This window comes from Martes martes, assembly GCF_963455335.1.
Source record: "Martes martes genome assembly, chromosome: 12".
Taxonomy (NCBI): Eukaryota; Metazoa; Chordata; class Mammalia; order Carnivora; family Mustelidae; genus Martes; species Martes martes.
The window spans coordinates 49,297,901-49,441,928 of NC_137900.1; the positions used below are offsets into that span (position 1 = coordinate 49,297,901).

The 144,028-nt window shown below is 42.3% G+C and overlaps 3 protein-coding genes and 1 long non-coding RNA gene across 4 annotated transcripts; 1 reads left to right on the forward strand and 3 right to left on the reverse strand.

Moving 5' to 3' along the window:
* Positions 1–7,611: 7,611 nt before the first annotated feature.
* Positions 7,612–53,448, forward strand: MTAP (methylthioadenosine phosphorylase). The gene is made up of 8 exons (XM_080819998.1): positions 7,612–8,074; positions 19,715–19,801; positions 21,186–21,244; positions 24,455–24,622; positions 40,172–40,274; positions 44,502–44,741; positions 49,047–49,169; positions 51,958–53,448. The coding sequence occupies exons 1-8, from the start codon at positions 8,042–8,044 to the stop codon at positions 51,994–51,996; spliced, it is 852 nt and encodes a 283-aa protein (XP_080676124.1). The 5' UTR covers positions 7,612–8,041; the 3' UTR covers positions 51,997–53,448.
* Positions 53,449–55,702: 2,254 nt separating this feature from the next.
* Positions 55,703–72,262, reverse strand: LOC308353197. The gene is made up of 3 exons (XR_013967759.1): positions 71,992–72,262; positions 71,048–71,148; positions 55,703–55,927 (listed from the first exon to the last, which is right to left on the reverse strand). It is a non-coding gene; the product is annotated as an uncharacterized lncRNA (long non-coding RNA).
* Positions 72,263–76,434: 4,172 nt separating this feature from the next.
* On the reverse strand, positions 76,435–82,683 carry LOC308352794 (cyclin-dependent kinase inhibitor 2A-like). Its single transcript, XM_080819173.1, has 3 exons — positions 82,540–82,683; positions 78,751–79,057; positions 76,435–76,572 (listed from the first exon to the last, which is right to left on the reverse strand). The coding sequence occupies exons 1-3, from the start codon at positions 82,663–82,665 to the stop codon at positions 76,547–76,549; spliced, it is 459 nt and encodes a 152-aa protein (XP_080675299.1). The 5' UTR covers positions 82,666–82,683; the 3' UTR covers positions 76,435–76,546.
* Positions 82,684–111,391: 28,708 nt separating this feature from the next.
* On the reverse strand, positions 111,392–117,712 carry LOC308352793 (cyclin-dependent kinase 4 inhibitor B-like). Its single transcript, XM_080819172.1, has 2 exons — positions 117,215–117,712; positions 111,392–114,703 (listed from the first exon to the last, which is right to left on the reverse strand). The coding sequence occupies exons 1-2, from the start codon at positions 117,368–117,370 to the stop codon at positions 114,443–114,445; spliced, it is 417 nt and encodes a 138-aa protein (XP_080675298.1). The 5' UTR covers positions 117,371–117,712; the 3' UTR covers positions 111,392–114,442.
* Between the last annotated feature and the right edge of the window lie 26,316 nt (positions 117,713–144,028).

Genomic DNA, 144,028 nt, shown 5'->3' on the forward strand with positions numbered 1-144,028 from the left:
TGGGACACTTCGGTGAGGGAAAGTGGTAATAATAACAAGAACTAAAATGCGTTAATTGGTTTATATCAGAGATAAACTACAATTGTCCCAAACAAACCAGGTCATCCCATATTTACCCAAGTATAGGGAATAGTTCACTATTTGGGTGAGCAGACCTTCCTGGATCATGTGTTCATGACCACATATAGTTAGAGAGGTCAGAGTTCAGACCAGGTCCCAGGACCTGAGTTTTACCTGCTCTCTAAATGGTTCTATCAGTGCTACAGGTAGACCCCCCCAAGTCTTTTCACAATGGCTGCATCAGTCAGGGCCTTCAAGTTGATATGCTTTGTAATGATTTTGCAATTTATACCTCTCAGGTTCTTATTTAATTCTTTCTTACTCCCTTTTATTTCCTGGTTTGAGTAGGCCGAGTTTCCTACCACCACCAGCATAGATTGCTTTTAATGTTTCCAACCAGCCACAACTCTGTAAAGTTATTTTCATCTCATCTCATTGGCTTTGGCTTTTCCTTCCTTTTTTTTTTTTTTTCTTTTGGCTTTGATCTGAAACCACAAATTTTTGTTCATGCTAAGGATAAAGGTCACCAACAACTTCCTAATAATCAAACTATTAAATCAATCATTTTCGTTCCAGATCTTAATGGACCACATGGTAGTTAATCACCTGAATCACTCTCTCTAGCAACTTCCGTTCCTTTCATACCCACCCTCACACACACACACACACACACACACCCATCACTTCCATAATTTCTTGGCTCATCCCTTAAGACCGAGCTCGAATATCACTTTCTCCAGGAAGAGGAGGTAATGAGCCCTGCTCTGTACTTTCAAAGGACGGAGTAGGAAGTCTCAAACCTCACTGTACCACACCGCCTCATAATCTCTGGTGCCTGCAGCCAGACCGGAGTTTCTTATGGGCTGAGAGTGTAGAAGTCACGCATCTTTCTATCTTCAGAACTTAGCTAAAAACCAGTGCACGGTGGGAAGCATAATGTAGGAATCAAGAGTTCAGACTTTGCTGTTACGACAGATTTAGGACTGAATCCCAGTTACCCCAGTTATAAAAATTTGAGAAGACTTCACGTGACAATAGTGATACTAACTCCCATCCTTGCGTTTTCTCCAACTTCACATCCCATCCAGAGTTTTATTATCCTAGTTTGCTTTAATCTTGTATGATCTGCAGGCCCCGGGAGAGGTAACATGTTATTTATTTATTTTTAAAGATTTTATTTATTTATTTGACAGACAGAGATCACAAGCAGGCAGAGAGGCAGGCAGAGACAGGGGGAAGCAGGCTCCCTGCTGAGCAGAGAGCCCGATGCAGGGCTCAATCCCAGGACCCTGGGATCATGACCCAAGCCAAAGGCAGAGGTTTTAACCCACTGAACCACCCAGCTGCCCGAGAGGTACATTTTAAACTGCTATTGGACGTTTACAATTTAACAGGAATAATAGATTTGATTGACTTCTCGATGGGGCAGGGAAGACCTGAAGGCCCCAAACAATCAAGGAAGCTTTTCCCAGAGACAGATCAGCCAAAAAAAAAAAAAAAAAAGGAGGGATCAGGGTAAACCAATGTCTCTTAATCTCATCTGTGGAATGGAGGTTAGAACAGCATGTGAGGATTAAATGAAGAACAGATTGTTTTCAATAAAGACTAACTATTTTATTGCTGCTTTTGAAGATACTCAGAAGACAAAAATGACCCCACTCCCAGTTTTTTAAGACTTTATTTTTTTGAAAAAAGACTCTTATTTCCAGAAAATACATGGATTTCGCAGTGAAAATAAGAAATGCTATTAATTTCCTACAATTTGATTTTTCTCGGCTGCCCCTAGGCATGCTTCAAGTTCTAAAAGCAGAACGAAGAGCAGAAACCACTCAAGGACCGAATCTCTGAGTCTCTCCTTGCCTTGGTTTGGGCCACTGGAACAAAAACACCACGGACTGGGTGGCTTAAGCAAACGTTCCTTGCAGTTACGGAGGCTGGGAAATTTAAGACCAAGGTGCTGACGAATTCAGTTCCTGTTGAGGGCTTGCTTCCTGGTTTACAGATGGCCGTCTTCTCATTGTGTCCTCATATGGCAGAAGGGGCTGGGGAGCTCTCTTGGGTCTCTTCTACAAAAGCACTGATCCCCTGGGGAGCCTGGGTGGCTCAGTCCGTTAAGCTTCCAACTCAGGTCATGGATCTCCTGGGTCCTAAGATGGAGCCCCAAGTCCTCAGTCTCTGTGCTCAGCAGGGAGTCTGCTCGAAGATTCTCTCCCTCTGACCCTACCCCGACTTGCACACTCTCTCTCTAAAATAAGTAAATAAATAAATAAATCTTTTTAGAATTTTTAAAAATTAAAAAAAAATAAAAGCACTAATCTCATTCATGAGGGCTCCACCCTTATGACCTAATCACCTCCCAAGGATCTCACCTCCTAATACCCTCAGCACCAGGGTGGGGCGGTCACGATAGCAACACACAAATTTTGAAAGGATGCAAAGATTCCCTGCATAATACTTGTCATAGTTCTGACTGTGATACACTGAACAGAACAGATTACGTTGCAACTGCAGTATTAAAATACATCCGAACATTACAACTTCCTGCTCCTTTCCTAGACGGAACACAGGAAGGTTCTCACCTCCTTAGAACAAGGTCAAACATCCTCTCCCTCACCAAGGGAGGTGTGTCAGGTTGTAGCCTGCTTATCCTATTACAGAAATAATAATATCTGCCTCACAGGATGTGAGGTTCCTGGGATTCCAAGATAGAGGATCATTCCGTTAATCAGAATATGTTCTTGATGAGCATTATTCTAGGGACAGTGGAAAACCAGACACGATTTTTCTTCCATAAATCCAAATTATATGCAGCTTGAGTCATCTTCTGTAGGGTCTCCAGAAATGAAAGGATAGATCCAATTTGAAGTGAACACTGAAGAGATAAGATGAGTTAGAATGAAAGCTATTTCTAGCCATTTCTGGGGTCAAATGGACTTGGAACAGAAGGAAGAGTTGGAGAAAACTGGGTGAGTAGTACTTGACTGGGTTGCAGCAAGACAGTTCAATAGTGGGGCAGCGCCAGCTGTCTCAAGCACACCGAGTTAAATATAGACCGTTGGAATTGACTTGCTTGTCTCATTTCAAAGCATGTGGTTCTTCCTTCAACCAGAAATACAGATGCCCAGTTATATTTATTGTTGGACACTCTACTTTCTTTAAAGGTCATTCTTAGGGATTGCTACCTAAAATGTGTTACAGATATTTTTTAAGGAAGTTAATTTCTAATTCCTTCTACAAAGTGTCCTGCAATAAATGCATTATAAATATTAGATTTAAGTACTCTTTTCTTCTCTTGTGACATAAACCTATGCTTCTTTACTCTGACAACAGGAGCATGAAGCATTTTTCTTTATTTTTTTCTTAAAATTTTAGTCTAAGTAATAATTACTGACCTATAAGAGAAGTATAAGCAATTTAGAAAGGTCAAATTAATTAAGCCTTCTGTGACAAAATAAACCCCAGTCTCTAGTACTAAAATGTTATGTTAAATGGTATTATGGCCTACACTATATGGTGTCAGAGAGAAGATACATAACTGTATTTTTAAGAAACTAATAAAATAGTTTAATTCACTCAGTTATTTCCCACAATCAGGAGTGTTAAAGAACTTGAATTATAGATAAATATTTTATTTACATGCCGAATATTTATATTTATTTATATATATATATATATATATATATATATATATATATATATATATTTTTTTTTTACAAAACATTACCTGAAGGCTGGTTTGGTACATATTTACATACCTTTTACTTTTTATCCTACTAAACACCAACCACTACTCCCCCATGGCAGGGGAAAGAAAAGTTAATTATTTTGAACACTTCCTATGGAAAAATTTCTCCGAACACAATTTTGTTAAGGTTTGTCATGTCTATTTGGGATTAATTTTTTTTTAGTGGCCACACTGTATACAATGATGACATTAAGGTTTCTGAACCTGAATCTCTACCAATTCAGACATCTCTGGGAGTCTTTGTGCCTTCATCAAGGGCTTGCCTAGCTGGAAATCTGAAGGGGCAACAATTATTAAAATGTATTATTATTACTATTAATTTTCTTGTTGTCTTCTGAAGATACTTAGTTGACAATGTTCTGCTACATCCAGAGTAGCTTTCCCTAGCTTCCAATGCCAGCCTGGAATGGCCGAAACATCCCTACCCATAGTACCTGTGATACAGGAATACTGTAAAAAAGATTGAACCCACGAGAAATTGGGGCTCTGCAGGGACACTCTCAGGTTATTTAGAATTGTTATTTTGTGAGTTGCTTCAGCCATCACAATTCAACAGCTTTAACATGCCCACTTGAGGAGTCCCCATCCAGCACTGACACGCTGGGCAGGAGTAAGAGATGTGACCATTCACTGGAAGCTGATATGGTTGACTGAGATGATACACTTCACGAATTTGTGTGAAATTTCCTCTTGGATATTTGGTGATCTTGGGATGCTTAAAATCTTTAAAAAGTCTTTAAAAAATAGCATGTCGTATAGTCATATTTTAAGACACAAATTAGTGGAGGTTCTCCCCCTACAAAGTGACCGCGGGACAGTGAAGAACCATTGCTCAAGACGTGGTATGGACATCTATGGGCAACACCGTCTCAGTATGTTGCTGGCTCGGAGCTAGAAGCTGGGGAGGTGTGCATGAGGGACTACCCAGAAAGGAAGAAGCTATTGAAATATCTGTCCAGTGTCATAATCAGAATTGTTGTAAGGTGGTCTGGGTATTCCTTTAGGATTATCTTAGAAAAACAAGGGCACGGGTGAACAGAGGGAATTTATGGGGCAAGAACATTAGGGCAGAGCAAGATGTTACTTTCATAGACAGACTCTTGAGATACCTGTTGTCCTGTTGAGAATTCCCCACACTGATCAAAAAGAGACCACAAACAATTACAAATTTTGTCTTCCATTGATTCTAGGGCCTGTTAAGGAGAAATGATCTAAAATGGGGAAATAAGCCAAAAAAAATTACTGTCTATCTTTTCAAAGACACATTAAGGCCTATCCAACAAATCTGCCCAAGGGTCATCTGCTTCCAGGGTGGTTGGCAAACAATGGCCCTCACCCTTAGCCAAACCAGCTCTCTGTTTCTGCATAGATTCAAACTAAGAATGATTTTTACAATCATAAGTAGTTGGGGGGAAAATCTAAAGAAGAATAATATTTTGTAATATGTAAACAATATATAAAATTCAAATTTTAGTTTCCATAAAGCTGTATTAGAATATAGCTACGTTCATTTGATTAGACCTTGTCTACGTTTTCAAGCCTCACACACTCCTTGATTTTTGCCTCTTAATGGACAAGGTTTGCAGACCCCTAACTTAAGGGCTATAACTTTGTTTTATTTTTCTTTTTGAATAGTGTTCAGATTCTGAACAAATTACTATTTGTTATGATTGATTACTTTTTTTTTTTTTGCAAAGCTGAAAATGGTATCTGTTGGTAGACAAGGCAACCCAAAAGGCTGCAGTTTTATTTTTTTGTAAAACATAAATCAGTTTTGTATCTAATTTTTCCATCTTATTCTAACATTCTCTCTTCTGTTGTTTCAGCTTCTTACATCCTCCTTTGAATTAGCTTTGCCACCCCGCTAAGTACATCTTCTGACACAGGCTGACTCTTTATTTATTTACTATGTTTTTAACTTTCTGACAACTTATTCTGACACATTCTTCTAAAATGAATTTTTATGAAAAGAACCCTGTGGGGGCGCATGTGTGGCTCAGTTGGTTAAGCATCTGTCTTCAGCTCAGGTCATGATCCTAGAGTCATGATCCTGGGATTCAGCCCTATGTTGGTCTCCCTGCTCAGCGGGGAGTCTGCTGCTCCATCTGCCCCTCACCCCACTTTCATGCTTTCTCTCACTTTCACTCTCAAATAAATAAATAAATAAAATCTTTAAAAAAAAAATGTAATGGCTGTCGTGAGTTCAAGTCACCTGTAGTTTGCCAGTCCTGTGCTCCTAAGTATTTGTATGCTTTTTTTCTCATGATGCATAATGATGAAAAGTGCAGGAGTCCCCTTGGGAGGTGGGTGAATTTGTCTTGAACTACCTGTCACACACACACACACACAAACACACAAATAGTGCCTGACAACCAGCAGGTGGTTGGGTGCCTGTTTTCTTTCAAGAGATTAGAAAATTGCTTAAATTTTGTCTAGAATTGCTAATTTCCCCCTATTAATGGCTTGTGAATTACATCCCTCAAAAAAAAAAAAAAAAAAACCAGATTTGGGACAATTTTCCCTTCACAGACATCACATGTTCAAGAGCAAATGATTAAGCACAGACCTGCAAGTTACAGTAGAAAAGTCTAGAAGTCCAGTTTACCCCCTTCCAAGTTTCCACCTCCTTCTCCGAGGGTCTTTTAATGCTTCCAGGATCTAACCTGTTTACAGGGTCAAACTTTTGGCAGAGACACAATACTGAGTAGAAACTGGACTTGCTGGTCACATCAAAGCACAGAAACTGATCAAGGACTCCTAATTACCAAGCCCCCGTAAGCCCAAGGGTATCAGGTCCCCCCAATAGTTACCTGCTGATCAGTGGGCTTCCTGCTCCCCAGTAGAGCAATCAGCAGAAAGGCTCCTAAAAAAACACATTTGAGGGACTTCCAGCCTTCTGCCCTTTCAAGAGAACACCCCAATCTTCTACTTTCTATTCCTTAGCCATTTCATTTTATAACTTAAGAGAAATTAAAAAAACAAAACAAAACAAAACAAAAAACTTTACACTGTAAGAAAAGTTAGACCTAGAGCAAAATATAACAAGGGAGTGAAAGTCTTTAGTATTTCGGTAAACAGGTTGTATGGGCGCCCCCCGCCCCCAGTGATATTTTAAATGAAATTGTGCTTGTGTCTTGTGTCCGTGTTTCGCTGCTGGAGGGAAAGAGGGCAGTATATTCTCCCACAGCCATCCTCCCACCCCCGGGTAATGTGCAGTATTTTTGTGTCTCAGAACACGACCGCCACCCAGCATTTCGTTTTGGAGAGTTTAATTCATCAAGGGAGGATGAACTGGATTATCCCAGCAGGGAAGGGGTGGGGACTTTGAGAAGGGATTATCGAAGCGGAGAGCAGGTGCGGTGCGCTCGGGGGCGCGGGAATGACGAGTGTTGAACGATGAACCCACGCGTCTGGGTTTTGAATCTAGGTGTACCGGACATCCGCCGGGGTGGGGGAGGTTAAAGATGGCCTTGGCCGCCTCAAGCCAAACTGGGGGTTGGCAGTGTCTCACCCTCTTAAAAGCCTCCTCCTCACAAATTTAAGATGAATAAGCACATCAGAAAGGTTATCCGGTAGCAGGTTACTCTGTTTCTTTCCGTTTTGTCATTCCCGAGTCTGGGGTACCCCAATCTCTGCTCCGTCCCCCAAGCATTAGGGACAGCAGCAAACCCCTGGTGGCGGTGGCGGGAAGAGCAAGGCGCGGCCGCCGGGTGTCAGCAGCTGGAAGGAAGGTCGGCGCACAGCCAGTTCCCTCCGGAGGAGTCTCCCTCCCGCGAGAACTTCTGGAACGCGGACGGGCCTGATTTCCCCCGGGAGGCCGAGAACGCAGCTACCGGTGTGCAAAGTGCAGGGTGGCGCTCTTCCTCGCAGGGATCTCGCAAAAGTTAACGGATCTGGCTCAAGTACAGGCACAGAGTGTGGGCCAACACCAAGGCTAACCAACGGTCTCCCTTATTATCCTAGTCGTGAACCCGTTACTTAGAACCGAGGTGGAGAAAGAAACCACGGAGAACCGGAAAGGTCTGCAAAAGGGGCGGGACGCGGGAACCTCGAATTGAGGAAGGGGGTGGCGGGGGCGATCCCACGCTAGCAGCCAATCCAGCTGTCCCGGGGAGGAAGAGGAGGAGCCAGGGCCATCCGCGGGACTCCGCACTGCTTAGTCCCGCGCTGCCGCTCCAATCTCCTCCGCTGCTGGGCCGCGCGAATCCGCCACCGCCGCAGCCACCCCACGCAGACATGGCCTCGGGTGCCACCCCCACGGCAGTGAAGGTGAGAGGAGCCGTCCCGGCGGCTGCGGCCCGCCTTGCTCTCTGTGCGCTCGCTCCCGCCCCGGGGTACCGCGCCCCAGGGCCACGCGCCTGGCCTGTGCGCCCCCACCACCGAGGCCAGGGTCTGGGGTCCGGCCCCGGGGTCGCTTGCCCGGGGGCGGGGTTTGGGGGAGAGGGAACGCTTGCAGTCTCCCCCCACCGCCCACCATCACCCCCACCTTGGGCTCAGCGAACCCGCGCCGCGCGGAGAATGGGCAAGCCCCTTTGGAGAAGAGCAATGGGCGGAGGCTGCGCCCGCCCCCCAGCCTTCCCCTGCACCACTCCTTCACCCGGCCTGCGCGGGGTGGTCGCCTGCAGCTGCTGAGACCAACTCCTCGTGCCTGCGGGACTCAGTCTTCCGCTCCGACTCGGCTCGCTGAGCCCACGTGAACTGGGTGCTTGCTTTTTTGCAAGCTTCCGGCTTTTTTCTTATTCTTCCAAACGTAGGGCTTTTCTGGCCTGAAGTTTTCCCTGCAGCGCAACGCTTGGGGAATTCTGAGACTTTGGGACCTCACCGAAATGGAGCACAGGGCCGCTCCCTGATTGGAGGCCTCTGGGTTTAAACTGCATTGTTTGCAACCTTCAAAGTTAGAGATCAGTTTCCTTGTGCCCTCAGATCGCACAGGTCTCTGTACAAGGCATCATTGTTCGGTGGGAGCTTTGGCCAGAGGAGTGCACGAGTTCTGAAGGGTGCAGCGAGCTTCCCTGAGGCTTTTAAACACTTACATCCTGGTTGGTGTCTTGGGAGAGAGTATGTAGTATTACAGTGCAATGGAAAAATTGAGGCTAAAACTCAAGATCTCTTGCAGGTTGTTCATTGGCCAAGAACTCAGTTAATTTGTTTGACTTTCGAAATTCTTGGTGGGTGGGATAGAAATGTCTGGATAGATCCTTCTTCATTCTTCCTGATGAATCAGCTCCTGATTCCCGCCTTTGTGTTCGTCTCTTCGGGGAGAAGGCAGATCGCTGCCCTGTGTATTCAGCCAGAATGATGAGTTTATCAGGCTCTTGTGGCTCTCAGTGAGACACTTACAAGGAGTAGGGGTAGGGTGGAGAGTGTTGCTTTCTTACTCAGAGACATGAAATTCGTTTTTCCATTTTGAAAAGAATCTTGGATTTAACAAATACTGGCAGAACGCCTCTCCCTTATCAGTAACAGAACAAGGCAGACCGCTGTTATGATGCTTATGTGCAGCTTAGGGGTCCTTCTCTAAGTGGGGATGGTTACAATGATCTGTCTGTTACATGACTGAAACTTACTAAATGGCAGTGCTTATAAGGGGGAGGGGAAGCAGAAATTAATTTTCCATCTTTTCTCCAGCTGTTATTGTCATAGGTCTTATTAGGCCACCCCTTCCAATGGGTAAGCAGGAGGTGATCACCTTTTCCTTGCAGGAATATGCTTAAAGTGACATTAAAAGCAGAGAGGGATGATTTTTCAAAAATTTTTAATTTAAATTGAATTTAATGAACATATACTGTATTAATTTCAGAGGGAGGATTCAGCAATTTATCATTTGCATGTAATACCCAGTGCTCATTGCATCCAGCGCCCTCCTTAGTGCCCATCACCCAGTTACCCCATCCCCCACCCTCCTCCCCTCCAGCGACCCTCTGTTTGTTCCCTAGAGTTAGGGGTCTTTTATGGTTTGCCTGGCTCACAGAAGGATGATGTTGAACATGGTCTCACTTCAATCTAGTTTGGCATTCTTCAGCCGTGTAGCTTCCAGGGCAAATTAGCGCGGTGCATTTAACTGCAGAATGGGCGCTGATTAGGGCCCTGCTGTAAATATTGAATGACGTATATTTTTGGTCTTGGCGAGCTGCTGAATGTAAAATTAAGAGGGACAAACAGTGCTAGGCCTGCCTGCTGATTGCTCTTTTTTTTTTTCTTTAAGATTTTCTTTATTTATTTGACAGAGATCACAAGTAGGCAGAGAGAGAGGGGGAAGCAGGCTCCCCACTGAGCAGAGCCCAACGTGGGGCTCAGTCCCAGGACCCTGAGATCATGACGTAGGCTGAAGGCAGAGGCTTAACCCACTGAGCCACCCAGGCACCCCTGCTGATTGCTCTTTGAGCTTAGAAAGTTGACGGCTCCTGACGGCAACACCGAATGCCCCAGACTGCTGAGGGGACATCCAATACAGGGGACAGCAGGTGCTAGTGCATAGAGCAAACCAGGGTCATAAAAACCATACTCTGTCCCCAGATCATAGACTGGAGAGCTGGAACATTCTGAAGACCACATAGCTGCACAAACCACTTTTCGTAGACATCAAGCTGAGGCCCGGAGAGGTTGACGGAGGTGTCCAGAATAACACAGTTGGACCTGGATAGTGACAGAATTGGGCCTAGAGCCTGGCCTTCCACCAACCAGATGCTATGAGGCGGTTCTGAAATTGGACATATGGTCTCTGGGCCCTGTTTTATTGTGTGAATAGGGAGATCATGCAGCCTCCCCTCCCCACACCTCCCCCCCGACCCCATGCCCCCTGGATGCTCTCCCATGGTGTTAATGACAGCTATTGTCTGGGAGGACCTCGGGGAGACAGTGTCCCCCAGCATCAGCCATGGGCAGGTGGTCTGCATGACCATGCAGAGGGCCGAACAGGTCTTTGGCACCCTGACAGAACATTCTGAAGGGCTCTTTCAGTGGCCTATGGCTCCCCCAGGCAGCTGCCCAGCCTTTGCTCTGGGGGATTAAACATAAGCCTTATTAATCATGGTTGTTACAACAAGGAGGACATATGGTCCCATCAGAAGTGGGTAGTGGGCTATTAACAGAATGGTGTTAAGAGAGACAGATAAGTCATGGCATCTAAACTGGGATGAATGGGCCTTTTAAGCTCTCCTTTTGATGACTGAGAGTGGCTGGCAAAGGCCTTCATGTTGGAAGTCCTTGAGTGACCCTCAGAAACCAGGGGACAACCGACCCACTGGTCCCAGCTGGAAGCCAGAGGACCAACGAGCCTTAATTTTTATGCTTAGGGCCACGGTGGTGTTTTGGGCTGGACCTATGGTGCATCCTGCCCCCCTCCCCACAAGGTGCCAGTAGCCCTCCCCCCAGTCCTCATGGCAGCCAGAAATGTCCCCATGGGTTCCCAGACACTCCCAGGAGAGCCGGTACACGCCCCGGTGAGGGACCTGGGCCAGATCCCTGAGACAGTGACTGCCTGGTGAGGAGATGTGAGAGCAGCCTGGTATGTGTCCTGAGCAGCAGAGAAAGAGCAGGAGACAAGGGGCCTTCTCTTGTTGCCTGGAGGGATCTTTATTTTTATTTTGTTTATGCTGGAGGTAGGAGGATAGATGGAAACAGTGACAGATACTAATGTGTTATTTCACTTGATTCTCACCATTCCACGGAGTAAGGAAAAATCCTAACCTTTTCAGTACAGATGAGCAAACAGGAGATAGAAATTTTTTTGTGCAGTGGACCCTTGGCCTTCACTGGGATTGTGATGGCGGTATTCTAGTCTGTGTCTCAGAAGCATCTAAGGCAGTATTTGTCAAAGTGTGTGATGCATCTGCACCCACCTGGGGATGTGTTAGAAATGCACATTCTCAGGCTCCATCCCAGTCCTGCCGAATCGGGGGACCAGGGGGGAAGCCCTGAAGGCTGGGTTTTAAGAGCCTCAGTGTATTCAGATGTCCGAGAAAGTGTGACAGCTGCCGACCTAGAGAGCTTTGAAGGGGCAAGGCATCTGCATTTTTATTTTTTTAATTTTTTTAAAGATTATTTATTTATATACCAGAGAGAGAGAGAATATAAGCAGGGGGAGCTGCAGAGGCAGAGGGAGAAGCAGGCTCCCCGCTGAGCAAGGAGCCCGATGAGCAGGACTCCATCCCAGGACCTCGGGATCCTGACCTGAGCCCAAGGCAGATGCTTAACTGACTGAACCACCCAGGCACCCCAGGCATCTGCATTTTTAGCAACCTTGTCAGGTGATTCTTGGTGTATGAATTTCTGTGGCTGCTGTAACAGTCACCACAGACTAGGTGGCTTAAAAGTGTGCCCAGGTATTCTGTCACAGTTCCAGAAGTTAGAAGTACAGGATGAGCCCTGCCGGACTCAAGCCTGGGTGTTAGGGCACCTTGTCTTGGAGGATCCAAGGGAGAGTCTGTTTTCTTGCTTTTCCAGCTTCTAGAAATCACATTGCCTTCTTCCTTACGTGACTGTCTTATAAGGACACTTATGGTTACATTTAGGGCTGACCTGGATAATCCAGGGTTATCTCCCTCTCTCCAGACCTTTGACTTACTCAGGTAAGGTAACACGTGCAAGTTCTGGGAATTAGGACGCAGACAGGACCTCTTCCCGGAGCATTCTTTAGCCTGTGACACTTAGCTAGCCCAGACAATGGAAGTTCATGGTCTAGGCCCTGGGGTGAGGGTACTCAGTGCCAGTGACATGTTTGAACTACCTGAGGAGCTTTAAGAAAACAAACCTTGCCTTGCCCAATTTATGGAGTCTCTAGAATCTGGGACCTGAACTTTGGTATGGAAAGCTCCCCGAGGGACTCTCAGATCCAGGAGCTGCCCTAGGGGGGAGCCCTGGGAAAATTCCTGCTGCCCGACAAGTGGAGAGCTCTACAGAATACAGGAAGTGTTGAGGAAAAGCCTTCTCCAAAACTGGCCATTTCAGGAGGCGAACTATGTCTTCAAGAGGGTGTCTGCCCATTAGAGTAACATCCTGACTTTGCGAGGGGAGGTCTGTTAAGTAAAAGCAATGGATGTTCTGAGCCCTAAGGTTTTCTCTGACCAGAATATCATATTCCTGTGTTAGTGTGCTAGAGCCGCGCTAACAAAGTACCACCTCTACGTGGCTTAACCAACAGAAATGTCTTTCTCTGGAGCCTGGAAGTGGTGGGAGGGCCAAGATCAGGATAGGGCCGCCATTCAGAGTGGATTAGGGCTCTCCCTTGGGAGTTCATTTAACCTTAATTATCAAAGATCCTCTTTCTAAAAATCTTTGCATTCTGAGGTATTGGGTGTTGGGGCTTCAGTGTAGGATTTGGGGTGGGGACGGTGCAACCCGTAAGTGGCACCTACAGGGGCGGCTCACAGAGAGGCACATCTTGTCAGAGATTGAGCCACCAGCAATCTCTGTGGACCGTATTGCAGGTTTGGAACAGGCCACCCAGACTGAGACATTTGGCCAGTCTCTCCCCACACAGCTGGGCTTCCGGGATTTTACAAGGCCTCCTGGGAGGCTTTGAAGCCAGGTTGGCTCAGTAAAGGAAGAACTTTTGTGTGTTGGCTTGCCAGTTATGTCCGTGGCACCAGAGCTGAAGGCCTGAAGTGCTCAGGGATCGTCACCAGCTCGAACTCTGGTCCTCGCGCCTCATTGTGAGTGAAGCCCTCAGAGGCAGCCCACCTCCCTGGCATGAGGTAGCCTCAACTGCTTGGGCTTCTGTGTTTTGAGAATGCCATCATGGAGTGCTAGATTCTTTAAGATAGTGTATCTGGGCCTCGAGGTGATGGTGAGGGGTTATTGAAACAAATTGGGATATGTGAGGTCTTCTGGGTCCAGGTACTAGGGGAAATAGACACAGGGTAGGGGTTCATAGGAGCCCTTTCAGCCTTGCTGGACATAACCATTCCGGCCAGGTTAAGCCAACATTTAGATAAAGTGCTTTTGCACTCTTAGGGAGTAAGTCAAACCCTCTTCTCTTTTAAAGGAAATTGACTCGGGGCACCTGGGTGGCTCAGTGGGTTAAAGCCTCTGCCTTCGGCTCAGGTCATGATCCCAGGGTCCTGGGATCGAGCCCCACATTGGGCTCTCTGCTAGGCAGGGAGCCTGCTTCCCTTCCTCTCTCTCTGCCTCTGCCTACTTGTGATCTCTCTCTGTCAAATAAATAAAACAAAATCTTTAAAGGAAATTGACTCAGTGGTCTGTCAGGGAGAAAGTGTGGGATGAACCAGTAGCTGTTAGAAGTTGGCAGTGACCGTGACTGACCAGGGGTTCTCTGTTTCAGAACTTTATCTCATGTAAGGAAGTCCTGGCTGGGCAGGATTGGACCAGAAATTCCATCCCAGTCCTCAAATATATTTCTAGGCAGTCTAGGACAACCTGGACTAAAGGGCTGAAACTTCTGGCCCAGGAGGCCTGTTAAGGTCATGTCGTTGCTTCCCGAGTGTGTATGAGGTCACTGATGGAGAGGCCCCTCTCTTTTGAGGTGTTTGCTTAGATCCCTCGCTCTGTGACCTTGGCCCAGAACTTGACTTCTCTGAGCATGTTTCCTCAGTACATGGAGAGAGTAAAACTTCCTGATGGGGTGTGATGTAATAAAGGACTCCTTTATTATTTATTACAAATTATTTATTTGTAATAAAGGGGATATTGGGAGACAGTTCATCATAGCAGTTGAGTGTGACATGGGTTCCTATTCCAGCTTCCCTTCTTATGATTTGTTCAAGTTTCTTCCTTTCTTCCTTTGTCTTTGGGAAAATGGGTATAATACTGGAGGGCGTATCTTACGGGGTGGTTGTGAAGATCAAATGAGGTAAAGTGGCTGGAGCACTTAGCACAGTGCCTCTAAGTACTCAGACACAGTGACTTTATTACCTAGGCAGGTACTGATCAGCTATGGCATTTAGAGGCTGCAAGGTGACACGTAATTAGGCCAGGGTACTTGGGAGTTCCATCCTAGTTGTACTTTGCTGTGGAGCCAGCAGGTGGCGACATTGCCCCATCCTAACACGGATGGCCTCCCTCTGCTGCAGGAAAATGGTTATAGAGGTCGGTTTCCCGGTGTGGCAGTACGCAGTTGCTACACTTGTCCTGTGTACCTTGCAAGATACGATTTTCTGGAGCCATTTGGGTGACTGGACATGCTCGCCTACAGATAATTCCAGTGCCAGAGACTCCATCCCAGCCCCTGGGGGGGCTCAGCAGCAGCTCTTGCTTTCATGCCCAATACATGTTCCTCTCCAGGGCTGAGTTACCAGCTGCCTAATGCAGTCATGCAGCTGAGGTGCTGTGACTGAAGCTTGTGGCTGCTGACCGTGGGCTCAAGGGCACTGAACTTGGGCAGGACCCCTGGTTGGCATTTCTTAATACACTACTACAGTGCTGGGCTAGCTTGCCCCAAACTGAGAGGTGGCTCAACAGAGTCAGTTTTGTTGTGTATGTACAGGTCTGAGAGTCCAGTGTTGAATCCAGAGTGTGAGATGCCATGGCCCAGGGCACATCCAGCAACAGCCAAGTCCAATTGGTAATAAAGCCTCGGGGGGGGGGGGGCAGAGGTTTTCAAGAGCAACAGAATCCCCCAAGATTAGGCTGAGAATAATTTCAGAGTCAGCAGTTTGGTTTTGTGACCTGCAGTGATGGTGCAGAGATGTATGAGATGAACGATAAACTGGAGAAGGCAGCTGGAAGAAGGGATAGGATTGTATAAAACCAGTTTACAATTTTTTTCTAGTGGATGGGCATGATTTAAGTGTACTGACTTAAACGAACACTTCTGTCAGCTTAAAAGCCGTCATATTGGCTGGTCTTAGGATGATCTGTGGTGGCAAAGTAGGAGAAGGTAGGTGGGGTTGGCCGGGTGTAACCTGCTGTGGTTTCAACAACATGCCACAAGGTGGCACCAACTTCAAAAACTGGTTTAGTCACTTTAGGAAGTGGTGGGGATGCTTTTAAGGTTCTGAATCCTGTCACTAGCAGTTTTTCAGTGAGATCTCAATAAATTGTCCCTTCTGTTTATTGTTTGTTTGTTTGTTTCCAGAAAATGGGGGGGGGCAGAGAGGTAGCCATTCATAATACTATAAAATCAACTTGTGTAACCTGATCTAAAAATTATTCAGGTGTTAGTGACTTCTTAACCTGGAATTTTTTCTCAAGGAGCTGCTGTCTTTCATGAATAGAAATTTTGCTCAAGTGGTAATAGATTTAAAGCTTTGCATTGAAAAAAAAAAAATGCTCAGGTCCCTTTCCATTTGGTTTCTAGGAAAGTGACCTCTCTCTAACCTGTCACTGATAGTTTAAATACTAATTTTCCTTTAGGAAGTATCAGCTCAAAGAAGCCTTAATGATTTCCATCATTTAATTTTTTAGTTAACATTCAGTTAACATTTAGCTGTCTTTGTAATTGTTCTTGTTTGTGTTTCTTAGTCACCAAATCAGATTAACTCTGAAGTTGCAGAGCCAGGTTCCTGTAACTCGGATTAGCCCCCGGAAGACAAGGGCTGATGAGTTCATCTCTGGAAAATACAACACAACTCTTGAACTTAAAAAAAAAAAAAATTCAGAACTGCCTCTGCATTACTTATTTATATTTACATAGATAGGAAGGATAGTGTGATTTTATAAATACACACGAGACTAACTTTCCATGCTCTTCTAGACTCTTCTATCCATGAACTCTTAAAACAGCTCTGATTTTAGTGGCATAGGAAAGAAAATCTTTCTCCTTTCTTTATCATATGGTATAATGAGGAAGAAACATGACCAGCTGGGTATACAGAATATTTTCTGTCCTGGAGGTCTTTTGAACATTCCTTGTTCCATTTAGTAGAGAAAATAAAATTGGTTAGAAAGTACTATCTGCAACCTCATGCCTGTATTTTAGGTTTGGTTTTGTAACTTAAGCTAGCTAAAGTATCTTTCTGTGCTAAGTTGTAATTTGTATAGTAAGCAAAACATGACCCCTGCTTTGGTTAATTCTGCAGTATGGAGGGCCCTCAAATGTTTATTGAATGGGTGATTGTTTTTCAGTAATGTGCAGTTTTTTAAAAATGCCTGGGGCTTGGAGGAGTTAAGATGGTGGAGGAGTGGGGGATCCCAAGTTCATGTGGCCCCAAGAGTTCAGGTAGACTGCTTTCACATCATTCTGAACACGTGCTAACTCAACTGGAGATCTAAGAAAAGAGTAGCTGCAACTCTGCAAATGAAAAGCAACCACTTTCTGCAAGACAGGAGGTGCAGAGATAGGAATCTGAGCATTATAAGGGAAGATAAATGACGGGGGCGGGGCGCGGAGGGAGCCTCTGTCAGCCAACTACCAGCAGGTGATAGAGCAGCAGAGCACAAAATCAGAACTTTCGTAAGTCCCTTCTGGTGAGGGACTTCCTGCCTGAAAGGTGCTTAGGTGGCAAAGCAGGGAGGAATTCTAGGTGGTGACAGTGTGGTCCCAGGCTCTCCGGGGTCACAGGAAGACCAGGGGTGCCTGAGGGCAGCAGAGCTCCCAGGCATCAGAGTGGGGAAGCCGGCTGTGATCAGAGCCCAGGAGTGGCTCTCAGCTTGGGATTGCAATAAACAGAACCACGGCAGGATCAGGCCACCGCTCTGTGAGCAGCCACCCAACGAGCAGCACAACCGGCAGGAACCCCCTCTCCCTGCAGTGTAGGGATAGAGGGAACATACCTCAGTATCACAGAAGCCATCTACAAAAACTCCACAGCTAATATCATCCTCAATTGGGAATAACTGAGAGCTTTTCCTAAGGTCAGGAACACCGACAGGGATGTCCACTATCACCACTGCTGTTCAACATAGCACTGTAAGTCCTAGCCTCAGCAGTCCAACAACAGAATAAAAATAAGGGCATCCAAATTGGCAAAGAAGCCGTATTCATTCTTCACAGACGACAGGATACTCTATATAGAAAGCCCAAAAGACTCCACCGCAAAACTGCTAGAACTCAAACAGGAATTCAGTGAAGTGTCAGGATATAAAATCAATGCACAGAAGTCAGTTGCATTTCTATACACTAACAATGAGGCAGAAGAAAGAGAAATCAAGGAATCAGTCCCATTTACAATTGCACCCAAAACCATAAGATACCTGGGAATAAACCTAACCAAAGAGGTAAAGGATGTGACTCCTGAAAGAAATTGAGGATGGAAACACATTCCATGCTCATGGAAGAACAAATACTGTTAAAATGTCTACTCTACCCAAAGCAATCTACATATTCAGTGCAATCCCTATTAGAATACCATCAGCATGTTTCATAGAGTTGGAACAAACAATCCTAAAATGTGTATGGAACCAGAAAAGACCCTGAATAGCCAAAGGAATGTTGAAAAAGAAAACCTAAGTGGGCAGTATGACCATTCCAGACTTCAAGCTCTATTACAAAGCTGTCATCATCAAGACAGTGTGGTACTGGCACAAAAACAGACACATTGATCAAGAGAACAGAATAGAGACCCCAGAAATGGATCCCCAACTCTATGGTCAACTAATCTTTGACAAAGCAGGAAAGACTATCCAATGGAAAAAAGACAGTCTCTTCAACAAATGGTGTTGAGAAAATTGGACAGCCACATGCAGAAAAATGAAACTGGACCATTTCTTTACACCACACACAAAAATAGACTCAAAATGGATGAAAGACCTCAACGTGAGAAAGGAATCCATCAGCATCCTTGAGGAGAACACAGGCAGCAACCTCTTCGACCTCAGCTGTAGCAACTTCTTCCTAGAAACATCGCCAAAGGCAATGGAAACAAGGGCAAAAATGAACTCTTGGGACTTCATCAAGATCAAAAGCTTTTACACAGCAAAGGAAACAGTCAACAAAACTAAAAGGCAACCTACAGAATGGGAAAAGATATTTGCAAATGTCTTATCAGACAAAGGACTATTTTCCAAATCTATAAAGAACTTATCAAACTCAACACGCAAAAAAGCAAAAATAATCAGTAAGAAATGGACAGAAGAAGACATGAACAGACATTTCTGCAAAGAAGACACCCCCAAATGGCCAAGAGACACATGAAAAAGTGTTCAACATCACTTGGCTTTAGGGAAATATAAATCAAAACCACAGTGAGATACCACCTCACACCAGTCAGAATGGCTAGAATTAGCCAGTCAGGAAAGGACAGATGTTGGTGAGGATGCTGAGAAAGGGGAAGCCTCCTACACTGTTGGTGGGAATGCAAGCTGGTGCAGCCACTCTGGAAAACAGTTGAGAATAGAGCTACCCTACGACCCAGCAATCGCACTACTGGGTATTTACCCTAAAGATACAAATGTAGTGATCTGAAGGGCCACGTGCACCCAAATGGTTATAGCAGCAATGTCCTATAGCCAAAGTATGAAAAGAGCCCAGATGTCCACTGACAGATGAATGGATAAGGAATATTACTCAGCCATCAAAAAACCCCAGGAAATCTTGCCATTTGCAATGATGTGGATGGACCTAAAGGGTATTACATTAAATGAGATAAGTCAGTCAGAGAAAGACAAATACCATATGATTTCACTCATATGTGGAATTTAAGAAACAAAAGAGATGAACATAGGGGAAGGGAAGGAAAAATAAAATAAGATGAAAATAGAGAGGGAGGCAAACCATGAGAGACTCTGAACTCTAGGAAACTGAGTGTTGCGGAAGAGGGGTAGGGGGCTGGGGTAACTGGGTGAGGGTTATTAAGGAGGGCAGGTTGATGAAATGACCACTGGGTGTTATATGCAACTGATGAATCACTAAATTCTACCCTGAAACTAATTAAAAAAAAAAAAAAAAGCAACTGGGGCTTAGCAGGAATGGAGACGAGTGTATATATGTGAATAAATGAATTTGCTTGAATTAATGATTTTGTTTCTACTGAAAAATGACCAAATATGTTGTCTTTTTATTTTCTCCTTCAGATTGGAATAATTGGTGGGACAGGCCTGGACGATCCAGAAATCTTAGAAGGAAGAACTGAAAAATACGTGGATACTCCCTTTGGCAAGGTTAGTACCCATCCATTTAGTGGAGATGTGCCAGCTTTTCCCTTTCTTCTTGCTGGTTTGGTTCAGTCGGTTGAACGTCGGCCTTTGGCTCAGGTCATGATCCCAGAGTCCTGGGATCAAGTCCCACATGAGGCTTCTTGCTCATCGGGGAGCCTGCTTCTCCCTCAGCCTGCCACTCTCCCTACTAGTGCCCTCTCTCTTTCTCTTACACATAAATAAAATCTTTAAATATAAGTATATATATTTATATTTACTGTTTTTGTCTTGGCAGTGCAGGGCTGTCTGCCCCAGGGAGAGAGGGCCCAGCAGTCCCGTCATTGGTTCTGAGACAGAGTCCCTAAGAACGCCTGGGAACTCACAGAATTGAGAACATGCACACATAACTTCTCAGTTTTTATCTCTAGAAGCCAGAGACTCCTTTCTGAGATAGCAACTGTGCGTCTTCAGATCACTGGCATTCAAATTAGCTTCTAATTCGGGGCCTATAGGTCTTCCACATTAATTATGCAGACATACAGCAGGCAGGAACAGATAATGCAAAGTGGCCTTTTCTTAGTAAGTCCTGGCCCAAGGGGTGGCTGAGTGGGGGTCGGGGGGATTTCCTGAGAATCCAGAAAGCAATAGCATGACCGAACTGGAAATAAGACACTTTTCCTTTTCTACTAAAAGGGGGCTGCTGCTTCTCCCAGCTCCTGTGTCATCAGCTAGGATGAGATGTCTGCCTTCTCCTAATTCCATAGTGCTGCTTCCAGACACAGCGGTTCTGGTCCTCCTCCAAGGATCCCTGTGTCTGGCAGTTGCCACCCAGCCCTCCTTTCCAGCCAGGTCTTCGACTGACCTCATGTTCTCTACGTCCTGCTTTCAGCTTAGCTCATCTCATGGCCTAGTGTTTTCTGACCCCTCTCCAGTTCTCGGAACCTCTCCCTCCGTTACCTCAGGTCATCCCATGGCCACCTTAGACTTGGTGAACATAGCAAGCAGTTCTGCGGCTGAGTTCTTAAATTCTGTGACAGTTCCCTCCTTAGTGCATTGCACTCTCACACCCGTTCTTGGACCTGCCAGATACCCTCGACACATCTGTATTTGACCAGCGTGACACCAGAGTCCCCCGGGGTGCTTACTACAAATAGATCTTACTAAGTGGTACCTGCCCACACACCTGAGGCCCCCTCCTGCTCCCGTAAACCCCATGCCTGCAGAGGGCTCGGTGTTTGTGGGGGGATTACATTGGTCAAATCTGGACTCCCTTACTTCTTTCAAGTGTATCTTTCAGGTTTCTATGGATCTTGTTATGGCCAAACGATTGAAATGGCAGTTTTTTTAATTGTTTATATTGTGAATGTTTTCAAGTCATTGGGTTGTAACCATTCTTCGTTACGTTCAGCCTTCTGATGCCTTAATTTTGGGGAAGATCAAGAATGTTGATTGCGTCCTCCTTGCAAGGTAAGATATTTTAAGCTTTTTGAATGTTGCTACTAACAGAGGGCTTAAATTTAACTCAGATCCTGGAGAGAGTGACGGCGTGGTCTTGAGTTTTTAGGGTTGGTAGACTTAGAGCATCTTGTCACCTTTATTTACTGCTTACAGTTTTGGGGTAAATTATAGCGACTTTGGAGGTCAGAGAGCTCACCCCACTCCCTTTAGCCTGGGAAAGCGGTTGGACTAATCAGGAGGCAATAGAAAGGGTCTGACCAAAATTGAAGCTTCTGGTTTCAGTTCTAACTGTGAGAAGAGAGGTGCTTTCCCTTGTTTATTATTTTTCTTCTAATTAACAAGATAAACTGCTTCATTCACGACCCCTTGTGTGGTAATAGTTACAGGTTTGCAGGGAGCAGGTTCCCGGTGGTATCCACACTCTGTGTCCTTGACAAGACCAGTGCCATTCCACTATGACGGGGGGGTGGGGGGGTGGTGCAAATCATGTTTATCACACAGTTGGCAATCAGACCACATGTATTCGTTTTCTCATGCTGTGCACAAATTACCACAGGTTGAGCCGCTTTGAACACGGTGTCCCACGTTTTCTCAGCACCAAGAGTGTGGGCTAGGACCTTAGCTAGGTCCCCTGCTCAGGGTTACACAAGGTCACACAAGGTTTCCTCAGGGACTTGTTCTCTTCTGGAGCCCCAGGTTCTCAGTCAGGCTTACCCGCTTGTGGGCAGAATTCAGTTCCTCACAGTTGTAGGCCTGAGGCCTTCAGCTCCTGTAGGCTCGTCCACGGTCCCTGTCATGTGGTGCCTTCCCGTAACAGTGGCTTGTTTCCCAGAGGCCAGCAGGAGGGGCTTTCTGGGGCCGGCTGGCAAGGTGGCCCCTGATCGTGGGAGTGACCCCCGGCACTTTTGGTGGAGCCCATTGGCGGAAAGCAAATCACAGGTGCACCTGCAGTGAGGGGAGGAGGGAACTACAACACTGAGCATGAAAATGGGAATCAGCCTAGAGTCTGTCTGCCACACTACATTTTTGAAACAAAAGTGATTTGCTGAATCCGGTGAAACTAAGTTTTAGTTTCAGGTGGTCACATGGGGTCAATGTCAGGCAGCCTTCTTTGTTGGTCCGAGGTCATTGCTGGAGGATTGATTCATTTTCTTTCCAGGCTCCCAACAGAAAGCACCTGGTGGTGTGGCCCGCCAGTGAGGGTTTTGTCACATTCCTGCTCATTGAACTGAACTGTGTTGGACTGTGAACTCTTTGTCCCTCGAATGCAAGTGTTTCTTAATGACTTTGGGTTTTTTAATTTCTTTTGAAAATTCTTATTAGTGTTTTGGAGACCAGCCTTAGGAAAATGCAGACACTGTGTGTGCATTCATGGACCTCCGCCTTCTGAGAGGTCATCTGTGCACTCGGGGTAAGAACCCTGACAGGCTGTGCCTGTCTGAAATTATGGTCAAAGCGTTTTGATGTTTTTCCCAATTCTGTTGGGGAACAGAAAAGACTGATAAAGTTTTCCTTCTACTGTTAACGTGGGATGATGCAAGAGATATTTAATAACAACCCTATGGTGTAGGTAATATGATTAACCATTTTCTAGGTGGAAAAAATTGGATGGAGAGCGTGGAGTGGCTATGAGGAGGTCACATCACTAGTAAATGGCAAAACTAGGATTGAACCCAGGTGCTTTTACTGCAAAGCCCAAACTTAATTGTCATTGTTGAAAGTGAGATTTTTGTGTATTCACCTACTTCCTTGAAAGCCTGTTTCTGCATTATCACACATGAAGGACACTGGACTTGACAGTTGGCCTTTCCGTGGCGGACCGTTACACCATTATATTGATAGTTTTTCAAGCAGGCCAGAATGATTTTAACTCGATGAAATACTGCTTATATAAGTCTGTCACCTAACATGTGAATTTTTAAAAATAATTTTAGAAATTGGGTTCCCTTGACTGACCGCTTACTGACGCTCCCAGTCGTGTTCTGTGTCCCAGCGAGGAGCACAGACGAGGGCCTCAACCTCTCGGGCTGATTCTAGCAGGAAAGGTAGACATGGAAAAGGAGCTGTAGTTTGAGTTACCATCAGAGGCTAGAAAGTAAAGGGGATAGTGGTGTGACTTTGACTTAATGGTTGTGGAAAGCACTTCTCTGTGTGGAGGTGACATTGGAGTGGAGACCTTGGTGGGCTCGAGACCTGAGCAGGAATGAGCAAGAAGGCCAGTGAGGCTGACATGGGATAAGAGCTGAGGCTGTGTTAGGACACTGGTGCCCGAGTGACATGAGAGCTGTGGTTAGGTGTTTGGATTGTATTTGAAGTGTGGTAGGAAAGCGTTGGTGGTTGTGTTAGTGTGCTCAAGCCGACACAGACTGGGTGGACACACAGATTTGCTCACAGTTCTGGAGGCTAGAATTCCAAGATCAAGGTGTCAGCAGGATTGGTTTCTTCTGAGGGCTTGGGGGCTGGGAGTAGGGAAGGAACTATTCCAGGCCTCTCTTGTTTTGGCTCATGGATGACCATCTTCTTCCTGTGTCATCACACCTTCTCCCCAGTGTGCAAGTCTGTGTCCAGATTTCCTCCTTTTATAAGGACGCTGGATTGGGGTCTACCCTAAGGACCTCGTTTTAACCTCATTACCATATTAAAGACCCTCTCTGCAAGTACAGTTGCATTCTGGGGATTAGGACCTTAACATATGAACTCTGGCAGGGGGAGGGGGCCCCATTCAGCCACTAACAGTGGTCATGCGTGAGGTGACTAGTTCTTGGACGAAACCTGCTAGTGTCCTAACAGCTGGGAGCTCTTAATTTTGAGTTTATTTACTAACTATTTGGGTGGTCAGACAAAGAAATGAAGAGAGCCAACTGGAGGCTTGAGTTTCTCCTTCGATTTTGTGTCTTTCTTCACTGGTGCCTCTTGTTTTCCGTGTTGTGGCTGGTGTGAAACCATCTGCCTCAGATTCTGGGGTGTTGGGGTGCCAGAGGACAGACACAGTACATTTTCTATACCGGCTCTTGATAGGAAAATAAACACATACCACATAAAGGTGGCCTGCATTTGAAGACCAAGTGGTTTGTATTTACAGTAGGCTAGTTATGCCCTGGCCTCGGCCCACAAAAGTGCTTTGATGGAAAGGACTGGAAGGCGCTGCCGTAAACTGAGTTTTCTAACAGCATCCGAGTGCCCCGCTCGCTCACCGGCTGCATTTGCTCCTTCCCACAGGCATGGGAGACAGCATACCATTATGCCTTCAAAAGTCAACTACCAGGCAAACATCTGGGCTCTGAAGGAGGAGGGCTGTACACACATCATAGTGACCACGGCCTGTGGCTCCTTGAGGGAAGAGATTCAGCCCGGTGATATCGTCATTATTGATCAGTTCATCGACAGGTGAGCAGGTCCTCTAAGGTGCTTAAGGCATGGGGGAGGTCATTCCCAGTTCAAATGGAGGCTGTATGGGGGCCTGGGAAGGAGTGGAGGGCAGGCGCACAGATGTGCTTGAAGCTTTGCATTGTGGGAAGTTGTTAAACAGCTGCAGACCAGAGTAAGAATCCGCGGTCCGGTGACCAGTTCCCCACTCTGCCGTTCCTCAGTTCGCTATGGTCTGTAATGTGAATAGATAAGAACGCTCGTAGACACAAGCAAATGGCTTCATGTTTCCTTAGTATTCGCTGTCTAGACTCCGCTCCCCTTCTCCCTGTTGTCCCAGGGACTTTTTTTAAGTTGTTTTTTTCAAGTAAGATTCCAGAGGGGGTCCACTCATGACATGTGTGAGCTAATAATGTTTCAGCCACCACCTTTTCATCTTTCTCTTGTTGTCCTGTAGCGTCCCTATAGCAGATTTTACAGATTGCCTCCTTAAGTGTCAGTGTCTTCTCCTGTCCCCTGTGTTTGCTGTAAACCAGCCGGTAAATCTGGACCTGAGGAGAGCCAGGTCCACATTCTTGGCAAGAACCCTCCCTTCTGCATCATATGGACAGGCTCGTCATGTCTGGTTGTCTTTACATGGTGTTACGATCGACCAGTTGGTTCAAGAGCTAGGGGCTTTTTTATTATTTAATTGTATAAGTAATATATAACGTTCCTTTACCCCTCCCCCCCAAAAAAATTCAGCAGTAATAAACTGCCACGATCCTAGACTTTTTCTGAATTTAGAAATTGTTGAAGAGTGGGTCCCATTGGTTAAGTATCCCGACTCTTGATACGAGCTCAGGTCGTGATCTCAGGGTCGTGAGATCAAGCCCCGCATCGGTCTCCACCCTCAGCATGGGGTCTGTTTGAGATTCTGTCTTTCTCTCTCCCCTTTCCCCTGCTCCCTCTTTCTAAAAGAAACAAATAAAATCTTAAAAAAAAATAATAAAGTAGTTGAAGAAATCACAAGTGAAGCGAGTGGTCTCCAAGGGGTCCCTTTCCATTGCCCCCAAACCCCCCACAATTCCTGGTGAAAGGAACCACCTCCCAGAGTGGTATTCCAGATGGAGACAGGTGGCTACACTCTGCGCCTTGAATCAGTGGTGGGGAGAAGTAGCGCAGAGTTTAAGCCATCCGGTGGCTCCTGCTGAAGTCCCCAGACGATCACCTCTGTCCATCCCACCCTCCCCATCTGCTGTCGCTGAGTTTTTTCCACCCAAGCACTGCTCTCACCTCTTCCACAGGAGGAAAGTTTATTCAGTCCAGTTCTCTGTGTTTTCTGTCCGTCAGGGAACTGTTCTAATTTAGAGTCCATCAGAAGCGTTCCTGATAGTTTCTGGTGGAGTGAAACTATTAGGTGGAAGTGTATGAAACTGACCATTCTCTAGGTTAGAAATGGTTGAATATCAGCAGTTTCTTGTGGTTCACCTTATAAATAATGGGGGTAGACTGAAATTCATACATGCCCTTCACCTATCATTTTTCCTGTTACTATTTCAGCACCTGACACCATGTATGTATTGTTCATCTTTCCCTCTGGAACATAGGCCGTGTGAGGGCAAAGACCCTATTTGCCACTTTACCCCTAACACACACACATGCCTGTAGTTGCTCGGTTAGTATTTTCATGATACTTTGTTTGTTTTTTTGTTTGTTTTTAGATTTTATTTATTTATTTGACAGAGATCACAAGTAGGCAGAGAAGCAGGCAGAGAGAGAGGAGGAAGCAGGCTCCCTGCTGAGCAGAGAGCCCGATGCGGGGCTCGATCCCAGGACCCTGGGATCATGACCTGAGCCGAAGGTGGAGGCTTTAACCCACTGAGCCAGCCAGGCACCCCGGTTAGTATTTTTAGAGCAATTGAATGAATATGATCATTCGAAGGAAGAGGGAGGCTGGGATTCTTAATCAAGATCTCTGTGGTTATCAAAGTCCATGTGTTTGGAGGTAATGACTTAAGAAAATGGTTGTAATATGCTTGTTCAATAAAGCAGAGTACATGGGGCGCCTGGCTGGCTCAGTCAGCAGAGCATGGCACGCTTGATCTCAGGGTCGTGAGTTCAAGCCCCACGTTGGGCCTGGGGCCTTCTTAAAAAAATAAAGCAGCATACAAAACTCCCTATTCAGGCTGGTCCAGATTTATAAAGTATCATAAAAGTTCCTGGAAAGAAAAGTCTGACTTTGGTCTTAAGCCTCAGATTAATTTGTTACTTAAATAGTGTAAGTGTACACTCGCCTTTGCCAGATCTTTTCCTCGTATATAGTAAATGTGGGTGTTTCATATACTGGCTCTTTCAAGAAAGCAGTTGGAGCAGAAAGATGGAGAATAGGAAAGAGAACAGGTATTGCATCGTATCTGGTTTCATTCTGTCTTAGTAGTCCTTAGCCATGTAACCTTAAGATCTTCTGGTATCTGTTTTCTTTTGTGTCCTGTGTGGATAACCTGACTCCTTACTCTTTTTTTTTTCTTTTTAAAGATTTTACTTACTTATTCGAGAGAGTGTGAGTGAGAAGGTGAGAGAGAGCATGAACAGAACAGAGGCAGAGGAAGAAGCAGACTCCCCACTGAGCAGGGAGCCCGGTACAGGGCTCAATCCCAGGACCCTGGGATCATGACCTGAGCCACCTAGATGCCCCCTAATTCCTTACTCTTGCCTTGGAAGTTCAAAGTCTCTAGCAAGTGCCTTTTATGGGATCTAGCACCTGCTACCTGCCCAGTTCATGGGTGCCATTATCGTGAATGTGGCGTGTTGGCTGGAGGGGTCTGTAATTAACACTATTCTGTAACAAGAGAAGAAACATTCTCTTTTTTTTTTTTTTTTTTTTAAGATTTTATTTGTTTCTTTGACAGACAGAGATCACAAGTAGGCAGAGAGGCAGGCAGAGAGGCGGGGGGAAGCAGGCTCCCTGCTGAGCAGAGAGCCCGATGCGGGGCTCGATCCCAGGACCCCGGGATCATGACCTGAGCCGAAGGCAGAGGCTTTAACCCACTGAGCCACCCAGGCGCCCCAGAAGAAACGTCTCTTAAGAGGCGGAACCCTGGGGCACCTGGGTGGCTCAGTGGGTTAAAGCCTCTGCCTTCGGCTCAGGTCATGATCCCGGGGTCCTGGGATCGAGCCCCGCATCGGGCTCTCTGCTCAGCAGGGAGCCTGCTTCCCTTCCTCTCTCTCTGCCTGCCTCTCTGCCTACTTGTGATCTCTGACAAATAAATAAATAAAATCTTAAAAAAAAAAAAAAAAGAGGAGGGTTCCTAAGGGAATGTCATTTAGAAGAAATCTCAAATTTTATATTGATAACATATTGCAATGGTAACATTTTGGATTTATTGGGCTAGATATGATATTAAAGCTAATTTTACCTCTTTTCCTTTTTTTAATGCATCTGTTAGAAAATTTAAGATTGCACTGGGTGGCTTGTGTTCGATTGCTGTTGGTCGGTGTTTCTGAATGATACCGCTGCTGGCTGAGTCAGTTCACCAGGCTTGGGCGCATACATGATTTACTGTATGTTTGTCTCATAAGAGAAGAGAAATCAGCACTTTTTGCCTTATGAGTAGTGGCGTTCTTGTGTTGTACTAATAATGGCGCTTTGTTGAAGGTGAATCAGGTTCAGGCATGCACCTGATGTGTCCTCTCGGTGCCACACGCTGAGCTAGAGGCTGAGCTGCCTGCAGCCAAACACCCCACCCCAGCTTGGGGAGCGAAATCCCAGCATTCTGTGAAGCCGCCCAGTGGATTAAAGCCACGGGGACAGAAGCCCTGGATCAGGTTTTGTCTTGGCTCTGTTTAGCCTCAGACACATCGGTGGCCCGTGGCCCTCTCTTCGGAATCCAAAGTTGAGCTCCACCATCGTGGAGTCATCTTCTACCCAGTCACTTCTCCAGGGTCTGATCTGGAAACACACATTTGCTTATTGCTGCCACTTTCCTGGCACATTATCCTGGAACAAATATCCTCGTGCTAAAGGGGCCTTCAGAGGTTGAGAAGGATCTTTTTAATCTTTTTAATCTCCCTAACATAAATGTGTGATAAAGAGTCAGGATTGGGGTGGGGGGCTCCAGGGTGGCTCAGTTCATGATCCTGGGGTCCTGGGTTTGAGCCCCGCATCGGGCTCCCTGCTCGGCGGGGAGCTTGCTCCTCCCTCTCCCTCTGCCTACAGCTCCCCCTGCTTGTGTGCTCTCTCAGTTCTCTCTCAAATAAAATATTAAAAAAAAAAAAAATTCAAGATGGAGTAGTGTGGCTGTTCTCGCTTAATAGACGGCAGAACTAAAGCACATTACTTCCTCTGCCCTTGGTGCCCAGTGTAGGGAAGACCACCACCAACCTGGTCCCTCAGCCTTGCCGTGCGTACCTGAGAGGCCATCTAGGTTGAAGAGTGACAGGTGGCTCTGACTTCATGGTTGTTTTTAAAAAACATTTAGATTTCTACTCTAAAAATGGAATACACCTTTAAAGGGGTCTGATGGGCTGGAAACTCTCTTAATAAGCTCATTGTCTTCTGAAAATAATTTTTTTTCTCTCTGCTGTGTTCCTGCCTGTGAAGAGATGAAAGCCTGGGCCTGAGAGAAGGGGAATTGGGTGTGGCTGACCTGGAGAGAGCAGGACAGCAGACCGGTGGGGAGGGGAGTGGCTCCAGGTATTTTTGGGGTTACTTGACTGTGCCCTGGCCCCTGGTCCGGGGCTCCCTGGGCCATGTTCCTTACAAACCAAAGTTAAAAATAGTACCTGATAACCAAGAATTTGGAGGATGCTCGCCCACAGTGTCTTTGGTGCCTCATACCTCCTGATGAATGGGGTTTGATGAATCCATTTCTTTTGCCTCAGTGGAGGTCCTTATTTTAGAGCCACAGGTCATTTGACAATTCAGGATCAAACCTGATTAAGAGTGGGACTTGTTTCTCTTCCGGGTGGTCATTCCACAATCTATCTGAACCCCGGAAAGAATTTGACCTTTCGTCTGTCCCAAGAGACCATTTATACTTTAAAAGGATCTTACAATGGAGATGCTCCAAGATTCATAATTTGGGGGTTCTTCTGTGGTGCAAACCTTTGTATGTGCAGCGTGTGCCTGTCACCCCAAACTACTCTCCACGCTGTGCAAGGTACCCATGGGTAGAGGATTCCGGCAGTTCCACATGTGACCAACCTCCTCACCATCCATCCTGATTGTTATTGTGGAAAGGAGCTGAATTCACCAGATATCTACAAGCTCTTGGGAAAGATGCCCACATTCTATTAAATTGTTTTTTTAAAAGATGCAGTTTAGTAGGACCCATTCACCCACGAGGGCTGCAAGAACTCTCTCAGGCTGTGCCCAGCAAACATATCTGTTAAGGACAAGGATAGGATTCTTACATTTATTTGTTTATTTGTTTGTTTATTATTTATCTATTTATTTATGATTTTATTTATTTATCTGACAGAGACACAGTGAGAGAGGGAGCACAGCACAAGCAGGGGGAGTGGGAGAGGGAGAAGCAGGCTTTCCACCCGCCGAGCAGGGAGCACAATGTGGGGCTCGATCCCAGGACCCTGGAATCATGACCTGAGCCAAAGGCAGACACTTAACGACTGAGCCACCCAGGTGCCCAGATTCTTACTTTCTCATAGTGGTCTTTATCAGGAATGTTTTACAGATAAGGACTTTTTTTTTTTTTTTTTTTTTGGACAATGAGACAAATACAACCAAAAAATTACAATGAAAAACATCAGGGTGTGATCCCCGGCAGCAGATGTTTTCTGCCCGATGCTGTTCCCATGTTGGCCTGACGTGCCTGAGGCCCCCAGTTAGATTCTGCTGAAGAATGCAGTGGGAGAAGCCCCAGCGTGGAAGTGTGAACATCCAGAATTGTTTCCTGGCTCTGCCCCCAGATTCTTTGGTCACTTAGCGTCCTCGCTGCTAGATGAGGGTGCTGTGCTCTGATGTCTGAGCTGTGATGTCTTCCCTTTTCGGAGAGTCGTGCACTCGCTAGATTAGGGAAATTTTTGACTAAGCGTGGCTGCAATACTTACTGGCTTATTCATCAGGAAAGTCCCACCGTAAACATGGTGGTAAGGGATTATGTCAGTTTTGTTTCCTCCTCCCAAAGCCCTGGGCTTCCCCTCTCCGCCTCAGTGCCATGATGTAAGATTGCTGGTGCCCGCCCCTGTCGAGGACTGGCCTGAAGGTTGGGGTGTGCTCTGATGTCCGTTAATCACCAGTCTTTGGACCTCTGGGGCAGGGTGTGGATTTTTATCCACACTCGCTGCAGTTATGGTAAGCAATTGCCCAGGAAGCCTTCCTTTGGCTCTTTTCCCATTCCTCTTAGCAGCTATTTGAAAACCTTTACTGTTGTCACGGCGTCCTCCCCACCTCCTTCACTCTTGGTTGAAAATGTCTCTTTTTTATATGAAAACAGAAGCTATTTGGCCTAAACTGACCATGTTCCTTCTCCTTCCCTCTCACCAGTTTACTTGCGTGCCTGCCCCCTGTCATCTTCCTGCCTACACCTGTCCTGGGAGCCCGGCGGCTACTCCCATGTTCCCGGGACTTCCCGCATTCTGCTCTGCAGCCTGGCTTTATGTCCTTTCTCTTAAAATTGCTGATAAGCTCCCAATTTTTGAGCTACTACTAAGTGCCACAAATCACTTAATCCTGTTCACCACATACAAGGGTGGTTTTCCTGGGTTATAGTCAAGGAAACTTAAGACTCAAAAATACCGGTCATTTGCTAGTAAGTGGGACCTGTGGATTTTGAATTCTGTTAATGTCCAAAGCCTGTGACCTCACCCACCCCTCAAACACAGACTTCCAGTCCTGCCCTCCCCCTTCACAGTCACACTGGCCGCTAGATCCAGGACAGGGTCCCATAGATACCTCACACTTTATAATTCAAGATTAAATTATCCTTGGGGGGGTACCTGGGTGGCCCAGTCAGTTAAACATCTGCCTTCAGCTCAGGTCACAATCCCGGGGTCCTGAGATCGAGCCCCACATCGGGCTCCACTTACTGGGGAGTTTGCTTCTCCCTCTGCCTCTGCCTGTTGCTACCTCTGCTCATGTGCATGCTCACTCGCTCTGTCAAATAAATAAAATATTTTTTAAAAAATAAAAAAATGGATTCTCCTCTTTGGATATCTTCTAGCCCCACACTCTCACTCTCACCCCACCTTAGTTCCCTATTCCCTACTTGGAAAGTTGCTAGGTTGATACAGTCGTGCTGCTGTCCACTTGGTGGTCGCTGCTGTGGCCCTGTGTCACCGGTTCACAGAGAGTCTGTCTTTGGGTCATTCCTGTGCTTGCTTTGAACCACCTTCTGTTCTCCATCCCCACTGCTTTCATCTGGTCAGTGCTTTTCTTCCCAACCCTTTTTCTGCCCAGCATGCCTCCTGCAAAGCCAGTTTTGACATTACTCCCTGAACACATAAGAGAAAGACATGATCAGGAAAGTGCTGGAGCATCTGAGTGGCTCCATCCGTTGAGTGTCCGACTATTAATCTCAGCTCAGGTCTTGATCTCAGGGTTGTGAGTTCAAGACCTACATTGTGCTCCATGCCCAGCATGGAGCCCGCTTTAAAAAAAAAAGGTGCTGGAAATGGAGCATCCACACATCTCTGGGAGGGCTTGCCTCAGAACCTTTATTTGGTTGGGGTTTGTTTTTTTTTTAAGATTTTATTTATTTGACAGTGATCACAAGGAGGCAGAGAGGCAGGCGGGGGCAGGGGCGAAGCAGGCTTCCTGCTGAGCAGAAAGCCAGGTGGGTGCTCAATCCCAGGACCCTGAGATCATGACCTGAGCTGAAGGCAGAGGCTTAACCCACTGAGCCACCCAGGTGCCCCACTGGTTGGGGTTTTACCGAGCAGTGATTAGTACCAACCCAGAGTTCACATCACAGTCCAGGGGGAAGTAATGTCCTAACAAGCTCTGTATGCAGAACACCTCAGCACTTAACTGTAATATGATGTCATATTTTCCTATTTCCTTTTCTCATCAATGCTGATGATCTTTGACATGTACTTAGAAATACCTTGTCACCTCCGCCGTGGTTTCTTCCATTGCCTTTGTATTGCCCATTTCCCTCTCCTCAGTGAAGTTATTAATGTTTATTATCTGGTTACATCTGTTCTTTTGAATGTGAAGTTGTTATTTCTGGATAATTTTGAAGTGAAAGAAAATATTAAGCTCTTCCCACATGTCACATGCTCTTAGGTCCTGGGTAATTAACCTTCACGTACCTTTTGCTGGTAGAGATAGTTACAACTCTTTTCTTTTTTCTTTTCTTTTTTTTTTTAAAGATTTTATTTGTTTATTTGACAGACAGAGATCACAAGTAGGCAGAGAGGCAGGCAGAGAGAGAGAGGAGGAAACAGGCTCCCCACCAAGCAGAGAGCCCTATGTGGGGCCGGATCCCAGGACCCTGGGACCATGACCTGAGCGGAAGGTAGAGGCTTTAACCCACTGAGCCACCCAGGTGCCCCTCTTTTTTATTTTCTTTCCAAGATTTATTTATTTTTAGAGAGCGAGAGCACGCAAGTCAGGGGAAGAGGGAGGGAATCTTCAAGTAGACTTTGTGCTGAGCTCGGAGCCCGGCATGGGGCTCCATCTACCGCCTGTGGAGAGCATGACCTGAGCCACAGTCAAGAGTCGGACACTTAACTGACTAAGCCACCCAGGTGCCCCTTTTTTAAAAGACAGTCTGACTCAGTAAGGTTTAAAATATTTATGCCCTTGCAATGAGCCTTCCTTTTGTGGTTTGTAGTTCTAAGAATAAAAGCACCAAATGGTGTATTTTTCTAGACACATGTAACCAGGACGTGTGTGTGTTGTTTCTTAAGAGCATCCTAAGGCGGTGGTTGAACAGCTATCCTGTGGAATGTGGTGAAGTTGTTAACAGGATTTGTTCAAGTTACATACACTGACCTGGAGCCATGTCCATGATACTTTACAGTGAAGCAAAGCTGCTTCTGTGGTCCTGTGTTCCTGGTGCTACGAATTATCACAGCACTAGGAAACATCGTGGATATACCTTTTATGACCCCCTTGTACAGATGAGAAAACTGATGCCCATAAAGATTTTACTCAGCACATATGTCAGAGCCAGGATTTTACCATTATGTTGCTGGTCTGCATGCCCTGTTTCACAAGTCCTCATGAAAACTATGAAATGGGAGGAGAAAACTGTACATGTTTATTAAACAGTCTTGCCTCCTGGGATATATAAATAAAGGTTTTTCTCATTTCCTGTGGCACTGTAAGCTCTCATTAGGTCAGAGCAATGGAAGGATCTTCATTATGTGTCCAAATTTAGAAGCTCTCAGTTCCTTCTGGTGAAGAGAACAGATTCATTCCATGTCATAATGGGTTGCCATTCATGTTGTTCATGTCAAAATTTCCTGTACGTTTCCCCACTATAGTTTTACCATTTTTTTTAAAGATTGTATTTATTTATTTGACAGAGATCACAAGTAGGCAGAGAGAGAGGGGGAAGCAGGCTCCCCGTCGACCAGAGAGCCTGATGCGGGGCTCGATCCAGGACCCTGGGATCATGACGTGAGCCGAAGGCAGAGGCTTTAACCCACTGAGCCACCCAGGCGCCCCTATAGTTTTATTTTTATTTATTTAAGAGAGAGAGTACAAGCAAGCAGGGTGCGGCGGGAGGGGTAGGATGGGACGGGAGAGACAGAATCTTAAACAGACTCCATTCTCGGCTCAGAACCCAGACATGGGGCTCGATCTCAGGACCCTGAGATCATGACCTGAGCTGAAATCAAGTCAGACCCTTAACACACTGAGCCACCCAGGCTCCCCTCCCCACTGCAGTGTTAAACTCTCTTCTTCCCCCTCAGCGCTCTACCTTTCTCCTCCAGATGGGAACCCTTTGTACCCTAACTCCATGACCTAAATCTTCTAGGATTTGACTCTTCACTTATACATATGCTCACAACAGGGGCACCGGGGTGGTGTGGTTGGCTGAGCATCTTCTGATTCTTGGTTTTGGCTCAGGTCGTGATCTCAGGGATGTGAGATCGAGCCCCGTGTTGGGCTCTGCACTCAGTATGGAGTCTACTTGAGATTCTCTTTCCCTCTCCCTCTGCCCCTCCCACTCGTGCTTACTCTCTCTCAAATAAATAAATAAATCTTAAAATAAATAAATTAACAGGGATGCCTGGGTGGCTCAGTCATTAAGTGTCTGCCTTCAGCTCAGGTCCTGACCAAGTCCTGAATCGGGCTCCCTGCTCAGCGGGGAGCCTGCTTCTCCCTCTCCCACTCCCCGTGCTTGTGTTCCCTCTCTCACTGTGTCTCTCTCTGTCAAATAAATAAAATCTTTAAATAAATAGATAAGTAAACATGCTCACAACAGTGCTGTTCAAGTGTGCATACCCACACGTGTATATACACCTGGAAATTTAGAAAGCTTATTCTTAATCATATTGATCTTAAAATTATGCATATTTCCTAGAATATAAATATTCTTTTGATCTAACCGGTTGGTGACTTGGCCTTTTTTGTTTCGCTATCTTCTATTTGTATACTTTAAAAATTTTTAACTTAAATTGTCTTTGGTGTTATAGTGTATGTTAAAACTAAAATGCTGTCCAACCTAACCTGTGTTTTAGAGCATTTACGAGTAATACATACTTGTAATGAGATAAAATGAAAATAGTATAGGAGGGTATATGGTAAAAAGTGAAACCCTCCTCTGTTTCCAGTGGGTGTATGCCTTACCGTAGCCCTTTGAAGGGAAATTGGGTGAAATCTGTCCATTAAACTTGAAAATGTGGGAGGCCTTTGCATCAGTTCCTTGACTGTTTTTGAGGAACACGTGCAAGGTAGCTCATTCAGAGATATGAGTTGCACCATTTTTAATTGCCTGTTTTTTGTATAATAACTTAAATATACTGATACATCCATGGCCTTCTATTCAGAACCTTAAATAAATTTCTATGTGCTGATACAGAAATGTCTTAAAGATCTATCATCATTAACTAAATTGAGCATATTGTCCATATTACCTACCATTTATATATTTTTTAACACACACAAAAAAATGTTTGTGTGACTCTATAGGAATTCTAGAAAAAGAACGGTTTGTCTTTTTCTTCTATCCTAGCTCACAATGTGCAGTCTTCCCTTTAAACCATCTCTTTCAGCTTCCCACACGTGTAGTCAGATGCCACTGTGTTCTTCCTTACAGACATACTCTCTTCCATTGTTGGCAGTGTGGCTCATTTAAGCTGCTTTCTGAGTGGAAGTGGGTTGTTCTCTGTTTCCTGTTTGTATTAACTTGACTCAGTTAACATTGGTATGCCCAGTTATCTTTGTGTTTGTATGAACATCCTCGTGGGATCAATTGCTAGCGGAACTACTGGGCATCAAGGTGGCCGTGACGCCTTGCTATACAGAACACTTCCACTTTCCCTCAGAACTCAGGCTTTAATAAAAAGAGGGTGTAGGGGCATCTGGGTGGCTCAGTCAGTTGGGGGTCCGAGTCTTGATTTTGATTCAGGTCATGATCTCAGGGTCGTGGGATCAAACCCTGCTTCAGACTCCGAGCTCAGTGGGGAGTCTGCTTGAAAATTGTCTCTCTCCTCTCCCTCTGCCCCTCCCCCTGCTCACAATCTCTCTCTCCCTCTCCTTGTCTTTGGGATAAATAAGTCTTTAAAAAAAAGAAAAGAGGGATTGGGAGGATTTTTTTGTTTCATTTTGGTTTCTTAGAAACTGAGTTTGAGTTTGTCCATGCGCATTACTATTTAGATATCTTTTAAGTGACGTGGGTGGAATCATTTCCCCAAAACCACGCTACTTATAAGCAGCCATCGGCCCTGCTTTGCCAGTAGATTAATTGACTCATGTTCCTGCATGTTGAGGCTTGTTGGGGACATGTGCTGCCTCACAGATGTGCAGTTTTGTTTGCTTCTGCTGTAGGACAAGTGTTCTCCTTGTTGTTTGCAGCTCCACTTTTCCTCAGAGGGAAATTAGTAACAAATGGCTGTCCGAGAGCCGACTCAAGTCTACTAGTCAGTTATCAGCCGATTCAACAACCTACCACTCTTTTTTTTTTTCTGGGCTTTTTGCTGTTGTGTGTGTGAAAGTGCTCAGTGTTCTCTCCTTGGAAGCCTTGAACTCACTTCTCTTGCCAGGACACAACACAGTTTTGCCTCCTTCACTCTTCCATGCACAGTTTTTTGTTCATGTGCACACTTCACTTCCCTTAGTATGTGTCCCTGTTTGAGAGCCTCAGACTGTTTTTCTGTGTACCTTCAGCTTGAGGTCCACACATGTGTCAAGCCCTGAGGTGGGCACTTGAGAAGTACAGAAGCAGATTTTCCATAAACAGTGGTTGCTAGTGCTGAGGACTTGCTTTCCGTGTCTCATTCAGTCTTCACATTGACCTTAGAAGGTAGGTGGTATTCTTTATTCCCCCATTTTAAATATGAGGAAATGGATACAAACTGAGGTACAGAGAGATCAGATTGACTTTTCTCTGAGGCACGGAGTTACTGAGTGAGCAGTAAAGCCAGCCAAATCAGTCAGTCCCAGAGTGTTTTCCCTTGGGGTCCCAAGCTAACGGGGAAGTGAAATTCGTAGTCCCCTTGCCTCGCTGGGTGGGTTTGCTAATGAAGCTAGAGTTGGGGCCGACCTTCAGCATTATTTCTCTCTTTTTTTTTTTTAAGATTTTATTTATTTATTTGACAGACAGAGATCACAAGTAGGCAGAGAGGCAGGCAGAGAGAGAGGGGGAAAGCAGGCTCCCCGCTCAGCAGAGAGCCCGATGCAGGGCTCAATCCCAGGACCCTGAGATGATGACCTGAGCCAAAGGCAGAGGCTTTAACCCACTGAGCCACCCAGGTGCCCCCAGCATCATTTCTTTATAACTGGTGGAAGCCACAGCTGGGGTTGGCTGTATCTTAAACCACATAAGCATGTTTATTAGTATCCTGTTGCTGCTGTAACAAATTACTGTTGACCCTTATACATCATGGGGTTAGGGGTGCTGAGCCCTATTCAGTTGAAAATCCATGTGTAACTTTTGACCTCCCAAAAACTTAACTGCTGTTAGCCTCCTGTTGACCAGAAGCCTTACTGATAACATAAATAGTTGATTAACATACTTTATTTGTTATATGCATTGTGTCCTATATTCTTATGATAAAGTATGCTACAGAAAATGTGTTATTAAGAAAATCATAAGGAAGAGAAAATACATTTACACACTGTACTTTTTATGGGAAAAAAATGTGCTCCATTCCCCCCGCCCCTCCATGATTGTAAATCCCATTGCTCTTGGTCAGAATTGCATTCAGCATCAATCATGCCTTACCATTTTATGCTGGACAGGAGTATTACTGTTTACAGTGATTTCAGTTTAAGTCATTAACTCTTTCATTGAATGTGTTGACACTTAAGTTAGTTATGTGAACAGGACAGATAGGTGGGCAGGCTGTGTGAAGAGGTGTTTTCTTACACACTCCTTCTCCTGGATCTTGACAGCACAGCCCTGAAACCATTAGAAATATTGGTAGTAAAGTGTTCATGTCTTCCTCAGGGCCCAGCCCTTCACTTGCCCCTCCAGGGCTAAGTTCTCTGAGGCTCTGGCCTCAACCATAGATTGTCCTTGGGGCTGGCTCCTCGTTTGTCTCTAGCTTCCAACCTTGCTTCCGAGCTGCTGGCGATCGTCTGGACATCTTGGTTGACTCCATCTCACAATGCCTGTGCATATGGGTGGATGAACTACATTTTATGATTGGAAATAGAGAATCAAACAGATACAGCTGTTGTAGCTAGTAGTTAAAGAGCTTTGCTTAAAGAGAAAAGTGTAAAATGTTCCACTTGACAGAGGGAACGAACTGTAGTTAATTAGCACTGTGTGTATGTGACATAACATAAAGCATAACTAATTCATGTTTTGTCTTAAGGTTGAAGGTCAGAACAAAGAGGAATGATTAGGCAAAGAAGGAGTAGAAAGAGAAGAGAGAGGAACAGAAGGTGGGGGTGTTGTTGCATGGACATTTATGGGGATATAGTTGCTGGAAGTTTTTGTGGCTGTTTTCCTACTTCATCACAGTTGTAAATGGGGATATTGCTAATACTTGACTCATGGAAGGCTGATACCAAGCCAGGGCTGGAGTGCGTGGCACCATTTTATTGGTTAGTTTCACCAAAAGAGGAAAGCCTCTGTTCATGGGGAGTAGGACAGCCATTTGACCTGTTCTTCAGCCCCATCTGGAATTGCTTGAGGGTCAACTGGGCCTTCCCCTAAGACAGAGGACAGAGGGCTGGGAGGAGCACAGGCTAGGTTTTCATCCCTGCGGAGCATGGAGACTTCATTATGGAGCCGGGTGGCTTTGGTGCCAGCTAAGAGTCACTGTTTTCTATGTGACAGGATGGAAGTAACAGATGAATTCTGGTAGGTGGATGCACCAGCTGTATAAATCGAACCAGTATATTTCTCCATGCTCTTCCCTTCCCTCCCGCTCCCGGAAGGAGACATGAGGTGATCCAGCTTCCCCTGCTTTCCCTTGGTCTGTCCCTCCCCAGCCCTCCCCTCTATAGGAAAGATGAAGACTTTCTTTCCTGTATTACTCATGAGTTCAAGTTGAGAACAATATAAAGGACACAGAAAGTGCTTTATTCTGAAAACTTCGGGTGAAAAATTGCAGGGTGACTTCGCTCTGGGTTAATTTTAGCCTTTTGTGGATTCAAAAATGTTTCACCAAGAAATTGAACTAAGGTTTCAGAACTAATTACAGTGGGTAGAGGAACAAGCTAAATGAGGTGGCAACGAGATTCCTAAAAGTGGAGTGGGACAAACGGCTCTTTTCGTCAGTGGGCCAAAGGTCGGGGATGGAGGGCAGGAACTACCTTCATGAGAGACAGGCCCATCAAATGCAAGGTTAGAACCTTGTTTGGAACTTGAAACTAAAAAAGCATTAGTTAAAAAATTAAAAATAAGTAAAAAAAAAAAAAAGATTTTTGAGGCCATCAGGGAAATTTGCATCTCATCTGTTAGTTGGGATTGAGGAATTGATTTTTATCAAATGTGATCATGACATTACAGTGAAAAATCCACATATTTTGGTTCTTCTGAAGTTGGCGTGAAACAACAAAGTCTGAGATTTGCAACCATGGAAAAGCTAACAGATGAAGCAAGTGTGACAAAGTTTGCATTGTTGAATCTAAGTGATGGGTATCTATGGGGTTCACTGCACAACCCCTCTACGTCTACAGTGATTGAGAATTCTATAGTGACTTCTTAGGGCCTCCCGAGCCCAAAGTTGAGCTGTACCTACAATCTGCTGTGGTTGTCCTGTCGGTCACCGGACCACACACTTGAATTCCTGTTGGAAAGCATGTTGCTACTAACCCAGAGCCAGAAAAGCTGGACACCATCCTGTAAGCAGTTTTTCCAGCAGTTGCCTTCAGCTTATCCAGAGCTGTCGATTCTAGAGCAAGGACCAAGGTGTTGACCTAGGTACTGTGGATTCACCGGCCCCCACAGGATGGACTGAGGACTTTTTTAAAAAACAAAACCTTTTCACTTTATTTTGTAGGACCACTAAAAGGCCTCAGACCTTCTATGATGGAAGTCATTCCTGTACCAGAGGAGTGTGCCATATTCCCATGGCTGAGCCGTTCTGCCCCAAAACGAGAGAGGTTCGTAGTCTTTCTGGAAGGTGTGCCAAAATAAGTCATAAGGGCTTGGGGTGGCATCTAGAGAGTTCAGTTAATTGGCTAACAAGCAAGTGGCCTTCTTCCCCTCTCCAGCTCGCTTCTTCTACAAGGTTTTTAGAAGACTTTCCCTTTGTTAGTACTGCCTCCACTACTCTCAGTCATTGATAAACTGAGCCACTCAAAGTTGCAGCCTATCTTTTTCATAGGTTTTGATTTTGCTGTCAGAATACCTTTTATATCATTTAGTGTAGGACAGCCTATTAGTCAAGAGGGGACAGTCTGGAGCCAGATTACTTGGGATCAAATCTCTGCTCTTGTTCTTAATAGTTGTGTCTTGTTGGATAAGTTATTTAATGCCACTGGGCCTCAGTTTCCTCGTTTGGAAAATGAAGGTAATGAGAATGTATACCTCACAGTACTGTGTGAAGGATAAATGAGTGACTTGTGATTTATAAAGTGCTTTGAGCTGTATCTATCAGTTATGAGACATCCAGCAACTGCTAACTGCTTTTAAGAATTCAGTTTTTGATAATGTGTGAATTGTCAGATTGGCATCATTGGCCTTTGAGCTGAGTTTGGCTATTACTGTCCAGCCTTCTGTCCAGGATTACACTAAAATCTTTGAACTAAGGGGATAGTCCTTTAGTGGAATTATCTAAGCATTGTACTCATTTAGATAGTTTTAAACACTGCATATGGAAAGTAGATGATTTATTGCAGCTTTTGTGTTCAGCCCTGCGTAATTATGTAAAAGTATTTAACTTAGAGTTAACAACAAGGGCTTCTTAACCTCACGGTGGTCTTAAACAAAAATCTAGAATCTGAAGCCAGGACTTAGGGAGAGCCTTTTTAGATAGACCACTGCTTATTGATTCTGATTTGTGTGAAAATATTTTTTATTTATTTTTCAAAAATGGCAGGTTAAATTTGTATTTGGGTATTTGGGATATATATGTTTCTAGGTAATTATCAACAGACTATATCAGAACGTTGCTGCTAGTCTTCCCTCTGAAACGCAGATCTGTTCACGTAATACATTGCTTTCCAGGGGTAATTAGATGTATATAAGATTCTTGTCCATTTCTAAATGGGGCTGGCCTAAGAATAGGCCTGAGATGATGTACCACAGAAAACACTGAATTCAGGTACCAGCAGTAGAAGGAAGGGAGGGGAAATACTAATGATGTATACGGAAACATGCAAATGTGGTGGCTTGGCAATTGGGGATCATTTCCAATAGCAGTTGGCCTCCCTTGAGACCACATTAACTCAGCTATTCTTGGTCTAGCCAAGGCAGGGGGGACCCCCACCCTTCTCCCATGTAAGACTAAAAGAATGCTAGCAAAGGCGATTTAAGAAGTGGGGCACCTGGGTGGGAAATGAGAAATGGGGCGCCTGGGTGGCTCAGTTGGTTAAGGGTCTGCCCTCAGCTCAGGTCATGATCCAGGGTCGTGGGATTGAGCCCCACGTTGGGCTCCCTGGTCAGCGGGGAGTCTGTTTCTCCCTTTGCCACTCCCCTTGCTTGTGCTTGTGCTCTCTTTCTCTCTCTCTGTCAAATAAATTTGAAAAAGAAAATGGGAAAAATAAGCCTTCAGAATATAACTTTATTCCTACATACTCTGAAAGAGATTTATAAAATATTGTCCAGAAATGTAGAGTAGATGGTGCTGCCCCTTGGTGGTGATCACTTTTAACTTAAAACATTCACATGACCTTTTGTGTACGGATGAGGAAGGATTGTCAATGTGAATTGTCAAATGGCAAACAAGATTTTTGCCACTTGTGTTATATGTAAAGAGGTAAATATGACAATATCCACATGCAGATAGAGTGTTTTTAGAAAATTTACCCAAAGAAGCTGGTGGTTTCCCTTGGGGAGGTGAAATGGTTCCCCAGAGCCTGGGTAGAAAAAACATTTATCACATACGTGGGGTTAATATTTTGTCCCCATCACTTCTACCCCCAAAATATTTTCACCTCTAATCATTTTAGGAGGTAATCGGAAGCAAAGTCTTTCAGAGTCTAGACACATAAAATATATTTAGCTTGGTGGTCTAATATTGTTAATATATTTGAAGGATGGTGGTAGATTCAGGAGTTCCATTATTATTGCTCAAAACATGCAAATGAAAGCATGTTTGCCTCAGACCCAGAGATCTCTCAGCCTGTGGTTTGTATTACTGATACATGATGTTGGAGCTGTCTGTTCTTGTGGTTGTGGGGGTACAAAGTGCTGGTTCAAGTGATAAGACCCCATGTCTTCCACATCCATAATCCTTCACTTCTTCTTCCTCACCATCATGGCACCCCCAACTAGGGAGATGTGAGAACGGAACATGCCACAGCCCAGTGTACAAGGTGGTTGTGATACTCCTCCAGTCATCTCTGGAAGTACTGAAGTTTGGCCAAAATACACGGCTTGGTTATTCAGGATTTTAAAAGACATTGAATGAAGATGGGACTGGGCTGGCTATATTTTAATTTGGGGGTGGGGGAGGGAGAGGTGAAGGAGGAGTGATTTAGGCCCTCGAATTTATAACCTGTACTCAAGGGGAAGGTTTTTATTAAGCATAATCTTATTTTCAGCATATATAGTATAAATAAACATGATATAACATCACCTTATATATTGTCTATGACTTGTCACGCTTCTAAATTTGGTGTTGCCAAGGCTCTTATTAAAACTGTTTCTCACATTGCTGTATCATAGTGAAAATTATTTTTTTAAAAATAGGTTAATTTGCTTATGTGGTTCCAACATGTGCTGGCTAGACTTTGGCCTAAATTGGAGCCTTTATTGACGTTGAGTCACACCATTTTATATATAAAGTACTCCAGGAATCTTTGCCAGTTATTTGGCAAACAAGTGTAGAAGGTGCCAGGATTAGTAATTGTTAGAAGAGTGGTTTAGCTTTTATCCAGTGTTTACAGTGTGCCCAACACAGTCCTTTGCTGTATTATTCTTTAGCTCACTTAATCCTCACAGTACTTCTGTAATACAATCTCATTATTCCCATTTTACAGATGAGAAAATGAAAACATACAAAGATTAAGTGAATTTTTGGCAGTGCTTAAGTGGGTTAACAGTTAATTTTTTTTTTTTAATTATAAAGGAATGTTGAAGCACAGGCTAGAAATTAAAACCTGAGAATTAGATGTGTGTTACTAATTAGTCACTGGAAAAAGTGATCAAACTTTTAAATAATGTTTTTAAAACCCATGCGTGGCCTTGCCATCGAAGTAAGATGCCATGATAAGTTTATCCCTAGAGAGAAAACCAGCACAGTCCCATTCTGTTTTTGCCTTTGGGAGAGACAGCAGGCAAAAGAGATTATGAAGAAATCAGTTTCTTTGTTCTGGAGGTGGGGAGATCAGAGAGAGAACCGTAAGCAGGCTCCACACCCAGTTTGGAGCTAGCCACAGAGCTTGATCACTGAGATCATAACCTGAGCCAAAATTAAGAGTTAGACGCTAACCAGCTGAGCCACCCAGGAACCCCCCAAATCATTTTCTAATTAAAAAAAAAAAAAGCTTCTATAAAAGTCTTTAGATTTTGTGTGAAAGACCAGTCAGGAGCTTGGAAATCATTCTTAACGTGTCTTTGAGGAGATGTGAATAGGATTGGCACCTTAGCTCAGCCTGTGGAGTGAATGACTCAGACTCAAGTCCATGTTCCCAACCCAGCTTAGTCTCTTTAAGCTGCTGAGAAATAAGTGAAATTAAACTGTATAAACAAATGCCTGGTATAGAGAAAAAGCTCACTGTTTGCTCTTGTAGCTATAAGCTGTGTGTGCAAGGGGCCAGGGGAACAGGGTTAGATGATGGGGTGAGGATCTAGGAAACACCCTTCCGTGATCTTCCAGGCTGTCTGAGGGACTGCAGGTACTAGCCTTTATAGTGGAACATGAGGGGAAGAAAAACCAAAATAGTTGGGGTGCCTGGGTAGCTCAGTTGTTAAGCGTCTGCCTTCAGCTCAGGTCATGATCCGAGGGTCCTGGGATCGAGCCCCGCATCAGGCTTCTTGCTTAGCGGGAAGCCTGCTTCTCCCTGTCCCATTCCCCCTGCTTGTGTTCCCTCTCTTGCTGTCTCTCTCTCTCTCTCTCTCTGTCAAATAAATAAATAAAATCTTTAAAAAAAAAAAAAACAGCAAAATAGTAAGCTGTTAGCTTACGTTTGTATGTTTTGAGTTTGTGGTTCTTTGTTTTCTAGGTCCTCATAGAGACTGCTAAAAAGTTAGGACTCCGATGCCACTCAAAAGGGACAATGGTCACAATCGAGGGACCTCGTTTTAGCTCCCGGGCAGAAAGCTTCATGTTCCGCACCTGGGGGGCAGATGTTATCAACATGACCACAGTTCCAGAGGTGGTTCTCGCTAAGGAGGCTGGGATTTGCTATGCAAGTATTGCCATGGCGACAGATTATGACTGCTGGAAGGAGCACGAGGAAGCGGTAGGTGGAATTCTCTTCCCAACATGTACGGCCTGGGTTTCCGGGCCCTGTGGAAGCTGTTGAGAGAGTGTCTTCACCATTTGTTCTCTTGTATTAGTTCCACAAAGTGCCTTTCTGCCAGGTTTTAAAGTCAGCCCTGGGATATGGTCAGGTATTTTCTTTATAGTTCTCTTTGAAAGATACAAAGATCTCCACAGAGAAGAAAAAGACACTTTTATCCACAGATAAACAGTACATCGTGAACATGTAGGTGTGACGGGAATCATAGTGAGATTGGGCCTTATTTTAAGGATGAAAGTATGTTTTGGTTATAATTTCCTTATCATGTGCTACTAGTTATTGTGTGTGTTTTCATTACCTCTGCCTGCTAAGAGTACTCTCTATGTCTATTTAACCTACCGTGACTGCATGATGTTGGTGTGGGACTATGACAGCAGAGAGACAAGCCTGTGAGGAACGAATATTCTGGGGCTTTTAGGGGGTTAGCAGGGAAGGGCAGAGATAAGCCAACCAATGTAAGAAAGCTCAGGGTTATAGAGAGTTAGTATGGTGAGAAGCACATAGCCAGTTGACCCAACCAAATATTTGAAGTCTGGGAAGCCTTTCCGGTGGAAGGGTGGAAGGCACACTTGGGTGGGGTGGAGAGGAGGGAGGGAGACAGCACCGTGTAGACTATGTAAGTATCTCACAGGGGAGGTCAGTGAGGGGTTCTGGGCTGGAAAGATACCGAGGTCTAGCTGGTATGTGAAGACACTGGACCACTTCAGTCAGGCTTCCAAAATAAATATGTTCACTGTGGAAAACTTCAAACGTCAGTAAAAGGAGAAAGGCTAGTATAAGGAACCCCCAGTTACCCATCATACAACGTTACCAGCCACAGCCAGTCTTATGTGCGATATATGCTCCTACTCACTTCTCTCACTTCTCTCCCCTGCCGTCATGATTTTGATGTATTTTTCCGGAAAAAAATATTTTTCCAGAAGGCCTTTATTAAAACATTAAATAACAAAATAATTACAATACCACTATTGTACCAAAAAATATTGATATTACTTCCTTAGTAAAACCAAATCCAGACTGTTTACATTTTCCTTCTTGTCTGATATAACCTCGTACTCCTTATAATCCACATATTGCATTTAAACCATCTGCCTCTTAAATCTCTCTCCATCTAAGATTCCCCTGTCTTTTCACTCCTTGCATTTCACTTGAAGAAACTGGATCATTTGTCTTGTCCCCTGTCTCATTTTAAAATGGGGGCAGGTGGCACCTGGGTGCCTCAGTTGGTTGAGCACCTGACTCCTAATTTCAGGGTCATGGGATTGAGCTCCATGTCAGGCTCACCACTCAGCAGGGAGTCTGCTAGAGATTCCCTCTCTTCCTCGATCTCTGCCCTGCCTTCTGCTCATGCGCGTGCGCGCGCGCGCGCACACACACACGGTCAAATAACTAAATAAAAATCTTTAAGAAATAAAATAGAGAAAGGGCCAAAATTACAGTCAAGGAGTTTTAAAGTAAAGAACAAGTGTGGGGTTGTCTGTTGTGAGCACATTTATGGGAGGTGACCTCCTCTCCTTCCCACCGTCTCAGAGCCGCTTGTTGCGCTGTCCGTTTTCCTGTAAAACAGTAAGATATCCTTATTGTCAGTCCATCTGTGTATATGGAGTTTGGTTGGACTTGAACACAGGTTCTTTGTTTTATGTGAATACCTTGTACCGACTCCTCAGTGTAATAAACCGTTGCTGACTACTAGGGCATTTTATGTCTAAGAAACTTCCAGATCCTGACACAGCAGCATCTCTGACTTGGCAGCTCTGGTCACCTAAGGGACAGCTCAGCCTCATGGTGTTGAGAAGCTGCTTCCACTTAGCAGGAGGCTCCAGCCTCTGCCACTGCCTGAGAGCAGGTTGCTTCCTGCCTGTGGCTTTCTGCTCAGTCTGGTGACACTTGTCTCCTCTGCAGAGCACATGGTGCTTTCCTTTACTACGTGAGGTTTGGAAAGCTGTCAGTTGGAACCACTTGAGTTGAAAGCAGAGACTGAGCTGTGTGTCAGCGGTAAGGCATGAAGGCAGATCATGATGCTAAGTGCCACAAGGAAAGCACAAATGCAGATAGCATCATCAACCGGCCATGCATGTCACTGTGCTTTAAACCAGATGTGCAGCTTGGGGTGGTACAAAGATTTTCGAGTTGCCGACACCCACCTTCAGATTCCTGTTGCTCCATTTACTTGGAACACTGGGCACATTCTTTGATCCACTTACTCTTGGGTGGGATGGAGCCAGAGGTGAGGGGTGGAGGTTGTTTACTTACAGTTCTGACCTTGCAGGATTTCTGGGAGAATGGAACCAAATCCTCTATGTAGAGCAGCTCCTATAGCTTCTATGGCCACTATGATGGAGGGGGGAGGATGTGTGGAAATGTTTGAGAACTTGACATTTGAACTGGACTTTCAACATAGGGTTAGATTTTATTGTGAGGAGGTTAGTAGAACAGGCATTTTGGGTGAAGCCCAACACCTGGAATAAAGACGAGAAAAAGATCAGAGTCTGTACAGAAATACCAGTCAAAGGAAGAGGTGCCTGGGTGGCTCAGTTGGTTAAGCGTCTGCCTTCAGCTCAGGTCATGATCTCAGGGTCCTGGGATCGAGTCCCACATCGGGCTTCCTGCTCAGCAGAGTCTCCTTCTACCCCTCCCCCCCCCCAACTCTTGCACACTCTCTCGCTTGCTCTCAAATAAATAAAATCTTAAAAAAAAAAAGAAAAGAAAGAAATATCAGGCAAAGGAAAAGTGTGGAAAGTGTAAGGAAAAAAAGTAAATACAAGGTAAATTTCTTGGATGCTTCATGAGCCTGCACTGGAAGACTGCTTCAAGCAAGCCTCTGCATGTGCCCGGCAGCTCCCATCTGGTCACTGCATTGTATTCCCACAGTGATGGGACTCCCACCTGCTCCAGTGCTCGTCAGTTTTTTCTAAACACACCTCAGTGTTTGTGGGATGGATCTGGACTTTATATAAACTCCAGGAAATAGAAAGGTGTAATCTTTGTGCCCCTCAACCTCAGATACCCTTGAGGTGTGGCAAGTATTCCACCTCTGATCATTGATTTTATATTCACAACTTTCTTCGACATCCTTATGGAGCAATTTCAGTCATATTCAAAAAGTCGATGGACAGTATGAGCTTTTGTAGATCAACATCCAGCTTCAACTGTGAACATATAAGCTTAGGGCCAGTTATATTTCATCTGGACTCTGATCCATGATTTTAGCCATAAACATCTAACATAACCACGTTATCATTGTCACATTCCCGCAGTAATTCCTTAATACATCAAAGCATAGTTCATGTTTCTAGTTATCTCAAGTATCACAGTTTTTTACTTCCAAGTGTTCTGAAAAGAAACTAGGTCATCTGTCCTCTAGAGTTTCCCACAGGAAACCTTCTGGATCACTGAAATCATCTCCTTGGGGTAGTTTGACAGATTTCTTGGTCCTCTGTGTTTTTTGTAAATTGACAGCTAGCTCCAGAGATTTGATCCAATTTAGATGTCAAAACTAGTGTTCAGTTTTCCTGTCAGGAAGCTCATTAAAGTGGATTGTTTGTTTGGTTTGGGATTTGTGTTGTTCTGTGATGTTAGCCACCCATCCATGAATTCACTGGGAGCTGTAGAAATGACAATACTCTGATTCCAGCATTTCTCTTCATTAACTCAAAGTCTTCTCAAGAAGAGCCATGTGCTGGGGTGCCTGGGTGGCTCAGTGGGTTAAAGCCTCTGCCTTCAGCTCAGGCCCTGATCCCAGGGTCCTGGGATGGAGCCCCACATCGGGCTCTCTACTCAGCAGGGGGCCTGCTTCCTCCTCTCTCTCTCTCTGCCTGCCTCTCTGCCTACTTATGTTCTCTGTCAAATAAATAAAATCTTTAAAAAAAAAAAAAAAGCCATGTGCTTATCTTATGATTGGTTAGCCAGTGTAGGAGCAATTTTAAGACTGGAATCCATTTTACTATGGACAGGAGGAGAATTGGCCACATCTTTCCAGACCATACTAACACATTATACATCTGAGACAGTGTCTCAGACATTTATATTGAAAACCAACAGTGCTCTTCAGAGATGTCATTGGGTTTCTCCCAAGACCTCCCCTGCTGGGACCAAGTCTGCCTTGAAAAATGCAGAACTGGTGTTCAGTGGATTGGAATTGGCATAAACTGACTTTACAGATCGGGTAGGAGTTCAGGAAAATGTTCTGCGGAGAACGGTAGGGTGATAAATTGCCAGTAATATCCTGTGCTGCTGTTTCTCTAGGTTTCAGTGGACCGGGTCCTAAAGACCCTGAAAGAAAATGCCAATAAAGCCAAAAGTCTACTCCTCACCACCATACCTCAGATAGGGTCCATGGAATGGTCAGAAACCCTCCATAACCTGAAGGTAAGTACCCTCGGCCATCTGCAAGCAGACACTTGCACAGCTGCCTTTCTCTCTTACTTGCATTTCACCCTTGGGCCAGCTCGTCTTGTATTTTCTACTAGTCCAGAAGTTCTCTACAAGTTTTCATGCTCTTAACCACCATACTAACCAGTGTGAAATTGAGTAGTTACATATTTGGGCAGGTAATGCAAGACTTGAAAGTTGAGGTGGTGAGAGTTTTACTGTCTAGTCTGCCAACCTCTTGACATTGTCCTGCTTTGCAGGGCATCCCTAAGTCATGCTTCAGGAGGTTGAGAGTGCTTGTTCTGTACATGGCTTACATTGCTGACAAAGCTGTTTGCTCTTTGGCAAAGTGTTGGCAGCCTTTAAAGCCTAAGCACTAATAGGAATACCAAAATGGTGCCAAGGAATTTCTACTTAGTGTTGACATTGTATCAGACCAAGACAGTGATTAATGATAAACACGGGATGGGTTGTAGATTGGTAGCTTTTCAACTCTAGTATTAATTCCCAGAATATAATTTAAACTGAGTGCTAAAGCTCAGAGATGCATGATTTTTATTTGGATGTTTTGTGACTCTATTGATTAACCACGTTGGATAAGGTGTTGCCTCAAGCCAGTTGGATATTACATTCTCCTAGTATCCAGGGAAGGCAGCCAGCCTGTCCTAAGGTCTAGAACACACCTAGACACTTGGGTCTTATGACAAGTAGCTGAGAGACGATTTGAAAAGTTCATAAAAGCCCTCCCTTGCCTGAACTGCTAACCACCAAGGAGCCGTGGAATGAGAGCCACAATTTTAGTATGATGAAGACACTGTGTGGTGGTCGGTGATTGACAGCTGCTGGGCACTGAGGAGCCATGATTTTGATACGGAATGCCTGGTGGAAGTGCTGCAACCCAGCTAATTTCAGACTATCAGTACAAAACCACTGATAGATACAAAGAGCCGGTTGTCACAAGCGGATACAACAGGCTGCAGTACTCACTCCTGTAACAAGGTATCTCTCAGCTCTATGCCCTGGCCAAGTCAAGAGTATTGGAACTTGTATTCCCTCTTTTCCCCACTAGACTTTAAGTCCCTAAGGGACAGGAAACACATGTTTGGTTTCAGCCTATAGACCTAGAAGCTAAATGTTCTTTAATGAATAAATGATAGCCCCTCTTTCCCCCATGAAGTGTTTCATCGTAATTGAAATACAGGCAAGCCTTATAATATGAAGAAAGGGGAAACAAATTTCTAAGAACTGAGGAAAGTCAGTTTAAACTGGAAACTGTTACATTGCCCTGAGTGCAGTGCAATAGAAACAGCAGGACGTTAGCTTGTCCAAATAAGCAAGCTATTGATTTTAGAACTGTGACTCATCCTTTTGCTACTGCAAAGGCAATTTTCACCTGCAAGATGTGATGGGCTGTTGTGGTTTTTTTTTTTTTTAAGTTTTTAAACTGACCCCATTTTAACCACAGTCTTTTTTGAATTTGAAGATAATTTCTCAAGCAATAAATTTATTATTTCAGCTTCATTTTTAAGTAAAAAATGCTTGAATGGGGTGCCTGGGTGGCTCAGTGGGTTAAATCCTCTGCCTTCAGCTCAGCTCATGATCCCAGGGTCCTGGATTGAGCCCCGCATCAGGCTCTCTGCTCAGCGGGGAGCCTGCTTCCTCCTCTCTCTGCCTGCCTCTCTGCCTACTTGTGATCTCTGTCTGTCAAATAAAGAAATAAAATCTTTTTAAAAAATGCTTGAATGGTAGAAATTTATGTTCTCCTTTCCTGTGAAGTTTCTGAAAGTATGTAAAAATAGTGTGTTTCTGTATGTATGCTTTTTAAGATTTTATTTATTTGACAGAGAGAGATCACAAGTAGGCAGAGAGGCAAGCAGAGAGAGAGAGAGGAGGAGGAAGCAGGCTTCCTGCCGAGCAGAGAGCCCAATGTGGGACTTGATCTTAGGACCCTAAGATCATGACCTGAGCCGAAAGCAGAGACTTAACCCACTGAGCCACCCAGGTGCCCCTGTATGTATGCATTTTTAAAGAGGGTTAATGTGTATCGCTTTCATCAGATTCTCAAAGACATATATGATCTAAAGAAAGAAAATGAAGAATTGCTGCTCTAGACAATACTGAGACTCATGGCCTCCATTCTGTTGTATTAAGGAACATCCAACTAATAACCCCGTATTCTGGGGGTATTCTGGGGTAGCATGTTCAGTCCCCTCTACACTGAAATGTGTATTATCCATTCACTCATTCATTTCAGAAACACTTAATGAGCACCCACTATATGGTCAGCCATGATTTACAAAGATATATAAGACTTGGAGTGATGAAGAGGATCCTGTTACGTTTAGAGATACTAATGTACTAAAATTTCAAAGATTTTTATCCACTGGGGTAAGGTGAATGACAGAGGTTGATTTACATTAATCCAGGCTGGAGGTTGGTGTATGAAACATATCCTAGTGGAGGTGAAAGAGGGTGGAGGTCCATGAGAATCTGAACAGCCCTCTTGAAATAAGCACAGCTCACTCTACAGGAAAGGAGAGAGAGGAACCAAGAGTTAGGGGCTGTCGCTAGTCCCACATCTGGTTGGTTGTTTTTAAAGTTTGGTGAACTTGAGAATTTCCTGGGTAAAAGTTTATTGAAAGTGTGTATACCATGACTCATCAGTCTCTGAAATCAAAATATGATTTTTAATTAAATACTCCTGGTGATTATCCTGATCTTCAGAATCACTACCTACAACAAATGCTTGGTTAAATGTGACCTGTGCCTGTTTTCTTCCTTTTAGAATATGGCCCAGTTTTCTGTTTTATTACCAAGACATTAAGCCAGCATGGCTGCCTAGGTGACAGGAAGACTTCCTAATTCTAGTCATTTGAGAAATTTCGGCTTAACTTGGAAAAAACATGGAAGAGACATGCAGCCCTCATGCCCTTGCCTGCTAAGGAAGAACATGATAAGAAGACATGCATGTATCAGAGATGCCTTCTAGAAGGCTTAGACTGCTTCAGGAAATGACCAGTAAACGTGGAAAAATTCTGACACTTTAGAAAAAAAGATAAGACCCCACCTACCTTTCCCCCAGTAAATTTGTAAGAATAAGGTTGGGAGGTAATATCCAGTTCCTATGTTACCAAGGAAATATGAAGAAGAAATGGGAATTCTTAGGCTATTTATTGGTGTTACTATAAATTTGTAGTCTTTTTGGAGGGCAGTTTGCTAAAATGTATCGAAAGGCTTAAAAATACTTATACCCTTTGTGCTGGTTACTCTAGGAATTTATCTTTAAAAAATTATCAGAGATACAAAGAATTATGTATAGGGAAGGATGTCCAATATACCGTTAGTTATAATAGTAAATATTCAGAACAATCTGAATATCCAACAGTTGGAAGTAAATTACAGCATAGCTCTAATTGGGTTGTGAAGCAACCAACTGAAGATCATGTTTTCACATAATATTTAATGTCCTAAAGAAATGGTTGCTCTGTAATACGAAATGAAAAAAGGATATGTGCACACATTTTGCATTGCTAATTTCATTTTAAAGTTCTACATTAATGCACAAAAATACCAGAAATGGATATATAATCTTTTGTTACTGTATTTGGGGTTGGGACACTGAATCATTTTAATTTTCTTTATATTTTTCTGTGTCTTCACATTTTTCTACAATGAATATAATCAAATAATAAAGTTGTTTTAAAAATAAAAAGGTCCAGTTCTTGAAAACATACTGATGTGAAGCAGAGTTTAAGATGGTAATTCTAAGAAGAGTTCTGTTTGAGTTCCATCTTCAGATTGTGTTAAAAAAGAGGATCATTTATAACTGTATAGTGAGAATGATACTTGGGGCTGCAACAACTTGAGAAAAGCTGGGTGTTTAATCCTCAGAGAGTATGAAACTATAAGAGACTAGACACACATGCTAGTGTGTCAGGTATTTTTAAAATTAATATTTGACCTTTGCTTCTACTTTTTATGCATTGGTGAATTATTTTACATGCGTTAGTGGAGTATTTCATAAAATGGAAGTTTGCTTCTTCCTCTGCTTTTTGTTGTTCATTTTATAGGAGTGTGTTTTGTTTTCTCTCACAGGGAGATCCTTTTTTTCCCTCAGAGTTACTACTATTCACTGTGGTCTGTTACTGGGTCCTTTAGTCATATAGCCTGTCTGTTTAAAGAGTCTGTAAAGTCAATGTGTTTGTGTCTAGGAGACTGTCTTCGAGATAATAAGCTGCTAATTGTAAACAACAAAATAAACCGGTTACTCCCCAGCATTGATACTGAGCTGTTTGGTTTACGTGGGATTATGAGTCTTGCATTCCCCAGCGCAGGGATCCAACCCTGGTCGCACATTAGAGATACACAGATGATAGAACAGGCCTATAACCCAGGGCTCCCTGTTGCTATAAGCCCTGCAGTACTCTGTAATACCATATGTATCTTCTTTCCTTCGTTCTTAGTACATGTTTGAGGATGTCAAGGCAAAAACATGTGGGCATTTTTCTTGCTGCCTTCAGAAAGTACAGGTCTCCCTGATAGCTTTCAGGGGTGTCTTTCTTGATTCAGTAGCCTTTTCTAGCAACCTAATTTCCAGACTTCTCATATGGAGTATATTTCTGTTTTGCTGTTGTTACCCATCAGCCACTCCTTATAAAAAGCCAGTATAATCTTCTGGATACCTCTTTCTTGAGGACTTTGCTGAGCATTTCTTCCTGGATTGTGTTTTACTTACAACATCTTTCACTTTTCTTTTTTAAGCTATAAAATTAAGGGAACACGGTGATCGGTTTGAGTATTTCAGTTTCCCCAGGGGATTATGGGCATAATGGAAAAGTTGTAGCTTAGTGATTTAGCCCTTTGGAATAGTGCCAAGTTATTGAGAAGTGCATTTGCATCTACTTAGAAAACTTTATTGGTAATGCATTGTTTTGCACTGTTTTTCATAATTTTGTGGATGAAACAGAATAGTTTATGTAGAGTGTTAACCAAAAAAGATGGAGAAGGCTGGAATACCAAGGTTATATTTGAGACCTGAAATGTTTTGCACATCAGCCCCAGTCATTCTGGAGTTGTTTGTAATTGGCAAACGCTTAAGAATGGCTAAAATTCTCAATGGTGGCATCTAAATAAGGTACATCAATTCAAATAAATGATGCATTATCTTTATGCATTAGTATGGAATCATGTCTGGTTAAAGTGGAAATCAGAAAAATATGTGAAGTAAAATAAGAATGCAGTTCAGATGTGTGGATAGCATACTTATGCTTTGTTCCTAGAAAGTTTCTGGTAAGAAAGTTAGTAATAGGGGCTGCTGGGTGGCTCAATCAGTTAAGCATCTGACTTCTGCTTAGGTAATGATTCCAGGGTCCTGGGTTAAGTCCAGTCAGGCTCCTTGCTCTGTGGAAAGTCTGCTTCTCCCTCTTCATCTGTCCCTCCCTCCCTCTCATTTTCTCTTTCTCTCAAATAAATAAATCTTAAAAAAAAGCTTAGTGATAATCTCTGAGATATGAAGGCTGTGAGCACTGGGAAGATCATAACACATAAGTAATGGTTAAATAAATTGAGTATCTCTAACCATTGAAAGGAAAACAATTTCAAATATTTGAAGGGCTGTCACTCAGTTAAGGACTTCCCCATCTCCCTATTTGAGAGACCTCCCTCCATAAAAGCAGGAACTTCATCTTTTTCACTTGGGATCTTCAGTTCCTTGTACTCAGCACAAGTTCAACGAATATTTGTGTACATGAGAATCAAATCCTATCTTTCCTCTGTGACTCTCACCTGGTCCAAGACCTCACTCTAGTGGTTGCCTATCTCTCCATGCTCAAATTTTCCCTCATTGTACCATTTCTCCCAGTGCACAAATTTTTAAAACATTTTAATTTGTACCTACCCCATTAAAAAAAAATTCTTGGCCACAAATCAGTGTGCTGTTTGTCTTACTGCTTTGCCTTTCATTGGGATATAGCTCCCAAAGATCTCTTCTGTCTCCAGGTCCTCTTCCTTGTTTCTTCAGTTCACTTCAATCCAGATTTTGCCAGCACCCCCACTTTCAACACCGCCACCACCACTCTCAAGGTCACCTCCTTACTAAATCTTCTGGTCAGTTCTGAGACTTCATCTTCTTTTCCTATCAGCAGCATATGATACATTTATTTAATCCCTCCCTTCTCCTTGATAAATACTCTTCACATGGCTTCCAAGGACACCACACTCCATTTTCTTTCTACCTCAGTGGTTGCTACTCAGTCTTCTCTGGTTCCTGCTGTTCTCTAAGATCTTTTAAAGTTACCTGATCCAGGGCTCAACTCTTGGACTTCTCCCTCTCCACTCATTCCTCAGTGACTGGTTCCAGTCCCCACCCTCCCACCCCCACCCCAAATCTCTCTCAGCACTCCCTCATCTTGGTTGTTGGCAGTTTCTTCCTTCCAGTCCCTCAGACCAAAAACATGGAGTTAGTCTTGACTCTTCAAAACCCACATTCACACCAGGAATAACAGCATATCTCAAATCAGATGCTAAATTTTCATCAGCATAATCTGATCTGTATTAAATTTTATAAATTTTACTATAAAAGGTAGATCCAGGGGTGCCTGTGTAGCTCAGTTAAGCATCTGCCTTCTGCTCAGGTCATGATCCCAGTGTCCAGGGATCCAGGCCCACATTAGGATCCCTGCTTAGTGGGGAATCTGCTTCTCTCTCTCCTGCTCCCCCTGCTTGTGCTCTCTCGTGCATGCGGTCTCTTTCTCTCTCTGTCAAAAAAAAAAAAAAAAAAAGTGGTTTCTGCTCTGGACTTAATAAAATCTATTTTTTAATAACTTTTTTAATTATTTATTTGACAGAGCAAGAGAGCACGAGCAGGGGAAACAGAGAGAGAGAGAGAGGGAGAAGTAGACTCCCTGCTGAGCAGGGAACCCGATGCAGGTCTCCCAGCATGCCAGGATCATGACCTGAGGCAGACGCTTAACCAACTGAGCCACCCAGGCACTCCTAGAATCTATTTAAAAAAAAAAAAAGAACGAAAAAAAGGTAGATCCACATACACAAGTCATTGCAAGTATATTGAACCACGAATTTTAAAATTTCAGTTGAATTAAAATCATGTATTAAACTTATAAATTCAGGGGTGCCGGGGGGGCTTAGTCGGTCAAGAAGCCAGCTCTTCATTTCGGTCCAGGTCATGATCTCAGGGTTGTGGGATGGGAGCCCAGCAGGAAGTCTGCTTGTCCTTCTCCCATCCACCACTCACTCTCTTGTCTCTGTCTCAAATAAATAAGTAAAATCTTTAAAAAAATAAAATTATAAATTCAGTTTCTCAATTAGCTACATTTCAAGTGTTTGACAGCCACACAGGTCTAAATGGCCCTGTATGGGACAGAGCGGCTCTTAGACCTCAGGTCCAAGCCAGCTGGGCTTCCTCTTCCTTCTGCACTTTGTTGTCTCTCCACCTGAAAGACTCTGGTCCACTATCACCCTCCTTTATCTGGCTCACTGGCTGGATGGCCTTTCTCTGTGTTCCCCAAATACCCTGTTTTGTTATAGTATTTGTCTATTAAAGTTCTATTGTAGTACTTGTCACACTATAATTGCCCGATTCATTGTCTAATTAGCATAGTAACTGACACATAAAGGTTACTATATATATTGGTTAAATGTATAAATCCATGACACTTCTGCCTATGGAAATTTTTGTCATGCTTCCATTTCCAAATCACTTCTCCCTAAGCCTAGAGTTTGGCTCATTGTAACAGTTTCAATTCATGATAAGTATCATAGTGTCCTGGCATGGCAGAAACCAAAAGTCCATGTTTACCAAGAAGGAAAGGAATATATTTACAGATACTATGTTTGTGCCTTAATGAATGTTACTAGAGCCCTCTACCCATTCTCTTCTAATTTCCCAATTTATGTCCCCTTGCTGTCTTAGAGGTAGGGATTAATCAGGGTTTAATACAGTTGAAAGATTACTAAGATGGAAGGAATTAGGAATTCTGCGTACCGAATTTTGAGTTAACAAAAAAGGCATTAAAATACATTCTGATGCCTTGACAATTATTTACATCTTTCCCTTGTTCATCTTGTCATATAATTTGTCTTCCCAAGGAGACTGTAGGTTTTGGGGTTTTTTTTAAGATTTTATTTATTTATTTGACACAGCGAGAAGAGGAAACACAAGCAGAGGGAGTGGAAGAGGGAGAAGCAGGCATCCCGCTGAGCAGGGAGCCTGATGAAGGGGTCTATCTCAGGACCCTGGGATCATGACCTGAATCGAAGGCAAACGCTTAAAAACTGAGCCACCCAGCTGCCCCTAGAGACTGTATATTTCTATAAATGGTAGACTGATTCCTAAGGGCCTGGCTGATGCCTTACATTTAATGAGCAACCAATAGGGATGTCTTGGTAGCTCACATGGTTAAGCGTCAGCCTTTGGCTCGGATCAGATATCCAAGTCCTGGGGTCAAGCCCCATGTCTGGCTCCCAGCTCAGCAGGGATTCTGCTTTTCCCTTTCCCTCTGCCTCTCCCCCTGCTTATGCTCTCTCTGCGTCTCTCTCTCTCAAATGAATAAATAAAATCTTTTTTAAAAATGAGCAATCAATAAAAAGCTGTTGGTTTTACCTCACTCAGTAAACTGAACACACACAGAAATTGAACAGCTGATCATATCAGTAGGATCTTGAGGAAATAATTTTTGAAAAAGTACAAACACTTGGGGCACCTGGGTGGCTCAGTGGGTTAAAGCCTCTGCCTTCGGCTCAGGTCATGATCCCAGGGGCCTGGGATCGAGCCCCGCATCGGGCTCTGCTCAGCAGGGAGTCTACTTCCTCCTCTCTCTCTCTGCCTGCCTCTCTGCCTACTTGTCATCTTTGTCAAATAAATAAATAAAATCTTTAAAAAAAAAAAAAGAAAGAAAGAAAAAGGAAAAGTACAAACACCAAAATACCTAAGTGTTTTAGAATTCAGCATGTAGTTTAAAAAATGTGTGCTTGATTTCTTAGGTATTTTGTTGCAGAGCACATTTTTTTTGAAAATAAAAACAAAAGCATTTGATGATTTCATTAAGGGAAAATTAACAGGAAGTTGTCAGTGTTTTCAAACGATGCCCTCAGCTTTATTGATGATTCAGGTTTAAAAAATCTACACATCGGAATGTGATGATGCATTCATTAGCTGCTCTTTTTGACCTTATTTTAGTTTGCAAATTCCCTCCCTGTAAGAATCAAGATCACAAGGTTGAAGCAGTAAAGATTAGGAAAGTCAATTCCAAATGTATACACAAATACAAAGAATAGTAATGAACCTTTATCTACTACACAGCTTCAAGAATTATCATCTCATAGCCAATATGTTTCTTTTATATTCCCACCCCCTACACTCCTCCCATGTTATTTTGAAGCATTTCACATACATCATATAATGTCATCCATGAGTATTTCCATGTTACTTCTAAGGGGTAACTATTTTTAAGGGAGCCGCAATACCATTAGTACACATTTGAAAATAAATTAAAATTCCCTCATGGCACCAAATATGCAGTGAATATTCAAAAGTTCAAATATCTTGGGGTGTCTGGCTGGCTCATTCAGTTAAGCATTTGGCTTGTGATTTCGGCTCAGGTCATGATCTCGGGGCCATGAGATCAAGCCCTCGACAGGCTCTGCACTGAGTGTGGTACCCGCTTGAGATTCTTTATCTGCCTCTCCCTCTGTCCCATCCTCCCTCAAATAAATAAATAAACAAATAAGTAAAATTTAATGATATATCTCTTAATACATACACAGAAAGTATTTCATAAAATTTAGTAGTCAGTCATGGCAAACAAGTTTAGTAAACAAGAAATTCTTTAGAATTTAAGAATAGATTGGATATATACTATGAAATACATACTGGATAAATGGTTAGAAACAAAGCCATAAGAAAATAAAATATAAGGAAACAATGAGACTCTATCTTAAAATATCAGGCAGATTTAAAAAAAACTAAATGGGCGCCTGGGTGGCGTAGTCGTTAGGCATCTGCCTTCAGCTCAGGTCATGATCCCAGGGTCCTGGGATCGATCCCAACATTGGGCTCCCTGCTCAGTGGGGAGTCTGCTTTTCCCTCTCCCACTCCCACTGCTTGTGATCCCTCTCTCACTGTCTCTCTTCTCTGCCAAATAAGTAAATAAAATCTTTAAAACAAACAAAAAGCTAGTACTAAAGGAAGTTTAAAATGAGGTCAATATAATTAAAAACTCCAGAGAGTAATTCAGAACATTAGAGTTGGAGAGAAAATTGGTTAGCTGGATTATGAACTAAAAATAAATTCAGAATATAGAGAGAAATTGAGATGGAAGACACGGCAGACAGCTTGAAATGTAAGACATAGCAGAAGTCCCAATATAAATCTTACTGGAGAGGATACATGTTCCAGAAAGAGGAAATAAAGAAGATGGGTGGCATTCCTCTGACTCTCAGCATAATAGCATAAGGAATTCTGTGGACAACCTCACCAGCAAAATCAGTGAAAATTATTTCAAAACAACTAATCAAAATCTCTGGATATGGCTGAAGAACACTTAGCAACAAAATAAACACACATCCAAGAGAATTTACTAGAATGTATTAGGAAGGATGGCCGTCTGTGGTATTTGAACTGAAAAATCTGCTTCCCTTTTCCTCCCTCCCAGTTCAGCAAGATGGAAACTTTACTTTAGACAGATGCAGCCAAGAACACAGAGTTTCATCTCCCCTAGTTCCCAGTTGGAGAACTATCATCCCAGGAGGGGCAGGATGTCCATATTTCTCATCCTGTCCCCCACCTATCTGCAACTGAGGCTGCGTTAAAGGCAAGTGTCAGTAAGAGATGAAGTCTTTCTTCTACCCAGCCCCTGAGGAACTCTGCCTTGTATGTGGTGTTGCTGAGAATACAGGGACCCTAATCATCCTTCCCCCAGCCTGTAACATGGGGAGAGTCAAGCAAAAAAAAAAAAAAAAAAAAAAAGCTGAAGCTACTGCCCTCCCATCCCCACAACCAACCACCACCACTGGCATTCAGCTCCTCAACTGGGAGTGTCATTCAGAGAGAAGCCTGCCATTATCCTCACTTCCAGCCCCATAGCCATAACTCAAGAGATTTTGCCTTGAAGGAGAGTAAATAATAAATCAGAGAACTCCAGTTCTTTTCCTAAAGGAACTGCCTTCATTTGCAACAGAGTGTGGAGAAGTTCAAGCCCTAAGGGTGCCCCCCAAAACAGTGAAGGTAGTAGTGAAGGGCAATTTGGATGATAGGGAAGGGAAACTTGGATGATATTGGTAGAATGATTTGACATATAAGCTAAAGTGGACCAGCTTATGGTCCAGGAAAAACATTGCTGACAGAAGACTGTCTGGGATCAGAACAAACATCAGTAACCGACTTCAGAACTACTCTTTCGAAGGAGTCCTAATTTCATTGGTTTAGTTTATAAGCATTTATGCCCCGGCGTATTGTTGTAAGCAATTAAAAAAAAAAATCACCCAGCAATAGTTTAACAGCTGGGTATGACCAGGGAAAGGGACAACCGTAAAGAACCTTGAATAAAACCACCGCCTAGGTGGCTCAGTCAAGCATCTGCCTTCAGCTCAGGTCACGATCCCAGAGTCCTGGGATTGAGCCCCGCATCAGGCTCCCTGCTCGTCGGGAAGCAGAGAGCGCAATGTGGGGCTGCTTCTCCCTCTCCCACTCCCCCTGCTTGTGTTCCCTCTCTCCCTGTGTCTCTGCTGTCAAATAAATAAAATCTTAAAAAACAAACAAGCAACCAACCACTGTTAACCCAGGGTGACTGTGCACATAACCCAAGGATATGCTCTCTACTGAACAATATCAGAAGCTTACTGGTAGAAGAGACAAATAGACTCCAATAAAATAATGTGTTACTAAACAAATAATCAAAGAACAATAAGGAGCAGCAGAGGGGAGACACCAGTACGCAGATTTGTTACAATATATTATCTAAAGTGTCCTGATTCCAATAAAAATGATTAGTCATACAAGGAAACAGGAAAGTATGACCCATATGCTGGAAAAAAGCAGACAACAGAAACTGCCAGTAGAGCAACTAGATGTCAAGTTTAACAAAGTTTTCAAAGGAGCCATTATAAACATGTTCAAAGAACTGAAGGGAACCATGATTAAAGAGTTAAGACGGTATGATGAACACATTGCAGCAAATAGAAGATATCAATAAAGGGATAGGAATTATTTTTTAAAAAAGGAAATTCTAGAGTAGAAAAAGTACAATGACTAACGTGAAAAAATCACAAAAGAGGCAGCAACAGTAGATTTGATTTAGAAGAAATAATTAGCAAATTTCAATAAAGTTCAGTAGAGATTATACAACCTGAAGGGCAGAGATAAAAGAATGAAGAAAAATGAAGAGAGCTTCAGAGCAAAATAAACCTATATAGCAAGACGAAAGGAAATAGATTAGAATGGAAGTTAATAAAGCAGAGAATAGAAAAAATATATAGAAAATCAATTAAAAAGCTGATTCTCTGAAAAAAACAACAAAATTTGCAAAACTTTAGCTTGATTAATCAAGACAAGAAATGGCATTCAAATTGCTGGAATTAGAAATGAAAAATAAGACATCCTACTGTTGTCAGAGAAATAAACAGGATTATAAAAGAGTACTATGAACAATTCTATGCAACAAATTAGATAGCCCAAATAAAATAGGCAAAGTCCTAGAAACACACAGATTTCTAAATTGACTTGAGAATAAAAAGACAATCTGAGTAGACCTACAATAAGAGATTAAATAGGGGCGCCTGGGTGGCTCAGTGGGTTAAAGCCTCTGCCTTCGGCTCAGGTCATGATCCCAGGGTCCTGGGATCAAGCCCCATATCGTGCTCTGCTTAGGAGGGAGCCTGCTTCCTCCTCTCTCTCTCTGCCTGCCTCTCTGCCTACTTGTGATCTCTGTCTGTCAAATAAATAAATAAAATCTTTTTTAAAAAAAGAGATTAAATAATGATACAGAAAAAAAGTTGACAAAATTCAACACCCTTTTGTGATAAAACTGTCAATAAACTAGGAATTCAGAGAAAATTCCCTTAACATAATAAAGGTCATATATGAATAGTCCACAATTAACATCACACTGAGCAGTGAAATATGGAAAGCTGTTTCTAAAACTGAAAAATCATCAAAAATGCAAGGATGCCTATTCTTTCCACCTCAATTCAACATAATACTGGAAATCTTAGCCACCGCAATTAAACAAGAAAATAAAAGGCACCCAAATTGGAAAGGAAGAAGTAAAATTATCTCTGTGGATGGCATAATCTTACATGTAGAAAACTGAAGACTAAAACAAACAAACAATAAAACCCCCAACTATTAGAATTATTAATTCAGTAATGTGGTATGATACAATGTAGAAAAATCAGTTTATTTCTAGACACTAATGGTGAACTTTGTAGAAAGAAAAAGTCCCATTAGCAATTAGCATCAAAAAGAAGAAAATGCTTTGAAATCAACTTAGCTAATGAGATTAAAGACTTGTATAGGGGGGCACCTGGGTGGCTCAGTGGGTTAAGCCTCTGCCTTTGGCTCAGGTCATGATCCCAGGTCCTGGGATTGAGCCCCGCATCGGGATCTCTGCTCAGCGGGGAGCCTACTTCCCCCTCTCTGCCTGCCTCTCTGCCTACTTGTGATCTCTCTGTCAAATAAATAAATAAAATCTTTAAAAAAATAAAAGACTTGTATATGGAATACTTCAAAACATTGATAAATGAAGGGTGCCTGGCTGGCTCAGCCAGTAGAGCATGTGACTCTTAATCTCAGGGTCGTGAGTTCACATTGGGCACACAGCCTACTTAAAAGAATTGATAAATGACATTAAGGAGACATAAGTCAATGGAAAGACATCCTATATTCATGGATTAGAATAACTGATATTGTTAAAATGTCCACGCTACCCAAAGTGATCTACCAAATCAAAGCATTCCCTATCAAAATCCTACTGGCTTTTTTTCAGAAGAAGAAAAAAAGTCCTAAAATTCAAATAGAACCACAAAGGACACAGCCAAACAATCTTGAGAAAGAAGAACAAAGTAAAGACATCACAATCAAGAGGGACTATACCAAACTAAAAAGCTTCTGTACAGCAATGGGAACAATCAGCAGAGTGAAAAGGCAACTTATGGAATGGGTGAAAATATCTGTGAACCATATATCTGGTAAAGGGTTAATATCCAAAATATATAAGGAACTCCTACAACTCAATAGTAAAAAAAAATAAATAAACAACAACAACAAAACCACAGAACTTGATTTAAAAATGAGCTAAAGAGGGGCGCCTGGGTGGCTCAGTGGGTTAAGCCTCTGCCTTCAACTCAGGTCATGATCTCAGGGTCCTGGGATCAAGCCCCACATCAGGCTCTCTGCTCAGTGGGGAGCCTGCTTCCCCCTCTCTCTCTCTCTGCCTGCCTCTGCCTACTTGTGATCTCCCCGTCGGATAAATAAATAAAATATTTTTTTTAAAAAATGAGCTAAAGAGTGAATGGACATTTCTCTAAAGAAGACATGTAAATGGTTATCATGTATATGAAAAAATGCTCCAACATCACTAATTACTAGGGAACATAAATCAAAATGACAATGAAATATCACTTCACTTTGTCAGAGTGGCTATTATAAACAAAACAAAACAAAAACAAACCCACAAGTGTAGGTGAGGATATAGGGAATGTGGAACACTTGTGCACTGGTGGTGGGAATGCAAAATGGTGTAACCACTATGGCAAATAGAATGGAGATTAAAATTAAAAATTAAACTACATGATCTAGCAATCCCACTTCTGGATATTTCCAAAAGAATTGAAAGAAGATCTTAAAAAATATTAGCATTCCCATATTCATTGCAACACTATGCATAATAACCAAGATGTGGAAACAACATAGATACTCATCAACAGATAAATGGATAGAGAACTTGTGGTATACACATACAATGGGAAAGAAGCCTTTAAAAAGAACGCAATTGGGGCACCTGGGTGGCTCAGTCGTTGAGCATCTGCCTTCGGCTCAGGTCATGATCCCAGGGTCCTGGGATCGAGCCCCGCATCAGGCTCCCTGCTCGGCGGGAAGCCTGCTTCTCCCTCTCCCACTCCCCTTGCTTGTGTTCCTTCTCTCACTGTGTCTCTCTCTGTCAAATAAATGAATAAATAAAATCTTAAAAAAAAAAAAAAACAAAAAACCCTGCAATTCTTTGGCGTAAATACCCAGTAGGGCAATTGCTGGGTATTTACCCTAAAGATATAAATGTAGTGATTGGAAGGGACATGTAAACCCAAATATTTATAGCAGCAATGTCCACAATAGTCAAACTATGGAATGAACTTAGGTGTACATCAACAGAAGAACGGATAAAGAAGATGTGGTATATATATACAATGGGATATTATGCAGCCATCAAAAAATGAAATCTTGCCATTTGCAAGGACGTGGATGGAACTAGAAGGTATTATGCTAAGCGAATCAGAACATTATGCTAAGTCAATCAGAGTAAGACAATTACATGATCTCACTATTTTGAGGAATTTGAGAAACAAGACAGAGGATCATATGGGAAGGGAGGGTAAAATGAAACAAGATGAAACCAGAGAGGGAGACAAACCATAGGAGACTCTTAATCCCAGGAAACAAACTGAGGGCTGTTGGAGTGGAGGGGGGTGGATGGCATGGGGTGGCTGGGTGACGGACACTGGGGAGGGTATGCGCTATGGTGAGTGCTGTGAATTGTGTCAGACTGATGAATCACAGGGGCACCTGGGTGGCTCAGTTGGTAAAGCAACTGCCTTTGGCTTAGGTCATGATCCCAGGGTCCTGGGGCTGAGCCCACATCAGGCTTCCTGCTCAGCAGGGAGCCTGCTTCTCCCTCTCCCACTCCCCCTGCTTGTGTTCCCTCTCTCGCTGTGTCTCTCTCTGTTAAATAAATAAAATCTTTAAAAAAAAAAAAACTGATGACTCACAGACATATACCCCTGAAACAAGTAATATATGTTAATAAAAAAAAAAAAGGCAATTCTGCCATATGCAACAACATAAAGAACCTTGAAGACATTATGCTATGTGGAATAAACCAGTCACAGAAAGACAAAATATCGTATGATTTTACTTACATGAGGTATCTAAAATAGTCAAATTCATAAAATCAAAATGTGTAACTGTGGTTGACAGGGACTGGAGAAAGGGGAAATGTGAATTATTAATCAATAGCTGTAAAGTTTCAGTAATCACAAGATGAGTAAGTTCTAGAGATTTTCTCTACAACATTATACCTACAGTCAGTAATACCATATTGTGTGCTTAAAAAATTGTTAAGAGGAGTGCTTGGGTGGCTCAGTCAGTTAAGCATGTAACTCTTGATTTTGGTTCAGGTCATGAGCTCAAGTTTATGAGGAAAAGCCCCACATGGAGCACTACACTCAGCAGGGAGTCTGCTTGATATTCTCTCTCACCCTCTCCCTCTGTTCCTCTCCCCACACCTGCTGCATGCATGAGCTCTCTCTCTCTCTGTAGAGTAAATAAATTTTTTTTAAAGATTTTATTTATTTGAGAAAGAGGACAAGCACAAGCTGGGGAAGGAGCAGAGGGACAAACAGACTCCACACTGAGCAGGGAGCCTAACATAGGGCTTGATCCCAGGACCCTGAGATCATGACCTGAGCCGATATCAGACTGGTTACCCAACTGAGCCGTCCAAGGCACCCTAATAAATAAATCTTTAAAAAACACTGTTAAGAGGGTAAATCTCGTATTAGGTGTTCTTACTAAAATTAAAGCTTTTTAAAAAATGATTTATTGGGACTCCTGGGTCCCACTGGCTCAGTGGGTTAAGCCGCTGCCTTTGGCTCAGGTCATGATCCCAGGGTCCTGGGATCGAGCCCCACATCGGGCTCTGCTCAGCAGGGAGCCTGCTTCTCTCTCCGCCTCTGCCTGCCTCTGCCTGCTTGTGTGCTCTCTCTCTCTCTCTTTCTCTCTGACAAATAAATAAATAAATAAATCTTTAAAAATAAATAAATAATTAAAAATTTTATAAGATCCATTTATTTATTCTAGAGAGAGAGAGCACACACTCAAGGGGGGGCAGAGGGAGAGAGAGAGAATCCCAAGCAGAGTCCCCGCTGAGAAAAGAGCCTGATGTGGGTTGAGATGAGACCCTGTGATCATGACCTGAGCCAAAAGCAAGAGCTGGGTACTCAACTGACTGAGCTACCCACACCCCTCCTAAAATTAAAGTTTTTAAAAGAATGCTAAGATGGGTCTACTGGGTTAGAATTAATGTGTTAACATGGCTGTGTTCCCTTTTGAGACTCTAGGTATAATTTGTTTCTTGTCTTTGTGGGTGATTCTCTAGAGGTCACCCACATTCCTTGATTTATTGCATCCTCCTTCCATCTTGAAAGCCAGTAACAGTAAGCTGTGTCCTTTTCACACTGCTATCTCTCTGGTTCTCTTTGTTCTGGATCCCTCTTTTATTCCTAAGAATTGTGATATGTTGGGTCCATCTGGATAATCCAGAATAAGCTCTCTATATGTCGCAGACTGATTAGTGTCCCCCCAAATACCTGGAATTTCTGGAACCTATGGTTGTTACTTTTATGGGAAAAAAAGGGACTTTGCATATGTAATTAAGTTAAGGATCCTGGAATGAGGAAATTATCCTGGATTATCTAGGTGAGCTAGAATCACAAGCATCCTAAATATAATCCTTAAATATAATCACAAGCATCCTTATAAGAGAGAGACCAAGGAGATTTGACAACAGGAAGGTGAAGGAGATATGATGACAGAAGCAGAGATTAGAGAGATGTGCTTTGAAGGCAGAGGAAGTTATGCAATATAAGTAGCCACTTGCTGAAAAAAGCAAGGTATGGGACTTTCCCCTCAGAGTCTCCAGAAAGAACCAGCCCTATATTTTTCAATCTAGTGAAACTTATTTCATTCAGTCTTCTGAACTCTAGAACTGTAAGTGTATAAAAACTGTGCTGTTTTAAGCTACTAAATGTGTGGTGATTTGTCATAGCAGCAATAGGAAACTAATACATCATCTGAAATCTGCTGATTATCAACCTTAATTCCATCTCTAACCTTAATTTCATTTTGCCTTGAAACCTAATATATTCACAGGTTCTAGAGATTAGGACACACACATCTTGTGGGGAAAAGCATTATACTGCTTACCACAACTTGACATACACTGAAAATAAATTCTAGGTGGATAAAATAGGTAAATGTCAAATAATAACTCAATATATAGGAGAATGTGTGTGTATAATCCTGGGTGTGTAAAACACCTTAAACATGACAACAAACTTATCTTTTTTAAAGATTGGTTGGCACATTTGTTTCCATCAAAAAATTTAAATTCTGTAGGTTGAATATATATTATTCAATGTATACAATACCATACACAAAGTAATAATACAAGCAACAAGCTGGCAGACATTTGTAATGTATATAATCAAGGACTATTAGCCTCAGAGGAAAAGGAAGAAATAAAAAGTAAGTGTCTGAATATATGAAACAGATGCACGTATAACTATGTTCTTTAGGGCATCCTATACTAGTAAAAATTGAAAACAAATGTACATCAGTAGGGGAATGATTAAGTAAATGGTACACTTTTCCATATGATAGGCTATCTTCAGCAGTTTAAAAGAATAGGGGAGAATCTTTATGACCTGTAAAAATCTCCAAGACATATTGATATTTTAGCCAGTTACAGAACAGTGCAGACTTTATGATGCATATCATATAAGGGGAGAAGCAACATGCACCAAACAAAACCACAAGTCTTAAAGGATCTCCCCCACCTTTATGAGAGTATCAGCAGTTACCCCTGTGGAGCAGCAAAAGGAAACATTAGTTTCGTTCTATATGATTCGAATGCACATTCACTCATGTATAAACTGCCTAATATAGTTCAAAGCGCAGAGTTTTGTCTTGCTCATCATTGTATCTAAGCACCTAGCTCAGTACTGCAAAGGTAATGTTTGTTTAATAACAGAAGTCCAAGGGGGTGGGACTTAACTGCTAATGCTAAATCCTATGCTGGTGAGAAGTTGGGTGGTATGCTTAAATTCTTCCTACTTCAAGTCCAGCTTGGTCTTTCTCTGGGAACTATTTTGGGTAAACTGAAGGCTCCAGCCAGGGGAGTGTGTGTGTGTGTGTGTGTGTGTGTACTAATAAGTATAATAATTTTTATGTCTAATCCAGGCAACAACTCTGCAAAATAGTCACCCTTGTACCCATTTTACAAATGAGGAAACAAAGGCTTAGATAAGGCCTCACTAACTGAAATACCCTGATGTCTCTTCTTTTTTTATCTTCCTGTTAATGCAACATTGACAGTTGCAGAATTCTTATGAAATAGAATGTGGTCAGTTCTAGAAAAACTTCCTACTACCAGTGCTTGGCTTACTTTAATAGTTATTTATTTGTATTAGGTAGTTCAAACACTTGATTTTAAAACTGGTAGCAAATTATATTCTGTACAAAATAAATCTCCTTCCACATGGCCCCCAGCTATCCATGTCCTTCCCCTGAGGCAACACTCAACAATATTTTGCATGTCTTTCCAGAAATATTTTATGTATGAACAGCACATATACAAATATTTCTAAAATTTAATTTGAACTATTTTACATACTTTATCCTCTACCACTCTCTTTTTTTACTCTCACAATGTATCTTGAAAATCACTACATTTTTGCTAGATCTGTTGCATTCTGTTTAATAGCTATATATTATGAATATTAGGGAAGCCTCATAAATTCATTAATCCCTCCCCATTTATGGCCCTTGAAATTGTCTTATGTCTTTTGTTATTACAAAACTATAGTTGCTATTCTCATACATGGGCCATTTTGCACACATATAAATGTGTCTTCAGAATAATTTCTAGAGATAGAATTACTGAATCAAAGAGATGTCCCTGTAAATTTTTCATCAGTACTGCTGATTTTTCTCTGTGGTTGTTATATAAATTTATTCCCTTCAGCAATATTATCCACACTCTGACACTATAAAAACACTTTGTACAAGAGGAAAAGAATGAAAAGAAAATTGATCTTATTTGCATACAGGCTTATTTTTAACCTTGCCCAGGGGTTGGTTACACAGTTGCATCAAAGACCCATTTCCTGGGACAGTACTACCTTCTAACTGAAATTGTGAAATCGAGTCCCTTCTCTTTCTTTTACTTTTTTTTTTTTTAAAGATTTTATTTATTTATTTATTTGACAGAGAGAGATCACAAGTAGGCAGAGAGGCAGGCAGAGAGAGAGAGGAGGAAGCAGGCTCCCCGCCGAGCAGAGAGCCCGACATGGGGCTCGATCCCAGGACCCTGGGATCACGACCCGAGCCAAAGGCAGAGGCTTTAACCCACTGAGCCACCCAGGCACCCCTTCTCTTTCTTTTACTTTATACATGATTGGTTTACTTCATTCAGGATGGGCATGGAAATTATTAATTCTATTCTTCCGTATAGCAGAAAACTCTGCTTTGGGGATGACTGGTCCCTCACAACCCTGGATCACTTTCTGATTGCACATTCCTGAAGTATCCACCTTTTGGTTCAGTGGTGGACCCAGTGGACAACTGCCCCTTTCTGAGAACTATTTATTTGAGGTACTTTCCCTGGCAAAAAGAGATACACAGTCTCCCATTTCTCTCTTCCCTCCTTTCATCAATCTCATTTCAAAGATCCTTAGGAAAACATCTTATTTGATTATTGTTTAGCTTTATGCAAAGTAGTTTTCTCAGTTTCCCATCTATATAGATTCCTTGATGTGTAAGGCCAAATGTTATTTTGCCTTACTGTTCCTATCTAAAGCTTGAGTAACTAATAAAAACTTTTTACATGTTAGGGATGCCTGGGTGGCTCAGTCAGTTAAGCAGCTGCCTTCAGCTCGGGTCATGATCCCAGGGTCCTGGGTGCCAGCCCTGCGTTGGGATCCCTGCTCAGCGGGGAGCCTGCTTCTCTCTCTGCCTCTGCCTGCCACTCTGCTTGCTTGTGCTTTCTCTCTCTCTGACAAATGGATAAATAAAATCTTTAACAAAAAAACTTTTTACATGTTAAAATAGCTTTAAAATAGTATAGAGATTTATCAGACTTGGTTACTTAGAAGTTAGGTTAGAAGAATCCTCAGATTTATTTCCTGGGTTGCTAACTTCGTATTTCATCTGTAACAACAGTTTTCACTCCTAAGCCAGTGACAACAATAAAAAATCAGTCCATTAAATGATTTACAATGAGAGGAACACGATTTCTCTCTGTCTTTCTCTTTCTTCATCTCCAATAAAGAGAAAGCACTGGGTGCTTGGGTGGCTCGGCCTGTTAAGTATCTGCTTTGGGCTCAGGTCCTGGCATCCCAGGGGCATGGGACCAAGGCCCACATGGGGACCGCTCCTCCTACTTGTGCGCTCGCTCGCTATCTCTCTCTCTCTCTGACAAATAAATAAATAAAATCTTTGAAAAAGAAAGAAAAAATACTATCACTAGCTTCTTCTGGGTAGAACATGTTGATTTGTTTTCTTACTCATTAAAAATTCTCTTTGGTGATCTTCACCAAATCAAGAAGGCTCAGCTTGGCTGGGGAACAGATATGGTTTTAGTCTGTTAATAATTTTTTCCCCTGCAATAAGGAGAAAGGACTCGCTCAGGGGAGAACTAGAACAGAACATAGGAAGACTTATGACCACCACATATACCCCCTGTTTTGTTTTCAATCTTTCTTTTGAGATGATGAGCCCTTTACTCCTATTGCCTAACACAGTATCTGGCATACAACAGGTACTCAGTGATTATTTCTGGAATGAATTAGTGAATGGGAAAATTACTTACAGTTAGAATTCTTCACTATCTCTCCTTCAGATCTCACATACATTTTTTTTTCCCTAGTAAACAGGAATGCAAGTACGATCTGAAGCGGCTACATTATCCATCTAAATGGAGACAGAGGTTAGGGATTGATTGTTCTCAGAAAAACTGTTCAGAAAAACTTTAAAGATAACTTAATCTCAAAAGAGTAGTCCAAAGAGAAAACGTTTAAGAGCTATTTTCTCAGACTTGTTCTTTGGCTGCAACCTCTCAAGAGAAACAGTTTTCTAAGACCAAATTATCTACAGATACGACTGTGGCAACGCCAAGTGTTGTGTCCGCTATTTGATGAAAAGAGGACTGAGAATTCAGAAAACGGTCGTTCAGACAATTCATTTAAAGAAAAGCTCGAGTAGGGAAAAAGGTGGCTTATGATAATGAAGTATTCACTTAAAAATATGTTTATTTGCTTATTTACTTGAGTGTTATTGCTTAAACCAGGGCTGTGAGACCTGAAAAGGAGGTGCAAGAGGTGGGGAGCCAGCCCTTCGCGCCCGGCCGCTTGGGGGTGCGCGGGGCCCAGGTTAGATCACCGCCGCTTTACGTCTTAGAGGCGTGGCCGCGTCCAGGACCGTTTCCCGGTTCCCAGTTCGCCCGGGCCAGGCTGCGCTCCAGCCCTAGCTTAAAAATGCTGCAGTCCAGCACCGCCTTTTCTGTTTTATCTTTGCTCCCTGCCCGCCCGCCCGCTCCCCTCACCCCTACACACCCCACGGCTGGTTGGCCACGGCTGGTTGGCTCGGACATTTGGTCGGTTACCACGGGAAAGCCCCTGTCTCAGCGCGGAGCTGCGGTCTTGCCGCCGCGCCTCGCTCTTTTTTCTTCCTCTCCCGTTCTCGCACCTTCCTCTCTTTCCCCCCTGTCTTCTTTTTCTATCCATGGAAAGTCGATCTCGCGTTTCTCAAACGTACCTACGCGACCCAGGCTCACACCGAAGCTTCACTCCCAGATCCCTCCGCGAAGGCGCGGGCGGGCGCGCGGGCGAGGGCGGGCGCGCGGGCGTGGGCGTGCGCGCGGGCGGGCGTGCGCGCGGGTGGCGTGCGGGGAGACGCGCACGTGGAGCTTCGGCTAGCTCGCTGCCCCAGCGGGCCTCGGAGGGAAGCGCCGCCTGACCCAAGGGCCCCGGGGCTTCCGAGTAGGCGCCAGTGCAGTTCCTGAGGCGCTCACGCCACAGCGGAGCCTGCTGGCTAAGGGTAGGAGAGTGACTCTTGTCTGTGTGTGTGTGGGTGGGTGTGGGGACTCGCGCACGCGCACGCGCGCGCAGGACAGTTGAGCAAGGAGGAGTGAACTCCCACAATCCGGAGGAGCGGGAGGAGAAGGAAATGTGGGAAACATTTGAAGGGACATAGCTTAGTATCAGAGCTAGATATATTCAGAGAAATGGTGAGGGACAGATACCCACATGGTGGTAAGGTCAGTAGTGGGGCACTGAATCACAGTCAGGCGGGATGTATGGGGGAAGGAACTTGGCCCATCAGAAGCAGTTGGCCATTATACTCTAATAGAAAACAAAAAATAGAAGTGACATCAGTGCAAATAGAAGGTTTGGAAGCGCCAAGAGCCCATCCCTAAACAGAAGCACCAAAAAGATCAGCGTCAGAATTGACTTTGTGGGAACTCTAGAAAGTAGTTGCTGGTTTGCAGCAACCAAGGAACTCTTGATCAAGAAAAAGAGGACTTAAACACAGCATAATGGGGACATCACTAGCAACCTTAAAGGAATAAGAGAGATCATAAAACTATGAACAATGTATGCTAACAAACCTAAATAAAACAGACAAATTCCTTAGAAACACACAACCTACCAAAACTAACTCAAGGGAAAAAAGGGGGGCGGGGAATGCAAATAGACTTATAACAAAAGATTGAATCAGTCCTCAAAACTTCCTGACTGAAGAAAAGTCCAGGACCAGATGGCTTCACTAGTGACTTGTATCAAATGTTTAAAGAACAATTAACACCAGTCCTTCTCTAGCTCTCCTAAGAAATAGAATGTTGAACACTTCCTAACTCATTTGATGGGGCCAACATTACCCTGATACCAAAATTGGGGGAAGACATTACAAGAAAAGAAAACTACAGACCAATACCCCTTGTGAATATAGATTAAAAAAAAAAAAAACCCTCAACAAAGTCTTTGCAAACCAAACCCAACAGAATGTTAAAATAATTACACACCATGATCAGGTGAAATTTATCCCAGAAATGCAAGGCTTTTACATATAGAAGTCAATCAATGTAATATATTAATAGAATGAAGAAAAAAACATACCATCATGTCAATACGGAAAAAGAATTTGAGAAAATCTAACACTCTTTCATGATTTAAAAAAAATTCATCAAAATAGGAATGAACAGAACTTGTTTAATCTGATTAAGGGCACTTTTGAAAAAACTGTAGGCTGACATCATAATGGTGAAAGTTAGAGATTTCCTGCTAATATCAGGCAACAAGAAAGCCTGCTTTTGTTTCTTCTGTTCAAAGTTTTACAAGCAACATTGTCCTGAAAGTTTTAAACCTGAGAAATTAGGCAAGGAAAAAAGAAATGAGACTTCCACATTGGAAAGAAGTAAGTAAATCTATCTATCTTTGCAAATATCATGATCTTACATGTAGAACATCCTAAAGAATCCACTAAAAAACTATTAGGGCTAATAAGCAGTTTTAGTGAGGCTGCAGGATAAAAGACCAACACTCCAGAATCAGTTATATTTCTATACATTAGCAATGAATAGTCCAAAAAGATTAAGAAAACAATTCAGTTTTCAGTAGCATCAAAAAGAATAAAATAGGAATAAATTTAACCAAACATGTGAAATACCTGTGCACTGAAAATATGAAACATTGCTGGAATTAAAGACTAAATGAATGGGAAAACATCCTATGTTCATGACTTGGTAGACTTAATATTGAAAGATGGAAGACCCAAAGTGATCTACACATACAATGCAGTCTCCATGAAAATCCAGTGACCTTTTTTTTTTTTTTTTGTAGAAACGGGAAAGCTGATCCATAAATGTGTATGGAATTGCAAGGGACCCTAGATACAAGCTTAAAACAGATTAAAATAATTTTGAAAAAGAACAAAGTTGGAGTACTCACAGTTCTCATTTTCAAAACATACTACAAAGCTAAAGTAAAATAGTGTAGAACTGACATAAAGACTGACATACATTTCATGGAATAGAACTGAGAGTCTAGAAATAAGCCAGTAATATCTCTATAGCAATTGATTTTTGACAAGGATCCTAGATCATTCAATTGGCAAAGAATAGCTTCTTTAACAAATGGTGCTAGGACAATTGGATATCCACATGAAAAAGAATGAAGTTAGAGTACTACCTCATACAATAGGGGGAAACATACTCAATCAAAATTAAAGTTTTTTGTGCATCAAAGGACACTATAAAGAAAGTGAAATGACAGCACATAGAATGAGAGAAAATATTTATAAATCATATGTTTGATAAAGGTCTAATATCCATAATATACAAAGAACACTTGCAACTTAAGAACAAAAAGAAAAACAACTCAACTTAAAAATGGGTAAAGGACTTGAATAGACATTTCTCCTGAGAAAATATGTGAAAGACCAATAAACACATGAAAAGATGCTCAACATCTATGGTCATTAAAGAAATGCAAATTAAACCCACAATTAGATCCCACTTTATACCCACTAGGATGGCTTCTAAAAAAAAAAAAAAACCCAGAAAATAACAAATGTTATTGAGGATATGGAGGTATTGGAACCCTGGTATTGTTGTGGGAATATTTAATGGTGCAGCTCCTGTGGAAAACAGTTTTACAGTTCCTCAAAAAGTTAAACACAGTACTATTACATGAGCCAGTCATTCTACTCCTAGGTATATGCCCCAAAGAATTGAAAACAAGTATTCAAACAAACACTTGTATATGAATATAGTACTAGTCACAACAGCTAAAAGGTGGAAAGGACCCAAATATTCATTATGAGATGAAGTAAGTAATGGAATACTAGTCAGCCATAAAAAGGAATGAAGTCCTGGTACATGCTACAACATAGAAGAACAGCAAACACATTACGCTAAATGAAAGAAGCCAGACACAAAAAGCAACATATTGTATGCTTCCACTTATATGAAATGTCCAGAATAGATAAACCCATAGAGACAAAAGATTAGTGGTGCCCAGGTCTTGAGGACAGAGAGGATTTAATGAGTATGCTTAACAGGTGTAGGGTCTCCTTTGGAAGTGATCGAAATGTTTTGGAACTAGATAAATGGTGATGACTGCACAACATTGTGAGTTTCTTAAATGCCACCAAATTGTACAGTTTAAAATTAACTTTATGTTATATGAATTGCACCTTGAAAAATAAGTCATGGAGTTATGGTACCGCTACTGCAGAGGAGGCAGCATGACCTCAGCTGGGTCTCAGCTGAAGTTGGAGCCATGTCCCTCCCCCTGTTGTGGTAGAGAAGCTGGAGCTGCTTTTGGTTTGGGTGGTGGTCAGTAGCTACTTCACAGCCCTCTGGAGCTGCTGTGTTGGAGTTTCCAAAAGCTGGGCAGGGAATGTTTGGGGGCAGTTCAGTCAAACCCCCAAGGAGGCTGCGGAGCCTGGCTCTGTGGTTGTGGACCACGCTGTGCTGGCTCTGTCACATGCTTGCTGCAGAGCTTAGGGCAAAATATCCCAAACCTTGAGAGGCTCAGCTCCTATAGCCAGGTAGGTAGTGTGAGTCTGTCAGTCTGAGGTCTCCATAGAGTTTCTCTGCACCAAATTTTTACCCCATTTCATCCATCTTAAGACCCAGCTCTTGACATTTTATCATCTGAAATCCAGAAGTCATAACAGTACACAGCACAACATACACAGTGCTATGTACTCTTACTGCAGCCTACACGTATCTTTTGGGGAAAAAATACTAGCTTCCAGTCAGTGAAATTGGTGTTAAAATGTCTAGTCATGTGTTAATTGATGTCTTTCTCCTCCCTCCTCATGGTGAGGTTCCATAAGGGGTGCTCCATAAATGTTGGCTGAATAAATGAATAAACAAAATAACACCTTTTTTCTTTTTAAAGTGAACCTTGGCACTACCACTTGATGGCCGTTTGACACGGGAAAGGCCATGTAACCCATTTAAGTTTCGGATCCGTAGTTCGCTAAATGTCTGTAATAACAACAGTGTCCTGCGGGGTGCGAGGCTGGAAAGAGGAACTGCCCACAGAGGCCTAAAGGACTTGTTCCAGAAGACTCCAGCGCAATAATAAAAAGGCAGAAACAGTGTTGATTTTTTTCTTTTATAACAATGTATAAATGGAAATACAAACAGAACTTTGGGGGACGAATTAGGCAGATTTATCTGAAGCAATCTCCAGTTTAAAAAGCTTTATTTGATAAATGCCAATTAAGGCCAGCAAGGGTGGGGTGGGGTAATTCACTTTGGTTGATTGAAGATCAGACCATTTTGAGCTGTCTTTAGATCTCAATCATTCTTGAAGTCCTGGCTGTCTGCAGATGGCAGAAAGAAAAAACACATTAGAAACTAGAAATGTGCAACCCATCCCTCTTTCCCCTCTTGATCTCCCCCACCTGGTATTCCGACGCTTACGAGCAAGGTTCTCAGCCGGCTTCGCTGGCCTCTAGTCCATGTCCACCACCCCTCAGCACAGGTCTGTCCCTGAAGGCTGGACCTTGCCAGCTGCCCGCCTCCCCAGCCCCGCCGATAGCGCATCGCGTCCACTGCGCGGCTGGCGAAGCTCGCCGAGCTCGGGGCCCGCCAGGCGAAGGCAGGCAGGGCGCGGCCACGCGGGGCCGGCGGGTTTGCGACAGGGAAACCCAGGTATATAAGGCGTGCTGAGGGCATGCCACACACAGTGCCAGGCGCCGGCCAAGAAAATGCCGCCTGGCTTTTCGCGTATGGGCAGGCGCCTCTTGCACCTGACGCGGAGCGACTCAGCGACAAGCGTAAACTGAGGGCCCCTGAGGCGCCGGAGCGGCGGGGCGGTATAGGAACATTGGGCTCCAGTCCTGTCGTCTTTCTCCCCAGGGTCCTCCGCCCGAACCCGCTAATGGCTTTCTAAAGTTTCTCAAACAAAATCCGTGTTTCGACCTAATATCCTTTCTTTGACCTTCCTCTCTGACGGCGCTGTGTGCACGCTCCAGCCCTCCTTTCTGTCCTCCTAAACCGCCAGGCTTTGCCCTTGAGAGTGTGTAGGCTTCCAGTAGCTAATCTCTTTTCATCAGTCAGGCTCTCTGACTACTCTGAGCCCCTCTTCCCATTCAGACTTCACTTATATCCGTCACATTGGTCTTAAGAAACTAAATCTCTGAAAATACATTTATTGCTTAAAGTATGTTTCCCAGAATGTAAGCTCTATGAGGGCAGGACTCCTGTTTTGTCTCATTTACTTTAAGTCCCATCTAAAATGGAGCTGATTACGTAGTTGGATAAAGGGGAGGAAGGAGGGAGGGAGGGTAGGAAGAAAGGAGTGGACGGACTTGGGTGCTTGGGACAGATCTCCTAGTTTTGCATATAAAGGGTTACTCTTTTTGCCAGTGGCCCAGTTAGTTCTCTAATCCTTCTTGGCTCTTCAGCTCCTCCCCGTTCTTGCGCCGCGCAACCGGCCCTATGATTGGTCCCTTGCCCTGCGCTGTGTTCCGACGAGAACTACAGTTGGTGGAGAGGGAGGGTGGGCAGGCCAAAGGAGATCTTCGAACTTCCCACGCCGGAAACGCAAAACTCGCTGCATCTCTGGTCTAGGGTTCAGAGCGAGCTTCTCCCCTGTGAACTGTCAGGCCCCATTAAGGCCCAGAGGGTCTAGTGCCCCAATTCTGAGCCCAAATGGGATAGATCCTAGAATCTTCGAAGTCATGGTTTACCTTAAATATCATGTTAATTTCATATATATAAAATAGTTCTCCCTTCAGAAAAAAATCAGTAAAGTTGGTACTTCGGGCAAGTAGGAGTGGAGGTGGAGAAGGGGTGCCGCAAGAGAAGAAGGCTTTGTGGTTGTAGAAGAAGGCAAAGAGGATCACGTGGCCATCTCCCTTTCTCAGCGATTTCTCTCGAAGAAAAGAAAAAGCTTAAGAGAGGGTCTCTGTTTCTCAGAGAATGTAGCAAATCCCCGTGTACAGACTGCCAGGGTTGGAGAGGTCTCTCTGCCTTGGGCAGCTCTGGAAAACAACACCGCATAGAGTAGAGGGTCAGATTTAGTCAAATTTTGCAGTAGAGTTGGGGGTGATGGATTTCTGCCAGACGATGCCACGTGCAAATGCTTGTGGGGTTGGTCCTGCTACCTGGGTATGCTAATGTGGATACCGAGGGTAGCTGAATGGATGCTGCTGCCAGCTAGTTTGGAAGAAGAGGGGCCACTAGACCCTAGCCTCCTGAGTCGTCAATATTACACAGTCTAGGGCTTGAGTTCGGGGACGGTGAGTGTTTGCGGGAATAGGGGCACGGTTTGTGGGATGGGCTTAAACTTGTGGAATCCATCTAGGCTATTTCCTGTCCGCAGCCCAAGCGAGGCAGTCGATTGGGACAGTGGAATTGTCCTACAGGGTGGCAGTGTGAGAGCTGAGGCGAGACCCAAGACCTTGCTCTCCCGGAGCCAAGGTTCTTTTCTGAAAAAGAAGTGCAGTGGGTTGTAAAAGCTCTCTGAGTTTCAACTCTTAAATCTGCCACCTCACCTGCGGGACCTTCCGCAACTTCCGTATGGGAGTGGCTACCACCTTCGGTGCCCCCCACGGCTGCGCCCAGGTACCGGGCGACAGCGCGGTGGCCCCGCTCCTCAGCCAGGTCCACGGGCAGGCGGCCCCAGGCATCGCGCACGTCCAGCCGCGCCCCGGCTCGGTGCAACACGAGGAGCGTGTCCAGGAAGCCCTCCCGGGCCGCGTCGTGCACAGGTCGGGTGAGAGTGATGGGGTCCGCGCAGTTGGGATCTGCGCCGTGGAGCAGCAGCAGCTCGGCCACGCGGGTGCTGCCCATCATCATGACCTGCCAGAGAGAGCAGAGTGGTCAGGGCAGGGACGGGTGGCAGGGGGGAAGAAAAAAGAAGCTAGGGTGCCTGGGTGGCTCAGTGGGTTAAGCCTCTGCCTTCCGCCCAGGTCACGATCTCAGGGTCCTAGAATCAAGCCCCGAATCGCGCTCTCTGCTCAGCAGGAAGCCTGCTTCCCCCTCTCTCTCTGCCTGCTGCTCTGCCTACTTGTGAACTCTCTCTGTCAAATAAATAAATAAAATCTTAAAAAAAAAAAGAATAAAGAAGCTATTTGTGAAGCCTCCACCCCGTGCATTTGCCCAGTACAAGCCACAGGTATCTAGTTACTCTATTTGCTTTCAGTTGCCAGCTCCCTTAGCCAGTTCTCCTACTCATTCCATTTTTCTGTACACACTGAATTCCATTATATTCTCCAAACTTTTGCGGAGTTCCAGCCACACACGCAACATTGCCAGAGCCACAGACAATAACAAAAGGGTGAGAGACAAACTGGCTTCTAAGCCTAACCTCCTGTATTTCCCCTTTCATTTTGATACAAAATTATGTAAGGCCCAGAGATTTTATATGGTTTTCTGCTGTATATCCAAGCCCAGAACATGGTAAATGTTAAAGAGTGAAAATGAAAACAACAACAGACCTTTAATTCTTGTAAAACTTTTAATTTACACTTAGCTTCCCAAAACGTTGAATTCTGACCAGCCCCCAAATTCCTTCTTGTGGTAAGCTAAATAATGCTCCCAAAGATGTCTACTAACTCACACTTGAAAGCTGTGAATATATTACCTTATATGGAAAAAGAGACTTGGCAGGTGTAATTAAATTAAATATTTTAAAGAAAATTAATCTGAATTGTCAGGATGGGCCCAATGTAATCATAAGTTTCCTTATAAGAAGGTTACAGAAGAAAGAACTAAGAATGGAGGTCAGAGAGAAGATGCAGGGGCTATGAGCCAAGGAATGCTGATGGTCACTAAAAGTTGGAAAGGACAGGGAAACAGATTTCCCCTAGAACTTCAAAAAAAAAAAATGCAGCCCTATGGATCCATTTTAGACTATTGACCTCCAGAACTATAAGATGATAAATTTATGTTGGTTTGAGACACGAAAGTTGTGGTAATTTGTTACAGCAGAAATAGGAAACTAAGAAACTTCCCAAGTTTACTCTGAGATCATACAGGAGGTGCTCCCCTCATTTTGTTCATAAATCATCTTTGAAACAAAGTCATTACCAAAGGGGAATTTTTAAATAGTATCCACAATCACAGCAACCTTAAAATTTGAGTGTTGCATGGTGGATAGTGAAGTGGTGATAGTGATAGTGAAGTGAAGTGAAGTGATAGTTGCATGAGTGGATAGTGAAGACAATTCTTTTTTAGGTCAACCATTATTAGATGATATTAGCTAGACAACAGCGACTGTAGAAAAATTCCTTATTTTTAACTACATTCTACATTAAACGTGAATTATTTAATTTCTCTAAACCAAGGAAACATAATAAGTTATACTATAGTGGTTGATTCTTGTCCTGGAGAAAGTGAAACTGATTTAATTTTCAAAAAGAGAGAAAATATAAGTGAACCAAATTACAGCTACAAAAATAAAAACTATTGCAGTGGATTAGAACAATTCACTGTTGTCAAAGAAAAACTTAGTCCATACTTATTTATGCAAGACTTCTAATAGATTATGGCATCAGTTTCTAGAACAAAGGGACCACGCCCAAGGATGCCATAATCTTGGGAGCTGTACGGCAAGTGCCAGAGTTAGAAAACTCATGTCTAAAACCTGTTCTTAGGAGAAGTCAACCTCCATGTCTATGTATAATGCAGATGAAAATATAATAGATGAAACATTTTTTAATCCAATGAAGTACTTCATCATTTAGCTGATTTTACAGGTTTTCATTATATTTTTGCAGTATTGAAGTATGAAAGGAAACCTAACATTTAAATAATTTAATAGCAATCCAAAGCAAAAAGAAAAAATCAATTAAATGAATTTTCATAGAGTGCTTAAATCCATTTGGTAAGGTATTAACTTTAATTAAATTTTTCTATAAACTAATTAGTTTTATATTAAACACAAGTTTGGTTAGGATTCTAAACCAAAATCATGACCCTTTTTCTCTATGTTCTTATCTTCCCTAGTTTAAAAAAAAATAGCTAAAACTAATTATCCGATTCTCTTTTTTTTCTTTTTGTATTTAAACACATGAAGTCTCTTCTAACATATTCCAGAACTTCAAGGTTAAACTCAGTCTCCAAGCAAAATTTTAGGGAAATTAGGAATCATGCATGCATTCTTTTTAAAGGACTCATGCCTTTCTTCTACCATCACACGATCTCTCTCCTCTCAAAATCTTTTCACAGTTTAAATCCCAAATAATCTCAGACTTTAAGGCATTTTGGTTTTATTTTTATATCTGTATTTTAAAGTATAAAATTTATCCTATGTAGCATAGTTTCAGGAAAGGAAGATTGACTTGTGAAGTCTGTGAAGTTGCAGGTACAGTTACTGTCCTTTGTCTTGTTATGCTGGAATTTGTGCAGTAAGCCTTTGTTTCACATACATTTAATTTTTCAGAATCAGAAATCACTATCGACACTGCGAATAAAACTAGGGTGGTGACTGCCAAGAAGAAATCGTTTTTTTAGCCTGGATTTAGGAAGTTAGTGAAGGCAAACAACCACCACAAATAATAAACACCCCCCCACCCCCACTCCTACACACAACTGAAGTGAGGAGGGGAGAAACGACATTTTTGAACAGTGAGGAATTGAAAACTCTGTCCCAAATAAGTTAATCTATAGCAAGCAAGTAAAAAATAAGAAAAACAATAGGAGATACCTTCAAAATGGTAACTAAATTGACATTATTTCAGGCAAGATCACACAAATGTTTTTCTTCATATGTATCTGTCTGTGTTACCAAAATTCTTAGAACAAGCATATATTTTCCTTACTCGGTTAAAGTAAAAATAAACACAATATATAGTTGCTTCTGAATAATTTCAACTGATATTTATTCAATTTACACGGCAGAAGGTTTCCATTGCAATCCCCCCCCCCCAAAGGCAGATGATCAGCTCCCTTCGGGGATCTTTGAGTTCCGGGCTAGTGGGCCAAACAAACCTTCCATTCTTTAAAATCTTGCTTTTTACCGCAAACTTTCGCAACCGTGTATCAGATAAAGAACATACCTCAGACTGTATTAACACGAGTAGGTTCACCCCCCCCCCCCAGATCTCCATACCACTCTAGGGATCTTCACCCCACGTGCCTCCTCGTATTTCTCTGTGGCTTCCTAAGCCCCCAGGACGTGGACACCGGGAGGTCTCGGCTCCAAAGTCCACCTGAGAACTCACCAAGAAGTCTCCCCTTCACGGAGAATCGAAACGCTGGCCTGGTTCCGACTCTCATACAAACCTTGTGCTCCAAAGTCGCCCGCCGTTCCCCCTCCTCCGGCAGGGCGGCTCACCCACCTGAATCGGGCTCCGACCCTGGCGGTTCAGCGCGTTGGGCTGCACCCCAGCCGCGAGCAGCGCCCGCACCTCGTCCGCCCAGCCCCGGGCTGCGGCCGTGGCTAGCCTGTCTGCGGAGGGCTCCATGCTGCTCCCCAGCGCTTGCCCCCCCCGGCTGGCTCCCTCCCTCCCTCCCCTCCGCCGCACTCGGGCGCCAGCGGCCCGCCCCAGCCTCGCGTGACCAGCCCGCCCCTCCTCTCTCCACCTCCGGGACCGGCGGAAGCCACCCCCAGACTCTTGCCCCCTGGAGGAGTCCTGCGGGACTCTTTCCACCCGGAGATTGCCGTTCTGCTTCCCCGAGGAGGCGCCCTTCGCTCTGAACTCGCTGTGAACGTGAATCCCGCCCCCCCGCCCGAAGTCGCCCCACGCGGGGCCTCTGCTGTCCGGGCTTGCCCGGGAGGCTGGCGCCGGGAGCGTGGACAAAGCCGTTGGGGGAGGGAGCCCGGGGCCCGCCGCCGCCGCCCCTACCCCGCGTCCCCCTCCCGCGTCCCCCGCCCTCCTCCCGGCGCTGTGCTCCCCTGCCCCCAGCTTACTCGAGGTCTCCGAGCGAGTTCAGTGAGTTAAGGCGACTTTGCTCTCCTGTTTCCTTCCTCCCCTGCACAACCCCTCGCATTTGAAAGCCGCACAGGATTCCTAACCGCTTATTTCGAACCAGGGTGTTTGATGTCGTAGGCAAAGCATTGCTTCCTCTTTTAATCAGGAGAAACAGCAAACTCCTGGTGATCAGAGCCCTGCCGAGGTATCACTGGTGTCACTATGAGGCTTCCCTACTTTTAGATAACTCTCCCCCTTCTGCCGTTCAACACCTGGGTTCACGTGCTGAGTCCACCATGCTAAAAATCCTTGCTCAAACATTCATTTGGGGGAGTTTGCCCACCTGCCAGCAGCCTGTCCTCACTACACACACACACACACACACACACACACACACACACCCCTGTGAAATGGATGACGAGGGCGAAGGTTTCCCAAACTTGTGCAATGCCCAGTACTAGTGCTTTGTACAGGGGCTGGTTCAGAGAAGATGAGGTCTATTTTAACAGAGATGATGGAGATTTCTGCCAACAAGCAGATAGGAAGCTGGCGAGAGAGTTATTGGGCTGACAGACTGCTCTTAATAAATAATTGCTCCTAGACAAGAAAAAAGTGCTCAGAGTTCTAGAAACAGAGTGCTTAGTGAGTCAGTCTATCACATTCACTTCGTGTCCAGAGCCTCCTGGGGGAACAGGGGAAAGGCGCTCTCCCCCATTGGAAAGACTCCCGCTCCTCTCCCGCCCCTCCACCCACCCGCCATCTCTTTTTCCTACTGAAAAAAACTCACAGTTATCTTAGTTATTAAATGGGAGGCTACAAATCGTCCCTACTTCATCGGGCTGTTGTGAGTTTTAAATGAATTGATGAACATATTTAGAACAGCGTGGCTAATACCTTAGCTCTTAAATTTTACATTTTGATGATTCTCTTATAGTCTTGCTGTGAGGCACAGAGAATAAATGCTTTGGATAGAATTATGAATATTATATGAAAGGGAAGGCCAAGAAGACCCTAATCACTGAAAAGATAAAGGACACACTCCACCGCCCTCATATTTAATGAAAAGTTAAACAGAACTAAGAGCGAAAGAAAATCCAGCATGGTTCTAATTTTACCTTTGGTTATTACTTTTTCCTGTGGCTAATATATTTTAAAATATATATTATTTTTAAAAATTGGATCGCTCAGGCTTTCCTGATGCCTTAAAGCACAGGCTTAATCTTTACTAGATAACACAGCCTACTCAAAATTTATGTTTCAATCCCTGGCTGACTTCTCTTCAAGCCCCCAAAACACTTTCAGTTGCTGTTAGTTCAGGCAAAACATGGAGTTTTAAAATGATACCCATTGGGGGACCTGGGTGGCTCAGCCAATTAAGTGTCTGATTTCAGCTCAGGTCATGATCCCAGGGTCCTGGGATAGAGCCCCAAGTCCAGACCAGCTTCCTGCTCAGTGGGGAGTCTGCCTCTCCCTCTGCCCCTCCCCCTGCTCACTTATGCTCTCTCTTTCAAATAAATAAATAAAACCTTTAAAAAAATAAAATGATGGGTGCCTGGGTGGCTCAGTGGGTTAAAGCCTCTGCCTTCGGCTCAGGTGATGATCTCAAGGTCCTGAGATCAAGCCCCACAGCATCATCGGGTTGTCTGCTCATCAGGGAGCCTGCTTCCTCCTCTCTCTGCTTGCCTCTCAGCCTACTTGTGATCTCTGTCAAATAAATAAATAAATCTTTAACAATAAATAAATAAATAAATAAATAAATAAATAAAATGATGCCACTTAAGGGACATCTGGCTGCCTCTGTCGGTAGAGAATATGATTGTTGATTGCTAGCTTATGAGTTTGAGCCCCCATTGGGCTTAGAGATTACTTTAAAAAAAATTAAATGATGCCAGTTAAAACACTTATGGGATATAAAATCTGTTCTAAAAATATGAATTGTACTTTCTACATTTTCTTCCAGGCACCTCCCAGTAATCTGGGCAACAATGGTGTGGGGAATTCAAACTGTGGTTGAGAACATAAAATTCTTTAACATAGCTTAAGGTATGGTATGACAGGGAAGGGGGAAATAGTGGTTGTGGTATTGGGAAGGAGGGAACAGATTTTCCTTATAATGTGTCTGGCTTTAAGACCAGTATCAATATTAGCTTCCATCACTAAAATAATGGCTCTTAAACTTGGAGCAGGGGGAGTAGGCCTTTGATAATCTGTTGAAAGCTACAGACCATCTCCTCAAAAAATAAAGTATGCCATAATTTGTTAAACTAGTGTGTTCAGTTGCATATGTATTTTTAAAAAGATTTATATGTTTATTTTAGAGAGAAAGAGCTCCCTCCAGCACAGGCAAGCAAGGGGTGAGGTGGGGCACAGGGAGAGGGAGAGAGAGAATCTCAAGCAGTTTCCTTGTTGAGCTGAGGGGAGGGGCGCTTGATCTAATGACCCTGAGATCATGATTTGAGCTGAAATCAAGAGTCAGATGCTAGGGAGCCTGGGTGGCTCAGTGGGTTAGGCCACTGCCTTCGGCTCGGGTCGTGATCTCGGGGTCCTGGGATCAAGTCCCACATCGGGCTCTCCGCTCGGCAGGGAGCCTGCTTCACTTTCTCTCTCTCTCTGTCTGCTTGTGATCACTGTCTATCAAATGAATAAATAAAGTCTTTAAAAAAAAAAGAGTCAGATGCTAAACTGACTGAGCCACCTAGGCAACCCTATTTGCATACATATTTCTGAATATAACTTTCAGGGAATTCAGGAGTTCTTCTAAAACTCACCTATTGATTCCTATTTGAGAATTCATTAAACTCTTATGCAATATATTTGACTACTGTCGTTGAAGTAAATGCATGAGGGAACCAAATAAAACCACCCTTGGATGAATTATATACAGACATAGAGGCTGACTTTTTCCAAGAACAGGTTTTAGACAGGTGTATCCTAGCTCTGACACCTGCAGTAGAGCTCCCAAAAGATTAGGGCCTCCTTGGGTGTGACCCCTTAGTTCTGGAAATTGATCCCATACTCCATTAGAAGTCTTGTGTAAATAAGTGGTTAATAATAGTGTAAAACTTTCTTGGTTTTTCTTTTAAAGAACCTACCATACTCCCAACTTACTCTTCCATATCAGCTCAGACCTGAGGGCCAGGACCTTAGAAGAAATAAAATATAAATCCCAGGATCCTGGTGCTGGTTATTCCAGCCTCAGATTGCCTGGGACTCATAATATATTTCACAGGTTGATTAAATGAGATGATGAAGCCAAAGAGCTTTATGAATCCTAAACTTTGTTACATATTGATATTATCATTTCCAAACTTAATTTTCCTCCTCCTTGAGAATGTCATGGCCTTATTTAGGTTTGTGCTCCCTTGGCAGTTTTGCAAATCTATGCTATGAAATTTTAACTTAGTTCAATTTTGATCTGTTTTTTTAAGAAAAAGTGTAACATTCATTCATTCAACAAACTCAGAGGCTAAGGGTGGGGCGTGGTGGCGGTGGGGTGTTAAACATATGGGTTCTAGAGTAGGACTGCTTGAATTCAAAGCTGTACTTTTCATTTAATGCTCTATAACTTTGAACAAAGTTACTGCATCTAGGTTTGCTTTCCCATCCGTATACATGAGATAATAATAGTACTTGCTTCAAACAGTTGTTGTAGGTGTTAAATTGGCATTACATGTAATGTGTGTTGAAGAGCAAAGGGAAGCAGAGGATGACACAAGTAAATGAAAAGGGAACCAAACTTCTGGTGGCTTGGGCAGAGGCTGCATGGATGCTGAAAGCAGACCCAAGCTTTGGAGAGAAGCCTAGGAGTATGAAGACAATAAAAGGAGGAGAAAGATGTTCCAAGCAGAGGTGAGAGCATGTGAAAAGGCAAAGAAGTTTGGGACCACTGAAAATCATTCACTGGGATATATGGTAAGAAGCTGGAGATATAAACTCCTGGAAAAAGAGCCTTTCAAAGGAGCCTGGGAAGGGCTGCTCAGATTGTCAGAAGGAAAACCAGGGATGTATGGGATGGCAAGGAAGTGGGGGACACTGTGTGGACTGTTTTCCCCCAGCTTAGCCGTGATAGTTCATAGCAATATAGTGTGACGGGAGGTAGGTGGAAGGGTGGAGAGAAACTAAGCACTCACAAGGAAAGGTGCCAGGTGAAGAGAAGGACAGCTAGAAGGGGAAAAAGGGCAGTTGGGGACCCAGGAAAGATAAGGTGTTTCTGAGGACCCGAAGTCCCTAAAAAGTCAGGAAGAAAAAGAGTACAAGGCACAGGGAGTGGTCATAAATTTGGACACAGAAGATACAGCTAGATTTGAGAAAGGAGAAAAGGTCAGGGCAGGGAGGAAGTTGAAGCACTTCCTTTCATGAACGAAGAGGCTGGCTTGTTTGCAGTGAGGATAAGATGGTGGGTTAGGAAGTGAGAGTAAATAGCATATCTTTATCAGGGCTAGTATCCAAAATATATAAAGAACTTAGCAAATGCAATACCCCCCCCCAAAAAACCCCCAAATAATCCACTTAAAAATGGGCAGAAGACATGAATAGCCATTTCTCCAAAGAAGACATATGGATGGCCAACAGGCACATGAAAAGATGCTCAATATCACTCATCATTACGGAAATGCAAATCAAAACTACAAGGAGATATCATCTCACACCTGTCAGAATAACTAAAATTTTTAAAAAGATTTTATGTATTTGACAGAGAGAGCAGCAGAAGGCAAGAGAAGCAGACTCCCTGCTGAGCAGGGAGCCTGATGTGGGACTTGGTCCCAGGATCCCAGAATCATAACCTGAGCTGAAGGCAGATGCTTAACTGACTGAGCCACCCAGGCGCCCCAGAATGGCTAAAATTAACACAAGAAACAACATGTATTGGTGAGGATGTGGAGAAAGGGGAACCCTCTTACACTGTTGGTGGGAATGCAAACTGGTGCAGCCGCTCTGGAAAACAGTATGGGGGTTCCTCAAAAAGTTAAAAATAGAGCTACCCTGGGGCACCTTGGTGGCTCAGTTGGTTAAATGTCAGACTCTTGATTTCAGTTCAGGTCTTGATCTCAGGGTTGTGAGATTGAGCCCTGCATGGGGCTCCAGGGTCTGCTTTGAGATTCTCGCTCTCCCTCTGTCCCTCCCTCTCTAAAAAAAAAAAAAGAAAGAAAGAAAAGAAAAGAAAAGAAAAGAAAAGAAAAGAAAAGAAAAGAAAAGAAAAGAAAGAAAGAATGACCCTTTGATCCAGCAATCATACTACTAGGTATTTACCCAAAGAATACAAAATTCTAATTCAAAGGGATACATGTACCCTGATGTTTACAGTGGTGTTATCTGCAAAAGCCAATTATGGAAAGAGGCCAAGTGTCCAGCAACTGATGAATAGATAAAGAAGACACACAGACAGACACATACCCTGGAATATTACTCAGCCATCAAAAAGAATTAACTCTTGGCATTTGTAATGATGTGGATGGAATTTGAGAGTATTACACTAAGGGAAATAAGTTGGTCTGAGAAAGACAAATACCATATATTTCACTCATATGTGGAATTTAAGAAACAACAAAAAAAATGATCATAGGGGAAATAAAAGAGAGTCAAACCAAGAAACAGACTCTTAAGTATAGAGAACAAACTGATGGTTACCGGGGGAGGAGGGTGGGGGATGGATGAAATGGATGATGGGGATTAAGGAGGGCACTTGTGATGGGCACCAGGTATTGTATGTAAGCAATCATATAATCACTAAATGTACACCTGAAACTAATATTAATATTAGTGAATCACTAAGTTGTACACCTGCAACTAATATTACACTGTATGTTAACTAACTGGAACTTAAATGAAAATTATGTTTAAAAAAGGAAATGAGAGTGGTGAAGATTTAGAATATCTGTGATGGGGAGAGAGGGATGGGCTGAGTAGGACTTAGAGAAATATTTCATCAGGCTGGAGAACCCAGCTGAGGGTGGAGATCATGACACAAGAGAACCTATTTTACTTCAAGAAAGCCTTGCAATGGTGCTACCCCAGTAACCCTACAAATCAAAGGATTTGGTGGAAAGGGTGGGGAAGTTTGGGAACACTGAAAATAATTCACTGGGATGGATGGGGAGAAGTTGGAAAATAAAATGGAAAAATAGCCTTCAGGGCACCTGGGTGGCTCAGTCATTAAGTGGCTGCCTTTGGCTCAGGTCGCGGTCTCAGGGTCCAGGGATGGAGCCCCGCATCAGGCTCCCTGCTAGTCGGGAAGCCTGCTTCTTCTCCCACTCCCACTTCCACTCCCCCTGCTGGTGTTCCCTCTCTCACTGTGTCTCTCTATCAAATAAATAAAATCTTTAAAAAAAAAAAAAAAAAGCCTTCAGAGGAGCCTGGAAGGGGCTGCTCAGATTGTCATTCTAGATGTGACTATTAATTTAACACATCACCAGAAAGAGATACAAAGATATTTGAAAAGGTAATATCTTGAAATTAGGTTCTGATTCTGACAAGGCATTGCAGGATTGGCAAGGTATGATTTGCACTGTGTGCAAACATATCATATAATATTACTTTATTTGGAAAATAAAAATTGTTGGAGAAGTAGCTCTGAATTGGGACCAACTGACAGTCCTGATGTATCTAGTGAATTGTTTTATTGACTATGAACTCCTTCGAGACTATTTTTAGCTTCGATGTCCATATCTTTAAAATGAGATCTATCTTGCTCTATTCTTTGTACTTCTTGAGGTTATGATATCAAGGGAAACACACACAAAAGCTGTGTTTAAAAGCATGTATCTCTTTACCATATTCAATATTAGTATTGTCATTAAACGGTTGCCCAAAATACAGTTTGAGGTTAAAAATAAAATATACATAGAATATCTCTGGAAAGATACGGAAAAATCTGTTAACTGTGGGGGAAGGAAATGAGGAACTGGAATGGACCTGAGACTTTCTTTTTCACATTCTGCAACTTGTAATGCTTGAATTTTGTACTATGTGCATACATTAGCTGTTCTAATTAATTAAATGAATATGATACATTTATTAGACAAGAGTTGCCTTTCTGAAAACCATCATTCATAACTTTGACAAAGAGTAACTGACGACAGATACTGTATGTCAGGTGCTTGGCTTTAAACTGTGCGTGAAAAAGAAGGGTCCTTAGTCAAGAGGGTGTATTGGCAACAACCATGAACATGTTTGCTTCTCTGGAGGGGAAAGGTGGTTTTGAAACAGGATGAGCTCTTGAGGGGAGTCTACATCAAGAGTAGAGGAGAAGGAAAAAGGATTTAGAGTGACTAAATCAAATGTTGCACCAGACACTAGGCAGATAAAGCAAACAGGTGACATGGACCACATGTAGGAAAAATTGTGTTCCATTTTGTTTAATTTTCAATTGTTTAGTTTCCTATTTTTATGCAGACAAGGATATAAAGGCTATTTTTTTTTAAATAAGCAATAATGGGGCATGCACTCTGGTAACTGACACCTCAGACCTGTGTTACCAGAGAAAAGATGTTGTATTTCAGGTTCTGGAGAGGATCCCATAATTAAGGAGAGGTTCTTAGGAAATGGCTTATCAGAGTAAGGTATGCTCCGTAAAAGAGCTTCTGGACACAGCTGTGTTAAGTCTTTAGCGATGGGCTCTAGGATTGAATGCTGGGTGCAACAGGATTATTTGAAGACTAAGGCAATGGGAGAATAATGTCACGTGCCCCTTTAATTTAGAAGAAATTAATAATGTAAGGAAAAGAGAGCCCCAGGCCTAGCTCCACCACCTATCACCTTGAGCAGGCCATACATTATTCTGGCTTCAATATCCCCATTTACAAAGCAAGTATATTAATGACTGTGCCTCAAAAGATTATTGTTCAACCAAGAAACATGCTCCTTCCTCAAAGCACCCTTGCATAAGAATTTTGAGGCTTCAGTGTCCAATCTGGGTATTTTAAATGGGAAACAAGGCCTTCCTTACAAGAAAAATGGTCAAGAATTAAAGACTAGGTTTTCCTTTATTTATTTTTCCACAAGAAGAAAAGGCACCTTTAACATGAAAGCAACACCCCTGAGAAAACAGAGCAGACCTCCAACAAGTTTGCTGAGAAAAGGGGATCCAGGATGGATCTACAGAAGATCCAAGATGGAAGATGTTTCTTTCTCCCTTGTAATATTCTCTAATTGAATTCAATATAGCACAACTACTGAATATTTGCTATAAGTAAGGCATTCTTTTAGGGACTCCATGACATCTCCATTCACTCAGAATTACTATAATTTTTCTCTTCTTGCTCAGACAGGACTTTGGTAAGGAACACGAAACTCAAAATGACTTCACTTATAATGAACTTGATGCATAATTATAGGTAAGTCACAATTTTTCAACTTTAGTTTCCCAGTATTAACTGGGTATAGAATCTGCAGTATCTGTCATCTTCCCAAGATCATTTTGAGGACGGCTTAGAAGTGTAGTACATGTTATACAGCAGATATCTTTTCCCAATTGTGTGCAAAACAAATGTGATTTTAAATCCATGTAGGGAGTTACTGTTAAAAGAATCTATAGAGTGGGTTCTTATGAAATTAGGAATCTTTGCAGCTCATGAAAACAATCATTCCAGAATTCAGATGTTTTGTAAATGTCTGCTTTTGCATATTGAGAAGTTTCTGAAGTGAATTATTTATATCTATCTGTTGCTATTTGGCCAGTTAAGAAAACTAAAACATTAACATAGTTTGTGTGTATATGTACATCTATCTATAGTATGTATTTGTGTGTATAATCTGTTTACCTGCACAGATTTTGAGAATTAGCCTCATCTTGAGGAATAAAATAAGCAATAAGGCATATAATTAAGGGAAATAGGGACAATAGGAAATTCATGCAAAATTGCCAAGAAAATCACAATGGCTACCATTTATTGAACTCCAACTACATGACAAACATTAAACACCTTTACACATATCAATTCTAATCCCAAAACTGTCCTGTGGGATAAAGAGTATTATCCCTCCTTCATAGATCAGGAAAGAAAAACCCATGGGCACCTGGGTGGCTCAGTGAGTTGAGTCTCTGCCTTTGGCTCAGGTCATGATCTCAGGGTCCTGGGATGGAGCCCTGCATCAGGCTCTCTGCTTGGCAGGGAGCCTGCTTCCCCCACTCTCTCTGCCTGCCTACTTGTAATCTGTCTCTCTGTGTCAAATAAATAAATAAAATCTTAAAAAAAAAAAAAAAAGCCCAGAGTGCTTAAGGAACAATGTACAAGGAGATGGAATTCGAACTCAAAGCAGTTCTGTCTGAGTGGTCCACACTCTCCCTGGTATGTCTCCCTGTCTCCCTGTTGATTGATTTGTAGAGTATGGAATGGGCAACTCAGCAATGTTTTCTTTTCTTTGAGAATTTTGCCCACCAGCAGGTGGCAAATCCTGGACTAAGGTGACAGGATCTCCACTTCAGGAACTACCGTGTTTCTGAGTGATGTATTGGTGGTTAATAATACACATAATGATAGAAATTTGGAATTTGATGTCCTTTCAAAGTCACTCCATCATTTTAAAATAATTTTTTCCTGATTATAGTTCCCATGTATCAAAATTTTTTAAGGAATGAGATAGATAAAGAAAATGAAAAATTACACTGCATAGAAGCAATGACTGTTAAAATTTTGAAATATTTTCTTTCTTTTTCCTTGCTTAGTTCTTACAGATATAGTACAATTCTGAAATATGCTTTTCCTCTCATCTATCATTAAAACATTTCCCTAAATTCTCTAAAAAATCACTTCATAAACACTACTTTTAACAGTTGCAACACATTCTATTGGGACAGTATTATAGTTTACTTAGTGATGTCAGATATTTTAGGGGTTTCTAATTGCTACAATAAAGAGTATTGCAGTTTTTCAAAAAGTATAAGAGCTCTTGCCACATATTGCAAATTTGCTTTTCAAAAAGTTACCCCCTTGATTTATAAATAAGAAAATAGAAGGTGGTACATTACCATTGTTGCACAGTTAATAAATATTAGTTACTCTGACTTGGACAGACATGGTTGGTGAGAATGTCAAACATATCCTTAATTGTCTTGGAGGTGAACACAAATGAAGCATGGTAATGAGACAATCTGTCTCGATACCCTCATAGACCTGATCCTTCCTTTACTAGCTCCGTGGGCTTGAGCAGTTATGGAAACTTTTTTAAAATTTCAGTTCGGTTAATAAACATATAATGTATTAGTAGTTTCAGAGGCAGAGTTCAGTGATTCATCAGTTGTATATAACACCCAATGCTCATTATATCATGGGATTCTATCTTCCCACCTCTCAAAAGTGGGGAAAACAAAGCTTACCTCATAGGGTATTATATTATATTGTAATATAATGTATTACATTATATATTATATATAAATCTATTTTATAGATTTTATAGATATAAATCTATATTATATTGCATATTAATCTATTATAAAGAATAAAGAATGTCAGATATATAAAAATCTAAGCACACAGTAGACTCTTAATAAATAGAACCTCCTTACTTGGACACTAGATGACATTTACTATCTCATGTTACTGATTTAGGCCATCAAAGTCAATTTCCTCTGGGGTATTTCTGTCATTGTTACTATACATTCTGGTGGGTACCTGTGGTTTGAACAAGTCAACTCCCTTCCACAAGGGATGATTAATTTTGTCTTCTTTGAATTCTAACCCCCTGAGAAAAGAGCTGTGTTAAAACAAAACTTGCACAAAACCTTCATCAAATCATGGGAAGTAACAATAAAGTGTGTGAGTGTTCAGTGCTTTCCTTTCATTCACGGCCACCCACCGGCACTCCTTGGTGTGCAGGTCCAATACCAGGTACAGTGGGGACACTACAGGCAAAACTGAGGGATATCAAGTTTCCTTCTCTAAACCTCTGTTCCTAACCCCCCTCTTTTTCCTACTGATGGGATAGATTTTTCTCCTTTCAAACACATGCTGCTCTCTTAGTTGCTAAGCTTGGACACATATACTACTCTATTTTTGCTTATGCTGCTGATGTTATGGATGTGCTATTAGAAAGCAAAGAAACTATTGAAACTCACAGAGAAATAATGTTGTATTAAATTTTTCATTCTTGGAGGTGGGAATTGATTGTTCATGGTTGATTGGATTTAACAGTGACTTAGGATATTCTAATTTCAGGAGGAATCATCTAAGTTGAAGCTTTCTTCTTCAAAGGGAGAACTGGTTGCCCTCTTTAAGAGTAGCCTGCTTTCTTGGGGATCTATAGTCCTACTGTTATGTTCAAACTTTTTATTATTATTATTATTTTTTGCTTTCCCTGGATTTCTGAAGCCAAAATGTCACCTAATATTATAAAAGATTATAAGCAATAATTCTTGTTTGGGTGATCACTCTTCCTCAAGTGACATTCTTCACCTGATATGTGATTAAAGTCCTCTAGGAGGAATTAACCTCATAATGCATATGTATGAATTCTGAATAAATCAGGAAATGCTTCCTGTTCATGTTTAGCACCTTTTACTTACAGATGTAACATCTCCACTCACGTTCTCCTTTGAGTCTTTGGGTTAAAAGTACAGCCTTACAATTTTCTTTCTTATGGGTGAGATGATAACTTCTAAACTCTATTTTTAAAATGGCAATGAGGAGTGCCTGCATGGCTTAGTTGTTTAAGCATCTGCCTTCAGCTCAATGATCTCAATGATCCTGGGATTGAGTCCCGCATCTGGCTCTCTGCTCAGTGGGGAGCCTGCTTCTCCCTCTCCTTCTGCTGCTCTGCCTGTTTGTGTCTTTTGCTCTCTCTGTCAAATAAATAAATAAAATATTTTAAAAAATAAAACAAAATAAATAAATTGGCAATGATAACATAATACATTTTATGTTACTTTGCACCAATTTTATACACTAAAGTCAATTTTGCCTTAAGGAAGTTAACATTATATATTTAACCTTTTTGATATCCTTCTAAATTTAAATAACTACACGTCACCTTCCAAGGCAGAGATGCTGAAGGTTCTGAGGATGACTTTAATGTTTCTATTCCTCTTTCCTTGCATTCTCTCTCTCTCGTACACAGAATTCTTTATAGTATTTTTTTTTCTTTTTACAAAATACTATGCCAAGACTATTGATTCAGATGTCAGACTGGTGGCAACCTTCTGGAGGAATTAAGAGTCTACTATCTCAGTGCTCCCTCCAGAAATTATTATTATATTGAGTTTTTTGATAATTGAAGGCAAATCAATAAATTTTTTCAGCTTTTTAAAATTAATTTGATATCTCATCTTAGAAAATAGAGCTTCATGAATATTGTTTAATATCTTCTTAATGATTATGAATACTATAGTTCAGAGTCCTACTGTAAAGGCCATAATATAGGGCTTCTGTACAGGTATGGGTTAAAAAAAGTAGGCAAATTTACACTGATTTCACATGGCAGGGATTTGAATTAATAAATATATTTTTTATTGTGATATGTACATTCTTTAAAGTGGAGTTCAGAAATTTCCAGCTAATCTGGATAATTAAAGTCAAATTAAGTAGGCACTTACTATAAAAGTAAACTAATGTGCTTTTAAGGGCATAGTTTCATTTGGCACTTTAACAACAACTGGCAAATACATGCTAACTGAAAGTTCTTAATGTATCTTTACATATACTGTTACATCTAGTTTTTATTAGATGAATGCTATAGGCTACTGTCTCAGGTTTACAGATGAGGAAATGGAAACATGGAGTATTTAATTCTGTGCAACTAGTAAGTAAAGCAAACAATCTAATCCCAGGCCATGTATTCCAAAGAAGTGACTTTTCTACCTCATGCTTTAAGTGATTCCTATGCTTGTGCACAGGTTTCCCATTTATTGCTCTTGAGTCAAAGTGGAAATAAGTAATTTATACTTTTTATATGTGTGTGTGTGTGTGTGTGTGTGTGTGTATGGAAATTTTAAAGTTGTAAGTGGAGGCATTTGGGGGCAAGAAGCAAACCCAGTCCAACTGTACACAATTACTGGTGAATGACTTTTAGCAGATCATACAACTTATTTGAACCCCAGTCTCCAGTGTATAAAATGAGAAAATAAAAATCTCTAAAACAGAAGGATAATGTGACAATTGAAGGAGATGATGTGAGTTGTTGTGCTCTATTACTGTTAAGCTCCTTATAATTATTTTGAAGGAATAGAGGAAGCAAACCTTTGGAAGAAAGTTTCAATAAACTTCTTTTAAAAATCATGTGTTAGATAAAATATATTCAGCTTCAGTTATTCAGCATGTAAACCGAATGGAGTGAAATTCAAGGTGTCCCATGTTCTGTGGACATTTAACAATCATTTCAAAGTTAAAATATGCTATTTCTTCCACAGGTAAGAAAGATTTGCATCTGGGGGGAGTCATTGTTCTTTGGATGGCTGCTGTTTCTTTAAATTGGGTGAAAGAGCTGTACGGTTGCTGAGTCAGATCATCTGGCAGCCTCGGAGATTTCAGAGCAAGAAAATGGTGGCACTCAAAAAAAAAAAGAAAGCAAAACATAAGCTTCCCTAATACACCAGCAAAGTAGGTATGACATTAGACAAAATGTACTTTAAAGGCAGAAAAATTATAATTTGGAAGGCATAACACTTTAGTTTTTCTTATAATGGCTAATGATTTTTTAGCTTGCATTAGTTACATATATTTCTTCTCTGGTCATTGTGCTGTTACACAGATACAGAGACCCATAATTTCGTCCACAAGTGCTTTATTCTGTTACGGCTACATTTTACTGTGATTTTGCTGTGATCGATAAACGTCATTTAAACCTGTGAAACATTTGTTTTGTTTTTCCTCTCTTACATAATTTTAGGTTGTTGGGTTTACCAGTCTGGTTTCTGTTTGGATAATAAAATGAACTGAAAGAAACCCCTTATTTTCTATCTATCTACCTATCCATCTTGAACTATTCAACAATGTAAGCAGGGGTAAGTATGCATAGCGTTTCAAAAAAATAAAATATCATAAATGTTTTATGTGGACATTTTCTGTCTAGGGCTATAAGCTTTAACACACAAGTATAAGTATATCCTGTTACATCTTTTGCCCCAGAATATGTTCTGACAGTAAAAATCTGGCATCTAAGAGATAATCTTCCAATTCAGATGAAGGATCACATAATAATAAAAAGTCTCCTTTATTTAGGAAATTAGCTCCTTCATTGATTACTCAGACTCTCAGTATCCTTCCTGGGACCCAAAGTGTGACTGACCAATTCTAAAATGTAAATCTTACCTAAAAGGCCAGAGCCTTGATTTAAAAATAAATAAGCAAAAATAAGGTTTAAAAAGCAACACTGTCCATATTTGCCAGTGATGTTGCAGAAAGGGCACCTGTAACAGACTCCCCCTCAAGTGCTTCTTAAAATGCAGATTCTTGGGTGCCTGGGTGCTCAGTGGGTTAAACCTCTGCCTTGGCTCAGGTCTTGTTCTCTGGGTCCTGGGATCCAGCCCCATCGGGCTCTCTGCTCAGTGGGAGCCTGCTTCCCCCTCTCACTGTGCCTGCCTCTCTGCCTACTTGGGATCTGTCAAATAAACAAAAATAAAATCTTAAAAAAATAAAGTAAAATGCAGATTCTTGAGACTTACAGTGAATATGCTATATCAGATTTTCTGGGAGTGAGCCCCAGAAGGGTATATTTTAAACAGCAGTTCAGGTAATGATGCTGCTAATAAGCCTTGCCTTAGTTCCTTGACTTCTCACTAATCTCATGCTTAAATTGAGAAAGTAAGGGCATATTTATTTACACCACTCTGATTGCACAATTTTATTAGTTTCAGTTTGTTTAAGAGATTACATATCTTTGTTCATATAGTTCTGAACCACTACAAAACCTTTCTTCTTACTGGCTTTAAAACTATTTAAATACATTCTGAGCTTTTTTTTTTTTTTTTTTTTGAAGTGAAGGGAAAAACTGCGATCTTGTTGAAGAATTAAGTCATTTGTGATAAAATTTTTATATTTTCTTTTTTTTAAAGCCTGCAATGACAAGCAAAGATTTTCTTCAATTTTCCTTTCTCTAAAAAACAAATGCTACTGACCCTTAGTAAGTTCAACAATTGTCAACGTGTTTTGCTGAATACATTGAAATAGCATGAAGTAGGACCTGGTGAATCTGTGCAGGTCCCAAGTTGGTGCGCATTTTCTAGCCTGGAGGAGAGCCTTATAGAGAGGCCTTCTTTTCCTTACTGAACAAAGCCTTTATTTATTCCCAAGGTTTTCTCCATTGGTTGGCTTACTGTCATAGAAGTTGATCTTGTATTAATACTTTATTATTTTTTTTTAACGGAGGAAAGCTACAGTATGAGAAACAGGAGGAAAGCTACAGTATGAGAAAAAAAAACAGTTGAGAGAAGAATTTGAGGCAAATTCTTCATCACTGGAAAAATACTTGGGGTCATTCTCCTTACCCTCTTGTACCGCAGACAGAGTAACAAAGAGGAGGGAGTCTTTTCAGTACTCTTTGGGCGCCACCTGGCACAGAAGGGATTGGCTGCTGAGAGTCTTGGACATTTTCCCCACGGCGCCTCAGAATCAACCTGATCCACTCCCTCATCTTCCCCTCCAGAAGAAAGGGCTAGCCAGTTCCTAGCTGGGGAGGTGACCAAGAGACGTCCTCTGTCCTGCCTTGCACCTCTCCTGGTGCAAGACCAGGAGACCGCCTCAGCCTCTGCCTGCCCCCACTTCCTCCTTCACCTCGTGAAGCCCCATTCCCGCTCTGCGTGTAATCCCTGGTGTTATTCTGACCAAATCTTACTTGAGGAAATATTGGGGTGTGAGACGAGGCCCAGGGGCGGCTGAAAGCAGAAGGGGTGCATTCTCGGAGTGGGGTGATCAGTGGTGATCTCAACTCTTGTTTAGAGGGCCCTACCCCAGCTGCCAATCAAATTTCCGGCATCCGCAGCGTCTCTAGGAATTGAGAGGGTGGGGAGGAGGTAGGCTCCGGGAGGCTGGTTGCAGCCCGGAGGCGGAGGAGGCGAGGTCGCAGCAGCTTCGAGTCTCGAATCTCGCTTCCTGCTGGCTGGCGGGCCATTTCTCCCCAGCAGGTCCTTGGGAGGCCCGCTGCAACCCTCACCCGGCTCTGGGAGGCGATGAGCCTCAACTTGAAGTGGTCGGGAGAGGACTCCTGAGAGGGAGTCCTAGAAGGGGGCTGGAAGTGACAGGAGGCCTAACACCCAGGCCCTTGGAAAATAGGCACAGCTATGCATCTAACCTCTAGGTAAAAACGAAGGTTGTGAGCGGCGTGCGTCAGTCCGAAGCCACAGCTTTCTCGTGCTGTCTCCAGACTTTACAAGAACCTTCTTACACATGATACTTGCACAACTCAGTTTCCTTACTGCCTGCCCCAATCTAACGCTAAGCAGGCTCTAGTTCATCCGTAATACACGGATCATTTCAGGCTTTGAAAATGACCTATATTTTTTTACTGGTGATGGTCATGACACTTTGGAAAACTCGAAAAGTTTATTGAAGAAATTATAGATTACGATTCCCAGCCCCTCCCCCCCATCCTAAGGAAAGCACTGTAGCAAAATATTTTCGTACATAAGCAGGGTGTGTTTGTGTGTGAGTGTGTGTGTGTTCCGAGAGAGAAAAAGAGGAAAAGCAAAAATGAGAATTGTTCACTGTTTTGAATCTTGAAAAATCACCTACTTTTTAATGCCATCATTTCACATTCCATTAAACATTCTTCAAAAATGATTGTCCATAATAGTCCAGAGTCTAGAATATTCCAGACCATTATTCCAGTGTATAGTTTTGTGCCACAATTTAACATCTTATTGCTAGTATTCAAGGGATTTTTTTAAATTCTTGCTACTATTTGTCTATTGATCTTTGTCATAATCTTTCTTTTGTTGGATAATGCCTACCCAGAGAGTAACTGAATAAAATGTTTGAATTTTTTTTCTGATTAAAAAAATTTTTTAAAGTAAACTCTATGCCCTATGTGGAGCTTGAACTTACGGGACCCCAAGATCAAGAGTCATGTGTCCTCGGGACTGAGCCAACCACAGTGCCTCCAAAAATGTATGGATATTTTAAAAGTTCCTCATACCTACAATTAGACTGTCCTTGCCAGTAGGGTGTTTATCAAGTACATTAAGCTCATTAGTCAATAAACAGATACAATATTAGTGATCATTATGTGAAAATGAGAATTTTGAAATCTGTAACTTTTTAAAAAAAGCTATTCAATACTATGTTATATTTAGAAAGTGAAAGCATACCCATTGTTTACATAATTTAAGCTGTAGAAATAAAGCATCACAAAATTTTTTTCTCAAGTTAGATTTTGTAGCAGATAGAAAGGTTCTCTGGCCTAAGGTGTTTTAATATGTAGGGGGGATGTGAGATTGTTAAGCTTCTCAAAAAGGATGAAAAACTAAAAAGAATAAAAATACTGGGTCAAATGTTCAGCCTTATTTAAGAAAGTATTTTTGAGATAGTTTGGGTCACTCAACTAACAGGAGTCATTCACATGTTGGAAAAATGGTTTAGCTTAACTCTACCATAGTAGTTACTAATGATGAACTAACATGTAATTAAAGAGACATATAAAATGTTATGGACATAGACAAGGTTATGTCCTCTCTATCTTAGGATGACAATAGACTTTTTAAAATTCAAGAGTCCCCAAAGAAGTAAATGGATATTAAATTTTGGTTACTGAAAGTGTCATTGTTTCTTTAGAACATAATACAACCTGGGGATCATGTACACATTGGGAATAATGGTTTATGCTAGCTGCACAGTGCCTACCTTGAGAGAACTCTATGCTATTAAAGTGATTAAAAAAAACAAACAAACACCCTAAGGGTTCCCAAATAGGAGTAAACAAATAAATATTTCATGCCACAAAAATTTGACTGTTTTGTAAACACACCAAGATAGAAGTAACAAATCAATTAATGTAATTCATCAGGCATGTGTGAATAAGAAACTAGTTTTATGGAATTTTATTATATACATGTTCTAGTCACATAAAAATAAAAAGTCATAATTAACATAGTTGCAGAAACCTTAAAAATAAAAAATAATTACACCTTATATATTTGTATTAATATTAATTCATACAAATAATTTTTAGCATTGTTCTTAAGAAATTGAATGAGTCCCAACATAATTACCACCCATATATATTTTTAAGTCAGTATAACCATAGGCATAATATATATTTATTTAAAATATATAATCAAACATTTATAATTAATAATTCCATATGTCACATATAGTGTATAATTTCACAAATAAAGTTGGGTAATTGCACAACTTTTTAAAAAAGATTTTATTTATTTATTTGATAGAAAGAGAGACAGTGAGGGCAGGAACACAAGCAGGGGGAGTGGGAGAGGGAGAAGCAGGCTTCCCGCCGAGCAGGGAGCCCCTATGTGGGGCTTGATCTGAGGACCCTGGAAACATGACCTGAGCCAAAGGCAGACGCCAGACCATCTGAGCCACCCAGGCGACCCTGCACATCTTTTTAAGGCATATTCTATTCTAAGTTGCACTCTAAGTTCCAATTTTTGTAAATTGAGGCACCTAACTAAAAATTGGGCCAGATATTTACTAAAAATTGGGCTTTTTAAATAGCCAACACATTTTTAAAATAACTTCACATATTATTCCTGAAAATTGATTCATACTTAAGTAACAAGAAATAAATGGATACTTTCAATGAACCTATTATTTTTATATTTTTAACATCTCAAAAAATATAAAATGAATACTGTATCTAACTTAAAGTAGTTCTATTACATTGTGTATTCCTAAAAATAGAAAACACATAACTATGATTACATAGATTAAAATTTTCTACTTTGTTATTATAGATTTCAAGAAGCAACCTAACAGTTTAAGTAACATAGCTTTAAGTAGAGAGTAAGAGTAACAACTCTGATATTAAAAAAATATGGTGGCTAAACGTTTGCTGGTCAGAATAAAGCACCATAAAACAAACAAACAAACAAACAAAGTCTTGTTAATGTTTTAAAATGAAGTAAAGGGGCATCTGGGTGGCTCAGTGGGTTAAGCCTCTGCCTTCAGCTTAGGTCATGATCTCAGGGTTCTCTTAGGGCTCTCTGCTCAGCAAGGAGCCTGCTTCCTCCTCTCTCTCTCTCTGCCTGACTCTCTGCCTACTTGTGATCTCTCTCTCTCTGTCAAATAAATAAATAAAATCTTTTAAAAAATAATAAAATGAAGTCCAGCAACATAGCATGTTTTTCAAGCTCTTTCCAAGCTCTTACTAATTCTTTAAAAAAACTGAATTTTCATAATACTATGAAAAAGAAATTATGTATTTACTCTATAAGTTGTAAATGTTCTAAAATATTTATTTTTAAGTAATTTCTACACAAACATGGGGCTCGAACTTAAAACCCCCAGATCAAGAGTTGCCAGCTCTACCGACTGAGCCAGCCAAGCGCCCCTGCTTGGAAATTTTTGTAAATTGAGGCACCTAACTAAACACCCCTAGTTTTAAGATTTACATTTACATGACAAAGGCCTATTAACGTTACAATAAAAAAAAATAATTCCCCTTCCCCTGGCCTTTGTTTTTTCAAAACATCTATTCCCGGGAAAATGGATGCCCCAAGTAAGGTCACAAAAATGAAACCTCATTAAGCTGCTTTTAGATTTATATCCAGATTCTAACTAAGAGTCTGGATAATGTAGCAATATATGTTTTCAATTATTCTGGTCATAGGAAATTACACGGAGTAAAGATTTGTCTGATGTGAGGACAAAACTACCTAGGATTTTGTTTTTCAAGAAGTAGGCCTCATTTTTAAAAAAGTGTTAATTGTGGCCTGAGATGATTAAAACGTGATGGGTTGTGATTTCTCAGATTCACCACTGTAGGTCTATTTTTTGCCAAACATTTTGCTAAGTATCATCCCGAGCAGTCTGAATCTGTTAGGGTTCCAAATATGAGATCTCCACCTTACTACCAAAGCCCCAACTCTCTACTGACCTCAAAGACAAGTGTTTGCTCCTCCGATCAGTGTTACTATTTAGGGAAGTCAAACCATGTGCGACCCCCCCCCCAACATCCTCCATCTACTGTAAGCCCAGAGGGTTGACCTGGCTGGGGAGAAAACAGGTGGCCCCCATAAAACCGAGACCGTTAGTAATACTTTCCTTCAGGGCGAAGCGCCCTAGAAATACACCTTCACTGTGTGTGTGTGTGTGTGTGTGTGTGTGTGTGTCTGTGTCTGTGTCTGTGTGTGTGTTTACTGACTCCCACCCAGGAAATTCAGGAGTGCCTGACTTCTAAGGTGGAATAGAACCTCCCGGTTCTCCCCTGGAGTTTTCATGGGATTGAGGAGGTGTGTGAAGGGGGCTCTGGGCTCAATATATCGGGAGCCACACACCTCTAAGTAACTGTAACCCGAATGGGGAAAGAGGGGAGAGAGCTCCCACCCCTAAAAACCTCCTCCTCCTATCCTGGTCCGGAAGATGGTTTATCTGTATTAAATCATAACAAACAAATTCTTCCAAGGGCCGACTGCGCCCGGGACTTTTCGAGGCCTTCCTTACCTGCTCTTCTAGGATGCGGCTGCTGCGCTCTGCGACGGCTCCTCACTAGCTTTAACACCAGGGCCGCAGCGGCCCGCACACCCGGCTCTGCCCACTCACCCGCGGGCCGCGTGATCCGCACCACGAAAGCCCTCACTCGCGGCGGGCCACCAGCGCGCCGAATCCGCACTGTGATCAAAAACGCGCGCACCATACTCTCGCCGCCGCCACCTCCGCTGTGCTCCGCGAACGCTGCGCCGCCTTTTGGCATCAGAGGTAGGCAGAGCCGCGTCCGCCCCCCGATCGCCGACGGGGACCCACGCACCGCCCCCCGCCCCTCCCCGCCCCGCAGGCGCGCCCCCGCGTTCCCTGCGCGCCCTCGCGCGCCCCCCGACCTCCCCCGGGCTCAAAACCGTTCTGCGCCCGGCGCGCGCGGGAAAAGCCGGCGGTGAAGCCCGAGGGCTGCGCGCGCGCGGGCCGCAAGCACCCAAGGCTCGCCTGCCCCCCCCTCCTCTTTCCCGCCCGATCCGCGCTCTCCCCCACCTTCCCACCCTCCGCGCCGGCGCCCCACGAGGTGACAGCTCAAGGGCCTGTCGCCAGAACGCATCTCCAGGCCCCCGCCCCTTCGCAACATTTGTCACCTGACACGGTCGTAAGCAGGAACCACCGCGTTGCGGCGGCTCCCAGTCCCGCTCGCGCCCGGGTTCCCCTACCCGCCTTCTTTTATTCCTCGCGCCACTGGCTAAGGCTCTTCCATCTCTCCAAACCGGATTATTTAAAAGAGAAAAAGAAAGGAAAAGCAAGGTCATCTCCGCGCTGCATCAGCCATTCAGGAGGCTGGATGTTGGTTTTGAAAGAAATGGCGCTAAGCTCCACTTCTACATTTGGGAAACGAGCGAAATTAAAGGAAACCGCTGCCTGCAGCCGAAGCGACATCTGGACACTGAGTGGCGCTGGCGCCGCGGGAGCAGCGGGCCGGGCGCCCCACCAGGTAGGTGGAGCCGAATCCCAACGCCGGGGTCCCTGCTGGGTCGGGGGCGCCCCTTCCACTCTCTGCTCCCCGCGTCGCCGAGGGCGCGGGGCTGGGCGGAGAAGCCAGGCAGTTTTTATTTTCGGTTTTAACCTTCTACAAGCAGCGCAACATCAGAACGCTTCTTCCTCTTTCCTCCGCCCGCGGCACTCCCCTCCCCCATGGGCTGCTCCCCGCTTTTCCCGGTTTCCCCGCAGCCACCGATTCCCGGCCGGCGGCCCTCCTCCTCCTCCTCCATCCTCCCGGCGCTCCGACACCCTTCGCTTTCGCCGCCAGACTCCTCAGCGTGGTCGCTCTCCCCGCTCCTCCCTGCTCCGCCGCCGCCTCTCGTCTTCCACACCACGGGTTATTTACTGCCCGCCACCGTCCCTCCTCCTCCTCCCCCTTCCCCGCCGTGGTCCACTCAGCACAGGAAAAGCGGGGGAAGGAAAGGAAGCGGCAGCATAAAGGAGGGGTGAGTCGAGGATACAGAGGCGGCCTGAGGACGAGGAGCTCAGCTCCCGAGCGCAGTCCGGCAGGTCCCCGGCTGCCGGGCTGGATGGAGCTCGGACGCGGGCTCGCGGGCTCCCCGAAGGCGGGAGGTCGAGCCCAGGACGCGGCTTTCAGGCGGTCGGCGCTGACCCGGTGCCCCAACCTCCCCGGCCTGCAGTCAGTCGCGATCGATCTAGAGCGTCGCTGGCTGCCGGCGCGGCCTGGCCGGCTGGGCGTGTGGCAGAGGATGTGGGACTAGCTAGGCCCAGCCTTCGCGGAACCTTAACGGTGGCCCGCCGCGCTGCGGCTTCTACTTGTGCCCGGGCCTGGTGGCTTAGCTGCAGACGAGGACCCGCAGCACCAGAGCCGACACGGCCTTATAGATCAGGCGCCAAGCCCCGCGGTACGTGGAGAGAGTGAGGTTTGCATTGCCCGAGCCGCCGCACACTCCCGAGAGGCCAGGTCTAGCGGCTGGCTTCTCTTCCCGTTCCCCATCCCTCCCCACATCGCAGGACTTAGCCGTCGACCAGGCCGGCTGGACGAAGTGAGACTTAGGTACAGTTTTAAATAGCTGTTCTAAATGTCTAGATCTTCACAAACGCACCTCTCCGCTCTCCTGTAGGATTCACTCGGAATTTCTCGAACACCGTGCTCTTTGCTGGGGTTAAGTGCCTCTCCTCGGTCCAGAGTGAATCCCCTTTTTCGATCTTCATAAGGCTAGCTCTTTCTCCTTCAGATCTCTTCTCAAGTTTCCTTGCTCCGAGACTCTCCCTCTTTCAGGCCCCATATTATCATCATGGGTTTTGTTTTTCCTGCATTTAGCGAACAGAAATTATCCTATGTAATTGTTTACTTGTTTGTGGTTTTGTCTCCTACAGTAGTCTGTAAACTCCATGGGAAGCAAATCCTGCGCTCTTGCACAAAACCGACGACCCCTCCCCCCCAAAATACTCTGAATACCCCCAAAAAATACCCCCCCGAAAAAAACTTCAGAGGAGAGATGAATTAGTAAAAATATACAATTATAGTGAGGGGATTTCATTTTATGGCCCAGGGAAGGGGCACTTTAGAGGGTGGGTAGTTCAGAGAAAGCATTTTAGAGGAAAAATGCTCCCCTGTTCCAGCCCAGTATTATTGAAGGAACCTTGGAGAAGTGAAAGAATGAGGGTTTCCAGGCAGGGGATTAGCTGTGGCAGTAAACCATGGAAGAAGACATGTGTTGCACATCTCTTGAAACTATTAGTGTTCTCCAGAGAAACATAACCAATAGGATGGGTGTGTGTGTGCCTGTGTGTATGATTTATTCTAAGGAACCAGCGAACCTGATTGTAGGGGCTGGCAAGTCTGAAAACTGCAGGACAGGCCGGTGAGGCTGGAGACCCAGGGAGGAGCTGATGCTGCAGTTTTGAGTCAAGCCGCCTGGAGAAAGAATTGTTTCTTCTTCGGAAAGCCTGTCTTTTCACTTAAGGCCTTGGTCAGTTCTGCACACATTATGGAGGGTAATCTGCCTTCTTCAAAGTCTATGGATTTAAATGTCAGTTGTACCTAAAAAGTACCTTCCTAGCAACATCTTGACTGGTGTTTGACAAAACAGCTGGTACTGTAACCTAGCCCAGGTGACACCTGAATATTAAATATCATACAATCCCATTATGTCTGTGGGGGCTGCTGACAAGTTTAAATTCAGGAATCTGTATTGATTGGGCCTGTATAACTTTTAAAAGAAATTATGTTATGTTAGTCCCCATACAGTACATCGTTAGTTTTTGATGTAGTGCTCCATGATTCATTGTTTGCTATAAGGCCTAGTGCTCCACCCGATCCGTGCCCTCCTTAATACCCATCACCAGGTTCACTCACCCCCCACCCCCTCCCTTCTAAAACCCTCATTTTGTCTCCCAGAGACCATAGTCTCTCATGGTTCCTCTCCCACTCTGATTTCTCCTCCTTCATTTTCCTTCTCCTAATGTCCTCCGTGTTATTCCTTATGCTCCACAAATAAGTGAAACCATATAATTGACTTTCTCTGCTTGACTTATTTCTCTTAGCATAATCTCCTCCAGTCCCATGTTGATGCAAAACCTGTAGCCCTATCATCTCCTCTCACACTTGTTCTGGGCATAGGGAAGTTGCCCACTTCAGAGGAATGCCATTTGAGTAAGAGCATTAAGTAAGGTCATTATAGTAAGCTCCAAGTTCAATGAATATAAGTTTTAAAATTTAAACTTACATTCCATCTTGGTTTTCCCATGCTGCCCAACACCTGTGTTTTGTAAGTTGTGGCATGCAGGGGAATTCTATGCAATTTTAATAGTAGACTAAGGAGAATACAATTATGAAGATGAATCTTTAGCAAAACAACCAATTTGTGGCATTACAAAGACTTTTGGAATTCCAAATGACTTTTGGCTGTGTGCTCTTCAAAAAATGTAGGATCAAGGACTGAGCATTAGTACGTACACAAACTTTTACCTGTATTACTTATTGTATCCTCGCAGTGGCCCTTTGAATTTGGGATTACTACTTCCATTTTACAGGTGAGAAAACTGAGGCCCAGAGGGGCTCAAATCTTGGACAGTCTATGGCCAGCAAGTGCTAGGGCTGGAATCATCAAGAAGGTTTTTGGACTACAAGCCTTGTGTTCTTTCTGTTGTCCTAAAGGCTGGAGTCAATAGGGATTGAGCTATCAGTGGGTCATTTGTGCAAATAGAGAATCACTGAATGTGATTTATTTTCTTTGCTCTTTTTCTTTGGCCTAAAAAATGGATCTCTCTTAGTTTTTTTTCTTACTCATAAGTTTAAGGTGTACATCTTAGTTTTTTTAATGGAGGAAAAATATTTTCTATTTAGGATCAGCAAATTCATCCCACAGGCAGAGACAGAAGAGGATATTTTACTTAGTATGACTTGTTTTGTACCACTTGCCTCCCCCTCCCATCATGTACAGTATATTAGTTTCTTCTCTCAGGTAACTCCTGATGATCAGAATTCATGAGAAACTTCCATAATATTGCACATGTTCAAACTGAACACCCCAAAGATATAAGACAAAAGTCACCATAAGCAAGATTTAAAAACTATCATTGAACATATGACAAAAGATTAAGTTTTAGAATATATAAATACATACAGGAACAAAAAAGTAAACCAGTAGAAAAATGAGCAAAGAATACAATGTGTAGCTTATAGTGGAGCATATACAAATGGTTAGAAAAATATATGAAAAGATACTCAGTTTTACTCATTAGTAAAGAAAGGTAACAGAAACAGTGATGTATCTATGGGTGTGGCAAAAATTTAAAAAGGAATGATAATGTTGGTAAAGTCATCAGGAAACAATCACACACACTATTGTAACTTGGTGTGATTGTTTTGGAAGGCAACTTCAGAGTATTTATAAAAATTGAACATGCATGTATATATATATCCCTTTGACTTAGCAATTCCTCTCCTATAACTCATGTAAGTATGCAAAGATACACATACATAAACATATGCATAGAAATAGATATACCATATATGTACAGTGTATATATATGTATGGAAAGAGATATGCATGCATGCATGTATTTGTATTTATATTTGTATTTTTATATATACAGATATATGTTTATACACATATATAAAGATATATGTCCCTTTAACTCAGCACTTCCACTCAATAACTCATACCAGCATGTATGTATACATATATATATATGTGCATATATACACACACACACACTTATATGTAATATTGAAGATATATAGACACACACATATACACATGCACATAGAAGTTTGGAAAGATTTGACACAAAGACACACATATGCACACACTTTGTGTGCATGGGTGTGTGAGAGAGAGATGTATTCTTTTTTTTTGGAGAGAGATGTATTCTTAACCCTTGAAGTTTGTCTCCTATAAATTTCTGTAGATTGTTCATGTAAGGATGCCAAAAATATTCTTTATAACACCATATATAGTAGCAAAAAAAAAAAGCAAGAAAGGAAAAAGGAGATAATTTATGTGTTTGTCAATAAATTTCTTTTTTAAACTAGGTTTCATCCATAAAATAGAAAATTATACAGCCATAAAAAAATGAAGTGCATCTATCTGTACTGATAATGGAAGTTGTCAAAGATCTGTTACTAATAAAAAAAAACCAAGTTGGGGAATAGTATGGTCCCATTTATGTTTTCCAAATGTGTGCATTGGGTGAGAGGTGTTTGCAATTGTATGTACGTATATTTCTGGAAGGTTAATTTAAAAAATTTAAAAATAGTCATTACCCCTTGGTAGTGAGAATGGGGAGGGGTAATGAGATTTTAGGAGATTTTTACTTAAGTTTATTTTTGTACTGTTTGAAAGTGTACCACGAGCAAAAATTTTAAAGTAACCACCACAGACATCTCACACCTAGAGATGCTAATTCTGTAGACCTGATGGTTAGTACATCTAAATTTTAAAACATTTCTCTATGTAGATGATTCTCAAATGGAGCCAAGATTGAGAACCACGTCCCTATCTTTACAGGTCTCCAATGACTGGCAGGGACAGCACTATCTTTGTAAAGATATAAATAATACCTGAGGTGAATGTAAAATGAAATGTCATTTAATTTTTCTCTAGAGAGGGGATGACATTACTTTTGTTGTTGTTGTTGTATATGGTGAGATTTCGGCAGATCAAAAGGCTCCTGCAATCCTGGATAGATATGTATGTGGTAACTCTATTAAAGGCAGTCCAGAGATTAGAGAGTAGTCAAAGATGGCCGAATATTTTAGGCAAGGTTAGTGTTTATAACTCCAGGTGGCATTTTGGGAGGAGATACAGGGAACTACAGAGGTTTCTCCTGTGCCCAAGGAGAGGTGGTAGAACCCAGCAACTCAGACCCACAGGTGCTGGAAATCTAATGCCCAGGGCTTGAGTGGGAAAGGGATTAACAGGTGTTGGGCTTCCTTTGTACACTTCCACTATACCACAGATGGTTGTGAGTAGGCATGTCATCTTCACACATCTCTCAGGGTTTTTTCCACAGCAAAATCTTGGTTTCTATTTATTTCAAACTTTAAATTAGTGAATCAGAGTTGGATGCTCAGTTTTGAGGTACATGTTGACTTATATTAGTGAGCTTAGTATGTAATCCATGCTAGTTCCATATTATTTCACTAGCAGCACTAGTTTCAAAGCAAATTTGTGATAAAATTAATAATGAAATTATAAATATGTGTAAATTTAGATATTTAAATTTATAGTTAAATTAAAATTTTAAAATTAAATACGTATAAATTTAAATACTTAAATTTAGAGTTATATATATTATACATGATACATATTATGCATAATTCTATAATTAAATATAAATGACATACAAATGGTACCACTTCTAAAAGTAAAGTAATTCTTTTCCTTATGCAAGGAATGATAGTAAAATCTGAGTGCAGGAGTCAAGAGGCAAGAAAGGAGCCATCCTATTTGTCATAGCTGAACTTGAGACAAGTTTTATAGAAAACCAAGGCAGTAGGGAATGAGCAGATTCTCATTATTTTAGGCCTGGGATCATTTCACGAATCCATCAGTATGTAGATCAAACAAGTTTGTTTTGTTTTGATTTGATTAATTCTGTTGAATTAATGGCCCTTCTTCCACAAAACACCACCAGGCGGTTCCTCCTTGTATTCCTTTTGTTGCTTTCATCTCCTTCTCTGCCCTCCTGAAGAGCTGGCAGGTGCACATTTAGGTGATACAGAAGTCTTCCCTAACCAGCTGGTTTCTACAATCTCCTAGGCAAAATTTAAGGACCTAAAGTTTCAAGGAATCCGAGAGAAACAAACCAGAAAGTACAGATCCTTAGAAATGGGTATGTCAGATCCATGACAGCTGTTTCCGGAGTTCCTTATCTTTCTAATGACTACATATTTAAGCATTTTCTTGCCTTTAGCACTTTGTTCTTTCTGATACCCACAACTCACACACACACACACACACACTCTCTCTCTCTCTCTCCCTCTTTTTAAGTAAGCTCTACAGCCCAGCCTGGGGCTTGAACTCACCACCCCAAGATCAAGACTCAGAAATCAAGAGTCACATGCTCTACCCACTGACCCAGCTAGGTCCCCCAGCCAAACCTTTTCTCTAAACCAACCCATTCTAGGCCAGAATCCCTTGTTACATGCTCACTTTAAAACCACTTTTTCTTTCAGAACATTTATATTAGTTTGTATTGCCTACTTCAGTATTACTTTATAAATCTATTTGGTTTACTTGCTTATCTCATTTTAATAAATTAATTCCTTTAGTGGCTTCCAGTGGCATAAGAGAAATGCAGAAAGCAACAAGGAAAATGAGAGGTAAAAACAAAGTGAGAAAGACATTAACTTTTAAACTGTTAATTTGCAAAGGATTCTTTCTTCTAGTTCTTACAAATTTATCTGTAATTTTTCAACTAACTGGTGGAGGTGGTGCTTAAATAAGATTTTTTTCCCCTCCCAGGGCTCCAGAATTTTAAAATATGTCTTTCCTCTCTAATCTTCTATATATCTTTCCTTGACTTATGATATGGCACAATTATTACTAATAAAATATAAGACCCCACTCAGTCATCTATGCCACAAATTCATAAAGGGGTAAAGCCTTAGTGATGGTAGGGAGCTTTGGAGTAGTCTAGTCTAATGCCCATCTTTTATAAATGAGGGAAATTGAGACTAATCTAAGTCGCAGGACTCAGGTTGTGTAGTTGGAGAACTAAGACTGGGACCCAGGTCTTCCATTTTCCAATCAGGTCCTAACTTCATTCCCTCTTTCTTCCCTGGCATTATAAAATAGAACAGGAGAAGATCATGGAAAGCATTGTGACATCGTTGCTCCTTCAACTAATTTTTAAAATTAAAATTGTATCTTCTTACATATGATCTATCATCTGTCATCTCCGTGTTCATGTCTATTTGTAGCTTAGTTAATTGAACACTATGAAATTATACCAACCCCCAAATTATTCAAGTTTTCACAGAATGACTCAATACGTTGTTAATAATGAAAACTTAGGATGTCAGAATTTGGAGTAATTAGCTGCTAACATATACATGGAAGCAGAACTTTTTAATTTCAGTTTAAAAAATAAATAAATTAAATCAAATCTCTGCACCCAGTGTGGTGCTTGAACTCATGACCCCAAGATCAAGAGTCACATGCTCTACTAACTGAGCCAGTGAGGCACTCCAGACCTTTTGTATTTTAAGTGACACTGACTTTTGTATTTTCTACATAAGACAGTCCACAGAATGCTTCTTCAGATGACTTCTATCATTTTTCCAGATCACCAATTCTACTTGCTCTTCTTCAGGTAGAATCTTGAACCATGTCTTGAACACTGGAAAAATTATACCCTATTATAAAAAATTATCAACTAATATTTCTCTATCTTGTTCTCATCTGGAAAATGACATCTATCAGGTTTAAATATTAAATGAACAAATGTATTTTAATATATGCCTGGAACAAGTTACATCAATAAGTGCTTCCACATTTTTCCCAATAAGAAATGCTCTGATTGTCAACTAACTTTCCCCAGTAATGTATTCATCTGGGTATAAAGAATTGATGGAGAAGTAAAGATTTTTTAATTCAATTTAAAGAATCCCCTTCTTTTAGTCTCTCAAATTAGTTTTTTTCCTTCTGTTTCTCTCTCTCTCTCTCTCTCTCTCTTTCTCTCTCCCATACTTCATAAATCTTTTCCTAGTATATATAGCAGTGTTTTAAAATAAATTGTTGCTGGTATCATTTATCAGTAATTATTACAAAGAGTGAGAGAAGTGAACCTCTTAGAGTCTTTAACATTTCTCAGGAATTAGTGGTAAATCCATGATCATACATTTTTAAACCAAAATATCCACATCTTAGCATCCAATCTATTGTTTTTGTTTATTAAAGCATTGAAGTATCAGTTGTTCCAATGCCATAAGGAATCAAGCAACACTGGACATTAAATCTCAAAGCACTTTTAGTTTGTTCTGCAGATGTGAAGACATTCTGTGAGCCATCAACATGTATTTTCAACAGTTTTATATTCAATTTACTCTTTCAGCAACACTTTGGGAAATACCCCGAGAGAATTTACTGGGTAAGTGCATCGGTTTTCTACAAGATAATTGGAATATTTCATAGTTTGATCCTCTAACACACTCTAGTAAAGTCAGAAAATTTAACAAAGAAATAAATAGGTTAAGGGTGAAAGGGTCTAAGCTTTGTTACTGTGCCAGAGCTTCATTTAAAAGCTATAGTTCTTCCTCACCTCTTTACCCCCAAGCGCAAGTTACTTTGTTATTTAAAGCCTCCCCAGTAAGAGTGTTACTGAAGAACAACTCATAAATACAAAATATTGCAAAATCTTTTCATCTCATGGGGGGAGAGGGGGTCCTTTATCCTATCGTATATAGATGGAGCAAATCATTACAGTTAATCGTGACAGCCGCTCTCCCTGCAATCCACCACATCACCCTGTGCGCTGACTTCTGAACTCTCCAAGAATCTCCCCTGGATTGAGTAACAAACAGCAAGCACCCGCCCCTCTCCAGAGATGTTCTGTGTCTTCTTGACCCAGAGATCCTAGAACCTGTGGGCAAATTCCAGGTGGCTCTCGCATCCTCCTTTCCCGTCACTATCCGGTGGAGCTGGGTGCAAGTCCCCAGGGCTTCGCAGGTGACTTGGATGGCAACACACAGCCTGTAAAGCCCCGGGCACCTGCTGATGCTGTCTACTGTCGAACACGTCTTCAGCATCGTCGTTGTCATCTCCTCAGTCTTCAGAGTTTTCCTTCTAGTCCCAGGAGCCTCAAACCTAAAGTAGGGGCTTCCAGTACCCTCCTTCAAGGTCAGTGGGGGCAAACGTGTCTTCTGCCTCCCGCTCAAATGCCTATCATGGCCGCCTCCCACTCTGCAGCCAGCGTCTTTCCAGTGAAGTCTGGCAAACACCTGGGGTCGTTAGGGACTTTATGGGCCGCTTTTTGCCAGAAAACCCTGAAAAGTAAACAACACCCGGGAGCTTCACATTCAGCTCTTGAATCTCTCTGGAAGTCCATTTGCATCACCTCTGCGTTTGGCTGCGCCGTGAGTGTGAGGGCAGGATCCAGAGAAAAAGAACAAAGACAAAAAAAAAAAAAAAAATTGTATTCACTGTCTGCTTCTCCTCCCGGGCGGTGAGTCAAGTCTTCTGGAAGGCTTTCAGGCTTTCCGCCGCTCCACATTTGTAGCCTCCCTTGCACTAAGTTGGGGGTGGGGAACAGGGGAGAAAAGAAATGTCGTTGTGGGCGGCTGGGGGTACCTGCCATCAGTCTCCTGCAGCTGCGCGCAGGTACCGGGCGACAGCTCGGTGGCCCCGCTCCTCAGCCAGGTCCAAGGGCAGGCGGCCCCAGACATCGCGCACGTCCAGCTGCGCCCCGGCTCGGTGCAGTACCACGAGCGTGTCCAGGAAGCCCTCCCGGGCCGCGTCGTGCACAGGTCGGGTGAGGGTGACTTCGTCCGCACAGTTGGGCTCCGCGCCGTGGAGCAGCAGCAGCTCGGCCACGCGGGTGCTGCCCATCATCATGACCTGCCAGAGAGAGCAGAGTGGTCAGGGCGGTGAGATGCAGGCCTGGGCGGGGACAGGTAGAACCATTTCAAATAAATACCTGTTCACGAAGTAGCCACCTAATGCAGGGGCGCTTACAAGTCTCAGGAGTCTGGTTATGCTTCCTGTTTTGATGAAATCCCGACACCGTCCTCCACCCCGCCCTTATAACTCTTTACTCAGCCCTAATTGAGTTTCATTTTATTCTCCAAGCTGCAGAGACAAGAAAGAGCTGATAATAGAGTGCTAATAGTCGTTGTGTGAAAAAGAAAATTTTGATTTCCGTCGGAACATGGGAATCCATTTTGTTAAATAATTTATGGGCGGAGTTAAGTTTAAAAGCTTTTACCGGGCGCTTGGGTGGCTCAGTCGTTGAATGTCTGCCTTTGGCTGGGGCCATAGTTCTGGGGTCCTGGATTTGGGCCTGCATTGGGCTCCTTGATCGGTGGAGGCCTGCTTCTCCCTCTCTCACTCCCCCTACTTGTGTTCTCTCTCTAGCTGTGTCTCTGTCAAATAAATGAAATCTTAAAAAAAAAAAGAAAGAAAGAAAGAAAGAAAGAAAAAGCTTTTACAGACTTAGATTATTTCCCTTGATATCTCTTCCACATCAGCCATAATCTGGATCTAAAAATATTTAGGAGGCAGTGAGCTGGTATTTTTAAGAGAATAATGCTTTAGAGTAGAAACAATGTTTTTTTAGAGTAGAAACAATGTTTTAAGTTGTTTAGTTTTTCCTTGTAAACAAACATGTAACATAAACACTATATTTACATTGTACAGGATTTTATAATGTAATAGGATTTTATAATGTTAGATACTAAATAATTTGCTATGTAAAAAAGAGCTCGGATGTTAGTCAAATCAGAGCAATGCATAATTTAGAAAAAAAGATGTTTTGGAGCTGTAAACCTGTAGCATCCACTTGTGTATATGTACATCATACAAGCATTTACTTTCTTATTTTAACAATAAAAGTTTTTGATAACTAAATATCCAAAATGGAGTTATTTGTTCTTGTGAGCTTATGTATTTAAAAATGTGCCATGTAATTTAAGACAGTACTTTTTGTTTCATGAATATTAGAAACATCCATTTCCTCCCTTAAAAACCGTGATATGTTATCATTTCCACTAGTGATGTGTATCAGATATTTCACAAATAGAGGGAAGAAAAAGTTGTTCTTAGTATCTCAGAAAATAATGAATTAAAACTATAATCTCTTAAAATTATTAATATCATTTGAAGTCTTCAAGAACTACTTTACAATATTTATGCTGCTTTAAACTATTCCTTATTTCTTTTTTTTTCAAGATTTTATCGACTTATTTGAGAGAGTGAGTGAGCGCTCGTGCGTGCGCACTTGAACACACACATACACACACACACACACATGCAGGGGAGGCCGGAGAGGGGTAGAGACAGAGGGACAGTAAGAACCAGACATCCGCTGAGAAGGGAGCGGAGGCAGGGCTTGATTTTAGGACCCTAAGATCATGACCTCAGGAGAAGTCAGATGCTTTACCGACTGAGACACCCAGGCACCCCAAGCTGTCCCTCATTTCTTATAACACTTTTCTAAGAATGTGAAAGAAATGAACATATATTTCTTTAAAAATCTACATAATAAGATTCCTTAATAACAGCTTGGTTCTAGAATGTGACATTGAGATGAATACTAACGATTATACTCAATAAAGCACAAATATTACCTCGGGTTTTAAAAGAATTAAAAAATGCCAGTACTAATTAAAGGGATTCATAAACATATTGAATAAAGGATTTTAATCATTAAGAGGCTAATTATGTATGTAGACCCTCTGCCATTTAAAAAGGACCTAACAGTTGCTGCAGCATGCTTTTGTAACCTAATCACTGATAATCAAACAAAAATCTATAGAAGCATATTTTTTCTCATGTAACTCTCGAGACACTGCTAACGTAAGAAGAATTAAGTACTGTGGTCGAGGAATCCTGGCTTATCTCTTTGTATTCAGTTTGCCTCTATGAGAAAAGAATACAAAGAATTTCATATCGAAGCCGAGAAGTGCACGGTAATTTTTGTCATGCACTATGATTCTGCATGATTCCTCAAATCTAATCCAGATTGTGTAATTTGTCATTTGATTATGTCTATCAATGGAAGTTGACAGAATATTTATTGAAGGACAGAGAAGACAAACGTTTTCCTCCCCAAATAACCTCTCCTTTTCTCCCCAATTGAACCTCTCCCTTTCATCTGTGATCATGAGATGGGAGAGAGAATATTGACATTTTTTCTGCTACTAAAAAGAAAACCAAACTGAAGAAGCGGTTTCTTTCAATCCCTTTCTTTAGGATCCTCGGTGGGGAGAACCTGCTTTACACCTGGGCTCCACACCTCAAGGAAGAGACACAGGTACGTTGGTGAAGATCTGGGTCCCAGCCGCGTCCCACGGAGGCCGCTCCCCTTTGTTCATGCGCCCCCTGCCGGCAAGGCCCCAGGGCCCCAGCTACCTGGATCGGCCGCCTCCCGAAGCGGTTGACTCCGTTGGGATCCGCACCGGCTTCCAGGAGCTGCCGCACGGTCTCCACTTGCCCCTGTGCGGAGGCGCTGGCCAGGCCCGCGTCGTCGCCGCCACCACCCAGCATGCCCTTGTCCTCCTCGCGCATTTCGCAGCCCGCAAACGCAGACCGGCCGGGATAATCCACCGCTGGCCTTGAGCTTCGCCACACCCCTCCCTTGTTCCCCACCTCGCCCTGGCGCCCTCTCCCCTGCGTGGGAAAGCTCAGGTCAGCTTCAGCCCTCTTTCGCTGTCCTTCCGTCGCTTGGAGGCCCGTGCAATGGCCTAGCCACTCGTGGTTAAACTGGGCTTTTCCCGGCTGGCTCCCGGGAAAAAGCGCCTCCCGTGGCCGCAGCCGAGCGTAGGGCGCCTCCGGCCGCCGAGCGCGGGCGCGTCGTAGCGTTCTCCCCGCCGAGCCTGGCTCCGGCTAGGTGGAGAGCCGGCTGGGAATGAATCCGTTTCCAGGCGGGCGGCGGGGCAGGGCATTCCCCACCCCCTTAGGCTCCGCCTCCCGTCCGGCCGGCCAGCGCTGGCACTTCCCATTGTGCGGGCCGGGAGGCCTGGCCCGCAGATGACGTTACAGCGGACGAGGCCGTGGCAGCCGGCGGGAGGGGGTGGGGACGGGGCGGGGGCGCGGTGGTGGTGAGGGGGGGTGGGAGGGGGACGGGAGCCCGGCCAGACGGTCCTGGGACGCATGCGCCAGACTCGGGAGCGCAGAGCCTGCAGTCCTGCTCGCCCGGCGTCCAGCAAAGGCCTTAGCTAAGGTTTTGGAAAAGTTGAATCAACGCACTCAGCTCCTAATCCCCTCCCTCCAGCAGGCGGAGCAGAGGATTTCTATTCCTTCAACCCGGTGCCAGGTGGTTTCACTCTGGAAACGTTAGGCGTTCCTTGTGCAATTGAATGACTGGCTAAGAGAAAGGCATTTAAAGTAACTTCGTCTCCCTTAAGATTTCTGAAAGTGACAGTTTTGCACCTGTCATGCAGGTTAAATTCATCCCCAGGGAGTATTTGAATTTCACTAGCTTCACATCTTGCATCAAGTTTAGCACTTCTCTTTTGGGTGTGTTTTCTTAGTTGAGTTAGTGAAAAGTCAGTCACAGTGAAAAATCCTCAGAATCCTGTTTTGAATGTGCTTTTTATTCTTTTCGTCTTTGAATAATGGATACACACATACACAACACCAAAAAAACGAACCTAGTTTGAGAATGACAATGGCAACCTGGTACATGTGAGACATTTAAAAAATATAAATATATATTTTAAGAATCTGAGATTCCAGTTTCATGATATTTGAATAGTATTATTTTTGTTTGCACTCTTACCTATTTAAACCCACTTCGCAAGTATTTGATTTTTATTTATCATGAGTAATAAAGGAAATTTATGCAGTAATAATGAAGCATAATAAAACAGAGGTGTGGTGCTGGGCCTGTCATTAAACAGGCTGAACCTGTCATTAAATCCTCTTCTGAAGATTTAAAGGTCAATTGCTTTTCTTCCCAATCCTCCTAGGTGAGTTTGAATTAACATATGCATGGCTTTAAAGATTTAAAAAATTACAACAGATGTTTGATTAAAATTGGAAGAGAACCACAAGTTATGTATCTGTTGTCTGAAAGCTTTGGTGAGGAACTATATTAGACTGAGCTTCTTCTAACATGGAACAGTTTTTATTTACAAATTAATTTTGGTTCAGAGTGCAGAGGAGAAGTGCCTAAGGAAGAGCAATTGCTTGCTTACTTGTAAGTGAGAGTTTGTTTCACATGTTTCTTCTAGCATACCTTAGCTTGGACTCCCCCTTCCCAATCCATTGAAGAATAAGGAAGCGCTCTTCAAAGATAGGGGAGCCCATAGAAGTGGTGGTTAGGGATGAAGATCTACTAACTGAGACACAGTTGAAATCCACCTGGATAAGAAAGGGAAGGAGGCAGCATTAATAACCATTTTTTCCTCTTACCCCACCCTCATTTCTTAGTTTTCAGTTTCTTAATTTCTCTATCTTTCCCTCTTATTTGAACCTCCACTCTTATCTGAAGAAGAAAAGTCCTTTTATTTGTTGATGGTGGCTCCATTCCTTGGTCTGGCCAGAGGAATAGAAGTCTACTTCTGGTTGAAAAGCATAGATGAGCTGTTTTTTTTTTTAACATTAAAAAAAAGGATTTTATTTATTTATTTGACAGACACAGATCACAAGCAGGCAGAGAGGCAGGCAGAGAGGGCGGGGGGGGGGGGTGGGGGAGCAGGCTCCCTGCTGCTCATGACCTGAGCTGAGGGCAGCGGCTTAACCCACTGAGCCACCCAGGTGCCCCAGATGAGCTGTTTTTGACCAGTGTTTGGGGTCAGTCCCCATTGATGGTGTATTGGGTATTACAGGTGTGTGTGTAGAATGGAAGAAGGGAGAGGAAATATGGATAGTGGGAAGCCAGAGTTTTGAAATGGATGGCATTGTTTCTTTGGCAGTCACTCTGAGGGTTTGAGTCATCAGACTGATAGTGGTGGGTGTGGTAACGAATGGACTCAGTCCAGAGTATCTTAATCAGAATAGCCTAGCTACCCTGAAATTTAGTGCTTGGCCAAATGTAACAAGGCAGGTTGCCTTTTAAAGGAGTGTTGTTATCACTCGGCATCAGGGAAATACAAATCAAAACCACAGTGAATACCACCTCACACCAGTCAGATTAAAATTAACAAGTCTGGAAACGACAGATGTTGGTGAGGTTGTGGAGAAAGGGGAACGCTCCTACATTGTTGCTGGGAATGCAAGCTGGTGCAGCCACTCTGGAAAACAGCATGGATGTTCCTCAAAAAGTTGAGAACGGAGCTACCCTACAATCCAGCAATGGCACTACTGGGTATTTACCCTAAAGATACAAATGTAGTGATCTGAAGGGGCACGTACACCTGAATGTTTATAGCAGCAATGTCCACAATAGCCAAACTATGGAAAGAACCTAGATTTCCATTAATAGATGAATGGATAAAGAAGATGTGGTATATATATATATACATATATATATATATACATATACATACAATGGAATACTATGCAACCATCAAAAGAAATGAAATCTTGCCATTTACAATGACATGGATGGAAGTAGAGGGTATTATGCTGAGCGAAATAAGTCAATCAGAGAAAGACAATTATCACATGATCTCTCTGATATGAGGAATTTGAGAGGCAGGGTGGGAGGTTGTGGGGGGGTATGGAAGGAAAAAATGAAACAAGATGGGATCGGGAGGGAGACAAACCATTAGAGACTCTTAATCTCACAAAACAAACTGAGGGTTGCTGGGGGGTGGAGGGGGTCAGGATAGGATGGCTGGGTTATGGACATTGGGGAGGGTATGTGCTGTGCTGTGAATTGTGTAAGACTGATGATTCACAGACCTGTACCCCTGGGGCAAATAACACATTATATTTTGATAAAAATAATTAAAAAAAATAAAGGAGTATTATTGGGGTCTTCTAACGGATCCAGTAATTAAATTAGTTCAACAAAATTTAGCTCAGTATGTCCTATAATCTAGGAGTACACAATTGAATTAAGATATGGGTGCTGGCTTTTAAGAAAGTCTCCATAGTGGCACCCAAACTGATAAGTAGAGAGTTTTAACTTAATGCAATAACATTACTGAGGATGTATCTCTAGGATATTTGGGGAGTAAGAAGAGGGGAACTTAAATCAAGATGGAGATGCAAAGGGTTTTTTAGAGGAGTTACCAGATGAAGAGTCTCTAAAGAATGCATCAGAAATTGTTTCCTGTGTTCTAGATTTGAGCCTTGGATTTCTCTGAAACTCAACAAAGCCAGCTTGAGCCAATTTTTGAGCCACCTTCTTAAGTGGTAAGCATGGCCCAAGTGTCTGAAAAATGAAAATTATTTGGAGTTGATAAAGAGATGAAAGGAAAGCCAATTAGCCAAATGACTGAGAATCTTCCACAAGGCAGATATGTGAGCTTCACTAAGTAAGTTGACTGGAAAAGAATTTTGGGCAGGGGAAATGCTGCCAGCGATACGCGCGCGCTTACTAGCACCACGGACAGCGCCTTCCTAGTAAGCGTGTGTCGGTGGTCCTAACCCACTCCAGACTGAGAATTCCTAAGAAAACTTCACACTTGATCTTTCAAACCCCTTTTCTCTCCGGAAATCCAAAGAACATGGAAACTCAATGGACTTCTTTACAAAACATCTTTACAATGGACTGCTCAATCTGATTTCCAAATATTACTGGATTATTTAATATTCTCTATGTAAAGAACATGAAATATTCTCTATATTTAAAAGAAGACAGGAGACATACACTTAATGTCTACTCTGTTCCAAGTGATTTACAAGTATTATTTCATTTAAGTCTCGTAAAACTCCTGTGCAAAATGTATCAGTTTCTCAATTTTACAGACAAGACCAAAGGATCAAAGAAATTCAGTAACTTACATACTCGTTAAGCATCGATGGAGATAGGGTCTAACCTGTGTGGCTTCAGAGCCTCTACCCTTAACACTACACAGTGTTTTTAGCAGCTGTCATGGTAGGCCTACTGAAAACAAAGTGCGATGAACTGGCTTATAATTATTTTCCAGCCTACATTGTGTTTTCCAGATGGTTCACCTCACAGCACACCCTTAATAGACTTCAAAGATGACATTTCACATGTAATACAATAGCACATTTGTTTTGGACAATAGGGTGAGATAATGAAACATTTGCCTCTCCCTGAAACCCAGCTGTCTCTAGGAGGAAACACAACCTATTGTTAATGCTTTAACACATTTAAGAGATGAAGTGGATGGGAACATATTGGGCAGCTGAAACTTAGAATTGTCACAGCTATGCCATTTAATTTATAAGTGAGAAAAGAGAAAAAGTAAATGGTAAATTGGCATAGAATTTTGGAAGTATATAGAAGGGAGTGAGTAGAGAGATGTCTGGGTGGCTCAGTCAGTTAAGCTTCTGCCTTCATCTCAGGTCATGATTTCAGGGTGCTGTGATCAAGTCTCACATCAGGCTCCTTGCTCAGTGGGGATCCTGCTTCTCTGTGTTCTGCTCCCTCTGTCATGCTCTCCCTCCCTCCCTCCTTCCCTCCCTCTCTCTCTCTCTCTGACAAATAAATAAATAAATCTTTTTTTAAAAAAGGAAGGGAAGGGACGCCTGGGTGGCTCAGTTGGTTAAGCCGCTGCCTTCGGCTCAGGTCATGATCCCAGGGTCCTGGGATCGAGTCCCGCATCGGGTTCCTTGCTCCGCAGGGAGCCTGCTTCTCTCGCTGCCTCTGCCTGCCTCTCTGCCTGCTTGTGTGTACTCTCTCTCTCTCTCTCTCTCTCTCTGGCAAATAAATAAAATCTTTAAAAAAAAAAAAAAAGGAAGGGAAGGAGTAGAATCAGTTTCAATATTATAAGCTATACAAATTCCCAGTGATAATGTTCATATTCTATAGCTGGTAAAACTATGTATGAACTCACTATGAAAGTGTGAGTACACATCAGTTGAGTGACCAAAAGAAATAGGGACATAATTTTGCATATGGTTGGAGCCAAGATTTCTAAGTAGGGAGAGAATGTAATTCAAAATAATTTGGGGGACTTTTTCAAACTACATATGACCCACCTCCCATCAGGAGGCTTGATTCTTTTCCATTTCCTCAGTTGAGACTTATGCTTCAGGATTCATAGTATATCGCTTTCTGTACTCCCATATTTCTTTCTTCTTTTCCTTTTTTAAGAAGAGATTTTATTTATTTATTTGAGAGAGAGAGTGCATGAGCAGGGGAGAGGGACAGAGGGAGAGGGAGAGGGAGAGGCAGACTCCCTGTTCAGCAGGGAGCCCCAGGGAGAACTTGATCCCAGGACCCAAGATCACAACCTGAGCTGAAGGCAGACACTCAACCAACTGAGCCACCCAGACACCCCTCCCATATTTATTTAAGTTTGATTGAGCGGATATTTTAGCATCTGTATAAGTTTTTCAAGGCTGCCATAAAACAGTACCACAGATTTGTTGGCTTAAATAATAGAAATTTATTTTCTCACAGACCTCGCCTTCTGAGGTCTCTCTCCTTGGTTTGCAGGGGTCTCATTCCTGCTGCTGCTTCACATAGCCATCCTGTGTGCATGTAAGTCCCTGGTAATCTCCCTTGTGTGTCCAAATTCCCTCTTCTCATAAGGACAGTAGTCGAATTTGATTGGGACCCACTCCAACACCTCATTTTAACTTAATCACTTCTCTACATGCCTTATCTTCAAATATAGTAGCATTCTGAGATACTGAAGGCTAAAGATTCAAGTAGGAATTCCAGGGGGGACACAGTTCAGTCTACAATGGAGTCTTTCCAAATTTTTACACATGTTGTTTTTATTAATAATTTATTTGAATAAGGATGAAAATAATGTCAACACATTGAAATTTTTTGATATTGATACCAGTCTCTTGTGTCTCTTTTATATGTTATTTATTTTTTAAAGATATGTTTATAACTTTAAAGATAAAGGGAAAACTTCTATAACGAGAAACCTTCCTTTGCTATCTACTTGTTTGCCCTCGGGTGTATATAAGAAAGACAGGGCAAGTACTTTATTTTCAAATTTATTTATAGGTTTTAAAACTAATGATTTGAGCTTCCAGCATCTTTCAAAGGTGACTAATGATTTTTGAATTATTGTCAACTTGTGAATTTGAACATAATTGATGTGTTTTCATCCACTATAATTATCATTCCTATTGATGCTCAAGGCCCATCTTTGGCCAGTGAGAGCCTCTGCAAGTCAATTCCTGAGTCTTTTTAATGTGACTCCAGTAATCTTTGACAGAATCCTTGATTTTTGGTATGACAATGTATTCCAGTTTTATCTTATACATTTCATGTGCTATGTATAGAACCAACAATTTCTCCATAATGTATTATTTGTTTCAGGGGTACAGGTCTGTGATTCATCAGTCTTACACATTTCACAGCACTCACCATAGCACATACCCTCCCCAATGTCCATCACCCAGCCACCCCATCCTTCTCACCTCCCTCCCCTCTAGCAACCGTCAGTTTGTTTCCTGAGAGAATGGTATCGAAAAAGTACATCGTCAATGCTGAGGACCTTATTGCTACCCAGGAGACTGTTATATTTCAAGGCCCTTATGTTCACATATAAAACATAACTTTAGCTTCTTAGCTCAGAATATTTACACACATTTTTCACCTACATGAATGTCCAGGGAATTACTGAAAGTTCAATGGTGTGGGCCTTTGGGCCTAACTTTGAGTCCAGAGGGCCCCCAACTCATTTGTTACAACCAAAAATGCCACTAAGAATATCCAAAATACTCCATAGGGTGGCTCCCTTAGAAAAATCACTGATTTAAGTAACACATGGATGGGACGCGTGGGTGGCTCAGTCGGTTAAGCGTCTACCTTCTGCTCAGGTCATGATCCCAGCATCCTGGAATCGAGTCCCACATAGGGTTCCTTGCTCAGAGAGGGGAGTCTGCTTCTCCCTCTGCCTGCGACTCCCCCTGCTTGTGTGGTCTTTCTCACTCTCACCCTCTCTCTCCGACAAATAAGTAAAAGACTTTACAAAAAAATGACATGGATAGAGGGAGATGAGATCAAAGGGATGATTTCATTATAAAATCAAATTTTCTGCTTCTATGATTTGTCTATCTCCCTTCCACACACCCCCAAATGAATGTTCAGACTTTGTGTGTACTAGGCAAGTTTGAATTTCTTCAGGGGTACTCATAGAAGTATATGGTAATCAGTTCAGGCATAAAATTGTTTATTTTCTCATTTTATTAAATTTTATCTTCTCATTGAAGATTGCTCTTGAATAGAGTTTTCCTTTACTGTTTAATCATGGCAGAGACCCCATTTTAAAACATTAGGCCAATCTTAGCTTGTGTACCTTATTTATTTTTTTAAGATTTTATTTATTTATTTGACAGACAGAGATCACAAGTAAGGAGAGAGAGAGGGGGAAGCAGGCTCCCTGCTGAGCAGAGAGCCCATTCGGGGCTCGATCCCAGGACGCTGGGATCATGACCTGAGCTGAAGGCAGAGGCTTCAACCCACTGAGCCACCCAGGCGCCCTGCTTGTGTACCTTATAATACCAGTAATGTACAGTTCTTGTTTGCCAGAAATTTCGTGATGAAGGAGACTTCTCAGGTTGAAGAGAACTCAGTAAGCCATCGCATGCCAAGGGGGACAGTATCAGTATCCAGATATTACCTACTACTGATGTGACTTTATGCTAAAGTTAGGCATGTTGAACAACACAGTGATATAGGAGTCAGTAATTATTTGTGAAACTAAGTTGTGTACCCAGACTTCTCTCTCTTTTATTTTGGAGGTCTAGCGTTAATATTAGGATCAAGTGCATTTCACAAATCTTACTATTGTAAGTGGAATACTGAGAGGGGGAGAGAGAGGTTGAGTTAGTGGAAAACATATTCTTAAAGTAGAGAGAGACTCTGGGAACTTAATTTCTTGAAAATATGCTGAGGGGTACCTGGACAGCTCTGTCAGTTAAGCATCTGCCTTTGGTTTAGGTCGTGTTCTGGGGTCCTGGGATCCATCCCCGTGTGGGGCTCCTTGTTCAGCAGGGAGTTGGCTTTTCCCCCTCCCTTTGCCCCTCCCCTCCCTTTATGCTCTCTCTCCCTCAAATAAAATAAAATCTTAAAAAAAGAAAATATGCTGAAAAGATGAACAAATTGAGAATTTTACTTTATCTTAATTTTCTTTTAAAGATTGTTATTTAGCATAAGTTACACAATTTGCTTTTTTCCCTCAGAAATTTGTTACTTCTGAACTGTGTTGAATAATCTTTTTTTAAAAAAAAGATTTATTTATTTAGTTGAGAGAAAGAGAGAGTGTGTGTGCACGTGAGTTGAGAGGGTAGGAGCAGAGGGAGAAGGAGAAAGAGAATCCTTAGGCAGACTCCTCGCTGAGAACAGAGCCAGGTATGGGCTTGATCCCAGGTCCCCAAGATCATGACCCAAACTGAAATCAAGAGTCAGCTGCTCAACTGACTGAGCCACCCTGGTGTCCCTATGTTGAGTACTCTTTTATTAGAGATAATTGATACATTTCTGATAAAGTATATATTTTTTTCTGGGGCTCCTGCATTCTATAAAATGTAGTGATTTTTTGGGAACTTTTTTTAATTTTAGGAAGCTTTGTTAAGGCAAAAAAAGACATGTACACACACACACACACACACACACACACACACCAATACACATATCTCAGCAGAATCAATTGGCTTGAAGATTTGGTAATCTGATATGCTATGGATCCAGTCCTGCATTCAAGCTTTCATCTTTATGAGTCATTGTGAATTGGAACCTGATTTTTTTTCTCATCTGAAATTGCTGATTTTGTGTAGATCCAATCATACAGCACATACCCAATCAAAAATTAACTTCTGCATGGCCCAAGAAACTGCATAATCAGATGTAAGATCCTTGGAAGAGGAATGTTATCTCTATTTTCATTCATTCCTCAACCTTCAGTGAGCTGGCTTTCACACAGGATTAGTAACCAATTTTACACAAAATCAAGTAATTAATTGCCAAGGTAATCAATGGCTTTCTTGTTTTTAGACCCAATAATCCCATACTTCATCTCTTGCAGTTTCTTCTGTGCGGCTTTGGATCCTGATGAACCGTTTTTTCTTGCTGTTCTTAACTTTCTTGCTTCTGGTGAAGCTGTCCTCTCATATATTTCTGATCACATACGCCATGTATGTGATGTAAATAATACCAACACATTTATATCCTCCTAAAAATTCATTCTTTTTAAAAAATTTTAAAAGGATTTTATTTATTTATTTGACACACACAGAGAGAGAGAGAGAGCGAGTGAACACAAGCAGGGGAAGAGGCAAAGGGAGAGGGAGAAGCAGTTTCCCTACAGAGCAGGGGAAGCCCGATAGGGGACTCGATCCCAGGACTCCGGGATCATGACCTGGAGTGGCTTAACCCACTGGTCCTCCCAGGTGCCCCTAAAAATATATTCTTCTTCTTCTTTTTTTAAAAAAATATTTTATTTATTTATTTGGCAGACAGAGATCACAAGTAGGCAGAGAGGCAGGCAGAGAGAGAGGAGGAAGCAGGCTCCCCGCTGAGCAGAGAGCCTGATGCAGGGCTCGATCCCAGGACCCTGAGATCATGACCTGAGCCGAAGGCAGAGGCTTTAACCCACTGAGCCACCCAGGCGCCCCTAAAAATATATTCTTAATCTACATTTAGTTCATCCATATTTTTAGTAACAATGCTAAAATAAAATCTTGAATTATTAACTAGTAAAATATTTACTTATCCATTAAAAAATGGATATTGGATTTCGAGTCCTAAAAATTGGATATTGAACCTCTACTAAATATCAGATACTATCTGCTTGGTACAAGTGATGAGCAAGTCAGAAACTATTAATTAGAAAAGATTAGGTAACTTCCATGAAATAAAAGTCCTGGGTGCTACTTGAATGCGTAATGAAGGTCTGGTGGTCAAAGAGATCAAGGGTGTTGAGGTCAGCAGGGTTATGTTGGTATTAAGTAATCAAAGGTATGGGGCAGTAGTTGCAAGGAGGAACATTCCAGGTTGAAGGAACTGCATGTGGCAACCTCTGAGGTAGGACAAAGCCTGTGCATACTGAAGGAATTATGCTTGGACATAGGGATGGAGGAGGAGAATACGGCTGGCTGTAGTTGAAGACATAAACACTGCAAAATCTTGTAGGGCTGAAGAGGCCATTTGAAGCATTTTTATCTTTATCTTACAAAAAAGACTGGGGCACCTGGATGACTCAGTCAGTTAAGCAGCTAACTCTCGATTTCAGTTCAGGTCATGATCTCGGGGTCCTGGGATTGAGCCCCTCATCTGGCTCTGTGCTCAGTGGGAAGTCTGCTTGAGGATTCTCTCTCTTCCTCTCCCTCTGCCCCTCCCCCACTGGCTATGTGGACACATGCGCACACGTTCTCTCTCTCTCTCTCCCTCTCTCTCATTCAAATAAGTAGATCTTAAAGAGAGAGATGGGTTTGAGCAGAGAAGTGATATGATTAGATTTTCAGTTAAATTTTAAAAATTACTTTGCATGTGCTTTGGAGAATGGTTTGGAGGAGAAACTAGAGTGGATACTGGTGGACCAGTAGCTCAGAGGATAGATTATGGTAGTTTGGACTAAAGTATTTGCAGCTAAGATAGAAAGAAGGAGGATTCTTTAAGATATATTTAAGAAATAATTTCAACAGAGTTCAGCAAGTAACTTGAGATAACAGATGAGGAAGAATGTGTTAGACAGGTTTGTACAACCAGAGAAGTTGGTGTTTATGGTTACCAAAATAGGGAACACTGGATGAGAATGCAGTTTGAGGTAAAGATCATGGGTTCAGGTTCAGAGAGCTTGAACTTGAGATATGGTGACATATCCAGATGGAAATGTTTAATGTTAGAAAGATGGGTCTGTAGCTCAGAGAGGAGTACATATTCCTAATATGGATTAATTTATACTACTAAATGAAGAAATGAAAATTTCTGGCACAAAGTTTAGCATAGAAGGTTAGTTTACTTTTCAACTAATTCTGAAAATATTTTACCAAAAATATTTGATAATATATGTTGGTTTCACCTCTTCTGTCTCTAAACTTGCTCATTCTGAAGACATTTTTCATCAACGTTTCATTGTTAATCCTGTTCTATTTTAAAAATTGCATGTTCAACATTTTCTTTGCTTACTTATATATAAGGATCAGTTTCCAAGACATAAACATAATTCAAATTCAAACTTAGAATAATCTACTGAAAAAAATTCAGAGAACTAAATGAAAAAAAAAAAACAAATAGAAGAAAGCATTTACTACATAATGTTCCTGATAAGAACTTCTTCTAAAATTTCTCTCTCTTTGTTCATTCTTACCAAAATGAGAGAAAAATGAGCAGAACAATATTATCAGAAAATCACCTAAAAATAACACCCTTTCTGAATGAAGAATTTCTTTCATGGTTGTTCTTTTCTATGTACAAACTGTGTTGATTATTCCATTCACCTAGTAGCTATTCAACAAATATTTATTGAGAATCTGTTATGTACCAGGCACTCTTCTAGACCCTTAAGATACATCAGTGACAAAACAGTAAAAGACGCCTGTCTTATGGCTCTTATATTACAGCAGGGGCAACAGTTTCTCTTGTAAAGTCAATCACATTATAGGCATAGCACTTAAAAGAGTGCTTAACGTTTTGTTTTGTTTTGTTTTTTTATTGTGTTATGTTAATCCCCATAAAATACATCATTAGTTTTTGATGCAGTGTTCCAAGATTCATTGTTTTTGTACAACACCTGGTGCTCCATGAAATATGTGCACTCTTTAATATGCACCACCAGACTCACCCATACCCCCTTCCCAAACCCTCAGTTTATTTCTCAGAGTCCACAGTCTCTCATGGTTCCTCTCCCCCTCTGGTTTCCCCCAATTCACTTTTCCCTTCCTTCTCCTAGTGTCCTCCATGTTATTCCTATGTTCCACAAGTAAGTGAAACCGTATGATAATTGACTTTCTCTGTTTGACTTATTTCACTCAGCATAATCTCCTCCAGTCCCACCCATGTTGATGCAAAAGTTGGGTATTCATCCTTTCTGATGGCTGAGTAATATTTCATTGTATATATGGAATACATCTTCTTTATCCATTCATCCGTTGAGCGGCATCTTGGCTCTTGCCGCATTTTGGCTATTGTGCACATTGCTGCTATGAACATTAGGGTACATATGGCCCTTCTTTTCACTACATCTGTATCTTTGGGGTAAATACCCAGTAGTGAAATTGCCAGGTCATAGGGTATCTCTATTTTTAATTTTTTGAGGATTCTCCACACTGTTTTCCAAAGAGGCTGGATCAACTTGCATTCTTACCAACAGTGTAAAAGGGTTCCCCTTTCTCCACATCCTCTCCAACATTTGTTGTTTCTTGCTAAAAGAGTGCTTCATATTTTTATATTACATGATCAAACACACAAGGTCTGGATTATGAGAAATCAATACCCACATTACAAGAAGACTTCTAAAATAATTTGTGTTATATGAATGAATCAATAATAAAACCATTTTCTCAGTAACCATAAACTGATTTCAAAGTTATTGTTCATCTCAGAGAAACCTTGGCACAATTAAGATAAAAGTTTCAAGAAGTAGACTTTGGTACCAAAATAAGGCATGTTAGGTTTAGATTTTTTAATTTTTTATTTTTATTTTTTAAAGATTTATTTATTTATTTATTTAAAAGATTTTATTTATTTGACAGACAGAGATCACAAGTAGGCAAAGAGGCAGGCAGAGAGAGGAAGAAGCAGGCTCCCTGCTGAGCAGAGAGCCTGATGTGGGGCTTGATTCCAGGACCCTGGGATCATGACCTGAGCCAAAGGCAGAGGCTTTAATCCACTGAGCCACCCAGGCGCCCCAGGGTTAGACTTTTAAAAAAGATTTTATTTATTTGTTTGACACACATATATATAGAGAGAGATAGTGAGAGAGAGAGAGTGCACAAGCAGGGGGAGCTGCAGGCAGAAGGAGAGGGAGAAGCAGGTGCCCCGCTGAGCAGGGAGCCCGAAGAGGGACTGGATCCCAGGACCCTGGGATCATGACCTGAGCCAAATGCAGAATGGAGACCCTTAACTGACTGAGCCACCCAGGCCCCTTTAGGTTTAGATTTTTTATTTTGCTGTTCCCATACTAAATGCATACTCATAATTCAGTGCTGAAAAACTGGTTAGGTTATAAACCAAAGCATAGTTGAAATGAAAGTTTAGAAAAAAGTATCATAAGCCAAAATTTAGTATCATTATGATGGCAGCTTTTGAATTTTAACTTTGATACTCTAGGCTCAAATTGTATTTGATGTGGTTATAAACCTAGGCAGTGTTGAAATGAAAGTTTCAAAACAAATTAAAGAGTTAGCAAAACATAATCAATATAAAAGTATTGTCATATTAATATCCCATGATTCAACTGAGCAATAACTTGTTTTGTGTTACAAAATGGTTAGAAGATAATTTGAGTATAGAAAGTAATATTTCCTGGGACCATTCTACCTTCTGCAATTTCTTGAATTCCACTTCCTGGTTAGTGAGCTATAGCTTTAGCAATCAGTTTTTTCAAAATAGGTTTTTTTTTAAAGTCTATTTTTCTAACTCTAAAGATATGAAGCTCAAAGCTCTTTTTGAAAGAGAATGAAACACATTTCAGTTATCCTTATCACTTGGAATATCTGGTTTCAGCCAAAATTTACATGTCATTCTGAAAAAAGCAAAAGTGAGATGTTGTCTTCTTTTGAGGAGAGACTTTGAAGTCAAACAGCTCGACAGGTGTTTAGCCCATCGGTAATGCACTTCTTCTTTGCTTGTAGACTTTCCTTGGTTGGGAGGTCATTCAGGGGGTGGTTAGTGTGGCATCTCTGCCTGGGAAGAGCCCTAGGCAGGGCCTGAACCTTATCTTTCTGTTTGCTCCTCTGCCCCTGGGAATGAGTGGGGTGAGAGTTTGGGTCAGTAGTATTTGGCAAAAAGTGACTAATTCTCCGACTTTGTTTCGAATGATCTGGTATTGATGTATTTTCCTACATTCCAGAGAAAAAACTGCAATGCTGAAATGTAAAAGTGTTACTTTCTAGCTGAGTGATTTTGGTCAAGTAATTTATCTTTAGACTTCAGTTCCCTTATTCGTAAGGTATGATAACACAACCTTCCTCATAGGAGAAGTAGTCCTTGAAATAGTATATGTATATTTTAGCACACAATAAGCCCCTAATAAATTCAAATTATTAATAACATATTGCTAGGAAAGAAAGGGCATGAGAGAACAAATGATATAAGTGTTTTATTAATAATAGAGCCTAAATGCCATCAAATGATGAGTAGATAAAGAAGATACAGTATGTATATAGTATATATACATACACACACATATATACATATACACAAAGGAGTACTACTCAGCCATCAACAAGAAAGAGATCATGCCATTTGCAATGATGATGTAGGTGGAGCTAGATTATATTACATTAAGTGAAATAAATGTATTATGCTAAGTGAAGTAAATCAATCAGAGAAAGATAAATACCATGTGATTTCACTCATATGTGGAATTTAAGAAGCAAAATGATGAACATTTTGGGAGGGGGAAAAGAGAGGGGGAGAAACAAATCATGACTCTTAACTATGGAGAACAAACTGAGGGTTGGTGGAGAAAGGTGGGTGGGGGATGGGATAGATGGGTGATGGGTATTAAGGAGGGCACTTGTTTGGAAAAACACTGGGTATTATATGTAAATGATGAACCACTGAACTCTACTCCTGAAACTGATATTGAACTATATGTCAACTAACTAGAGTTTAAATATAAATAAATAAATAAATAAATAAATAAATAAAATAAAACCAAGTCAGTAAACTTTCATAGCTTGATTAATATGTTCAAGGCACTCTGTGGGGACAATTTAAATGATAAAGTGATAAATGAGACAAAGAAAAAGAAGTAATAGGGGAAGGACTCTTTGTGGGCAAAACTTTTAGGATTGGATTTTCTTTTTTTTTTTTTAAGATTATATTTATTTATTTGAGAGAGATCCCAAGTAGGCAGAGAGACAGGCAGAGAGAGAGGGAAGCAGGCTCCCTGCCGAGCAGAGAACCCGATGTGGGGCTCGATCCCAGGACCCTGGTATCATGACCTGAGCCAAAGGCAGAGGCTTTAACCCACTGAGCCACCCAGGCGCCCCTAGGATTGGATTTTCAAATGGTCATCTCTTTCACCATTGTACTTAGGTTTGCTCTGTTGATAGCAAAGAATTTATCTAGTTTCCTTCTTAAACCAGAGTCATGGAGCATGAGTCAATGAACAAGTTTGGTTGCCTTTGTGGAGCATTTTATATTTTATTCAATCATTTTTATATCACTATCATAATGTTTGTTCCATTCTCAGACCATCTGTCTTTACTTTCTTAATAGTTTTCTTCAGGTTGACTCACCTTTTTTCCAACTTCATTTAAGTCTCATTTGAGCGACATTAGCTATAAAAATTGTGGTTTTGTTGTGCGAGTTATATTTTTCTAATGCACTTTAAAAAGTTCCACCTGTAGTCCATTTACCACTTATAGTCCTCAGAAGTACCTCCAGTGCTATGTTACTGCATTTTGGAAAACACTGCTACACATGATATTTCTTGGTCCTCATAATAGTTATGTGAGGTAAATACAGAAAACATAATTATCCCCATTTCAAAGATGAGAAAATCAGGCTCATGGGTTAACTCTTGTCATCAGTAAATTTCCAGAACTGGGCCTGGTGCTCATACCTTCTTATCAACCCACTGCTTCTACTATACTACTAACTCTTCTGAGGAATGCAAACTTAGATCTAAAAGTAAACTTTTGTCTATTCAGACCTGACTATTTTGGAATGTTGTGGTAATCTGAATAGAGATGAAATAGGAAAAAGTTAGTGAAGAAAAGAGGAGTAGATGGCCAAGTTGTGGTAGGCAGCCTCTAAGACAGCCCCTGATTACTTCACCTTCTAGTACTCATGTCTTGTGTAATCCCACTCGAGAAACTGTTTTCTAACCAATAGAGTATGGCAACCTAGAGGAGGTGTCACTTCCCTGCTTGGTTTGCAAAAGATTGTGACTTCTGTCTTGCTAGAGGTCTCTCTCTCTTTGTCTCTCTCTGTCTCTCTCCCACACTGATTTTGAGGAAGCAAGTTGCCATAGGAAGGGGGACCCAAGCACTATAGGGAACTGAAGCCCTCAGTTCAACATCCCTCAAGGAAATGAATCCTGCCAACAATTTCATGTGGTTAATTAGGACACAGATCCTTCCCTAGGTGAGCCTTCAGATGAGACCCAGCTTTGAAGGACATCTTATCTGCAGCCTTGTGGGAGACTGAAGCAGAAGACCCAGCGAAGCCAACTCCAGCGCCTTGACTGGAGGCATGTTAAGCTATTAATTTTTGCAGATTGAGTTGGAAGGATTAATCTGTTATTCAGCAATATATAACACAAGTCTGCAAGACTCACTTCCAGAAGTGATTCAGGGCGGCTGGAACCGAGTTATCACTGCTGGACATGGGCCTCAAGTGTTTGCAGTTCTGTCAAACTGTGACAGCTAACACTGGACACTTTTTCTTTCTCTCATTTTTCCAATTCTTTCCTCCCTACCCTCTCTCTTTCACTCCTTCCCTTTATTTCTCCTAATCTTTCATACTTTTAATTAACAGAACAGTTGGAAACTTAAAGTCAATAACAGTACAAAAGAAAACTCCTGAGTGTGCAAAATGTTATCACCTGTATCTTTCCACGATGGCCTGTGCCAGGCTTCATATGTCGGCTTCCTAGTACACATGCACACATCTAACAAAATTTACCTGTTGGTATTATTGAATCACCATGGAGTGAAATCAATGCTATCCATTCCATTTTGTTTTCATTTTTCTACTTATGGAAATATCTTTATTCTTCTGTGGATTTTGTGTACTCATGTTCTCTCTCTTTTCCTTTATAGGCAATTTATAGCACTGATCTACAGTGATCTGTACTGATCTATAACACTGATCTACACTGATCTCGCTGACTTCAATGTGAAGGTGATTTTTCCTGCAGGTGCTCTTTCTACAAAATTAAAAACATTGAAGGGTACCTGGTGGGTCATTCTGTCAAGCATTGTCTACCTTCAGCTCAGGTCATGATCGTGGGGTCCTGGGATAGAGTCCCTCCCATCAGACTCCCTGCTCAGTGGGGAGTCTGCTTCTCCCTCTGCTCCTACCCCTTGATCTCTCTCTCTCTCTCTCTCTCTCAAATAAGTAAATTAAAAATCTTTAAAATAAATTTAAAATGTTGAGCATAAAGATACAGCATTCATGCTTTTACATTGACTTACTGATTTCCTCTAGTTTTTCCATGCATCATACTACGTGAAAGATTTTCGCTTTTGAGCAGGGTTTTCTTCTGTTTCACATGCACAAAGAGCTAAAGGGAATTGGGCAAGGACCACTCCAAGTGATCTTATCTGTAGGAAACCTTGAGAATCACCTGAAGCTAGCCTTGATAGATGGGGAGGGGTAAGGTATGTGAAAGGATAGAGTAGGTGGTGGGGAGGTAAACATACGGACAAATTTGAATCACAATTTTTTCACTATCTGCCAGCAAAATTTAATAATAGCACTCCCACATACACATACACACACACACACACACACATATAAATGAGTCACACTATAAAAACTTTAAACAAGTGCTGGCAAGTCAGATGGCAAACTCACCCCGAAACCTGTCTCTCCAATAAAAACCTCATAATTAAAAACAAGGCTGTCCATAAATCATAACATATAATAACAATTATATGCAACTGGTACAAGACTTGATTAGAAAATTAACATTTCTCTTTCTCAGGTGAAAACTCTAAATTTCCCTCAGAGTGGAAATACCTCTGTAATATGTGGCCAGCAGGTTATCATCTTGCTCTGAACCGTGAGATGTTTCTTTGTCCAACTGCTAATACCTACTGACCTTGGCCCAATAAAAGACTGAAGTGATGCAGTTTTGCTTGTCTCTTAAGACCAATAGTAGTGTTTGCCATGTATTGAGAAAGTGCCTGCAATGTGCTAGGCACCTTGTTTGGCACTGAATGTCTCATTTTCTCTTCTTTCCACTCAGGGAACAATTAACTATATTTTACTTCCATAAAACAGGGGCTTCTACTGGTTTACTGGCTTTCCTAAGTTTGCACAAGGAGTCAAGGATCAAAAGAGGGTTTGAACCTGAACTGGCTTGATTCCCCAAAGGTACTCTTTCCACCAAAGGTGTGGCCTTGAGAAAGGACCTGAAATTAATGGATATATGGAATAGGATACAGTTGTGGCCTTAAACCAGATCCTGCTGAATGTGTGGTAGAATGGATGAGAAACCTCTTCTCTCTTGCTACCCTGGGAGAAGTCAGTCACCCGGCTTTGCTGGGTTCTTGTTTTTGTTTGTTTGTTTGTTTTTGTTGTTGTTCTTGTTTTTGATAAACTGAATCATCTCAATTGGCTATTACCTGATGTGCCTTCCATATTAAAATTATATTATTCTAGTCTATAGATCCACCCCCTCAGGCTTGCATCAATCTGACAAGCCTAAACGAGGTAAACCCTGGTATTTGTCATGTTTCCTTCAAATTCCCCTCTGGCATAGGAGCAGGGTCTGAAAATAGAATGGAAGTTCCACGAAGCTATAGCAACACCTTTTCACTGTGTTCCTCTCTTTCCTTTTCTCTTAGGTACACAGTTGGAAGAGCTGTCCCGTGAGAAGCTGAGGCGAGGGGAAGCTAGAGGTAGACCGGGAAGGACTTGAATGAGTGGGTCAGTGAAATTCAATTCTTGTTTTCTAAAACAAATCCTGTTTCCCTGGGTTTTTAGGGACTGGAAGAAAGCTCTCTGCATGGGCAAAATGTCCTAGGGTACCTGTTCACAAAGAAATTGATGATGGTGAATTCCCACTTGTTAGAGTTTCCTAATTCTCTGAAAATATTCTTTAGACTGAACCTTCTAAAATTTTTTTTCTTTTAAAGATTTTATTTATTTATTTGACACAGAGAGAGAGAGATCACAAGTAGGCAGAGAAGCAGGCAGAGAGAGAGGGGGAAGCAGGCTCCCCACCAAGCAGAGAGCCTGATGCGGGGCTCGATCCCAGGACCCTGAGATCATGACCTGAGCCAAAGGCAGAGGCCTAACCCACTGAGCCACTGAGGCACCCCATAAAAATTCTTAATGGCACCTTGAAGAGTAGAGGTTGACAAAATTTTTCTCTAAAGGGCCCGATAGGAAATTGTTTAGCTTCTGTGAGCCCATATGGTTTCTTTCGCGGGATTACTCAACTCTGTTGTCCCAACACCAATGCTGCCACAGATAATACAGGAATGAATGAGAATGTATGAATGCCAATGTACCTTTATTTGCAAAATCAGTCAGCGGGACAGATAAGACGCAAGGGTCCTAGTTTGCTGACCCTTAGTAGAGTGGAAAAAATTCAGTTGGAGTTGATGATAGCTCTTTTACTCTAGCTGGGTATTTTGGGAGAAGATATTTATTTTAGATTTATACAACTTCATTATCTGTAAAATGGGGATAAGAAACCTACCTCATTAGGCTGTTAGGAAGATGAAGTTATGAAGCTAACTATAGCAAACCGGCTTGCTTTTTAAAAAAATTTGATTTGTTTTTTATTGTAGAACATACATATCAGGGCAAAGTGCTTCACACACAACTGCAAATCATTTTTAGGGGGGGAAAAAAAGCTGTAAAAAACACAAAAACCACAACTGCTTTACTTATGTAGTCCCGAAGTGAATCCATACTGGTAAAGGAATCCTGGCCCCTGGGATGGGCTTCTTGATGGTGGCTGCCCCAGATTTCTACAGCCTCAGGCCTGGGCCTCTGTAAGACAAGCGCCTCTGGGCTGGTGGCAGCCTGGGGACTGGGAGGGTCTGTGCCCTCAGCAGGTCAGGGGTTGGGTCTTGGCCCTGGCTGGCTGGCAAGGAGACATTCCTTATGAATCAGTATCATCAAAACCATGCAGCTTTCAAGGATCTGAATAGGTGGCAACTCCCAAAGACTTTCTTGTTTTTGTTCCTTTTATTATTTCTTAAAAGCCCCTTCCCCAGCTCCCATGCGCCTGAGGCAGAGGAGGCACCCACCCAGTCAGCAGGCCTGAGCTCTGGCCCTGGATGCATGTTTTGGGCAGACAGAGGGGGTGATGGGGGTGGGTGGGCGCCTTCCTATGGGGATGACTTGGAGAGGAGGCCCAAGCTGGCCAGTGTAGGCAAAAGGAAATGGTAAGGAAAAAGCCAGGAGACAAAAGGTAAATGGTAACTGTAATTATTATTATCATCATTACAGCATTATTACTTTAAATTCTTTTAGGGTTTTTGTTTTGTGTTTGTTGTTTTGTTTTTGTTGTTTTTTATTTAGTCTAGCTCATGTGTTTACACTAAACCAGTAAGTGCTACTAAGGGCAGCTGAAACGGGGTTTTGCTGGTTCACCACTGGAACAACTTCAGCTGGAACTAGAAAATTGTTTTAGAGAGGGTCGGTGCGTATTTCGTACGAACTGAGCTCATACCATTTGCTCTTAGGCTTCATTTTTGTACTTTAAGCCCTTTTCAAAGGAATTGTGCAGACATGTGTGCATCTGTTTGCTTTACCTCTTTCTTTTCCTTGTTGGGTAATCACGCCTAGTGGATTGGCTTCCAACACAGCTCTCACGTAGCCCCATGGCAGTAAGCTTCCACCCACTTGAACTGAGACCAGCCCTGGTGGCCCTGTGAGTGGGAGAGTCTGGGTGTGTCTAGCTTGGGCTGTGGCACCCGGAGAGGGTGGACGCACCTGTTCGACTTGTGGAACCTTGGCTGTCCATACAGTGGTGCTTCTCTGTGTATTTGCCTTTGAAAAAGGTCACTGGCTGATTTGAGCTATGGGGCTGCACCCCACATCCTCTGTGTGTTGCACTGGTTTTCTTTCGGTGGCATCCTGCCTCATTTCTAGAGGTGACTTTGACTCACAGAAGTGAGACTCTGGCTTTTTGTATTTATTTCTGAATTTCCCTAGAAGGAGACAAGGCTATCACATCCAAGGGTCTTGAGTCATTGTAGAAAACTGACCTAAAAGAGAATTTTTCACTGAGGGAGAAAATTATACAATCACAATAAAGCAGAAGCCACAGGGCCTGGGTTGTTGACTTACCATAAATGGAAGGGCTACAGTTAACAGGCGACTTTCAGTTCCTGCTATTGGAAGGGGTGGTCAGTCCCTTTCTTTTATTGAGCCCCCTTTCCCTCTTCTTTTCTTTTCTTTTCTTTTTTTTCTTGTAAAGACAAATGCCAACCGATCTGCCTTGGGCTGGTATGGGGATAGGATACCAACTTAATAATAGAAGTTGGGTCAAAATGTACTTTTCTATGAACTGAAATTAGAGTGTGCATGGGTGAGTTGGATTGAAGGCTTTAAACTTGTGTTAGCTTGCAAAACTGGCTACAGAGAAAGGGCCTAAAACAACCTAGCAATATTTAGGGAAAATATTAAAAGTCTTCACACACTGCCCTTCAAGATACAGTGTTTTTTGTAGGTGAAATAACAATCCAAACACCCCAACATTTTTAAATTAAAAAATCCACTTTGAATCATTATAATTCTGGAGGTATAACGTGATAGTGATGAGGAAAGAGTGCATCATATCTCACACTTTATTAACATATTTGTGCCATTTTCTGCTTTTACTTCACCTTTAGAAAAAGTCTTTAAATTGTATCAAATACAAAGGTAAGTTTACAGCCCAAATTCTTTCCTCCTGGCTGTTTTCAAATTTTTTTTTTTTTAAGATTTCTTATTTATTTATTTGACAGACAGAGATTACAAGTAGGCAGAGAGGCAGGCAGAGAGGAGGAAGCAGACTCCTGCTGGGATCATGACCTGAGCCAAAGGCAGAGGCTTTAACCCACTGAGCCACTCAGGCACCCCTCTCCTGGCTGTTTTCTTTTACTTCTGTATGTATGGAGATGTTTCTATCCTAGAGCTACATTATTCCTTTAAAATTGTGATATGAGAGAGTTTGTGGTTTATTTATATTCTTCTATTAATGATTATTTAGCTGGTTTATTCGTTTAGTTAGGAAGGTTTGGGGTTGTGAGCTCATGACAAAGTTAGGAATAACACGTTGATTTAATGGGGGGTATTTTCTTCTGTAAATCCTTGGGCTTCTTGCATACCTTTGGGAAGGACGTAATGAAACTAGCCCAAAATGCCTTTGGAAAGGTATTTTAGATGTTTATACCTCCCTTTCCAGGTCTATTTCCATGGCTTTAGCTGCTTCAGAGACCCAGCAGTATAGGCTCAGTTCAACAGTCTGCAGAAACTACTGTTATGGCTGGATTCTGGTCCGACAAGTTGCCACGAACCCAGCCGTGGAATGGGATCTTCCACACTCTCGCATCAACGTACCTGTCTGGCCTTAGCTCCTTTTTTTTCTCTCCCTCTCCCTTGATTAATCTCATATAATTATGTGTGTACATGTCTGAGGGCAGGGACCATGCCTTATTCATCTTTGTATTTATTCAAGAGCCTGGCCCAGAGTGGTTGCTTAAGAAATGGATATTAGAGAGATATTTACATGTGCACTAGAAATTCTCATTCAGATTCCTGTATTTGGACAACGGGCATTCAGCTTTCTGGATAGGATAAAACGGAATCTATGGGCTTTAGGTACATATTGCCGTTTAAGGGCTGCTATGCGAGTTCAGAAAACCCCATGACTGTCCAGTATTTACCTCACTTCTGTCAGTAGCCATGTCTCAATGCTAGGTGACTCTTAGCCTGGCATGTTTTGGCAAGAAAGAACTCTACCTGGTTTGCCTAATCTACCCTGGCTTCTAGTTTCAACAAGAATTATTTACATGCATTTAATTTTAGCTCTTGGGCTAGAACATGTCATTGTTCTTTTTACTCACCTCCTCCCCTCGCTTTTGGAATCAGGACAGGCATCTTCAGTTCTCGTCGTTCCTGTTTGGTGTGCTCCTAGATGGATTTTAGCTTTGTCCTTCAGCTCTCATGGCGCTCCAAGATATTTTTGAGTCATGTTTCCTTTATAAGAAAATATAGACTATGTCATCACAAAGGGAAATGGAGCTTGGTGGGCTTTCTTTAAATCATTCAGGGACCTCATATCCTGACTTGAAGGAAAATTAAAGCAATGCATTTGGATTAATTTATCTCCTTGGATAGTTCATCTCTAGTCGACTGACAGGATAATGCATTTAGCTCTTATTCAATTTTATCTGTTACTGTCACGGGGAATCTAGAAGAAAAAAATATAGTTGAGGCTTAGTTTTTAAGAAGTCATTGTTAGTAGAATTTTATTTTTTCCCATATTAAGAAGAGAATGAACATCCTAGGAAAATAATAACAAGCTTGGGGCAAAACAATGTTTTGCTGAGTACACCATGAAATGGAAGGTCCTCACAGCAACCTTGCAGAAGTGCTCTGAAAAGTCTCTTGCACAGCTCTGTTTCTTTATAGTACTTACACAATCATATTTCTTAAGGACTTTCTATAAACAATTTTTTTGACAAGAAGCATACGGTCGTAAAAATAAAGAGATAACTGGCAGAAAAGACATTAATGGTTTCTTACTTCTAGACTATGACAGACATAAAGTTATAGATTTCTCTAGTACAGTTTTCCCGTCAATTGTGGCAGACACAGGAAATGCATCACACGGTAGGAGGTATCAGTTCGCCACCTAGAGGAGGTATGTGGAATTCCATATTTCTCCAAACAGGTTTAGTGGGATTGATTCATTCATTTATTCATTCACTCATTCATTCATTCATTCAATTATGTACTTATTTAATTATTTAAAAATAATTAAGTACTTACTAGGCTTAGTTGTTGTACCAGTGCAGATTTGATAATCTAACCAAGAGCTATGGGCTCAAAGAAAGCATTAAGTGTATCTCCTTTTACTTGCACAGCTGCCTCTATTTATTTATTTATGTGAAGATTTATTTATCTGTTTTAGAGACAGTAGAGTGGGAGGAGGGAGGAGAAGGAGAGGGTGAGGGAGAGAGAATCTTAAGCAGACTCCCTGCTGAGTGTGGAGCCCGACACGGGGCTCAATCTCACAACCCTGAGATCATGACCCGAGCCGAAATTGAGAGTCAGGCACTTAACTGAGCCACCCATGTGCCCTTCAGCTGCCTCTCCTTAAACTCTTTTATTTTTAAAAGACTGTAACTCAAATATATGGACAATTCTAAATATATTTCTGATGTCTACTACTTTTAGTTCTCGAGCTCTAATAAAGCCTGTTTTTGTTTGTTTGTTTGTTTGTTTTAATTTGTTCCACCCATTTGCAGCGTAGCTATTCGGGTCTTCTCTACACAAATTGGGAAATGCAGTCTTGGGGAAATTAAATAACAAGTTTCAGGTGTCACAACTACTTCATGATAGTGCCAGTGTCAACCCATGCCAGTCTAGCACCAGAGCCATCACCCTGCTCAGTTCTGGTGTAGTCCAGATGCTCACAAACAGCCAGCCTGCAGGTAGGGGTGTGGACGGTGCTTACAGGTTGAAAGGAGATCATGGCCAGTAGCACTATAAAGCATAAAGTAGGCTTGGGAGGAGCTTGATGAAGCCATCCAACTGGATAGAGTCTACAAAAGATGGTAGGATTGTTCATAGGTATGAATTCCTTGTACCCAGAGGAACAAACTCCATAATTTCCCTGAATTAGTCCAGTTCGGGTGAGAATAGACAGAGGGCTGGGGGCAGTTGGTATGCATGGCTTCCTTCTCCTAACATCGTCAACTACCACTTCATCATGGGATACAGAGACGTACAATTTATAATTTAGTACAACATAAAACTCCTGCGGTCTGTTTCAGTTGAACTGTCATTTCTGTCAAGCACCCAGGGCTGTGAGCATACTCCTGAGATAAAGGAAGAAACTGAACTACTCATGAGGTTCCCCGAATTCCAGGGCCACCAGGCAATCCTCGGTGCCAACACAAATCCCTAGATTTTCTGATTTCAATCCAGCATTCTCTATCCTTGCTCACTGCCAGTAAGATTGGCTTTGCTTGCCGTGATGTTTCTAGTCACTCCTGTGGTTTTATACCACTCCTGCTCTCTCATTAAGCAACTTTCTGTCAAGAAATAGCCATGAAAAAAAAAAAAAAAGAAACAGCCATGAAACCAGAAAACAACTGTACCAGAGACTTGATGGTATAGGAGATAAAACAGAGAAGAGAAGGCGTATTGCAAAGTGGTGTCCTTCAATACAAGAAAGAAGGGCTATATTGGGGGAAAGGAAATGAGAAATGACAGGCAGTCAGTGCTGCGTTGGTGAAGAGAATAACTCTTACACGTGTAACTGAGCCTCTTCACCGGGTATGATCCTGAAGGTTTGTCGCTAGGGTGGACACAAGTGTAATGCACTGTGGAAATTGTCTAGCTGTTGGGATCCTCCTGTAAACCATTTTTTAAAGTGAAGAAAACCCCGATCCACCTCTAGTTTGTTTATGGAGAGGACTTTGCCCAGCTGCACCCGGAAAGCTTGAGAATACCATACAAGCATAACCCTGAGACAATTTTTCTTGGCCAGGAAAATTTGCTTAAAAAGGAACATTAAAATCTGTTTAATTCTACTTCATGGACATGTGATAATGTGCATGGTGACCTTCTACTGTAAACTTGAAAGACTTAACCTTTCTGCATCTATTGCTGAGGGACGAAGGAGAATACTTTCTTAGGGCTTTGAACTACTTCAGTTGACATCTGACTGAAAAGGCAGCTCTAGGGACTGTATCTTACTTATTTTGTATCTTTCTCTGCATCGAACAGCTTTTTTTGAGGTCTAATAAACGGTGCTGCTTCTTATTTAGATTCCAGATATTAGTATTCAATAGATTTTAGTTATTTTAAAGACATTTGGAAGAATTTATATTAAAAAATTGAATCAGTTAGACTTATATTTCCCTCTCACTGAAAACTCCCAGATTCCCGGGGCGCCTGTGTGATTCTGTCAGTTAAGCATCTGACTCTTGATTTTGGTTCAGGTCATGATCTCCGGGTGGTGAGATCCAGCCCCGAGTTGGGCTCTGTGCTCAGTGGGGAGTCTGCTGGAGAGTCCCCCTCTCCTTCTCCCTCTGCCCCTCCCCCCCGCTCACATACACACACTCTCTGTAAAATAAATAAATAAAATCTTTTAAAAATAA

Excerpts from the sequence above, each read along its gene's own strand:
- MTAP (XM_080819998.1), top strand. The coding sequence starts at position 8,042 with ATGGCCTCGGGTGCCACCCCCACGGCAGTGAAG. Across the intron at positions 44,742-49,046 it reads GGAAGGAGCACGAGGAAGCG|GTTTCAGTGGACCGGGTCCT; the intron begins GTAGGTGGAATT and ends CTGTTTCTCTAG. Across the intron at positions 49,170-51,957 it reads AAACCCTCCATAACCTGAAG|AATATGGCCCAGTTTTCTGT; the intron begins GTAAGTACCCTC and ends TCTTCCTTTTAG.
- LOC308352794 (XM_080819173.1), bottom strand. The coding sequence starts at position 82,665 with ATGGAGCCCTCCGCAGACAGGCTAGCCACGGCCGCAGCCCGGGGCTGG. Across the intron at positions 79,058-82,539 it reads AGGGTCGGAGCCCGATTCAG|GTCATGATGATGGGCAGCAC; the intron begins GTGGGTGAGCCG and ends TCTCTCTGGCAG. Across the intron at positions 76,573-78,750 it reads AGTTGCGGAAGGTCCCGCAG|ACAGCCAGGACTTCAAGAAT; the intron begins GTGAGGTGGCAG and ends TGCCATCTGCAG.
- LOC308352793 (XM_080819172.1), bottom strand. The coding sequence starts at position 117,370 with ATGCGCGAGGAGGACAAGGGCATGCTGGGTGGTGGCGGCGACGACGCG. Across the intron at positions 114,704-117,214 it reads TCGGGAGGCGGCCGATCCAG|GTCATGATGATGGGCAGCAC; the intron begins GTAGCTGGGGCC and ends TCTCTCTGGCAG.